This window comes from Drosophila busckii, chromosome 3R, assembly GCF_011750605.1.
Source record: "Drosophila busckii strain San Diego stock center, stock number 13000-0081.31 chromosome 3R, ASM1175060v1, whole genome shotgun sequence".
Lineage (NCBI taxonomy): Eukaryota > Metazoa > Arthropoda > Insecta > Diptera > Drosophilidae > Drosophila > Drosophila busckii.
Window position 1 is genome coordinate 7,119,788 of NC_046607.1, and position 100,967 is coordinate 7,220,754.

At 39.5% G+C, this 100,967-nt stretch overlaps 5 protein-coding genes across 7 annotated transcripts; 4 read left to right on the forward strand and 1 right to left on the reverse strand.

The window, feature by feature from the left end:
- Positions 1-362: 362 nt before the first annotated feature.
- Positions 363-22,266, forward strand: LOC108601565 (protein timeless homolog). The gene is made up of 10 exons (XM_033293904.1): positions 363-507; positions 566-889; positions 3,672-3,929; positions 3,984-4,303; positions 6,919-7,104; positions 10,899-11,022; positions 11,628-11,794; positions 19,010-19,169; positions 21,926-22,059; positions 22,176-22,266. The coding sequence occupies exons 1-10, from the start codon at positions 406-408 to the stop codon at positions 22,258-22,260; spliced, it is 1,860 nt and encodes a 619-aa protein (XP_033149795.1). The 5' UTR covers positions 363-405; the 3' UTR covers positions 22,261-22,266.
- Positions 22,267-35,557: 13,291 nt separating this feature from the next.
- LOC108603722 lies at positions 35,558-43,312 on the reverse strand. Its single transcript, XM_017992761.2, has 2 exons — positions 42,264-43,312; positions 35,558-39,684 (listed from the first exon to the last, which is right to left on the reverse strand). The coding sequence occupies exons 1-2, from the start codon at positions 43,173-43,175 to the stop codon at positions 37,387-37,389; spliced, it is 3,210 nt and encodes a 1,069-aa protein (XP_017848250.1). The 5' UTR covers positions 43,176-43,312; the 3' UTR covers positions 35,558-37,386.
- Positions 43,313-57,992: 14,680 nt separating this feature from the next.
- Positions 57,993-66,873, forward strand: LOC108601566 (protein timeless homolog). The gene is made up of 9 exons (XM_017989465.2): positions 57,993-58,093; positions 58,178-58,248; positions 60,560-60,637; positions 60,804-60,852; positions 61,355-61,496; positions 64,547-64,752; positions 64,910-64,998; positions 65,071-65,274; positions 65,361-66,873. The coding sequence occupies exons 1-9, from the start codon at positions 57,993-57,995 to the stop codon at positions 66,845-66,847; spliced, it is 2,427 nt and encodes an 808-aa protein (XP_017844954.1). The 3' UTR covers positions 66,848-66,873.
- An 18,884-nt stretch (positions 66,874-85,757) lies between these two features.
- Positions 85,758-86,574, forward strand: LOC108602615. Its single transcript, XM_017990753.1, has 3 exons — positions 85,758-85,868; positions 85,927-86,106; positions 86,161-86,574. Exons 1-3 carry the CDS (start codon positions 85,818-85,820, stop codon positions 86,458-86,460), a joined length of 531 nt encoding a protein of 176 aa, XP_017846242.1. The 5' UTR covers positions 85,758-85,817; the 3' UTR covers positions 86,461-86,574.
- Positions 86,575-98,249: 11,675 nt separating this feature from the next.
- On the forward strand, positions 98,250-100,435 carry LOC108602372 (organic cation/carnitine transporter 7). 3 transcript variants are annotated; one of them, XM_017990476.1, is made up of 9 exons: positions 98,250-98,333; positions 98,392-98,716; positions 98,761-98,882; positions 98,934-99,243; positions 99,307-99,408; positions 99,600-99,726; positions 99,785-100,062; positions 100,115-100,242; positions 100,292-100,435. In XM_017990476.1, exons 1-9 carry the CDS (start codon positions 98,273-98,275, stop codon positions 100,351-100,353), a joined length of 1,515 nt encoding a protein of 504 aa, XP_017845965.1. In that variant the 5' UTR covers positions 98,250-98,272; the 3' UTR covers positions 100,354-100,435. The 3 variants fall into 3 exon arrangements, with proteins under 3 accessions (XP_017845965.1, XP_017845964.1, XP_017845966.1); XM_017990475.1 differs by having other exon boundaries at positions 100,115-100,435; XM_017990477.1 differs by lacking the exon at positions 98,250-98,333 and having other exon boundaries at positions 98,643-98,716; positions 98,769-98,882; positions 100,115-100,435.
- Positions 100,436-100,967: the final 532 nt, after the last annotated feature.

The following is a 100,967-nucleotide window of genomic DNA, read 5'->3' on the forward strand; positions in this document are numbered from 1 at the left end:
ATAATTCTAAGCTATTGCCCAACATCAAATACTGTGTTTGTGTGTAAACAGCAAAAGTTATGCAACTTTATGCTTTTTTTGAGCGGCTTACATAAATCTAAGTCTTTTAATTACAAGATTGCAGCTTATGCAATCAGCAATAAGAAACCAAGCAAATATTTATTTAAATGTTAGCAGAGACACAAACCTTACGCGCGCCTCTCTACTAGCTAAGCCAGTATCGATATCAACAAACGATCTAGCGCTTAGTGTTGGTTAATTATCATTTTCGCACAGCTGTTTAGCATAGTGCTGCCAGATGGTTTAGCGATTAGTTTGCCGCGCTTTTCGCAGTCGAAACATATGTTGTGAAAATAGTTTGTTTTCAATTTGTGAAATTAAATTAGATAAATAAGATTGTGCACAATGTCTGTACTATTGGCAGATATTGATGCTACTTGTGCTGCGCTAGGCGTGAGTGATGGACAGAAATATCAAGCTGATCCATATGCTGCTGAGGGCTTAAAGGTAAACTGCTGCAGCGAACTGTCATATAGTTGCTTTAATACAATTGTTTATGTTATAGCATTTGATATGGATACTGCGTCGCGATTTGGATAATCATGAGTATCGTCGTCATCTGGGACGTGCCAAAGTGCTGCAAACAGATTTGGTCTACATGCTGCCCGACTATCTGTCAGACGAAGAGCTGTCCGATTTGCTTATACGTCTGCTGGTTATATTGACCAATCCCACATTGTTGCTCTACCGCGATGGACCGCCAAATGATAATCATGGACGCAAGGTGTTCCTGGAGCTGATTGACATACTGCAGGGCTACAAAGCGGCATTTACACGCGATAAAATTTGGACAGCGCTCTTCGAGAAGCTCAAAAAGGCATTAGAGATAGTAAGTTGGGATGGCAATTTAATTGCATGCTGCAGAGATATCTATCGTAATTTTGAGCTGCCAACTGACGCTAATTAGCACAATTTCATAGACGAACTGCAAGCCTTGGCAATTATCGGCATGGTCACTGGCAGCCCAACTATTCTCTTTTTTTTTTTTTTAATTTTTGTAATCTTTATAGTCTTTACAAGTATTAATGGGCAGCGGCCGCGCAAAAGTTTTAATGGCACTCCGTGCAGCTGCCAGCCATCAGCATCAAGCTGTGGCCATGGAGCGAGGAGGAAAATGTTTTTAACATTTTCCAGCTCTCCGCTTTGTTTTGAACTGATGTGAGCTTTGGCTTGTGCAGTGTGCTACCCGCTCTCACTCTCTCTCTCTTTTCATAACTAATTTGAACTTAACTTACTATCTCTGCTCTGTTCATCCTTGGCAGCTTCCAATTTTTTCCTTTTTCCTGCGCTTTAAAAAATTAAATAATGGCAGCGAGTTTAAGTTCTACACTTAAGCCCCTGTTGCTTGTTGTCTTTGATGTTTGGGGCCATCAAACGTGTCAGAAATACAAAATACTAAAGAATTAATTTTGTAAAAATCACACGAAATCAAATCGACGCTGGAAACTTTTTCGCCAGCGACAAAAGCCGCAACAAGTCGATTTAATAAACACCTACAAAAAAGCTAGAGAGAGAGAGAGAGAGAAGCAAAAGCAGAATATAAAAGTGCAAACAATAATAGCAACAACAGCAGCAGCAAATTGCCAGAAGGCACTTCAAATCAAACATGGCGGCTGTGCAAGGAAATCTGTGGTTTGCCTAGGCGTCAGCCGTGTGCCTCCTGCTCCATGCTCCAAACGTTGTATAGTCAACAAACCACAACAGGAATAGCACACAAAAAAAAGAAAGCAAAGCAAAGCTGCTGTACCAACAGCAACAACAACAACAACAACAACAATAGCAATGTACAATTTGTAACATTTTGTGTTGGGGGTTGGGGATGGAGTCTGTCTATGAATGAAATGCTTTTTCAATTGCTAAATTGCAGCTATAGCAAATGAATAAATACTTATTCATGTACATACACTGAAAACAGTTTAAAGTCTAAGCCCAGCTGCTATTGTTGTTTCAATTATGACAACAATACTTCTCATCATATCAAAGCTGCAACAGCTTGCAAACAATAAGTAGCAATAATTTGTATTTGCTTAAGCTTAAGCTTTGTTTTTGTATATAATTTATCAATATAGTTAGCTTAGAAAAATACAAAATAAAGCAATACTAACTTAGCAACTATAAATTTGTTTAAAGAGACTTTAGATTTGGTTGCTAAGCCGCCTGTTTTGAAATCTTGCAACAATATTTGTTTGCTATTTTGCATTTGCAAAGATTGCTTCATTTCAATTTGAATTGGCCAAGCTGATGTTGTCTATATTTTTCTTGATTAATTCAAACGCACTGTGTGCCTACGGCCTTTTGCAACTGCCACATTGCGTAACACAAACGGCTTTCATGCCACACGAAAATCAAAGCTCTCGCTCTCTGTCTCTCTGCTCAGTGCTTATCAACTTTCATTGGCAATTATCAACATTGAATAGGTAACATCTACTAACGAACACAGAGAGAGAAAAGCTAAAAAAAAATAACGAAATATAGCTACAAACAATGTTGATACTGTAGTCGAGCAACATGGCAACACACGAGTATTATCTGCTAGCACTTGCAAATGCCACGCCCACAGCGCCCCTCGCGCCCCTTGCTGCGTCACAGCGAAATAAATTCATTTAAAGCCGATTGAATCGACATTCATAACACTCCGGGGAGCAATTCCAAAGGATTTTCATGCTGCTCTTCCATGTTGTGTTGGCAAAGAGTCCGCCAGAGGATTTCTTTAGATTTTCATTTTTTAGCGAAATGCTATATTATTTGTTCTATTCTTATTTTACGTATTTTTCTGTGTGTGTGTGTGTATTTTGTTTTTTTTATTTCACTGGCTTGTGTTTAAATGCTAGCGTATTTTTATATGCATTGCTGTTGCTGCTGGAGATAATGAATGTGTGGGAAGATTGGAGCATTGATGCCCGCCAAGCTGTTGGGGCTCGGACGGGCTGTTGGGGCTGACTTTTTATGCTTTACTTGCTTATTTGGCGTGGCGGCGACTTACACGCTTTGATGTATGCGCGGCAAACAGGCATTTGTGGAGCCTCGAGGGCGGCGAGGCGTGCTGCAGTGCGTCGCAATGGCTTTTGGGCTTTTGAATGCTGCTCCGACTCTTGTGCGCGTGCTTTGCTGCTCATTGTTGTTGCGTTGGGTAACCAAAAACGGAAGTCATTATTAACTTTGCTGCCTTTGAGTAAGGTGCCCGACTCTGTTTTCTCGTTGTCCATATCCAGAGGCCGTGCCCTACACTACGTAGGCAGTCGCAGCTGGCTTGTAGGCACAAAAGCCGCATTAGTTGTATTTATTTGTAAGCTGGCAGCAGTTACTGCCACTCGCCCAACAACGAGGACGACGCACTGCTCCGCCCACATGAAATTGATTTCAACTTGACTTTGTTGTGGTGCGAATGCTTGCTGCTCATCTGCTTTGGTCTTTGCCTTTCGGGTTTGGGACTTGAGCTTCCGTTTTACAGTCGAGCTACATAAATTTGCAATTTAATTTAATTTAATTTCATTTGATTATTTTAAGTTGACTCGCGGGATTTGATGCTTGGATTTAGCGCTGGGATTTGCTGTAGCAAACATTTTTAGTATTTTAACTTTTAATGTTCCCCCCTCTCTCTCTCTCCACAGGCATTTGCCATACGCAGCGAGGAGCAGAATCTGTTAATAGAGCGTGTTCTGGTGCTGGTGCGCAATGTGCTGCAAGTTCCAGCCAATCCGGAGGCAGAATGTCGTGCCGATAACGATGCCAGTCTGCATGATCAGGTTATCTGGGCGCTGCATCAAACTGGCATGCTGGACCTGGTGCTGTTCATTGTCTCCTCGCCGGATGAGGAGCAGTTTCATTTGCATGCACTTGAAATTATTTGTTTGCTATATCGCGAGCAGGTAAGTCCCAAGTATTTCCTACTTAAGAGATTACTAATTATTTGCACTTTGCAGACCTCTGAATCTCTGGCGGATGCTTCGCTCAAGCGCAGTCTGAGCGAAAAGCAGCGCGATCAGCAGGAGCTGCTGGCAGCACGTCGACGTGAGCAGGCGCGACGTCAAGCGCGTCCGCCCACTGGGCGACACTCGCGCTTTGGCGGCACCTACGTCATACGCAATATGAAATCCGTGTCCGATCGCGATGTCATTTGCCATCAGCCGCTGCAGCGTGTCTCGGCCATAGATTTCGATCGTCAGAAGCAGTCGCAGAAGCGTTCGCATCGTCACATTAAGGAGGAGGCGCAGGTGACGCGACGCAGCGCTTTTACCGTTAGGTAAGCGCCCCAATCATTTGTCTGCAGCAACTTCCTGCACTTTGGCTCGTTGTCTATTGTCTGCCCGGCCATTAGCCAAGGCGGAATTGTTATAGCCTGCCGCATATTCCGCTCATTGATTTTCGATTTTGCGCTGCAGCTCTTGAGCTGCTGCTGCGCTAAGCTGAGCTGAGAGCGCGCCAAGCGTATAAAATAATATTCAATAATAAATGAAGGCATTTCCTACAGCCTGCCTTGGCTCCCTGCTGACTGCTCTGGCGCTATTTTATAGCATTGCCTCAGCGATATTGGCTGCTTGGCTTGGCTCTGTTGCTTGCTGAGGTTATGGCTGAGTCAACGCAGGCGAAACAAAGCCTTGGCTCTTAACCGTTACTGCCGGCGCCGTCGCCGTCGCACTCCCTAATGGCCACCAGGTGCAGCTATTTTATTATTTCTTTTCCTGCGCTAACCAACAAACCTAAGCAAAGGTTATGCAATTACAAGCTACATCAGCTACAGTAAATACTCTAAGCCAAGTCTAAAGCAGCCTAAAGTAAAGTCTAAGCTTGTTGCTTTATACTTTATATATAATTCAAAACTTTATACTATTCAATTGAATACTTTGAGCTTAAAGTTAGTCTCAATTTTTTCCTCTATTCTCTATTTAAGTTACGGTTAGAGCATTTTGCTTGCGACTTTATCTGCGCCCAAGTTGTTATTGGCGCTTTATCGGACAGCGGCCGTAAAGAGCCAAGGCGCAAGATAAAATTGCAGCAGCAGCAGTTGCAGCAATGGCAAATGCGCCACTTGGCTGCTGCCGCTGCCTAAGTCAGTGACGTAGTCAATAATCTATGCTAACTTTTTTTTAATCTAAATTGCTGCTCAGCTAAGTTTTAGTTCGTTTAATTGCAGCTGCAACATACAAAGTCAATTTCAATTTTATATCCCTCACTACGCCTCTGTTTACTTTTAAGATAATGCAACGTAAAGTTGCAAGAGCGAATGTGGCAGCATTTGGCGCTGCGATTTGCTTTCAGTTCAGTGTGGGCCAGTATATTGTTTTTTCTACGCTTGTTAGTCAGCCCTGACTTTTGGCTAGTTGGCTGTGGCTATGGCCTGCTTTATGGCCGGCGCAGTGTCTGTTGCTGGCCATAAATTTTATACTAGGCGTCCAAACTCTATGATTAGACAAGACGCCTCCATCAGCATGCCAAACCGCAATATATGTGCATGTAATCGAAGCTCCCTCGGCCCGGGCTCGGGCCCGGGCCACAGACTAGGTTCATCAACGTCACGTGTGTGTGTGTGTGGTGTGTGCTCTGTGCGATTGGCAACAATTTGTTGCAAGTTTGCAATAAGCCGACAGGCGACTTGTGCACTCTTTTTATTGCTGCCAACATGAATTGGCATGAATTAATCTGTGTCGTCAGCGATGCGTTGGATTTGTATATTTGGCCCTGGTGTAGTTCGTTGGTTATCGACTTACGCTCACGCTCTTGGCTCACTCTCTCTAGGTCGCTATCGTGCTCGCTTGGCTCAAATAAATTGGCCAGGACAAATTTATTGCATAAACGCTGGCAAATGCCGTTACAGCGGCCGCATTTGTTATAGAAACCTACTGATGCATGCCACCTAGCATGCCTCAATATACACACACTATATGCACAGTGAGTCAAAAAAGTATTGGCACAGCCAACATTTTTGTGCTTGCTGCTTAAACGTTAAATGTTTTACTTTTATATGTCTACATATTAAGTATTCAAATCAGTAAACAAATTCAAATTATGTTTCCATTATATTAATTAAAATTGAAATCCAAATAGAGACTTTCATCTCAAAAACAAAGAAACTCTTATTTTTACAAATATAACAATTAAAATTTGTTGTTTGTTTTGAATGCAATAATATTTTAAAAATGGCTCTCAAATATTTTATTTAAAATCCAGATAATATTTCTCAGAAAACTGTACACTTTTATTTGAAAAATATTTTTTAATTATAAGAAATTATTTTCTCTGTATGTTGGATACTTACAAAATTATTAAAAATTCAAAAATATTTTTGAAATATAAGCAGTTGGTTAAAAAATTATTTTCTCTCAATGATATAAAAATCGAAATTCCTAATTTTGAATTCAAATATATTTTTACAATATAAGCCGATGGTTGGACACTATTCTAAAATATTTTAATTCCAATGAAATTGCGTTTTTTTATTTAAAAATATTTTTAAAATATAAGCAGCTGGTAAAGAAATTATTTTCTGTCTTTGTTGTATACTAACAGAGCTGTAAAATATTTTAATTCTTATGAAAACTGCGAATTTTTATTTAAAAAATATTTTTAAAATATAAGCAGTTGTTTAAGAAATTATTTTGTGCATATAAATCAAAGTTTTTGTTATCCTCTTCCTTTTTGCCTTGTACGATATTATCAAGCTATCAATAGATAGCCGTATGCCAATACTTTTTAGACTCACTGTATCTATATGCCAGCTCAAAAGCGAGAGCAAGTGGGATGCGTTTGGCTGGCTGCCTGGCTGGTTGGGTGGTTTGGGGGTTAGGTTACGTTTGGTTTGGTCTGGCATTCAATCAATATTATTGTGGTATAACCATTTTTCATTTGCTGCCATTGCAGATTGTGCCTGCGCGAATATTGCATTGAGGTGCTGCGCTCAGCTTACAACACGCTGGTGCGGCAGGTGCGACGTGTGCTGGAGCGCAATGCCGGCTCGTCGAGTCACGATGACTCGTATCTATTGTGGGCCATACGATTTTTCATGGAGTTCAATCGCTTGAGTGGTCTACAACTGCAGCTAGTGAGGTAAGTTCACATTTCTATGCACACACAAGTGTGTGTCAGTGTGTGTGTATGCGCTTTTGTATGTGTGTGTGTGGCAATGTCAAATGCAACGCTTTGCTCTGTGTGTTTGCACTAAAGCATTCAAATTAATTGGCATTGGTTTTGATAATGCCCATAAAGCTTCAACTCAAACCAGCTGCTGCTGCTTGAGAGCTTCAGCTTCAGCTCAAGTCCTCTGACGTTGATGGACGAGCATTTGACCCCGCTGGCTAATGAAAACTTGACCCAAGCGTCCAGTCAGCAACTATGCAAATCTTTTGCCCAATCTACCACACAGCTTTTAATCAAATTACTTTGCTCGTTCACTCGCCATCTTGCTCCCTTTTGAATATAAGCAATTTTTATATTTATTTGCAGCAGCAGCAGCAGCTCAGTGCTCTCTATTGAATATTTTGTCTCAAGCTACGGGTTGTGGAAATAAAGATTTTATTCAACGCTTGTCCCGAAATTCATTTGGAGCTGATTCAAAGGCAACCCGGGCAACTACTAGTTAACCCTTCCAACCACTATCAGCAAATTCAGCAATTCAGTGGCTTTCATAATAGAGTTTGGTTCGATGTTGACCTTTGCCAAATTTGGTGCGAAACTATTTTACACTGAGAGAAATTAACAGCTGCCATTTAAATGCACAGCACATGCCTTAGTCGCTTTTTTGTTTTTTCGTCTTGACCTGACAATTCCCATACGCCCAGTGGTCAATGGCCCAAATGGCTTCAGCTTCAGCAGCTGTCAACTGGTCAATAGCAAATGTGACATTGCAGTGGCCACAACACAATTTGTATGTCATTGTTTGGTTACTTTCAAGTCCAGTGCTTGGTTTTTATTGCATTAGAAAAAGAAAAACAAAAAAACTAAAAAAGCAACAACAACAAGAACATGCAGAAATCAAAGTCATGACGCCAATCGTTGACCTACGTCACTTGACAACTATGTGGGCGTTGTTGACATACCCAGCGCGTCCTTCATCCTGCGTCCTTCGCTGCTGCTGCTGCTGCTGCTGTCGTCGCCGCGCTAACGAATATTGCGCCTGGCAATTCAAAGTCCAAGCACTGAGCTCTCTCTGGTATTTCGCTGGTCAACAGCGTGGCTGTTCCTCCTTGTTATAGTTGTTGTTGTATATTTTTATTGTTGCTCAGCATGCTGTAAATAAAATGTTGCTGTCAACTCCCCGCTCTCTCCCTCTCTCTGGTTCTGTCTGTGTGGTGGGAAATTTCTTTAAAATTGTTTTGGTTACTTTCAAATTAGTTTCTGAATGACAACAATGAAGCTTTGCAAAAATGTTGTCATTCCGTTGCTGCAAAACTTTTGCTAGCCACCACCCCCCTCTTTACTCTTTCCTTAGTCTTTTCCAAAGAAAACAACACCCGCACTATTCAAAGTTTCTGGGCAGCAGCAGCAGCAGCGACTGCAACAACTGCTGCTATTTTTCATTTTTGCAATTCTTTTTAGCTTTAGTTTATCATGTCTTTCTTACAGCATACAAATAAATGTATCTTGCATACATATGCATGATTGTGTGTGTGTGTGTGTGTTTATATAGTACGCACTTTGGCGAACATAAAACTTTGTGTTTATTTCCGCAAATGCAATTTGCCGCTGCCCGCACGCTTTGAACCTATCATTATTTATGCGCTACTGCAATTTTACTATGCATGTTGGCTCATATACACAGCATGCAATTAGATATATAATGTTTATGTCTGCAAAGATCTGAACGAAATAATAAATAAATTTGAAAATCTTATTCATCTCACCACGTCACACATCACACAACACATATGGCAGCAAGCACAGAATCTGGTCCTTGACAGAATGAACCGATTATTATTTGTTTTGAGAATTCAAACTGGAAACTACTATAAACTCTGAAGATTATGACACGTTTCTTTCAACAGCGAATGATGTTACTTTACTTGACACATGCCCGCCGTGTGCGAAATTCTTCAATGTGACGGACAAGTATGTGTGTAACTTAGCTAGTGCGGATGGTGTCACACAAGTCTCGTTACTGCTTCGAGACGTAGCTTAAGACGTAAAATTGTATCCTAATTGCAATAATATGCTTGCTTCATAAGTAAGCCATCCTGCAAACCACAGTTGAATCATATATCAAGTGTGAGCTTGCTAGTTATTGATCTGAGTCAAATACTGTTTGTTAATACTGCAAGTAGCATTCGTTAACATTGCAATATCATCACGCGTTCTGGATCTATGGAATGTGTAGCAGTTTTATACGACGCAACTCAGTTCTATATAATCTAAGTTTAGCGTATATACTGAGCTTTGATTAGTTATTTTTCGACGTACGATCGGCACTATGCTGAAATCTAGTTTTTCACACGAGCAAACTCAAGACTATGACAGAATCTATTAGCTAGGTCCTTATTCTTCGCATCAGTTTGCTAAGGTTATCATATAATTGAATTTTTTCTTGTCACACACTGTTGCTCCGCTTTAGAGTAGCTCTAGGTGATGCATCTTGACAGTACGGAAAACTGGGCGCTTTCCTGACAGCGATTCTATTTAGCGATGAGAGCTGTTATGTGGTGTATAAGTCTTAGACGAGCGTCAATATTCGCTCTCGCTTGCTTAATAATATTTGTTCTATATATGATTTGTTGTTAAATATACTTCTCACACGACCTTTTTTCTATCTACACTTAATACAATAGCTACTTTGTTTCTATTATTTACAGTTAAATTAAATCAGTAGGACATTCCGAGCTTGCATTGTCGACGCAGTCACTTGTATATAGGATATTGTTGTATCCTCGCGAGTATTATGGATAGCAGGTTTACGCTAGAATAATATGTTGGCGCTCCGTGGCTCTCAAATATCTCAGATGTCATCATGAGCTTCTTTTACAAACAGTCGGATTTAGTTCGTTTAGACGAGTGTGAACTTCGTGATAAAGCAGAGGAAGGACTAGATATCATATTTTATTAAGTTTGTTTTATAATATTAATAGAAAGATTCAGACTATGTCTTAATAGTATGTGCGCCAATATTAAGTATCCTCATAAGTCACGTAAACGTTTATTTTATATTAGTAGCCTTCTCTCTGCTCCGGATATTTGACGAATTTATTGTTTTATCGTACTATACAAGTTATGAGTAGTGTCAATGATTGTCTTAATTGTGTCCCATTACGTTTTCAGTGCATTGTCTCAGTCGTGACATGTTTCGATATATTCAACGATTTGCTGTGGTGAATATGAGAAGATAGTGAAAGATATAATAAGAATTTGATAAAACATTAGCGTTTATTAATTTAGTTTTTGTGAGTATTTAATTTGTGCGAATTTGAAACGCAAAGTTACTTGGAATTTAGTTTGCTGCACCTGTTTCCTCTCAGCTATTTTTATTGATTTTATAATTTATTTATTTGAGCTGCTGCTGCTTTGCTGCCGCTTCTGCTGCTGCTTTTGCTGCTGTGCTGTCGTGCAAACTGTAATTAATTTGATTTTAATGCCTTTTCAAATGGTCGCTCGCTGCTTTGCCATTGCACAAAACTTTAATGACCGTTTGCACTGCTAATTTTACCAACTTGTAGGTAAATGCAGCAAACTATTGAGTGTGTCTGTGTGTGTGTGTGTGACAATTGTGGGCGACTGCCACTCATTTGTAGCGCTACTTAAAAATTAATTTTGTTAATGAGTTTGCGCAAGTTGCGCAGCTGGCAGGCAAAAGGCCGGCTTAAGCTTTAAAGGCGAAACATAAACTATATGCTAAACTTTGTTGGTTATTGTTGCAGCGAATCGCTGAGTGTGCAGTGCTTCCATTGGGTGCTGACGCGCATGCAACACGACATGGACATGATGCAGTGCGACAAGAAGCAGGCGCGTCTCTGGGCCAAGCGACTGCATGTGGCTCTATTGGTAAGTAAACTAGCTTAGCAACTACAACCTTCGTGCATGTTTGTTGTTTGTGCTGGGGTAAGTGCACATTTGGGTGCACTTGGCATGGCTTACGAGCTGGCTAAAAGCAAAGTGCGTAAGCCCTGGCCCCAGCACAGCTGTAAACTCAGCCCGAACGCCGCTTACAACGTAATAATCGGCTACAAACTTTGCTATATATAATATAAATTATAGCTTTAAACTTTCAACTTACAATGGTGGCCAAAAGTAAATCTGTAAAAAGGAAAAGGTAAATGGCAACAAAAATAAAAAAAACGTTTTTTTATATTGTAGTAAATTCGATTTTATATCATTATCATCAAATTACTATCTGCGTTGAAAGAAATTAAAAAAAAATTACGCATACGCATATGAATTTTCTTTAAATTTGTATTATACAAAATAATCTTTCTGCATATATTTTAAACAGCTAAGCACTGTAAATAATTTGGAAATTTGCCTTGAAGCAATAAATAGTTAGATAGAAAAACGTTGCATACTTTTGGCCACCTTTTGTAAGTTAAAGCTCAATGCGAAATGCATTTAATGCTAACGATTTCTGCTTCCGCTATAATTTTTAATTAAAGACATTCCGTGAATTGCTGCAAAGTCTGCTGGCACTGCAGCAGCTAAAGGAGGATGACAACGCGCGTGGACTCTTTGATATGTTACTCAACAATGTCTGCTATGTCCTGGAGTATCGGGAGACAATACTGCATTTGTTAATGAACTACAATGAGGCGCATAGCACCAAGTGAGTATAGCCAGCCAGCTAGACAGGCAGCCACCTATCGTACTCGGTTAGTTATTGGAAATAACTCTGTCGCAGCTTTAGGCATGCCAGGCCACAAGCTCAGAGAAATGCCTGTCGGGGCAGCAAATTCAGTGGCGTAGTTGAGAGTTGGGAGTTGGTGTTTGGCGTTTGTTTGGTGGTCACAAATAAGCAAACAAATACACAGAGGGAGCAACGCTGACTAGCGCTTAATAGGATTACAAATGCTGTTGCTGTTAACCCCAAAAATATGCACGTCTTGCTTGAAACTCCCAACCACTTCCCATCTCCCCAACTCCCTCTCTGCTCCACTTTCTCGCTGTTAGCAGACAATCAGGCATTGTTTGTCTTGACGGCATGCCTTTGTCTTAAGTCCTGGCATGTGTGCTTCACTATTTGCTCAGCTCTCTACCAAATGCCAAAGTGTGTGTGTGTGTATGGAACTAGTTGCGCTTTGAAGTCGTCGTCGGCAGCAGCTGGGGCAAGCAAAAACTTTAATTGATTCTACTAGCAGCTGCTTGCACGCGTGCTCTTGCATCAAAATTATAGCATTTTCGGCAGCTCCAGCTCGCTCTGGAGTGCACGAGTGCTCCACCTTAGTCGCATTCTAATTGCCAAGTTAACTACTGTGCGGACTGCTCACAACTAACTTGCACTGATTTACATGGCTAGCAGTAGCAGTGCTAGCTGCTTGTAGCTTTCAAGTTGATCAAGTGCTGCAGAGAAATTAATTTGTGAATTTCTATGCTCTTACTAAGGCATAGGCAAAAAAGAGATAGAAGATGAAAAAGTCATGATTAGTATTTTTAAAATTGATAATGAATTATTTTTAGTTTAACTCATAATACTCTTCATGACTATTTCAACTTCTATCTAAATAATAAAAAAATATGATCAGATATTAAATGTCAGTTGTTTGTAATCTTCAATACCAAATCTATTTAAATTCGAAATCTAATTAGTAATAATTGCAATTAGTTTTCATTATATTGAGGCATTGTTTCATATTGGATTTCTTAGCGCCAAGTACTTCCTCATAAAGGAAATATTCATGGAGTAAAGTTCAGCATTAGCATTAGCCACATCATATGAATTGTCAAGACTCTTTAGATTAGATTTGCTGGTTTGCCACTGAATCTTCCATGGCAAGTGAGCGAAAGAGTCGACATATATTTATTCACATAACTTTTGATCTGGTGTATCCAATCTGCTTTTAATATATGGCTAACAGAGTTTTAGGAGCAGCTTTATAGTCTGCTGTTGAAATAGGGAACAAGAGTAGCACCAACTAAGATTTGAACTGGCAGTTAGCAAATTAAATTGACTTGATTCTGCCTTATAGCGAAAATATATCGACATTAATATCGTTTCACCATTTGATACTTGTACTTCAACAAATTGCTACATACCTTGTTTTCAATTTTGTAAATGACAAAGAGTATACAAAGGTATTTAATCTTCGTTATGCCCAGTGTGAAGCTTTTCCCTTTTTCCACGTTTACTTTTCACAGTAGTTGGACTTTAGCATGTGCATGTCTCTCTCTCTTTTTCTCTGTGTCTGTGTCAGCTTAATGCGCTCCTTCTCGCATTTTGTAGCATGCGTGCATGCATTTTCAATTGCCATTTAGTTGAGCTTTTGAAAAGTCGGCTAAATTATTTGGTGCATCAGATTCCAGTGGCCCTCAATGCGTTTTCACTTTGTTTTTTTGCGAATCGTAGACTGAAATCCATTTAGATAATTGCAATCTCCCCAATGTTCTTTTTGTTTTTTTTTTTCTGCAGTCTTGTTGAGCGTATGCAGCTAAACTCACTTGAATATTTCTAAATGGTTGCACAAAATTTATCTGTCAAACAAACTGGCTGCAACTTGGCGTACTACTCGCTCTATCTCTTTCTTTTTTTCCATATCAACATGTAGCTGCAATAACTGACTGCAAAATGTGTTTTTGTGTCACAGACAGCAGCAGCAGCAAATAGTTAAGAGCAGTCAAACAAATCCGCTTTAACTACCATGGGAAATCAATAATATTTTGCAGTTCATTGATGTGTTAGAATCAGAGCCATGTAAGAAAAATTAAATGCAAATAATACAATACAATACAAATTTATGCAGAAATTGATGTGCACATGATAAATATATTTAATTTGAGTGCTGCTCCACAGTGACGCCGACGCGAGTTCAACTATCAACGCGGGTATTTGGGCAAATTGAGTGCTGGATATATGTATGCCATATACTATATGCACAGACATTAAGCTGTGGGCCATGCTAGTCAGCTTATGCAGAGCTCTAACTAAATTAATTTGGCGCGCAAACATGAAATTGACAGCGTGCGGCAGCAAAGCGAACACAGATGCAGCTACAAATGCAAAGCAATTGATGTGTCTTGAATGCATAGACGACTAAGCAATGCGCTACAATTTTAACACTCACCAATAAACAAAAATTATAGAAAACATTGGTGTACTTAAGTTGCGCATGTTTAAAACAATTCTTCATTACAAATTATTACTAAATTTCCGAACATCAGCCCAACAGTACATAGTGTTGGTGAAATCACTGTGTGGTTCACCAATTGGTATAAGCCAATCTGAAGAAAAGTTGTCGTAATGTAATTAAATACTTTTTAATATACAATTAGCAGGTGACTAGTCAGCGGCCCATACAACAAAATTGGTGAAATTAACCAATACACATTTATTAATAAGCCTTCAAGCCTTCAAAGTGTTGGTAAAATCTTTGTGTGCTTCAGCAATTGCTACTAGCCAATCTGAAGGAAAGGAAAATAACCAATTCACACCAACATTTATTAAATTCAACAACATTCTACATTGGTGAACTCACTGCATAGCTTTCATTGTTTAAATCACCAACAAATCGTTATTTTATTTGTAATCTCTATATATAAATAGCGCACCTTACTTCATTGGTTAACATCTGTAAACATCACTGACACCAGCTTTGCTTATCCCATCATACAAATCATTGGTTAAATTAGCATGGATATGTCCTAAGTAACTAATTCCCATCAACCTTGTTTAGATTCAACATCGTTTTACAATACCTACCGTTGGTGAACCCAAAAAAAAACCACTTATCGTGTTGTACTTGTAACATATCAATATAAATATCATACCTTCCATCACTGGTGAACATCTAGTAATCTCACTGATTACTATTCACCAGCTTTGATTATCCAATTATACAAAACATTGGTGAAATTAATTTGCTTGTATCATTGGCAGTAAACAATTCACATTATTAATCAACATGCATGCATTATTAATTAACATTCTACAATACTTGGCGTTGGTGAATACACACCAAGAAAATCACCAATTGCTACTAGCTGCAATCTATCTTTATTTTCAACTTTTTCATATATAATTAGCATAACTTACTTGTATCACTTAAAGTGTATTTTAGCAGTCTACTAAATGTAATTTGCCAAATCTGTTGCTGTTGCTGCATTTAGCGATTTGTAATCGCTGGTTATGGCTGCCAACTATGCGATTGCAATTGATGTGCAATGTGCAAAGCGTTAGCTTTACTCACTTGACTGTTAAAAATCAAATCGATTGATTAAATATTAACCAGCAAACAGTCAAGCGTTTACTTAGTCTCGAACATTCAAATAATGTGTGCATGTGCTGCTCTCAATTAATCGCTGCAATTAGCAATAAAGTAAGTGCTGCTGTTGCTGCTGCTGCTGCCATTTGAACTGCAATCAAATTTTGAGTGGCTGTCAGAGATTCAAAGCCTTTTTGGGTGTCTGCATGCATAATTTATGAGTCTCAACCCTAAGTCTGAATAGGGTTATGGCCGCTGTAGCTGCAATCAGCGCCCATCACTCATGCTGTGGCCACTTATTGTTACAGTTGTTGGTGTTGCTGTTACTGTTGTTGTTGTTGTTGCTGCTGCTGTCATAATTAATATTATTTTCATTATGAACGTCTTATGCCAACGGGCAGCGCTTTGCGTAACAATTTGCCCCCGCGCAGCAGACAAAGCGCAATTACATCTTATCATTTATTCAAGAAGGCGGCAAAACTGAGCGAGAGCGCGTTATAGAGCGAGAGAGAGAGAGAGCGAGAGAGTGTGAGAGGTCAGGCCGCAGGTTGGCAAGCCTTGATATGTACGCCCAGAATTTCTAATTAATTCTGTGCGTTTGCCTCATTGTTGTTGTTTTCGCTGCTGCTGCTGCTTGTCGTCCATTTAATCAGCGTAAACGCGAATATCAAATCAAGCATGGCAAGCAATAACAACAACAACACACACAGCCCACACACTCACACACACACACACCATACAAATTAATTATAAATAATTTATTAACGATTTATCATTGTCCTATTTCTGCAACACATGTGTTGCAGCTTTGTCGTTAGTGTGTGTGTGCGCGTGTGTGTGTGTGTGTGTTGCAAGTAATTTGTTATGCAACCAACGAGCTGCTGCAAGTGTGAAGCCCACGCCTTTTGCACCTGCGTTGGCTTAAGCTTGTGGTCAGGACGCCCACACACGCCACAAGTATTCAACGTAAATCTCATTAGAGTTATTATTTACCGTAGCAACTGTGATTTAGCACTAATAAAGCCATCAAAAAATAAATATATAGCACAGCTATATTTGAGTTAATATTTAAATGCTTGTTTGCTTGAATAATTAATTATTTATTAATGACGCTTTAATTGCATTTCAATCAGTCTCAAGTCCACTGTTCAACATTGCTCGTTGCACTGTTTTTACGCCCCACTTGCCACTTGCCACTTGCAACTTGCCACTTGCAACTTGCCACTTGCTGCTTGACCTCAGCCATCTCTAACAATGTTTTGCGGCTGTCTGCGCTGGCATTGCGGCATTGTTGCGTTTTGATTCCCTTTTGCGTTTGAGTTATTATCAGGGGTCTGGCACGCGTGCTCGCTCTCATTGATGGACCAAACCACATTATCAGACATGCCACACATGTGTGTGTGTGTGTGTGTGTGTGTGGGTTAAACGCCAAATTGCATTTTGCCAGGCACTCTGACCTCTTATCAGGTTGACCAGCAATGCAAAGTAATATTAGAGTGGATGCTCTGTTAGGCGCAGCTTGAATTTAAATTATTTTTGCATATTTATAGTCAAAGTTTGGTTTTCAATTTATTTATAATTTTTATAGCTTAGAATTGCTAAAGATAAATAGTACTCTGTTTCTAAAGCTTGGCGTTCAATTATTATAAGCTCGAATTGCTAAAGATAAGACAATTTTTTAACGTAAAATTAACTTTCAATTAATTCATAATTATTATCAATTTATATAGCTTCAGATAGATACGCTGTTAGCCATATGCTGACTATGAATTATTTGTTAATTATAATAAATTAAAATTGATATAGATAAGTAATCTATAAGCCAAAGCTTGAACTTAAATTATTGAAAATAGATGCTTAGTTGGCCAATCAATTTTATAATTTTTATAACTTAATATTGCTACAGATAATTACTCATTGAACCAAAGGTTGGGCACCAATTATTATAAATTAAAATTGCTAAAGATAGATATTCAGTTAGCTTAATAGCTTGACTTTAAATTGTTTAATAAATATAATAGTAGCTAGTAATTATTTTTATACAAACAAATATCAACATGAATTTCTTACTTTATTTATGCGTAATAATCTTTGAGTGCAACAAGAATTATTTCTCCATTCATTCATTTATTTAAAATTAATTTAAATATAATAATTACTATTTCAACTCTTAAAACTAATACTTAATATTTTCTTTTTAAGCTTATTATTTCAGCTAACAACTAATTTTATATTGTAGCGCTTGCTATTTATATTCAATATTATTATAAATATATTAGCATATATAATATGCAATATTTTTGCATCTTGCAGCTCTTGATTTAGTTTCTTTTAAATAAAATGTGTGTTAGTTTTCTTCGCTTAATTTTCGAATTCAATAATTTAGTAGAGCAATTATACTAATTGTTTAGTTACATATGCTGCTGCTACTAGTATGAATTAAAATTGGGTGTGTGTGCCGCTTGCTGAAAACCACTCTCATTACAAATTCATTTTGCCGCGTATAGTTGCTGTTGGCTCCAGTGTGCGAGCCACAGAAAAAATATAACGTTGGCATTGATGCTGGCGCACGACTCGGTGCCTATTAAAATTCGCAATGAATTTGCATAAAATTTGTGCGCTGACCTTTTTAGAGGAAGTTGCTGCTGCTGCTGCTGCATGTGGCTGATGGCGAAAAGTATTTTTCGTTGTTGGAAAATGTTCAATGTTTGTCGGCTGACTCGTCAAGGCCTGGCAATTAGTGTGTGCACTGAAGGACTTGACATATAGGCACACACACAGACACACATGGACACACACACACACACACACACACACACACACGGATGTATGCAAATATAGCAAAATCATTTTGGTGTGGAGTTTCAACAATAGTCAACGAGTCGATACGTTAATTTTTTAGCAAATTGTGTGGCATGCTAGCAAATCTAAATACCCTAGCAGCATTTGAGCCTATTAGCAGCTTAATGTTTATTTGCCAGGGTATTTGTTTGCTATCATTGTCTTTGAGCTTTTCTATGACGCGCGCGATTTTCATTATTTAAACGACAATCAATCATTTTAACAAATTGACGTGCACACAATGACGTGGCCTTTTTCAATTCAATTTTTGCTTTTCGCTGTTTTATATACTTTCTTTTTGTTATTTGGGGTTAGTTAAAAAACAATGCACAAGTTTCAAACCGCTGGCAGCTGATTTTAGCAGCTTGTTGATTGTCTTTGTGCCATTTGCCTTTTTTTTTTTACAACGTTTTGGGTCTAACTTGCTAATTAGAGGCGTCAGCGGCAAAGCTACCCGCGCTTGAATCATCAGTCAATATTATTCCAGGAATTGTGTTTGGGCCGTACGACGTGACAATCTAAAATGAACATGGGACAAAAATTTGATTAAGCAAAAGATTTAAGTTTAGTACAAAGTTTGAGGCAAGTTTCGCAGCAAGAATATAAATTTATTTATTTAAACAAATTCCCAGCGGGCAAAGCTCAACAATTGTGTTGTTTTTATTGCGTATTTAATTCAATTTAGCACACATGCATTCATATTTCATTTAATTCAATTTGAAATGTTCACATTTAATTACACTCTAGTTTCATTTACTCTAAACTGCATTCGCTTTTCACTTCAGAGTTTATTTGCGCGACGTTGTGGAGACAGCCAATGTTTTTATCAAAATGATGGAGCGCTTCTGTCAGGACTCGGTCGTTGTGCAGGACAAGCGACGCATCATCAAGAAGAAGAAGCAGCCAAAGTCTGCCAAGTCCAAGTTAACAGCACAGCCAACGGAGGTGAGTGAAAAATTCAAAATAAAATTGCTGCTGCATTAAATGACTTTATTTTTATTTTTTATTATTTTGCTGTGGCTACACGCTGCGCCACATAAAATATTCTCTAAACTGCCAATAAAATTTTAAAACAAATGGCCCACAGCGCTGCTGGCAATAACAACAAAAAATAAACCCAAGCATTTAACTTTATATGGCCAAGCAGCAGGCAAAGATTTATAGGTTTGATCATGAAATTTAATTGACTGAAAATATATATATATTTTTTCAATTACTGCTAACATACACTTTGATATTTATTTGTAAGCAATGGATGTCTGTTTGCATAAATAACTGCCAAGGCTTAGTGCGCTGCAAAGTGTATTTAAAAGTTGGCTGCGCGCTTGTTTATTTATTGCGTATAATCAAAAAAGCAATAGCTGATGTCAATTATTTATTTTGTTGTGTTGCTTCTGTTTGGCTAAAATCTAAAATGGACTGTTGTTTATTTGTGGCTTAACTAAAGGCGAAAATAATTGCATTATTATGTTGCGTTGTGACTTTCTAATCTTTATTGATTTTTGTTTGTTAATTATAAGCACAAGTGCGTTCCAAATTCTCAGTTGGTTTTGCTTTAAAGCAACGCTGAGTGCTTCACACTGTTTTCAAATTCAAATTTTGTTCATGTTATTCCATTTTTTAAAATGCCATCAAGCGCGATTTCCGCAAAATGGCAACACTTGCTGCTCCACAGTTTGCCGTTAACTTTATAGTCAGCCGCCATTTTGTGCTCGCCGGGCCATGTGGTCGGTGCGGACACGTAGCGCTCCACAAAATTCCCCATTTTTCTCTCATTTTTATGCAAACCTTTAACTGCGCCAATTTTTGACATATTTATTTGCACAGTCGTCGCCTTTTCCTGTGCATTGTTACAATTGTTTTAAGCAAATACACACACAGAGACAGACACACACACACACACACATGTATGTAGCGCAAATTTGTGTGCAGCAATTGTTTTTATTAAATGCGCATATTTAGCATTTGTTATAGTGTCAAACACATTGTTAGCTTAAGTATTTAAAATAATAAAAGCACGCACAATGCTTTGTGCGAATTATGCGAATAATTTTTTGCTATTTTTTACGCTAAATAAATAAATATTATACATGCATTTATTGCATTTGCATTACCTATGCATATGGCGAAAATATGCCAATACCTTTGTTATCGATAAATGCGCCATTAAACAATGCATTGTTAACAAGCACGATAAGGACATGTAGGACATGCAGGACATGCAGGACATGCTGGCAAATATGCATTGCATACAAGAGAGCAATTATTAGTTTTGGCTGTTTTTATAAATGTGCAAATGTTGTAGAGCAGTAATGACTTTAAAAAAATTAAACAAAAATGTGTGAATTCCTCGCATTTGATTGAAATGCGTGCGGAATAAAATTTATAATGAGTGTGTAGGTATTGAACTTTAATAATTTAAGACTTAAATATTTTTTTATAATATGTGTTCGCAATTAATAAATTTAAGTGGGCATAAATATGTTGAAAGTTAGCCACTTGCAAAAGTTAGCGATTGTAGTTGAAAGCAGCGTGCGATTTTTTATTAAATTTGCATAAGCATCAAACTTCAAATAAACTACTATTTTAAATGGTTAATAACCTTGTTACATGCGTATTTGGTTATTATTTATTAGTATTATTAGTTGGAGTAAAGTGCGCGACGACCTAAAAGGTCCATTGTGCCTCCCACTGGTAAATGAGTTAAAGTTCTCTATCCAGCCCTATTTTGTCCTGGTTTCAAGTTCCTCATCTGTCTTGTATCTAGGGTATGAGTTACCAAATGATTGTCTAACTCTGCAGAGCGCAAGACACTCCACCAGTAATGCTCTGTAGTTTCGTCATGCTCTAGACAGAGTCTGCATATGGCATAGTCCACAATTTTTAGTTTGTGCAGATGTTTACGCAGTCTGTAATGTCCCGATAGGAAGCCTGTAATTATCCTAAGCGAGTTTTTGCTCAAATTCAGACAATCGACGGTACGTTTCGTGTCATAGCCGCCCATCAGTCTTTTGCTATGTCGTGCTATGCGTATTAGGTTAAAAAAGAATAAAAATTTAAAATAGTCGCTACTTCAAATAATAAATGCTGCATAAAATTAATTAATTCCGCCTTTCTTTAAAATTGCACACATAAGTTGAACTGAAATTACTTCAAATAGTTTAATTATTTATTACTTTTGTTTGTGTCCTTTAGAGTATTTTACCAAGTCCCAAAGACGTTTAAGCCCAGAATTGCAATGGCAAATTTGTAAAAAATTTAAGCAATGTCCAAGCTATAACATTCATCAAATTTAATTATTACTACACATGATAATGATAATCAAACTATCTAATTTAGTATTTTTTTACAGCATTAGCTAAAGAATACATATATTACAAATTAATATTAGAAATATGCTATAATTAAGGATAATAATGGCTTCAGTTTTGTTTTCAACGACAAGTTTGTTTGGAAATAAGAAGTAATGCCAGACTTTATTAAAAAGAAGTAAGCTAGTTAATTACGAATTTATGGAGTAATATGTTGATATTCTTATAATTATGAATATTGTAATTAAAACAATGCTTACTCACTAAAAAAATTGTTTAATAATACAACGAATTGAATTGTTTTAATAATTTGTATTACTATTAAAGTGTTACTAGAATATTTTTAATGCAATGCGTTTTAAAGTAGTCACTGCTTTTGCCTTTAAACAGGAGGAGCTCTCCAGCAAATGGGCCGGCATGGCCGCCGAGGTGAGCGTGTTGCTTGAGGGCGAGCTGCCGCTGCGGGAGGATAAACGGCCGCTGCCGTTCGATGCGGCCGCAGAGAAGTCCATCGATGATCAACGGTGAGTAATGTGCATGCCTTTGTCAGCTGGATAACTTGGAGGAGCCTTAAGAGCAAAAGCATAAGTTAATGCCCGGAAAATTGCACTTATTTATTATGTTTGCATTTTGCTTGCAGTGAGGATTGCATGATGCGTATAAATAAATTGCTGCGCAACGGAAAACTGGAGCAGGCCATAGCGCTGCTGCGAGCTGCCAGGTGAGTTGGGAGTTGAGAGAGGAATCCTTTGGCAAGTGCTGCTGCTGCTGCTGCTGCTTTTAATAACTCTGACATTGACTGTTGACCGCTGACTGTCTGTTGGGTCAGACGCTCGCTGCGAAAGGTGGAAAAGCAAGGCGCATAATAAATTAACTCAGCTGCAGAATAAAGCGTAATAATAATAATAACAAAAGCAAAGAACAAGCGAGCAGCACTGGCCAGTGCATTATTATTTTTCTGCTTTTTGCCGAAACATTTATCGCTTTTTACATGGCCCTGCGTATTTCCTTTTGTGCGTTATTTCTTACTTTTGCATATTTTTTGCCAGCGCTTGCCCGTGTGCTTAAATAAATAGTTTTTATTTATTGTTAACTCGACGCACACCCGCATTCAGTTGCTGCTGCTGCTAAAGTAATGAAAGATAAAGACAGCAAATACACAAAAGCGTTGCGAATTCTTTACCAGGCCTTGCAATCAGTCGCTCTGTCGCACGGCAGTTTGCCTTTCAATTTAATTGCCAGCTTAAGTATGTAAAGCTTCATGTTTATTGTTTGCTCTTGGAAAATTACGTGAAAATAATTTACCTTGCGCGGCGTCAACATTTAAATGAGCCAGACAGCTGTCAAAGTCAAAGGCGCGCCCGGCACAGCGAGTGTCGCAAACAGCAATCGAAATGTGGCATAAATATTTCCAACTCATTTATTTACAGCATCATTAAAATTTTCTACCTGCTGCACGCGGCGTAATTAAGGCCCACGTCTTTAATGTTTAAGTCTAATAAGTCACATTGCTTACATTTTAATGCTTTAGACAGTGCGCAGTGCAGTTGTCTGCCTAACATGGCGTATACGCAATTTGCTTGATTTAAATTTATGTGCATTTTAATTGTTGCCGCTCGCTCGCAGCATAAGCAGTTGTTGCTATTCACAGGCATCAGCTTAAAAACGGTCTAGACGCTTTTTGTGCTAATAAATTAAAATGCGATCTGCATAGTCCATGGACTAAGCGCACCCACTATAGACTGCTTGTCTTTTGTCTGCATTACACTTTTTTTTTTGCCATTGCCACTGCCACACTGCGGTATACCATATTTTTTGGCTGGTAAACAAAATATTGGAAGTACACACACACACACACACAGTTACAGTTGCTCACATATGCTTGCAGCCTTGCATGTAAGTGCCTCGCAAACGAATATCCCAACGCATATGCAACTTTCTAGCATGTCTGGCGAGCTTTTTTAAATACTTACCAAGTCATACTATTATGTGTGTTCATTTTGTTGCTAACAAAAAGTAAAAAAAAGTAGAGCTGAGTACGTTTTGGTTTTTCACCATGGCGATGGCTTAATGGGCAGAGCAGAGCACAAAGCGGAGCAAGGAGAAAAATGTCAGCTTGGCAAAAAGTTTTTAAGTGAAGTAAATGCGCAAAATGTTTATTCAAACTTCATTTTAGCAGCAACTTACATACAGCAGAGTCAGAGTAAATTTCCTAACCCCCCATTCCCTTCCCTGCCCTTTGCTTTGCTTAACGAACTTTCATTTTTGCAGTTTGCTCAGCTGCCGCCTAACTAAGCTTATTTTTGCCAATGTCTGCTTGTTGGCTGCGACTGCACTTATGTATTTTGGCCTGGCCATAATGCTGACTATAACCAGTTTACATTAAGGGCTAAAGTTGGGTGTGCGCCTGCTTCTATTAAAGTCTTTCAGCTTGCAATATGTCAAATGCTTATTTAAAACTGGCTGTACGCATTTATAGTAAGAAATGGAAGGATACTTTAGGGCTAGTTAGAAAATCGGTTAATAAGAGTCTTATGTCTTTAAACTTAAGGCTGTGGCCAATAACATGGTATCAGTTTATCAGATATTAATATGATTTGTATTTAAATTGGACTCGATTAGTGGCTATAAAGTCTTTGCACGCATTATAAATAAATAAATAATAATTATTATCAAGTTGTCTCTTAAATTTTAAAGCGTCTTTTGGGGAATTGAAGTGCTATAATTAGTTAATTAAAATTTATATGTAGGGATTGGTTAGTACAAATATATATTATAATTAATTGGCTTGTTGTACGTACAAACTAGAGTTAAAGTCGTCTTCAGCGTTATTCTTCTTTCAAGATTTTTAATATAATCTATGCTATGCTCAAAAACATCTTTACTCTCTCTCTTTCAATTCGCGACTCTCTCTCTATATTGAAATTGCTGCTGTTTATTCTCAATTAAGCTGCTGCATTCTCATTGAATGTTAAGCTGCTTCTACTTACGCTCAACATTATATACACTAATCCCAATGTCATTCTCGTTCTACATAAATTTTTATTTTATATGCATGCTAGTCCGAAATGAATTTTTGGACACTTATCTATGTTTATTAGCAGCGTCATGCGTGTATGAATTTTATACTATGAAATATCACTTCCCTAAAGTACGGCTGTTAGCAATTGGTGATTATGTTGGTGATTTGAACAATAAAAAATTGCAGCATAGGGAAAATATGTTTGAATTGACTTAATAAATAAAACTACATTATAATTCTTATGATATAATAAGCTAATCGATGATCGAGCTCTAAGCCTAATATTTTCAGTATTCAACAAAAGAATTATTTCTTAATTATGTTTATATTTCCAATAAATTTGTACATTTCAGACTGGCGTTAGTCTGTAGCTTATGAAAATTTTGAAGTTTTTGAAAGTTGCATCAGAAAAATAATTAATTAATGTTTAGAGCAGTGATCAATATCTTAAACTTTGACTAACAATTATCAAATCATTGAAATTGGAGCGCATACGCATAACGCAAGTTAAATAAATATTAAGCAGCGAACATTATATTAAAATTCCAAATAAATTATTAAATCATTGAAATTCATAAAGCATTTGTCCAAACTGATGTGTTAAACTTAACAATTATTAGTTAATATCTAAGTTTCCAAGTAAAGTTTACAACCTTCATGAATCTACAGAGTGTGTTTGTAGTGTTAGCTTCTGTTCAAAGCTTTGAAAAAATTCATTACTCTCCCGATTAACGTCGCAGCTTTTAGAAATCTGTTGCCACAAATTTGAGAGCCAAAGCCGCAATCCCAATGGCCAAGCTCATTATCAAGGGCGTTGTCTTCAAAAGTAAAGGAGTACTCATGTTCAAATTCACACATCTTTAAATTTGCTTTGTAGTATCTTTTGGAATCACTTGGAAATCTATTAAGAACTGATATGATAAATAAAAGATTGAGTAATGCAATTCCAATTATTTTAAATCTTTAAAGCTGCAGGTTATTGTAGATTTGGTGAGCTCACTAGTGCTTGGTAATGAGTTTGGCAGTCAGATATGCCCAATTAAATTTCAATAATGGTCAAGCAAAGCTGTTGACCGGTAACTAGTGCATCAATGAGTCAAACTGTAGGGTGAGCATCAGTTACTGGTTTAGTGTAAGCCATGTAACCACATTTACGCATTTTGTGCCACTGGCGCATATTAGATTGTGCCATGGCTTTTAATGGGCCAATATTTGGTTTTGACTACGCCAACCGCTAATTATACGCAGCAAAGGGAAGGGAAGCGGGGGCAGGCAGCAGCAGCAGCAGCCGCAGTAGAGTAAGTTGCATAAATTGGGACAAACAAAACATTTTGGGACAAAAGTTGCGCATGAAATATTGGTTTGTTGCATAACTTTTTGTACAACTGTAGAACCAGCATATGCTAAACTATAACTGCGGTAATTATAGTGCAGCTAATGAGCATACACACACACACATAAAAAAGAGATCAAAAGTAAATACGAAATGTGAGCACCAATATAAATTAAATACTCTGCTCCAGTGGCGAAGGCCTGCGGCTAACTTTGTGCGAATAGATGAGTCTCGATGGAGCTCTTAGTAGCTGTTCCTGAAGTCCGCATCTGTGATCTTTATCATATGAATGATAGTCGTATGTTTAGTGTTGCTTGTGTCACGATCGATTACACTGACTTAAATTAACTTAGACTAACTTACATTACCCTCAGTCTACGCTCAAGCTTCTTCTATTTTTATACACTTTGACATTTTTGTAAAAAATGGAAAAGGGTATTATGAAGTTGTGTATGTAACAGGGAGAAGGAGGCGTGGCAGACCGCATAAAGTATATATATTCTTGATCAGCAAGACAAACTGAGTCGATGTAGCTATATCCGTCTGTCCGTCTGTATGAGTGCGTGTTCCTCAGCAACTATAAGAGCCAGAGCAATCAAATTTGAAATTAGTCAACTTTAATTTGTCCACTTGTTTCTTCTCACTTTTCCTATTCTTTCCATCACCTGCGCGCCGTCAAACTTTAGAGTTGCAGTGAGTAGCATGAGTTGCAGCTACGAATTCTAACCGCACTAGCATTGCTGGAGTTAAATAATGCAATAGTCGTTTAACTACTGTTAACTTATATACTAAACAAAGTGTAAGTGGGCGTGGGCGTTTGGCTGTGTCAATTTATTTGGCAAACATAAGTTGCGCTATCGGCTACAAACATAACGGCATTTGGTGGCACGCATAAATATGTCGCTTAGAGTCGCTTGTTGCAAGTTTCAAATACTAACCAACTGCCTGTGCTGCATGCCACTGATATGGGGCACATAGAAGTAGCAAGAAGCTGCTGCTGCTGCTGCCAGTTGATAATTTTTTATATGCGTGTGTGTGTGTGTGTGTGAGTTTAATTTTGTGTGTAACTGTGCGCGCTGCTAGTTGCATATTAAGCTGCTTTCAAATATTAAATTAAACAGCGGCAAAGGCAACGGGGGCAGCAGCAGAAACAACAACAACAACAACACCTAAGCCTGCAGCAGCAACAGGACACAAAGCGCACGCAAGGATTATTATTGCGATGCAGCAAAAATGAAACGAGTAGTAAACTGCTGGGGCAGCCAGTCAAGGCATGCGCGCAACATGAGAAATTTTAACGCAATTTTAAACGCATCAATTTCATTTTGTGAAAGCTAAAAGCTACGCTTGTTGCATGTGCAGCGTGTACGGATTTTACAACATGACGTGGACGCTTGTTATGAGGCTACTTAGTGTTGTTGTTGCTGCACTTGATGACGCTGCAGTTTGTGCAGCAGCTGCCTAAGGCCATGACCGAAATTGATTTTGTGCAGTTGCAGCTTAAAGTTGCAGCTCTAACTTGAAAATTTAAGCATAATTTAAATGCAATTGACCACAAATTTATTTTATATACAAATGGCAAACTCACAAATTTCACGCGTAAATATGCGAAAATATAAATAAAGAAATATAAACAATAAAAAAATTACATAACCACATAGTGAAGTCAATGTTTAGATTGCTTAGCTTGAAAATATAAGAAAATGGCAAATAAATATAATGCAAAAAAATAAAATAAAAAAACAAAAACAAAAGATAAAAAAAAAAAAAAAAAAAATAAAAGTAAAAAAAAAAAAAAATCCATCTATGTATAAAAATAATAAGTGAAAAATAATAATTAAAAAATTAAATAATGTAAATAAAGATATTAACATTGTTGGTATAAATGGGGCAGGACTTGAAAGAAAAGCTACGTAAGTCTGCTAAATATAATATATATAAAATAAAGAAAAAAATACATAGTACATAAAATTATAAGATATTAATTACTATATACAATAACATAATATTATATTAAACAATATTATAAAATAACCAACATCACATAAACAAAATGATAGCTAGACGTACATTAGGTAATACATAAGATACATTATGAAAAAAATGATAAATAATATGGAAATTATTACTATGCTAAAGAAAATATTTAACAAAGTCATGGAAGAAATATATAATATATATATAGAAAATATAGTTGATTAAAGAATACATGATATAAAGACAATAACAGAAAAAAAAAAAATAAAAAAAAAAAAAAAAAAAAAAAAAAAAAGAATAAAATAGAAAATAATTAAAATATTCGATAATATAATAATATAGAAATATAAAACAAATTAATATAAGACAACAATATTATAGAGAAACATGAAAATACATATAGAAAACGAAAAAAAAGAACAAACACAAATAATACAACAAAAGACAAAAGAAAATAATAACATTTGCAAGCATAAACAAATATAAAAAAGATAAAAAAATAGAGAAACAAAACAGAAACAACACAGACAGAGACCAACACCGCTCTTACCCTCTTCACTATAATTTTAACATAAGTCAACTTGCTTGACCGCAATAAAAAAAAAAAAAAACAGAAAAAACAAAAAAATAAAAAAAAAAAAGAAACAAATAAAAAATATAATGAATAAATACCATAAAATAGAAATAAAAAAAACAAAATATAATAATAAATTTATAAAGAAAAAAAAACAAAAAAAGATAAAAAAAAAATAAAAAATAAATATAAATAAATTATAATACCAACACAATATACATACCAAAATACAAATACCACTAACACAAAAAAAACACAAACAAATAAAAAAACATAAAACAACCAAATCATATAAATAAAAAAATACCAAAAGCCAATAAATAAGACATTCAAAAGACAACATACAGAAAGCAAATAAATAAATATTAGGAAAAAAATTCCATAATAAATAACAAAAAAGAATACAAAAAACTAGACAAAAAATAATAAAAAAGAAAATAGAAAACAAAGTATTCTATTTAAAAATTTGCAAATAAAATGCAAATGAAAAAAAAAGTAAATAGATAGACACATTTTTGCTTACCAACCGCTCACTAAAGACAACAATACGCCTTAGCAAATATAAAATAAGAATAAACAAATAAATAGGCAGCTCTTATTGTTAAGGATTGAAGGATGCACAAACATATCATAAGCTTTAGCATATCAACAAGCCGCAACTTCAATTATTATTTGCTTGGCATTAAAGCATAAATTTTGTATATCTGCTGCATTCAAATCGGGTTTGGTTTGGTCTTGTCGCTTCGTTCGATTGAGCCGTCTACGCAACATTAACAATTCACTGTCCATATATTTGACAGAACTTTTCAATTTGCCAGCAGCAGCATCTGCACTTAACATGCGCGAGCTTTCTGCTTCTTCTTCTGCTTATTGTTGTTGTTTTTAGTTTTTCTGCATGTCACTCAATGTGCAGCTTTTGCTTATGGCCATACTGCTGCATAATATAGACTCTGACTTATCGCTGCCAATGCAGCCTGCCACACACACACACATAGAAACACACACCTGGCAAAACTTACTGACAAGCGTTTTAAAGCGTAGTCAAGGCTGTCACATTTTTTTTCGAATATAAAACATAAGCATACGAGCAGCAAGTCACTGACAACACGGTAAAAGTTTTCAACTTTACTGCAACGTGCAGATAATCGAGATCTTTGTGAGTGAAATTTATGATTTCCGTGTGCTGCTGCGGCGCAAAGTTTCGTATACGGCGTATCTTTCGAACATTACGTTGTAAGCTTGAAACTTGAAATTAAATGCATTAAATTTGTAAGTATTTTGTGTATTTTATTAGCGCAAAGTTGTAACTTTACTATTGAATAAAATACAACAAAATAATAGTAATGATTATACAATACATATATAGTATATAGTTGCCAGCTGATATTTTTAATTACTAATTACTACAATTGGAAACAATTAAAAATTAAAGTGCAGTTTTGCAGATTTTTAAAATAATTATAAATAATTTAAATGCGTAGCTTATTGTTTGTTAACTTTCTATTTTATTTAAGCCATTTTTCTTCAAGAAAGATTTCAATTATTAGCTACGAATGTCTTATATATCTACAATATTTATTCTGATATTTAGGATGAAAATATTACAAGTTTATTTATGCCAATAAATATTACATATTACAAGTTTATTTATGCCAATAAACCCAGAAAAAATCTAAAATCATTCAATAAATTAAAATAATTGACAAAAATTGCAAATAATCCAAAAACTTTGCTCAACCCTTTACAATAAAATTTGAATAACTCCACATTTGTGTTAAATCATAAATCGTTGTTTGATAATAATTGACCAAAATGAAATAGAATTGTATAATCTAATTGCAATAACCAATCACCAATTTTTAAAATAATTATAAATAATTGAAATCCTTAAATTATTTTTTGTAAATTTTGCATATAAGCCATTTTTCTTTAAGAAAGATATCAATCATTAGCTGCGAAAGTTTTATATATCTACAATATTTATTATATTATTTGTATATATTTTGCATGAAAATATTAAGTTTATTTATGCCAATTAAAATCATTGAATAAATTTAAATAATTGACAAAAGTACTTTGCTCAACTTAACATTTGAATAACTTCACATTTGTTTGACATTTTTGCAACATGATTCGTTGACTGTTAATAATTGACCAAAATTAAATAGAATTGTATAATCTAATTGCAATAACCAATCATTATTTAACAGCTGGGCAGCAAACACATCAAAATTTAATATTGAATATTTTATTAGATTTACTCGAATGTTATTTACGGCTGCAGACAGGTTCAGGTTAGACCCGTGTCTGCCATTTCTGTTGCTTAGACTGCTGTCAGAGCTGCTGCTGCTGCTGCTGCTGCTGCGTCTGTGCCTTGAAGCGAGTCTGAAACAATGTCCTGCATGTTGTGAGATCAAAGCGTCCTGGCAACCCTTTTGTGTCTGCGTCATCATTTAATGCGTCAAGCTCGTTAAGCCCCCAGACGTGCATACAAAAAAATGATGAAAAAATAAGGACGCCTCTCGTTTCAAACAATTGCAAAAAGGGATTTAGCAGCGAGCTTAACGCCGTTGGGCAGCCAATAGATTGATGGTCAGTTGACAGTTGTCTGGCCACAGAGCAATAGAAATTGTGCATTTTCAATATTAAATTGAATATAAATTTTTTTGTGTTAACCACCGCGCTTCGCAACATAATTCAATATAATAATTTATAAATTGTGACCACTCGACCAGACCAGAGTACAGTTCCCTTGCTCCTTTTGTTGTCTGCTCTTTGGCAAATGTTTGCTATTGAAGAGGATTTTATTAATTACCAGCGACCACAGCAACGAGTTGCATGTTGCATGCCGCTGTGTGTTGCATGTCGCTTGTGGTTTTCGTTTAATTAACATTTATTATTGTGTTTATTTGCTGACAAAAAGTTGCTCAATTGGCATTTAAAATAATTTATGATGCGCAGCATTATTTCAATTTCAATTAAATTTAATATTATTTAAGAGTTAACTGCACTGTAGCTGTATGTGTGTGTATGTGTGTGTACGCTTAGTTAAATCTTAATCAAGCCGCTTTGCTGATTTCGATTTGTGGCACGCATAATAAATGACAAAGCCGAACGCCAAAGTTAAATCAGCTACAGAGCGAGGAACTCAACTCGCACCAAAAATAACACAAAAATCCACTCAAGTGGTAAACCAAGAAGTACTGACAACGTACTAGTGTGTGTGTGTGTGTGTCTGTGTTTGTTAACTGTGTATATTTTTATATAATTCAGGACAACTTTGAGTGTGTGTGTGTGTGTGTGTGAGTTCTTAACTGATTTCCCAGCGCAAACAAGTTGGCTCTCTCACGTTGTTGTCCTGCTTTTGGTTTTGCCGGCGTCCGTGCTTGTCTCACATAAAAATACAAAGTTTATGTTATGAACACAAATAAAAACAAAAAAGCACACACACACACACACACATACATACATGCATACAACAATGCTCGGCAACAGCATAAAGCGAGTAAAGAACCACACAAAACGTATAAAATACAATAAAACCAAATAAAATATATGCATAGTACGTACGAGTGAAAGTACACGTCTGTGTATGTGTATGTGTGTGTGTGTGTGACAAGAACATTTGCAACTTCAAGAGTGGATGCTGTAAAAGCCAGTCCGGTAAATATACTTACTCAATTAGATGACACTGATTTGTATTTTCATTTGTCTGCTCCACCTTTTGTTCAACTGTTGTTAATGGTTTTTGATTCTGATAAGATTGCTGTATTGTATTTTAAATAATATTTTATAATTATATAAATCAATAGTAATTATAGTAAAGTAAAGTAGTTCAAACAAATTATTCAATTTGATTATATTAATTTATTTTAGTCTTTTAGATTTTATACGTTAAGCTTAGAGCAGCCAGCCCTAAAAAGTATGCTATATGTATATTATTCATCTGCTTGACGGGTTGACACCATTTGCTCTAATGATCTTTATGATTGTTTTAACACCTCGATCTCGTGGATCTTGAATGCAATATTGATATAATTTCATATTTATTAAAATAAGTGTATAAGAGAGTGTGTATAAATTAAATTTTAATTGTTCAAAGCGTATACAGAGTCCATAGAGTCTGTTGCGCCTGAAACAATTGTCCAATTGGATTTAATTTGTAAGCAGATCGCATCTTTAATATCTTTAAGCAGAGCTGTGAAACTGTTTAAATTTGTAAAGCCTTATAAATATAATTGATATGATTTAACAAAAAAATAAGCATAAAAATCATTTAAACGGCTTCTATAAAATGTAGTCTAAAATTTCTTTAGTCAATTTATAGAAAGCTCGAAACTTTGAGCGACTTTATTGCTTGGAATATTTATTTAGGCCGACCAAGAGTTGCAACCATCTATAAAAATATCTCTTGCCATTATAAAATTGTTGTTTTGAGCGTCATCTGAATTTCTACGGCATAAATACTTATTGACAATAGAACAATTTGCTTTAGTTACATTGAACTCAAGCTAAACGGACACTAAAATTTAAAAACGACATTGCATTGAAATCTTTAACTGCTGATGAGTAGCTGGCACCTGAGCTAACTTAATAAAATGATTTTCTGTTAAAAGTGAAACAATACGACTATTTGGCGCAAAGGGGTCTGTCTGGCTCTGGAGCTGTGAGCATATTTGTAATAACTTCAACTTTATGACTTTAACAATGTAAAGCGTGAAAAAACGAAATTTGTAAACTCACCTGGGCTGTGTGTGTGTGTGTGTTTGTGCCCCCATGTGGCGCCACAGCTGGCGGTAGTGACATTCAGCATAGTGTTATGTTAAGCAGCAACAAAAAAAAAGAAAGAAATCCTTGTGAATTTTAAACTTTAAATTGAAAAACAAAACTTATAGCGCATGGGAATGCACAACGCTGCTGATGTTGCTATTGTTGTTGGTGTTGGTGTTGCATGGGCGGTGTTTAAATAAAATTTGTCACAGCGGGCAGAGGGGCAGGAGGATCCACACACACACACACACACACACATACGAATTGTACCTCTAGTAAACATAAAACGTTGCACACTTCGGGGACCGACGCCGTGCGCAACTGGGCGACAATAAAAACCCAAAGCATAGTGAGGGGCAAAAGTCATAACGAGTGCAAAACCATGAAATGAAATCGTTACCGCCCAGCAGAGCAGCAGCAGGCGAAGAAGAGCCTCAAACTGCTGCTTTTTGCTCTGCGCTTCTTCTTCTTCTTTTTTTTTGGCACTCTGCACGCAAATGTTGCAAAAGGAAGCTTGTATACTATATATATATAATGCGAATTTCTTTTTTTACATTTGACATTTGCTTTTATGCACAAAATGTATGTGTGTGTGTGTGTGTGTGTGTGTCACATATGGTTGCTATCGTGTGTTGCTCCCTCGCGCATTTCGGCTTGCACTGAAATTAAGCAATGTGTCCCTAGCGAGTACCACGTTGCGTATACGTAATGCGGCGTCGGCGCTGATGGCGCTGCATTAAAAATGAATGCAATTTAAAGTTGAGTATGCCGCACACACACACACACACACACAAACACGCGCGTACGCAAATGGCCACAAAAATTGCTTGCATATTTATAAACAAAAGCATAAAAAATCAAGTCAATTTGTCTTAGTTTTTTGTACAGCACGCGGCTTTGCTAATGGAGCAGCCATTTGCAACCACCACCAGCAGCTTCAAAATCAATTAGATGCAAGTTTTTTGCTACACAGGCAAACAAAGTTGCCGTAAATTGAATGAAACTTAACAGTTCAATGCTTTTGTCGGCAATTATTCCAGCTCAGCTCCAACGCAGTCAACGTTAAATTCATTTGCTATGCCGCTGTCAATTCTGCAGCTCATTAGTGCAGACTTTTACATAGACAGAGAAGTTGGATTGGATTGGCTTTGCTTTTGTCTTCATTCCATTTGCTGAGCAGATAATTGAAATACAGCGAGCGAGCGAGTCTGCGATTTGAGCCTAAAAAAACGTTGCTAGAAACAGAAATAGGTCAAGCTGCTTTTGCTTTTTAGCATGCAGCACAGTTTTATTTATATCATTAACCTTTTTATGGGCCCCTGACAGTTGTGCAAATTTCATTTGGCATTTGCGGCCGACAACGTTAACTCATGGGAATTTTTTCTGTGTGTGTCTTTTGTTTTTTATTGGCGCCCAATTTGGTTGCAATATTGAATATTTCAGCTCTGACCAGCAATTCAACGAGGTTCGAACGCTAAGAAGCAGCAGGCGAATGAAAATGAAAATGCCAATTGACTTTCATTATGTGTAACAGTTTACGCAACGGGCCAGACATAAAGACATATATGTGTGGGATGCTGTTGCTTGCCATTAACTGATTGCACTTGGCTATGGCATAATTGGATTTCGAAATAAAATATTTTTTGCTAGTTGACTTAAGTATATGTTTGCTTAAAATGAAAATGCTTTTGAGTTTTTGAATTTTTGTTGTTTTATTTGTTTGGTTTTTCATTTTCAAAGTCATTAAAATTGTTTTTGTCACACACACGAAGCTCTCACAATAATTTGTTGTCGCCTCTGCGTACGCTAAACTAACGTATTAGTTGCTATACAATATTATAAACTATATATCTATAGATTGTTTTAAATATGCCATAAATACAGTTTAATGTTTGATTAATTTGCTTAGACTTAGTTCCAACAAGCATTTTCCACACTCGGCTATTAAATACAATAATTTTACTATATACATATAAAACTATGAAAATGCAGTTGGATTTACATATGTGTGTGTGTGTGTAGTAGAATATTTAAACTCTGTAAATAAAATGCATATTTGTTTAATCATTATTTGTTTAGTTTTTTTTTTGTATTTGCGACTACCAACTATGCATCAAATATTTGGCAATTAGTTTTTGTTATCCGTGTGTGTGGTTTTAATGCCAACAATAAAATGCGCAAAATTAAATGTAAACATTTATGTTGCGTCGTTTAATGTTATTATTGAATATATATATATTTATATTTATGGGCTTTTTGCTTTGACTATTAAACACAGTAAAGTTGTGTAAAATTTAAATATTTATAAACTACACATACAATTTAATAAATCTTTTACAACTTGCATTTTAAATGTACAGAGAGAGCTTAGTTAAGTTTAATTATTGTTATGCAGTTTGTCAAAAAGTACAACCACAGACTCTAGGCCAGACCACAAAAGGCAACAAACTTAATTGAACATTAACTTGGCTGCCTGGGCCAGTAACTTTATTAACTGAAGTTACGCTTGACTGCGACTGCGACTGCGACTGCGAGTTGACGCCCAAAAGTGTCAAATATCGAATTAACTCATTGGGATTTTCTTCTGACGCTTAAAGGTTTAGTACGAGAAATAAAATTAAAAAACATTCTGTAGTAGCCAGAACCTTCATTAAATTTGACAATGGCCTATTGTGTGGCTTTTGTAGCCAAGTTTAGTGCTGAGTTGGCGCAAAATATTGAGCTCAAGCCCTGACACTTGCCCACTTGGAAGTTATTTAATTAAGATTTTGTGTGTCCTACACTGAAGTGTGTGTGTGTGTGTGTGTGCGCTTGTTGTTTGCTTCTAACCTAATCCCATCCAATTGGGGGCGCAGTTTTGTTGGTCAGCATTACTTTAATTGTTGTTAGCTCGCTTTGCTCGGCATTTCGGCATTTGTGGCCGAAAATAAATCCTTCTGAATTGCTTAAGATGAACGCATGAACGCCTGCTAACAATCTCTCACTCTACAAAACGCAATATCTATAGCTCTATAGCTCTATCTCTTTTTCACTGGCACTTCCTGTTGCTTGTCGCTCGAGTTACACAAAAGCAACTTGAGCAAAAAAAAAAAAAAACTGTGGCTGGAACCACAATCTTGGCACAACTTTTTATCGTGTCTTAATGTAATTGTTGTGTTTTGTATTTGTACTTTACTCTGGCTGCTTCTTCTTCTTCGCCTTTTTGTGTGGTGGTGTCTTGTAATTTGATTTGCTTGGCGCATTATTTTGATGTTGGCTGCCCTCAAATAGTTTAGCGAACATTTCACATTTGCTACGGCTTTACACCATATGCTGGTCAATTTGTAAAATGAGTTGTCGCCCCCCCCATTTGGGGGGTTGCTGCTTGTTCGACAAGTGCTAAATAGGGTGAGATAAAGATATCTAAAGCTAAAGTCAGCAGCAGACAAAGTCAAAAATGTTTAATTAAATTGCAATTGAGTTGAGTTAAAGCAAACTCTGAAGTGTCTGCATGGCACAAGTGGCACAAAAAATTAAATTACAACATAGTTTTAGTTTTTAGTTTGCCAAACATGAAGTGGAAGAGCGAGAGAGAGAGAGAGAGAGAGCGACAGACACAAATTGAGCGTCTTATAAGCTGCTGTAGGCATTTACGAACTTTGCCATCAACAAAATTGTTATTTAATACTTTATCGATATATCATTTTTATATGCATGACTATCAAAGCACTTAATCTTGGCTTACACACACACACTGACACACACACACGCGTATAAAGTCAACTGGCCGCAAGTAAACTGACCCAAATCTGACCACAAGCTGCACATCAAATTGAGCGGCAGTCCGTGGCGCATAAAAAATTGCTGGCGTTGGCTATTTAGGTCTGGTATGGTCTGGTCTGGTCTGCTGTATGCGGCGTATACGTAACGTAACGAAACTTTTATGACAAATTGTTGCTGGCTAACCTAAAACGCTAAGAGGCTTGCCACCCACAACGAGCCATAAATCAAGCTAGCTGGCGCGACTATGTACATTATATATGTTGGCTATGACTTATATATATATAGAAATCTTTATAGAGAGAATTTATGCTGCAGCTGCTGACTGCTGTTTGGCTTTATGACTCATTTGGCTTTAAATTGTTGTTGCAGGCTTATTGAAAGGGCGCATATTGTCGCTGGCCAAACACGCTTTGTCACCAAAGTCCCAGACGACGCGAGCTGGGCGCCATTAACTTGCTGCGCAGCGTACTTGGAGCTTGACTGCCGCCCAGCTCTGTGGCTGCCATCTGAGCTGAGCTGCTGCTGCTGCTGCTGTTGCAAGTGTGGCCCGCAGTGCTGAGCAGCTCCATGGGCAGATTGCTGAGCTGCGCGCTGGCCGCTGCTGCGCCGCCGCTGGGGCTGCTGGGCGCCATTTCAATGTAGTAGCTGTCCTCATGACTGGGCGACTGCAAGCTGCTGCGACTCGAGCTGCTGCCGCTGGAGCTGCAAATATCCGCCAGCGATGCGCTATAGAACTGCAGCTTCTGTTGCTCGCGCTGCAGCTCACGCGCCTGCAAATTGTGCAGCGGCGAGCTGTAGGGCGCTTCACGTCGAGTGCTATGATGCCAGCTCTGCAGGCGCGCAGGATCCCCAGCAAACTGTAGAAAGCTGTGCGCATCGTCTGGCTCGCTAAGCTGCCGCTGCTGCTGCTGATGTGGGCGTGCTGGGGCATGGCCACGTGCCCAGGGCAGCTCACAGCGATAAACATGCGCAAGTCCTGCCAGCAGCACAATTACTAACACACAAGCAATGAGCAGCATTAGGCCAGGATGCGTGTTGCTGAGCGTTGCCGACGGCTGTTGGCGTGTGGCCAGCAGCAGCTGCGCGGACTTGGAGGCTTCAGTTCTAAGCTCTACATAGGCTTGCAGCTGAGCGAATGTGCTAAGCGGCTGCTGCACTGCATTGGGCGTATTGACGCTGCTGTGCTGATGTTGCTGCTGCTGCTGCTGTGGCTGCTGCTCTGTAGTTGTTGTTGTGGCTGCATGTTTGGTGCTGTAGGTCATCTGCTTTATGCTTAATGTTGGCTTCTTCTTGCTTGGCTTTGCTGGCGCCTTTATGTCGCCATTTATTGCTTCCGTTTGTCGCTTATCAGTCGCTTCCTTTCGTTGGCTTGTGTCCAATGTTTCCGCATCCGCCACTGTCGCTGTGCCTGGCAGCAACAATTGCTCCGCATCGACCAGCAGGTTGTCGCCCTTGTGCATGAGCAATGGCGTTCCAATTAGATGGCGATCTTTAATGTGCAGCTGCAATGTTGCATGTTTATGTTGCTGCGGCAGCGTCTTGCTGCTCTCTTGACCGGAAGTGTCAGTTAGCGTTGCTGTTGCTGCTGTCTGTTTTAATAAACTGTTGGCAACATTATCAAAATGCTTTTGTTGTTGAACTGAATTTATACGCGCCAAAATTGTTTGTGGCTCATCGACTTTTGTAGTCGCTGCTGCTGTTGTTGCTGTTGTGGTTGCTGTTGGCATTGCACGTCTCGCCGGCACAATTGTTGTTGTTGCTTGCGTTGTTTTAAGCACTTGCTGCATAGAATTTACAGCGATTGCTGCTGCTGCTGTTGTTGCTGCTGCGGGCTGCGTTGCCAAATTGTTTGTGCGTTTGGCTGTTGCTGTTGTTGCTGTTGTAGTTGGCATGCTTGGCATTTTCACTAACGAAGTTGTTTCAGCTGGCCCCAAAGTTTTTGTGGTTAGCAATGCAATGTTGTTGGCAGTTGATTGCATTGCTGTTGTTACTGTTGCTGCTGCTGCCGCCGCCTTTGACTTTTGTACTTTTGGCATAGTTCGCTCTGTTGTTGCTGCTGCTGCCGCCTGCTGCTGCTGGTTGCAAGTGGGCGGCATTGATTCAACGGGGTCATCGTCTGCTGCTGCACTTTGACCGCAATGACTGCCAAACTGTGCATAGAGGCTCGGCAATTGTGCATATTGTGCCCTCAAGTCAATGGCGGCCAGAACGCTTAGCTGACTGGGACTGGGACTGGGACTGGCGTCTGCTGAGCGACAAGGACTTGCCCATTCGGCAATGGCCAGCAAATCGCTGCACTTAACCGGATTATCCTCCAGCAGCAAATCGCGCAGCTCTGGCAATGTATGCACTATGGACTGACTGACGCTCTCAATGCCCGCCGACTGCAGATTGAGCGTCAGCAGCTTGGGCAGCGGCAGCGCGGGCAAGTAGAGCAAACGATTGCCGGACAAATCGAGCGTTTTCAAATTATTCAAGCCAGCAAAGCTGTGTGGCTGCAGCTCCAGAATCTGATTGTGTTGCAGGAACAAATGTTCCAGCGCCGGCGGCAAGCTGTTGGGCACACGCTGCAGCGCATTATGATCGAGCAGCAGCAGCTCGAGCAGCTCCAAACGTCCCAGCGCATCGTCCTCCACGTGTTTGATATGCGCATGCGATAAATCCAAATATTGCAGCAGTGGATAACTGTCCAAGTCGCCGCAGTTAATTGCCTGCAAAGCAAATAAAAGTGGGTAGAGAATATTTAATTACAGTTTAGTCAAACCAAAAACAAAATTAATTAGCAGCTCAAGTTGCTGACAATTTGATTAGTAAGTGAATGACTTGCTGACATTGTTTAAAAATTAATGCGAATCAGGCGTTATAATTACTTCAAAAGGCTGGCGCGTCAGTTTGAGCAGCAGCTGCAGCCGCTGGCGTTGACTGTCTGGCTGGTCGAAAGTAAACATAGACGCGACTCATTAAATGAGAAAGGCAGAGCCAGACTCTATCCCTGGGGCGAGTTTTGGGCGGAAGCGCAGCCGTTTGCCATAATTTAGCTATGAAAAGGCTGCGCGTGCTGACTGCCGATAAAGGCATAATGGGCAGATGGCAATAGCAGAGCAGAGCAGAGCAGAGCAGAGCAGACAAATTAAAATGCCTGCCTGTTAGCACAGGCAACAAAGCTGCCAGCCAGCCCAACCAGCAATTGCAACTAGTTACGGGCTCTGTGTGTCTGTCTCAGCTGCTTGCTTGGCTTAAATGTGATTATGCTTATGCCAATTATACTGATATTATTAATGCGCCGCCAGCCAAGCGTTCAACAGCTTATGCTGTTGTTGTTGTTGTTGCACCTTTTATAGAAAATATATGAATTAAGTTGACGCATTTGTTGCTGCTGCTGCTTTTTTTTTGCTCCCTATTTACTTCAAGTCGCTTAAGCTCAGTTAATACCACAAGCTGAAGCCTCTCAACGACAGCAGCAGCAGCAGCAGCAGCAGCAACCGACTGCAGCTGCGACATAAATGTATTTGTATGTAGGTAAATCTGTTTATGCTGTTCCGTTTAGCGCTTATGGCCTTTGTGTCAAGCCAAAGCTGCAATCCCTTTTAGCCAAACTGACTGGACTGGACGCACACTAATCGCCAACTTGTGTTCTTGCCTGTTGTTCTGCCACTGCCACTCAAACGCGCTTCGGTCCGGCTCACTCATTCACTGTCTGTCTGTCCGTCCCTTGTGACCACTCCCGGGTTTATTTAGTTATTAAGTCTTGCGGCGCCTTTTGTTTCGCTTTGTTTGCCAGCGCATTTTGCAAAAACAAAAATAACATAAAGCAAAGCTGTGTGAAGTGCACTTTACTGTTCCCATTGTGTGGCCACATTGTGATTTTAATTATGCTCTAGCACTGACTAAGTGCCTGTCCAAGTGGCTGTCTAACTGCCTGTGCTAGCAAAACGCCAGCCAAGCTGCAAAATTAAATTCAAGCACAAGTATTTCCCTTTTTTTCATATAACTAAATAAGCAACACTGATAAAAAATGCCCCTCGCATTAGCGGCAACATTTTCACGCTTGTTTAAACGTTAAGCTGCTTGGAAAGTTAAATGCAGTTTTGTTTAAACAAATTACAATTTGAGCTGCCTATTATTAAATATTTTAAATTACATTTGAAATACTTTTTGATGATCATTTACAATCGACTAGCCATTTATATGAACTACGAATATAATAATATGTTCTATGGCCTATGACTTCTATAATAAATATAATATGTATGAATAATATGCATTATTTTTTATTAAAAAGTGTGCTGGGGTTACGCTTACATAAAAAAAATAAAGCTGTGGGGCGCTAACTTCTAAGCTAATGTAAGAATTTTGTTGACTATGCAAATCAAAGCACAATGAAATTGATTGCAATAAAAACGTTGAAGGTGCTCACAGAACTTACTGCTGATATATAAGGATATAGCAATTTATATCAAGATAGCAATTTCCATAAAATAAAACTTACGAACGCGGCAGATTTTAATTGAGAAATAGAAGTTTAAACATAGGTGCGTTTCTTAGGAATAATCTGCACTTGAAATCCACAGACGTTACTGCTGATATATGAGAATATAAACTGTAGGGCTAACTACTTCCAATTTACATAAAATTAAGCTTCAAATATGCATAAAAAAAAAGCAACCTTGGGGTTGCTTTATCTTTATATAAAAATCAAAATGGTGCTTTGCATGTCTTGTTGCTAATTCGTGGATTAACTTTATTATAATAATTTTTACAGTGTCCCCACAGGCTTTTATTGTGTTTCCTTTAGTTTGCTTGTAGTTTACGCAAATTCCATTACTTTATAATTGTTATGGCTGTTGTATTTATAAAAAGCTTTTAGCTTGCCTCACACTAATAATCAATAATAGAAAACTTCCTGTAAGGCTGCCCTAACACATAAAATTCACTTTAAAATTCAATAGGGCTGCGAGCTCAGCCCTTCCAGAGCCAGCAACGCATATTGCCTGGCTGCTGCTAACGGAAGTGAGTGTCGGCAGCAAAATGGCGGCGGCGGCTGCTGCAAAATGTAAAAATAACAAAGTGTAAATCATACGCTTGGGTGAAATTTTTGCGGGCGCACTCAAGCACGCAGCCGCAGCAGTGACGAGTATAAAAAAAAATGAGAGCGAAGCAGCTGCTAATTAATGACAGCGCAGCAGAAGTTTGAGTATGTGCGCGTTAATTGGCGGCAAAGCGCGTCATTAAAACGCTTCATTAGCTCACAGGCGGCCTAATTGATTACGTATACGTATAAAAAACTTACCATAAGCCAATTGTGTGCAAGCTTAAGTGTGCGCACCGATTGCGCTAGAGCTGCAGGCACCTGGCACAGTCCAGTGCCGCTGGCGTCCAACTCCTTGAGACTCCAGGAGGCAACAAACTCCTGCATAGCAGCGCCCACAGCGGGATTGTAGGCAATGGACAGACTAACCAAGTCGGGTATGCCCTGCAGCGCGCGTATGGCGCTGCCGCTTAGCTGATTGTGCGACAAATCCAAATGCTGCAGATTGGGCAGCGCCAAGAAGGTTTCATAGTCAATGTCCGTGATGTTGTTGTGGCCAAGCAGCAGCGTTTCCAAAGCAAAGGCATTAAAGAAGGCCTGCCTTGAAATATTGCGCAGCTGATTGTGCGCCAGATTCAGTTGCTTCAGTTGCGGCATGCGTTGCAGCAAAAAGTTGCTGGGCAGTTGACTCAAGCGATTGCAGCCCAGATTCAGTTGCATAAGCGCAGCGGCAAGCTCAGGCGCTGTTGTTAGCGAATTGTTGCTGGCGTCCAGTTGCTGCAGCTGCGCAAAACTGCGCAGCTTGAGACTGCGCAAGCGATTGCGACTCAAGTCAATGCGTGTTATAAGCTCCGTTGGCGCCTGATAGTTCTGCTCACTGTCATAGGCGGTGAGTCCTTGTTGCGTTAGATTTAGCAGCTGCAGCGGCAGACTGAGCTCGCGCTTGTGCAGCTGATGCGGCGCTGCTGCGCGCAACTCGCCGCGATAACTCGCAGCTGCATGCTCGTCACGCAGCAAACGCTGCACGCTTGCGTAGCTTAGATGCTGACGCGCTAGTTGCTGCTCCTGCTGCGCTGCTGCTGCATTGGTTAACTGCAGCGAGCTGGCCGCGACGCAGAGCGCAGCGCATAGCAGCAGCAGGCATTTGGCCAATAGCTCACAGTTTGTCAACATCTCGTTAGCAATAATTGCTCTCTCTTTATTTCTTTCTTCGTGTTTGTGTGTGTGTGTGTTTGGCAGCTGTCTTTTATTTCACTTAAAATTTATGCTTGGTACGTGCGCGCGTTTAACGCTTTGCTCAATTTTCTATATTCTACTAGCGCCATTTATGCATGCATACACGTTTCTATATATATATATATATTCTCGACGTTGCTTTTACGTGCTGTCAACGTTTGCAGCTGCTGGCGGCCATGTTGGTTTCGCTTATTCAAAAAAGCATTGCCTACTTTGCAGCGCTGCCTCAGTTAAACACTGAATTTTTAATTAAATAAACTTGCGCCATCAGCTAGACAGCAATTGTTTTGTGTTTTTTTCTTCGCTTGTTGTTTTGTTAATTGCTACACAATGCTTTTTTAATGTTGCTGTTGTTGTTATTGTTGTTGCTGCTGCAGTCAACTGTCGTCACATTACAATTGTCAATTGTTCCCTTGGCGCCTTTGGCTCGTGCTGCTCGAACAATCTGTAATAAAACGTGAAAAAAATGTGTAATTACGCTTGTTATGGCTCCAAATGCAAAGTGCAAATGCAAAAGGTTGTTAATAAAAAAAAAGAGAGAAGGTAAAAGAAAAGGTAAAGCTGCTTTTAATTTGCGCTGCGTGCTTTTTAGCTTGTTGTTCGACTAGCTTAACGACTTGAACAGCGCTTTGTGCGCTTTGACTTAAGTGTTATTTTTATGTTGATTGCAGCTAATGAAATTATAATTTCAGCACGCTTAGCCAGTCACAGTGACCGCACACACATATATGCATGTATCTCTCTGTCTGTGTGTGTGTGGCCATAAATCATTTAACTGGGTCATTTCATTTCCGCTGCAGACAAAGTGACAGGAAAGCCACTGCGCCTAGCAGCACAAATGTGACTTGTCAACCGAGCTGGAGCTGCACAGTGGTGCAAAATTTGATTTACTCCTAATGACGTCACACAAATGTTCACATGTGAAAATTAATTTGTCAATGTCTACTTAAGGCCTAAATTGCTGTCGAGTCCCAAAGGTACTTGGACTTTTGGTTAACGCTTGTACGCATATTTTTATATAGAGCAATTTGTAATTCGGTATTTGATTTGCTGTTCAAGCGTTAAAGCTAAAGCAATAAAATGTTTAGCACAAATACACACAGACATACATACATATGTATATATGACTGGCTGTGTGTGTTGAGTAAACAAATTTATAGGCATCGCTGGTTTATGTTAAATTTATTGACAAATATCATCAAGCAGCTGACATTTCATTTCATTTTGGCATTTTGCTTACGCAACAGTAAAGCGTGTGCCATAAGTTTGGCGACAGCAAACAGACAGACAGACGAACGGACGCACAGACAGCCCAGTCAGTTGACATGAAAGTCGATTTAAAAACATATATGTATGTACATATCTAAACCAACAACAAATAACAGCAATATTCAAGCAGCAGCGCCAGAGAGGCAGTTGCTTGTTGTTCTTGCTGCTAAGATTGACGTCCCCCCCTTTAATGCGCCCCTCATCAGTCACTGCTGTTGGGTTTGCTGCTGCTCTTGTCAGTTTATTTTTGAGAGCGGGGCTGGAAATCAATTTGTGAATTGCTCTGCCATATTTTTTTTAGCAAACTTGAGGGTTGCTTTAATGCTTTTGCTTTGCTTTCGTATTGCATATTTATAACACATATGCTTTGGTATGCTACAAGCTGCTCGGTTAATCAAATACAGTCTGTGTTGCTGCTGTTGTCTATTGTTGCAGTTGCAAGATGCCACAGCACAGCAGTCAAGACGCTGCAGAAGCAGCAGCAGCAGCAATAAAGCTTTGCTTTAAATGGAAATCCAGACTATGCGACTGTGCAAAAGCTAAAATTGGATTTTTGCCGGCAGCAGCAGCAGCAGCAGCCAGTGCAGCTGCCATATGTCAACGATTTATTTAAAAGAAGCAGCAGCAGCAGCAGAAAATGAAAAAAAGGAATTTAGCTGCCGAACTTGCTACGGAGCTTGGGGCGTGCAGAAACCTTGAACCGCCATGACTATATCAGTACGCAAAGCGCACATTGCAAAATGCAAATGCCTTTGTGCATAGCAAGGACAACGTTGTCTCTCATTGCATTTCATTGAGTGCCTTGCCGCACAGCAAGCCAGCGCCAGCTCCAGCTCCGTTCCGCTCCTGCAGATACTTTTGAGCACTGTTGCGCGCTCAATTGTGCAACAAACTACAACAGCAACAACAGCAGCAACAACAACAACAGCAATTGCAGCTGCTTTATTTGCATGCACTTGCCAAGGGTATGTCAAGATTTGCAAGCTGCACAGCTCATGATAGGGAGCTAGCTGTATACACTGCTGGCTGATAACTGTATTAATATAGCAATGTGAAAGCTAAGAGAAAGTTTAAGTGCGGACAGATCATTGGGAGAATTGTTGCTAGTGAATGAGAATAGATTGTTCTTCAAAGTAGATTGTTCTTCTACAATAAAGTAGCCTTTAGTTTGATTTAAGTAAAATATTTGATGCCATAATAATATGTAAATATTTCTATTAACTTAAGCCAATCAATTTTTATGTAACTGCTGATTAAATGTAAGTCTTCTAGTTATTTTTACTGATCAAAGTAAGCTAAACTGATCCATTGTTTTAATCGCAAATGCAACTATCGGTAACTAACTATTAATTATTATAACTAAATACAAACTATAGCGACGATTGTTTTTCTCATTTGTTAGTAATATTTGAATCGAATTTCGTTTATATTCATTCATGTTAAGTAATTTTCAAGCTATTTTACGATCTTTTTCAACTCGAATAGAAAGTTAAGTTATTTTATTTATTTATAACTATGAACAGTCGATGAAAAAGATAACATAAAATTTTTAAAATTAAATTTAAAAGTATTTAAAATTATGTTTTTGTTTTTAAATTTGATTAAACTTATAAGATTGGAGTGTTAAACAGACCCAACATTCGTTGCAAGGATTGGGGAAACCCTAAAAACTCAAACAGGTCTGGGTTAGTGTTTATTAATAGTTAAAAAAGTCAAACTAAATCTTTTAGTAATACAATCAGAGGCCTTTGTGTTAATAACAGAATACAGTTTTAATCATTTAAATGACTCAAAAAAGGCTTATCAAGCTGATTATTATCAAAGTTTAGTTCCGAATACCTAAGCTTGTAGGTATATTATGAAATTTTTGATCCTATGAGAGTATTTTTATATAGTCGTATCATAAATGAATTCGTTTTCTAATCATAAATGACACTTGTGTAGTGTTTGGTTCTACAAATATCATGTATTGAATTGATGAGCGTTTAGCAAGTTTATCTTAAATGCTCTTCACTATTATTTATTGCTTTTTACGAAAACGATCTGTACTGTCTCGCTTTAAACTCGCTACTCTCTTCATTAACTGCTCATGCTCAAGTTTATGTTAAGCTGCTGTGGGAGAAACTCTTCTGATATATGTGCGTGTCTTCTGCTGAATTTGTTCTACGCTAAATATAAAACTTGCATATAAATACAATAACCCTTTGCACAAAATAAATTTAAAAGATTGTATAATGCTTAAAATATTCGCCCCTAGAGCATTGAATTTGTCACACTCTGAGCTTTGCAACCTTTTCTTGAATTTTTTGTTGCTGGCATTTTATTTTTTATGCTATTCGTCACGCCTTGCTGCAGTTGCTCAACAGTTTTGCTGTCTCGCTGGCGTATACATAATACAGTAAGCAATGTCACTAGCATACAAGTGTGTGTGTGTGTGTGCGAGCTGGACTGCTCAGCTCTGCTTGTTGTTTTTGTTTTAGTTTAAGTGCGCTTCCTGCATTTTGATGCATGTGGTCTCTGCTCTCTGCTCGCTGCTGTTTTAATAAACTTCCGCTTTAGTGCTAGAGCTTTATTGAGCATGTTGTTGGTATGGACTGGTAACTGGTAGTGACACATTTGAGTGCGTACAACTCGTTCGGTGGCTCAGCAGCAGCAGCGGTGGCAACTGTGTCAATGTCAACATTGGCAGTACGTGCGAAATTGTTTGGCATGCCAATGAGCGTAAATCTTAAAGCAAATTGTCCAAGACTTTGGCAAACAATTTGCGTTCGGGAATACTTTTTGTAATTTTCGGGGGCGATATGCGCGAATCTGTGAATCTCGCGATTTGCTGCGCATAAAAGTTTTCAAATTAAAGTTTTTGCTTCAAGCTTTTGTCGCTGTCAAGCGAACAATTTGCTGAAATAAATATACGCATATCGATTTGGTTTGGCAGAAAATCAATGCGAGTCGCATTAAGTTTTATACAAAATAATGTTTTTAACCGTTATATTGCTGTCTTTATTAATGCCCAGTGGCAATCTCTTGGCAGCAAAAAAAGACAGAAACACAACATATAAGTAAAATGCGTAATAAACTTGTTGTTCTTTGCCTTTTCTGCTTTTACATACATCGTATGTTGTTATGAGAGCTTTTTATTGTTTTATTTGTGTGCTCAATCTTTTGTTGTTGCTGCTGCTGCTCGCTTTTATTTGTTAAATTGTGTAGTGAAAAATTGCTCAAGGCTTTTTTGCTTTTGTATACAGCAAGACGGTTGGGCCCAGGCCTTTGGTTTTATTTGGCTTTGGTAGCCCCCAATGTTGGTTGCTCCCAGCATAGTATGTACTACTATCTCAAAGGTCACAAGCCCCAAGCGCTCAGGCTCAGGCTCGCCCAAACAATTTTTAATAAAAATGTAGACCGAACCGAGTGCTGCTGAACTGAACTGAAACTTGATTCTGTGGGCTGTGTGCTGTGGGGCGCTCATTTATATTGTCTTGCAGCTTGGCTTTAACCCCTTGATGGGCTGGGCCAAAGCTTTTTATGAAATTGCAAAAGTTTTTCAATAAATCTGCATAAATTGTTGCCAAGCGCGTAGCACTTGAAAAAAATAAATAAAACCCATGCATTAGTCAATATTAATTTGCTGTAGCCAATTCAATATTTGGCTTTTTTTTTAAACATGACACACTTAGTAAAGTTTGTGTATTGCATTCTGGTTAATTCTGGTTGATTGCGACAGCTTGGAGACTGTTCCGACAGCTTGTGCTTGCTTTTGTGGTTAGCCCCACTCATATTTCGTTGTCAAGTGCCCACAATGATTTTCTAATAATTTGGCAAATTGCCTTTGCCTGACCATTAAATCTGAGATACGTGTGGGCCTGTCATATAAGGGCGCTCAGCTGTGTGGTCTGCTCTACTCTCGACTGCCTGCAAACTGATAGCTAGATAACACACACACACACACACGCGCACACACACACATGCGCACACCCACGCACTTGCAGTCATAGATGCTTAGCTATAACTATGACAAACGGCAGGACAACTGGGCATTATGTGCTCCAAATTGTCACTGCCAGACGCATGTATATGTGTGTTAGTGTGTGTGTAACGTGAAACCTTTGCCAGGCAGCAGCGCTGTTGCCAATTGCTTTAAGCATTGGCATCAAGCGTTTAAATCTTCACTTTGCTGCAAATAGTATAAAATCAATAAATCGCCCAGCGCTGCGTTTTTTCTCTCTGCTTCTTCTTCTTCTTCAAGTGGTTTCACATTGCACTAAAAATCTAACAAAAATAGCAACTTCAGTAGTGAGTGTGCGCGCGATCTGTTGCTCTGGGCTACTTTTTGTTGCTTTGCGTCAACAACACGAAACAAAACAACAAGCGTTGAACTTAAAGCAGCGTTGAGTTGCTTAAAGAAATGTCAGTTGTGTATAAAGAATCTACAGAGTTTAAGTTTTTAGTTTTTTAAACTTTGCACTCAGTATTCAGTTCTATTTAAGCAAATTGCTGAGCACTCTCTACGATTTTATGCTATTAAAAACTTTGTTAAAGTTGCTTTAAGTTTATTAAAACAAATTATTATATGTCTCTATTTGAATTCATATTTGTGCTTAATTAAAAAAGCAGCAATCAATTTGCATTAGAATTGCATAATGCTGAGCTTAGCAATTAGTTGAAATGAATCAAACTAATAATAGTATGAAATTAGATGCGCAAGTAATTAGCACAATATCAAAATATTTCATTGTGCAGCGTAATTCAAATTTAGTTTAGTCTAAAGTGAATGCGTTTAAGAATTTGTCTATTCATGCAGCACTGAATGCATTTTTAACATCTGAAAAGTGTAAAGAGAGCAGCTAAAGTGAATCCATTTACAGTCATCCATAAAAGTCAAATCAATAAAGCAAATTCAATTTCGTTTTAGCACAAATTCAATTTTCAAACATATTTTGTAAGCTTAGCAGTAATGCTTTAAGATTTAAAACTACAAAATTAAAACTCGCCTTTACTACAAATGAAAGCTCAGCTTGTCAACTCAGTTGCCGCTTTATATGCTCTACTGTTGCTTTTGGCTGTATCCTTTAATTTCCAGTGCTGATCGATTTGATTAAATTATATCATACACAACTGACAATTAACGCTTGTGCTGCTGCATAAATCAACGAGCCGAACTCCCAACCCCAACTCAATTTATAAGGCAGGCACTTGTCAGTAATACGCGCCATTTACATTAATGCACATTATGCTCAATTTTTCAAGTATCAAATTATGGAGCACAGCTCGAGAGGCAGAGCAGACAACAAACTTTAAATTTTTACGACATCATTTCATGGGCCACAAGGCAAGCCTAGACAAAAGCGCAGAGAAACGCAAACGAACGAACGAACGAGAACCCTTCGAACGAACAATTTCGACAATGATAATTTTGCTTGCCTGGCCTGCCCTGCCCTGCCTGCCTGCCAGGGCGGCACAGACATAAAAATATTACACGCATAACTGTCGTATTTTTTTTTCCAGCTGCCTGTGCCTGCAGGTCTGGCAACAAAAATTAGGCCATTAAGGCATTTACCAAATGCGCCGTGTCCTCAACTGGGCTACAGCTCAGGCTGATTCGAAAATGTTTGGGCTGCGCTGTTTTTTATGAAATTGAAATTAATGTGGCGGAAATCACAAGTTCAACACGCAATGTCTTGGCGCAAACCCTTCAGGCATTAGCTGCATGATATATGCGCGTAATTTTGTATACTTTATGCCTCTGTGCTCTGTCTTGATGATAATTGGCTTGGCAATTAGCGCTTAGACTTGATGTTTAAGCCTGAGCACAATAGACAATTGTGCATCGATTTATATGCTCAGCTCAGCTCGGCGCTTGTATCTTAACTATTTGGCTTGAAGCTCTTTGCATATTTTCATATTTTTTCTTTTGCCTGCAAGCTGTGCGCAAACTTATTGCGCAATTTTTCATATTTTAATGGGAAAACATTTTTAGCTCGAGCGAAACGCGTTCAAGTTTTTAATTTTCCCCTGCTCTTTGGCTCTGCATGTTTTTCTTTATTTCGTGCAGCTTTTGCTGCGGCTTTCATTATAAGCCATAACCATTTGACCGTGAGGCGTAAAAGTGTGCAAAATGCACAGAGGCGTGGGCGTGTGGGCGTGGCCATAACTTTTTGTTGCTCAACAACAATAGGCAAAGTATTTTTTTTGCTTAACTCAATATTTTGTTGCATATTTTCTTTTGCTGGCTGGCTGGTATTTAATTTCAATTTAAATAATAAATGCGCTGCTTAAGCAGCTGCAAGTTATGATGTGCAAATAGTGGCAGTGCCTTTGCCTTTGCCTTTGGCAGGACTCGCTGCTAAGGCTTCGTGCATAAATAAGCAGCAGGCGAAAGCGAAACTGCTGACAAAACTTATAAATCCCAGATATCCTGACCTTAATGCCACATAGAATACCAAATGATGTGCGCGCGTGTGTGTGTGTGTGTGAAAGCCGAAGCGTGAAAATAAGTACAAACAGCTAAGCTTGGCAAGCTATAAAATAAACTAAAAAAAAGCCAAGTCAATGTTAAAGTGTTGGCTGCTCGTGCTTGACGCTTAGGTGTTGCTATCAGGACTCATGGCAGGTTAACTATATGCGCTGAGTGGCTGCTAAATAGTTTCAAGGATAACCGAGCAAACAAACAAATAGTTGTGTGTGTGTGTGTGTTGGTGAGCAACCCAAAAAGTTTCACTGTCTGTTTTCAAGTATTGGCATTTTTTTTATTTATTTTTTGAACCTTGAAATTGGATACGTCAGCAACGCCCACAGAAGCTTTTAACTACTTTGCATATTTTCGCTTCACTATTGCTGCCCAGCTACGTGACTTTGGCGCTCAAAGGCAAGCGGAGCAACCACCCCCCAGCCCAGCCCAGCTACGAGTCTAGCATATAAATAAATTATCAATTTATGCGTTTGAATTTAAAAGCTATGACTGTTGCTCTAGCTGCAATTATTTTTGTATTTTTATAGTTTAACATGCAATTAAAGTGCTGCTTGTTTGACTTGACTGCAGGTGTCACCCCCACCCCCACCCCCCTGCTCATTCTTATGACATTTCCGATGAATACAAAATGCTTAATTAAATGCCTCTAACTGTGGCAGTTGTTGTTGTTCTTGTTGCCACACAAATTGCCGAGCAATGCTGTTGGCTGCCGCATCCGCAAACGCAAACGCGTATGCCAGCCCCACCCCCCCTAAGGTCTGAAGTCGGCATGTGATGACACGCATAATTTATTCAATTTTCATGTCTGCCTGTGTTTTTCTCTCTCCCTCTCTCTGTGTGTGTCTGTGTGCGTGTCCTAGCCCTAGCTCTGAGTTAAGGCTTTACGCAACTCTAATGCTTAAATTACACATTCAAATACACGCTGCCGCACACACACACACACATGCGCGTTTAGTTGCCGCAGTCATGTGCGACATTTGTTCGTAGGCATTTCTTCCTTTTTATTTTGACTACGTTTTGTTTCCCACTTGCGCAAATAATGATCCCCAGACACATTCAATGCCATTTCGTACTTTTTTTTTTTTGTTGTTTCCACGTTTTGCTTTTGTTGTAGCTGCACAAGATTATTTGCAATGCCTCGTTGCTGCTTTGTGTTGGGGGGCGCGGGGGTGTAGCGCCGCATGCTGCTTGGCTTGCCTTTGTTTGGGGCGCGCTAGCTTGGCGGCAGCGCTGCGAGCAGCTTGCGGTCGCTTTGTCTACAACAAATCACTTTGTTGGCGCAACACTTTAATGTCAGGGATTAGGCATTAACGTGAGATTTGCCAGCCTGCCAGCCAAACGCTCCTTTTGTTGTTGGCCATTTGCATGGCAAGCAAATTATTTGTCTACCACTCCCAAGAGTTTTTAAATATCGATCAATATAATGTCTGCGTAACCAATTGAATAAAAACTAAACTAAATACGTCTTAGCTCTTTCATTGTGCAGCTCTCGATGCTCAAAATAAATTTGAAATAACTAATACAAATAAAAATGAGTATTTTTAATAAACAAATATAGTGCGAGCAAGAAATTAAGCAAGACTTACGTCTAATTGTTTTATCAAATATTTTTAAACAAAATGAATTTTTGCAATGCGAATTTTTAGAAGTGTTTGCTACTTTACAAATTTGTATACTTCAGTTAAATTAATAAAACACTTTTGAAATGTGACTTGATGCAATTTTGAGGCTGAGCTGCTGTTGTACAATTAAATAAAGATATCTATACAGTTAGCATTTACTCATTCTTAAAAGTTTATAAAATATACACACACTAAAATTTATTGTAATTTTTCTACTGAGCCTGCAATGCACTTACGAAAAGGCAACAGCTGATCAACTTGTGCAAAAGTCTAGTCAAGAACAGAAAGATAATGCCGAATTAAATATGAAAGTTGTTGGTGGCTAGCGGCCGAATGTTAATACCCTTGCCCAATATGTCGTGTCGTTATGCTTTAAATTTTCTCTAGATTATGGATCCTTAATCGCCAAGGATACTGTTTTGACTGCAGCACATTGCTGTTTTCATAAGTAATTTTACTTTATTCATTTGCATTAATCAATGAGCTTTGCTTTAGTAACCCAAACCAAGTTCGGGTCGATCAGCTTTGGGCACTTGCTGGCAAGCCTCGTCGCTTGGAAGATTCAGAACATAGTCAAAGAGTAAAGAGTACAAAATTAATCCAAATTATAATACCCTTATGTATTACACTGTGCAAACAAACGATATTGCAGAACTGAAGTTGAGAAAAAGTTTTAGATTCTGTAGTGAATTTGTTGCTTTAATAACTTTAATGGATACAGCTCCCAAGTCCGGATTAGAATGCACTATAAATGGCTGGGGTAGAATCTATAATAGAATCTGGGCAGTTTCTGTTCTGCTTATTTTTGTCTTTAGCGTGGGCCGTACCCCTATGAAATAGTTAACGGCGATCTAGTGATTATGCCAAGCTATCAATGTAAAGTTGACCCTTCAATCATAGTTGGACTAATCTGCGCTGTTAATCCAGATAATAGTGAAGTGGCCGGCGGCTCTGGAGATTCGGATGGTCCACGGTTTTGCAATGGAAAGCTGCTTGACATTACCTCTTTTCGTATTGTAGATAGGTTTTCCTACTTTACTGATGTTTACTAGTAACTGCAACTTATTTAAAATATAACTAATGCGGTTACTGGTACTTGCTGCTACCAATGCTAAATGCTTATAAATTTTGATTTGTACATTAAATGTGTAACATATAAACTAAACCGATTGCATTGCTATTCACTGAACTAGTTTGCTGGCACTTGGCTGTGCTTTATCAATGTTACAATCGATTAAAAAAATGCTGCACTCTGCGCTTGCTTTTGACACATTTGTTTGCTCTGCCGTACACTTTTTCGTGTTTTAGGAAACAGCAAAAGGGTAATCATAACTACAGCTTTTGTTTTTGCTTTCTCCACTTGACATTTGCATTTAGAAGTGCTTTTAAAAATGTTGCAAAGTGGCAGCAGCAAAAAACAAAAAAACCAGCAGCGATCAAAATCTGTGTTGTATTTTATTTTTTATTGTTTTTTTTTGTTACACTTGTGTGGGGTGGAGTGTTGGTGGTTGGACTGGCGTAGGCGTGCGCCCATCAACTGCAAATTGCGTACGCAAATTGTCTGGCTTAAATGGCGGCGCGCTGTATAGAGAGCTAGAGGATTTTGTTGCTTGTCTATTTGGCGCCTGCGAATCGTAAATCAGCGCAGATTATTGTTGCGCTTACAGCAAATTTCATGCCCAGCACCCGAGCAAAGCAAAAGGCATTTGCATTTGTAGCTGTGCTGCCTTTTTTTGTTTTTTTTTTTTTTGTTTTTCAATTTGTAGCAGCTTAAAGCCATGTCGCTTGTCTTGCAGCAATGAACTTATCAGCTGCCCATGCCTGGCTTGGCTGCTGCTTCATAAATATGCAAATTGCAAGCTTCAAGAACAAGTAAGCTAAACTGCTTTAAGTGTAGCCTATTTTTTGGCGCACATGAATGAGTTTGATTAGTTGCAATAAATGATGTAAAATTTAAAAAAAGAAAAGCTATGCGGGTAAGCGCGCACTCAATGGCTTCTAACTCTAACTTAAGGTGCTAATTGATCTAGTTAATTTAAGCTTTTATTAAGAGAAACTTAGTGAGAGTTGAGCACGAGAAGTTCAAGAAGTAAGTTATATATATAAGCTATATATAAAAAGATTGTTCATGTTTAAAGCATAACTAAGCTTAACTTTAATGAAATTCTAAAGCACAGCAATCCAATAAATAATAAATAATATGTAGGATTTATGATTCTACGCATATGTATTATTTATTAAATTTATATGTAGGATAATAATATAATATAATAATATAATAAATAATATGTAGGATTTATGATTCTACGCAAATGCATTATTTATTAAATTGTAATGTTCAATATATTGTTTTTAAATTTAACTTTATTGTTCTGCTTTATGATTATTTCTAAGCAACGTATGTAAACTTTGGACTTAACCGATCTCTTTCTATGCGACTCTGTAACTTGTTCTACTCTTCACTTCCCTTGTCTCTTTCTTTTTCTGTTAAGCCGCTGCTACTGCTAAGCTGCTCAGCATTATGCCCATGCTACAAATATTTGTGTTGAAATATAAATTAAATGAAATGTGTTTTGAAGGGATGAGCTACACTTTGCTTGCGTCTTTGCTACTTCACTCTCGACTCTCGACTCTCTATCGATCACTTAGCAACTTACAAGACATTCTGTTAATAATGCTGACCGCAGCGTTTGCATCTGTTGCCTCTGGTCAGCTCAGTCTAATCCAATTCCCACATGCAATACAATATGCATATGAGTTGGCCCCAAAGCATTCGCTTCAGACTAAATGCGTATACAATGAAATTGAAGTGACTGTCTGGCTATGGCCGCCGCCGCAACCTTGAGTATGCTTTGTGTGTGTGTCTGGAGTTTGCTCTGCATTACGCATACGCCAAGTTGCGGCTGCCTTTGCTTGATTGGCACGTCTAATTAAGCCACACACAACACACACACACACACGCGCTCCACCTGGCAAGCAACCCCAGTTAAAGTTAGCTTGGCTGTCTGGCTTTTGCTTTTGGCCGCCCCTTAGTCTAATTAGACAATTGTGGCTTGCAATAATTGCTTACCGCTTGTACTTTATAACTCTTGAAGTGTTATCGTTATCGCCAGGGCCGCGCATAAAACTCAAATTAGCATTAGACTCCAGCAGCACTCAGCACGTGCTTTATGCATTGCTTTATCTGCGCTTTGTGTGTGTGTGTGTGTGTGTGTGTGTATTGTTAATAAATAAAATGCCCATAGGAATTTCATTATGCTCATATTTTCATTTTAGCAAAAGCGCACAAAAGCAGCTTTGCATGCATAATTAATCCAAACAAAGCGTACACACATATGCGCATGAATTTTATATGCCACACACATACACACACACAATCAAAGCGAAAAATCAATAATATTAAATTGAAAATCATAAAGTGCATGAAAGTTGCGACGCCCCAAGGCCAAGCCAATGGTATATGTAAATACAATTGAAGCTAAAACTACTCAAACTTAATAATGAAAGTTATAAGCTGCTGACTTGGATCAGCTGCTGCTGCTCTCCATCAATTTGAAGTTTCTCACTCAGTATTTTGCACTCTTGTGACACTTGCAAATTAATTAAGTTGCCAGGTGTGAAGTATTCAACTGCTAAGTTTTGTTAAATGAATTGGAAATTCGACTTAAGTTAGCGCAGTGCATGATTTATAATCAACTGGCAGCTACTTTGTTTCAATTTCAATTTTGATTGCAAACTAAATGAATAAATTAAGTATACGTAGCAGCATTTTTTAATTAGCAGCCACTCGCTTTGGTCAGCGTACACTTGAAAATTGTCTCGCAATTGCAATTAAGCGTATACAAAATTAAAAACGAAAAATGAAACCAAAGCGAGCAACAACAGCAGTTCAAGTAAAATGTGCATGAATTAGCGCGATTTACATGAAAATTTCATAAATATTTAAGCGAGAGAGAGAGAGAGCGAGAGCGCTACCAGTCTGTGTAATCACACACACACACAGATACACACACACATACAACTGCAAAGGTAGTTGTAATCAAAGCAAAAATTACCTAATTAACATAATCCGCAGTGGCCAAATGAGGCGGCTGTTGCTCGTGGGCGGGGCGTGGCCGTTGGACAAAATTTGCGTTCGCGTCGTTCACTGTAACCGTTGATTAGTGTCGCTGTCTCTGAATTTGTCTGTGTGTGTGTGTGTGTGTGTGTGCACGTCTCTGGCGCTGGCCCCCTAAGCGGCTTTGCGAGGCGCCAAAGTAAATCCTTGGTGATAAGTTTGGAATGCGGCAGGAAGTAGAAATAAGTAGCTCGAGACTTGCGACGCTGTCAACGGCAGGACGCGTCGCGAAGGAAGCGCTGATTAATATGCAGACGTTTGAATTGCGTTTTTCTGTTTTGTTTTGCTTTGGCTATTTTATATTTTATTTTGTTGTTTTGCTTTGTGCTGTTGGTTTATGGCTTTAAGTTACCAGCAGCAGCAGCAAATTATGTATACGCACTGTGTGGGCAGCTGCAAGTTGTAAAATTTAAGTTTTCACCTTGACTAGCACACGTGCGAGCTGCGTAGCGTTATCTATGCTTTGTGTGTGTGTGTGGCTGACGTGCAGCGGAAATGAGCAGCTTTCAAGGCTTCACTCACACACAGGCACAGACACACGCATGCATAAAAAGTGAGACGGAAATGAGACACGCAACTAACTAAAAATATGAATTTTGCTGCCAAAAGCATAAAGAAACTAAAATTGCATGTGTGTGTGTGTGTGTGTGTGTGTGTGTGTGTGTGTGTGTGTAAATAAGTATGACTAAACGAAAATAAATGCCAAACCAGCTGCGGCCTCAGCTTGCTGCTCTAACTCTGAGCTGAGCTCTTAACGTTTTAGCTTTTGCTTTGAGTTTGACTTTGGCTACAGCATTGACGCCTTGCTGTCTGTCTGACTGTCTGTCTGCCTCAACAAAAACAAAAACTTTTGGCACGCACTTTGAGATATATACAAAAATAATATTTAATTTATACACTTATTTACATTTGTACTTTGGCCACTTGGAATTGTCGCTGCTTAAGCTTCAGAGTTTCACTTGCTTATTGTTTATTGTTTTATATATAACACATACATATACACACACACGACGGCGTTTTGGCACACAGTTTACGTAACGTTAGACGCGTGTCCTGGCGTTTGTAAATCAAGCACTAGACTGACTGCAGCCAGCAGCAAGGACTTGCTTTATAAGTGAAGCAGCGAATTTCGAATTTCGAACTGGCGCATGCGCAAACGTTGCGAGGCTCTCACGCTTGGCTTGGCTTCTGCTGCTGCTGCTGCTCTCTTTGTGTGTTGTTTTGTTATTATTTTGTCGCTGTTTTCATCACCTGTTAGCATTTGCAAGTCCTTGGCACGCATGCTGGGGCGTCAGGATTATGCCAGTTGCAGCTACAGCTCAACGAAGCAGCAGCCCCAGAGTTCAAAGTCGAGCGCAGTAGCTGCTATTGTTACTACTGCGTCTGTGTGTATGTGTGTGTGTTTGTCGTTGTCGTTGCGTGTTAAACTTCAAATTAATTGCTGCCAAAAAATTGTTATTACTAGCGGTGTGAGCAAAGACCGCAAACCCAACAAGCAGCACGTCTATGCGCCAAACACACACAAGGTCAGTCAAGGTATGTATGTGTGTGTGTGTGTGTGTGTGTGTGTGTGTGTGGGTGTATAGCACAAAAGTCATTAAGTGTGGCCAGCAAGTGCAGTGTGCGCATACAAAAGCCGAAGCAACAACAACAACAACAACAACATCATTGTCCTGCCCGTAACGAGGTTCATGTTTAATGGCTATGGCTTCAGCTCCGTATCCTGACTGGCTGCAAGCTAAACAAATGCAGCCTGTGTGTGTGTGTGTGTGTGTGTAGCTTGCCAAAAAGGACATGCACTAATATTGCTGTGTAGTCCTTGCTCCATGTTCGTTGTCACCGTCAGGGACTGCTGCAGCTGCAGCTTGAACCTGACACACAAAATTGTATTTTAATGATGGGGACGACAACGAGCACCAGGCAGAGGACTCTGCCAGCCAACCAGGTTACGCTTTACAGCATTCAAGACGTTAATAAAGCGCAAACCCAGCCCAACCCACCAATGCCGCTTGTAACTGCATAATGAAGATGTTGCTCGTCCTGGCAACAGCAACAGCAGCGGCCATTTTTTGGCGCCTCCCTCTCGTAGTTTGCCCCTTGCTTGTTTGTTTGCCATTTCATGCCAACTGCAGGTGGCAAGTGCAACACGGCAACAGTAGCAAAAGCCCGGAAAATGTGAATCCTTTTTGGTCACATCAGCCCCTCGCCTGCGATTTGTTTGTCTGTGTGCGTTGCAATGTTGCAGTTACGACGCTTACGCCTTTACCCATGAAGTGTGTGTGTGTGTGTTGGCTCTTGACTAGCTTTGCTCTCGTGTCTGTGCGACTGTCAGTCAGTCAGTCTGTCTGTCAGTTAGTTAGTCAGTGTGTGGGCTCAAGTGCACTTGTTTGTACTTTGCTGCAGTCGTAATTATTGTTAATGGCCATTTGGGCAGCGTTTGTTGCTTTCGACAGAAGTCATTCAATACTAATTCATTTCAAAATAAAGTTTTATTATTGCAGCTCCCCACCCCACTCAGCGCTGTTTCAGTTGCAAAAGCAGCTTAGCATGCAATTCAGACTGCACATACTTCAAAGTAAAGCGTAAGCTTAAATTAGCTGCAATTCATTTAGAGCAAACAATTTTTAATAGCAAAATAGTGTAAGATGAGCTGCTTTAAGTAAAAATCAGTATTCTAATAGTTAATATAATATATAAAGCCAAGATTGTAGTTTAAATTGTACACTGAACTAAACCTTTAGTATAGCTTGGATTAGGAAATTCGCAGCAGTCCGCATTATCGTAAATATGCTTCTGTTTATATAAAAAATTAATATTGTCGTAATAATTAATAAGATAATATTATTTATTTATTTACAAGATTAAATATAATAACTAAAAGTGGTGAGTGTTAGCTACTAAGTTCATCGACTCGACAGTTAACTAGATGCTGCTTAGTATGTTATTTTATTAGTCTAAAAACTTAATTAATAATTTAACGTTATTGTGGGTAGGTGGGTTGGATCTGGCTGAATCCTCGAGCTGCTAAGTTGTGGGCAGGTATCCAAAATGTGTTGCGTTGCTAGTTCTACTCCGCATTTGGGGGCAACTGGGTCTGGGTTTGCCTTTTATCAGCTGCTCATGGGTTATGGTAGTATGCCCGGTTCTGAGCTGAGTCATCACATTGCAGTGTCTTCTGTGACAAGAGGAAAGATAGCGGACTGGTTCCTTGTTGGGGTGGTATTGTTTTAATCTATGTACGTAATTGTTTCATTACGACATTTACTCATTTATGTCATAAGTCGTCTATACAGATTACCTCGATATCCAGCCTGAAGGCCTTTGTTGCTTTGGCTATACCAATGGTACCATAGAATTTAATTCTAGGCTACAATTAAAAATAAATAAATAATTCCTCGATATATTAAATTGGGCTTTTATAAAGTATTTGTTAGAACTTCCCATCCATTGGAAACTCAAACACATGCAAGCATTGCAGACCTGTGCTCTTATAGTCTATTAGATATTGCTCATACGCACAGACAGACAGTGGAAAATTCCTCTTGCAGCTTGTCTGCTTGATGAATAATATATGTTTATACTTTAATGGACTCAACGATATTTTTCTGTTGGTGTTACATTTGCATAACTTTCAGTTGCTCTTTTTCATTTATTAAAAAATTAAATTTGTTTGCGACATATTTTATATTGAAATTGCTTTTAGCTATTACCAATAACAACAGCAAATGCTAATAATAAAAATAACTCATTTTAGGCTAAAATTTTTATAATATACATGCAGTTTGCGCTATTTTAATTAAAACTAAACAATTTTTTTATTTATGTTTATATATTTTGTTTATTGCAGTTGAGCCCGAAGAGCCGCTGGAGAGTGAAAACGATGACAATGATGAGGATGTGGCCAATGAGGAGTATGAAGAGCAAGGCAAGTATTGAAAGGATATGCTGTGTGTATGTGTGTGTTTGTGTGTGTGTGTGGGGCAGACTACTAATGGCATTTGCATGTTTTGCTGCTGCCCAGCCACAAACTCAATTCAAATTCCAATACCAATACCAATTCCATTTCCATTTCCAAAAATTTCTATATGCAGATAATGGACTCACTGAGAAGACATTCAAATTTGATGATTTCGCTCGCAGGTAAATATTAGAGCGACCGCAAAAGTTTTCGAATTTTCTAGGGCTATGCAAAGATTTTGGCACAGGCTTTAAGGCAAGCTTAGAGTTTTTGGTATAGTGACCACATTTTATTGCTGTTGTTTGGCAAAAGTTTTGTTGTTGCGCTCGTGTTGAAAATTGTAATTGTAATTTTAATTGAAAGGCAGGCAGCCTGGCGGCCCCACCATGCGCTTGTGGCTACTAATTAAGGATTAGCGTTAGAAATTACTTGTGCCAAAAGTTTTATGGCCGCCAACTTGAGCGCAACAATTATAACAAAATGGCGTCAAGTTTTATTTGTGAATTTTAATTGTGACCGCAGTCGTCGTCACTGATATAACATTGGGGCTGTGGCTAAATGCTACCAAAAGTTTATGGCCGCTGCTGGCTAAGCGCTTAAATCTTAATTAGTTCAATTTAGCATAATTTAATTGAAGTTTTTAGCATAAATTTCGTATTGAGATTGAGACTGAGATATTTCCAGATTGCTGCATCCGAAAATTGTGCGAGCCTGCACCTTGGTGCTGACAGACTGGACGCAGATACCGACGAAAGCGCTAAAAGCCGCTGTTACCATTCTGCATCGCATTGCCTATGGCTGCTCCTGTCCCGGCATGCTCTATCAGGTGAGTATCACTCCAATGTGTTTGCCTCCTAATGCGACAACCGAATGACTTGAACATTGCTGCTGCCCGCTTGGACTGCCCCCCAGTTCTCTCTCCCTCTCTCTGTTTGGCCTGCCTGCTGTTTTTAATTCAGTTTCGCCGACTGCTGCTGCCGCCGTCGCGCACATAAATCAAAGTCAAATGCAAAATGTTTGCCTAGCAGTCGCAGCTTAGCAGGCGCAAGTCTCTGCGCTCTGCTTTCATTTTTATGGTAATTTGTACAAATTAAGCGAAACCTTTTTCATTTACTCTTTGCTGCTTTTTTTTGCTTCTTTCTATTTTCTGCCAACCACAAATGATATTTACTGCGCATTCTTTATTCTTTTTGAACAAAACGTTCCACCCACCCACTGCTGGCCTCCCCCTTTGCCGGCTGCTTATACACTTTGCAATTTTTTATATTCAACAAAAAGAAGTTCCCAATGGCAGGTCTGAAAATGAAATCCAAATGTAGAACATTGCAAATATATTCCAAATATAGCAGCATATTATTAATTTTAAAATTTATTTTCATTCATAATTCGATTTGTTATTTATGTTTATATTTAATAAAAAGAGTTTTTAATTGCAATTATTTATTTATCTATATCTATAAATAGTATCTAATCGCATTGCATTTATTGCTTATTTAAATAAGCAATATTATCAATTTTGGTTACTCTTAAAATGCATTAAGCATTGCTCACTGCTCATCTTAAGTCTGCACTCTGATTAGCGACTGATCGTATCGCTCGCGAATTCAGTCTCAATTTACTCACAGCTTTGCTCAATGCCGTGATCGTTAGCAAGGGGCTGAGATCACGCCCAGAGCAAAGCGAGCAAGAGCGACTGAGCGGCATCTGCTGAGGTGTAATTAATGCTTAGATAGTCTTACTCAACTTCTTTGGCTTTGTTGCTCTCTCGTCAGCGCTCACTGTATTGAGAAGCGTTGGGAATAAATATGTGGGTGGGTGCATCATACAATCATAATATTATTGTATCATGGGTGGGTGTTTGTGACTGTTTCGAGCGATATGATCAGTCGCTAATCGAAGGTCAGACAGTGCAGACTTTAGGTGAGTAGTGCGCAAATTGTTTTTTATGCATTGAAAGTATTTTAAGCGTAAACAAATTTTAAATGAATTAGAATTCAAAGCAATTTAAATATTAAATATATTTCAATAATTTAAATTGCAAACTCTGTTGATTAAATAAATATAACACACTTAAGTTTGGACCAGTTGAGCTTAGAAACTTATGAGTTACAACTGAAGTCCTAGACGAATTTGAATAGCTTGCTATGTGGGCATCCTTTGTCGCTTGACACTAGTATATACTCATAAGATCGGCTATTGTATTATCCTGTCAAATAGGCTGAGAATCTGAAAATGTATTATTAACATTAATAAACTAAGTTGATAAGATGAAGAACAAGAAATTATATAAACCAAAAGAACGATAAGTGAAGTTCGAAGTAAATGTATCTAAACCCTAAAGGAAAACTGAGCTACAATTCATTGTTAAATATTATAGAGATAATGCTTATATATTTATTTTTGCTACTACTTAGCTCAAAATGTGATCTATAGCCAGAGCAATTGAAACCTGCAGACTGTTGTTGCTGATTCTATTTTATCATTTGATTTATATAAAGTAACTGCAATCAAAGTGTATTTGTTAGCTGTGCGCTGGCAACTTTTTTGTCCCTAGTTAGTCCTTCTCTTGTCAGCTGGAATTTGAACTTTTTAAGCCTTTTACGCGCTGCCTTGACGCGACTCAGTTGAGGTTTTGCTTTTTAACGACACAAATATTTTAATGCGCGCTTTGTTAACTGAGCTATGCTCTATACCCAAACTGCAATTGGAGTCGGCATCCAAAGCAGCAGCGCCGTCTTCATATTTATTTCTGTTTGTATATATAGAATACATTTTATATAAAGTATGCTTAGCAATTATTCGAATGTTATATGAAACGTGTGTTTGTTTTTAAAGCGTATTCGGTTGCAGGCTTTGCTGTTAGCTTTCACTTTTTCACTGAATACATATTGTTGGCGGCTTTGTGTGTGCGTGTGTGTGTGTGTGTGTGGGTGTGTGTGTGTTGCGGCTGCTTTTCACGGCTGGCAATTAAACTTTTCTTTTGAGTTTCGAGTTCATAAATCACATTCAACGCCAGGCGGCGGCGGCACTTGTGCCAAAATTTAAGCGCTGTTTAAGCTGCTCACAACTTTTGCTTTTCCTTTTTTTTTTTGATACATTACAATCTGCAATTGCCTGCAACCAATAACTGACGCTCAGTCCCCTTGAGTAAATGCACTAAACAAGCCCGCAAGGCGACAGACAGGCGAAGCGACAGACAGACAGGCAGCTGGCACAGTCTGGACAGTCTGCATATCAGTGCCATCTAAGCCGGCTCAGTGTCTGCTCGCTGTAGTAGCAACAGCAGTCCAGCGTCTGTGTAAAGCTGTCAAGGGGGTGTGCCTGTGTGTGTGTGTGTGTGTGTGTGTGTGAGTGGCTGGAGAAGCGACGACAAGCAAAACAAAAGTGGCATCATATGCAAAGTCAAAACCACTAATGGGTCTGCGCAATCATAGGATAAATTAAATTCCAAATACGAACGACAGACGACAAGCACAACAAACGATACAGCAGAGTTACAGTAGACAAACGCTACGACGAACAGACAAAACATAGCTTGACTCATAGTTAAACGTACAGTGGTGCAAACTAGCATTTGTTTTGAATGAATTATATTGTTGCTTCACTGTTTAGTTATTTATAACCAGACAAGCATTTATAAAGTTTTGCCGAGTGCAAATGATATCTTGCTTTGGCAGGCAGGCAGGCAAGCCAAGCAGCCACCCAACAGCAGATTCAGGCGGCGAACCACAGGCGGCAACCGCAGGACGGCACTGGCTGGTTACCCCCGCCCACCCCAAGCAAGTGTCAAAGCTGGCATTTTGACTGAAAACTTTTCATTTGAATATGAAGCAATGTGTCTTTCTCTCACCCAACCCCACCCCACCCCACCCACAGGCCAAGCTGTTTCGCATCTTTCAACAAGTCTTCAGTGTGGAACGTGATGTACACCAGGAGGAGCTGCGTCGCTTGGGCATCTTTGTGCTGCGCAAATTTGTCGAAGTGGCACCAACTAATCCAAAAATCTATGCAGAGTTATTATTCTACAAAGGCATACGAGAGGCCAACGAGCTGGAGACCGGCTATTGTGATGCCTATGAAGCGTAAGTTGAGCGGCGAGTTGATGGTGGAGGACTAAAGGTTAAGGACACAATGGGCGCAATGATTGACTGGGTTAGCCCTCTGTCCATGGCGTCTGCTAGTTTTGATAAATGATGATGAAGTTGACTCACTATTGTCTCTCTCTCTCTGTGTACACAGCGGCACCAAGGGCGTCTGGACGGAGGCGCAGGAAACAGAGCTGCGCTTTCTATTCGAGGAGAATCAACGCAACCCCTCAACGGATACGGGTAACTATAGCTGAGAGTTGAGTGAAAGCAATCAGCGAACGTTGAGTGCAATTGTTTTTGGGCTCTTTGCAGATGTGATTGATTGGATACTGGAGAATATTGTGGACAAGACGCGCACACGACGCGGCGTGCTGAAAAAACTGCAGGATATGGGCCTACAGTTTAAGGCGCCGACCAAGCGCTCCACCAAGGCCGCCCAGGCGGGCAAAAATCTGTGGCCGCCCGAGGAGGATGAGCAGCTAAGCAGCTTATACGATCAGCATCGCTTGGAGCCGGGTGAGTAACTGAGCAACTGGGCATAAAGCTCTGCTAATTGGCAATTGATGAATGTACATAACTCTCACTCTCTCTCTCTCTTGCAGATTGCCTACAGCGCATTGTACAGGAGTTCGAGGAGCGTCGCAACAAGCAGCAAATCATCAAACGCATGTTGCAGTTGCACTTGATAGCAGACAAATCCGAGATACTGCCAGCCAAACCCAAACGCAAGTCCCAAAAGCAGCAGCAGCAGCAGCAGCAAAACGAAAGTGATGATGATAATGCTGAGCAGGACGATGAAGAGGATGAGGATAATGATGAAGAGTTTATGCAGCAGCCCAGAGCTGCTGGCTCTGGGGCAACGAAAAAGTCAAAGCCGAGACAAGTGGTGCGTACGCCGCTGGATGTGGGCACAGTTCGTGCGCTGATTGGTCAGCTGGATGGCGAGCAGTATCAAGGAGCCTTTGAATGGCTGCGTGAGTGCTTGGACGATGCCAGCGAGGACACCGAGGAGGCAGCTGCCGATGACGATGGTGTGCCATTGTTGCCGCTGCTTGAGATACAAAAGGCAGCCATGGAGCAGGCTGATTTTCACAAGGTGCTGCTGGCGCTGGGACTGCAGCCGCCCATAGCAGGCATGGAGAACTATTGGCGCATACCCACTTATCTAAATGCTGCAGATTTGAAGATGCGCGCCAAGATTGTGTCAGGCGAGGAGGTTGAGGAGCCAGATGCAGCGAGTGAAGCTGATGAGCTGCAGTCTGAGGAGGAGGAAGATTTTCTGGAGAAGCACAGCAGACAGCGTCAACAGGCGATGAATGAGAGCATTGCAGCTGAGCAGCAACGCAAACTGGACACACTCATGTTTAGCAAGAGCGATGAGGAGTCGGAGCAGCGTGCAGCGCCGCCGCCGCCAGTCAAAGCAAAGCGTCAACGCAAAAAGAAAGCAAAGTCAAAGCAGACAATGGCTGAGCTGTCTGAGGAGGAGGAGGAGCAGGAGGAAGTGAATGAAATAGCGCGCAAATTGGCGCGCAAAAAACGAAAAGCAGCTGTGTCAAGTGAGGAGGAAGCGGACGTAGAGCCGCCTAGCAAGCCCAATACGGATGATTTATTTGAACAATTGAAAGCTAAGCGAGCCACTAAAATCAAATCGAACGCGCCAGCCAAGCAGCCGACAGTCGATGAAGCTACAGCTGAAGCTGAAGCTGAAGATGCATACAACTTTAACTCGGAGGACTATCGCGCGCGCCTACAAGAACTGGAGGATGAAGAGGAACAGCAGCAACAAGAGCTTGACAAAGAGAATGTCACAATCAAGTCGCAGCGCACACGTCGTGCTAATGTAATTGACTCGGATAGCGACGAGGACGACGCGGAGGATGTGAATGTTGCCAAGGCAGGCAAACGCCCACGCCCACGCAGTGACAGCGAACAGGATACGCAGGCAAACTCACTGGCGGCTGAGCTGGAGCTCGACAGCGATGAAGATGTCAACTTTCTGGCGCGTAAAAAGCAAAGTAACAAGGAAACCAACAACAAGCGTCGACGTGTGGCCGTTATCGATGATGATGATGATGACGATGATTTTTAGTTTCGCAACACGTATATATAAGATATAAGAATTTTATTGCATTGTATAACTTAAAGCTGAATAAAGCAAAATGCCCAATACACAACTTCCAAGTGCAATTCACATGCGTTGGAAACAAAAGTAGTTACGCCTACGAACGGTTCCACTCACTGCTGCTGGCAATTTGTGCAGGTCCATTGTCAAGGATCACGAGTGCATGACCACCCGTAATTTTCACAGAATGTGTGTGTATTTGTGTGTGTGTGTGTGTGTGTGTCTGCTAATTTGGTGGCTTTTGTTGATGCAGCAGCAACACTCGCATTGTTGTAATTGTTGATATGCCTCGCTCTGCTTTGTCTGCATTGCAATCGAGCGGAAGCTGCTGCTGCTGCTGCTCCCATTGCTGACTTTTTATTGCGACTTAGGCGCTCTCTCTCTCTCTCTCTCTCTCTGTAGTGTGTTTGGTCAGCAGCATGAGCTGCTGCATTGTTGGGGCACCTAAATGCATTCCAATGCCATTTTACAGCAGCTGCCATTGTGTGTGTGTGCTGCTATTATGGGTTTCACTTGTTGTACTGGCAAGCAAGTAGCAAATTTCAAATTTCTCTGTCTACAGGCAAGTTGCTTTGCTGAAGCCGCTCCACGTTGCGTATGCTTAATACACAACTTCAGCTGACAGGCCTGCTTATCGCACGTAATTTATGTGTATGACAAAATTAAAAAGAAATGTAAATGTGCGCGCACTCTTGGCAGCTTATTAATTTAAAAACGACACACACACTTAATTTCTAAAAACCCTTGGCAAGCGACTCGCGCGCATTCATAATTTATTTCATTAATTTAATCAACTTCAGCGCACATGTCAACTGCAAGCGTTCGCCCGCTCTCTAAAAAAGCAACAACAACACACACGCTCAGCCGCGCACCTCTTTTGCCTGCTCAAGCAGCAACGGCAACGGCAACAGCAACAGCAACGTTATGCTTAAAATCGCTTAATACATTGTAAATTATGATGAACTTGTGCAGCTTGACACATGCCAAGCGCTGCCTGCTTATGTGTGTGTGGGTGTGTATCTGTGTGTGATTATCAAGTTCTTATAGCGTTTGTTTGTTGGCTTTGCTGTTTTGTTACTTTGCAGACTCTGTTCGAAAATATACAAAAGCGTCTTTTAATTTAGTTGTATGCAAGGCAAAGTGGCAGCTTCATTAGCTAATCACATGTGTGTGTAGCAGATAAACTTAATTGATATACTTTTATATGTATGTCTGTCTGTATACATATCACAAATTGTAAGACTTAAAAGTCATTATGTCTGCCAATTTTCATTCATTAAATAAAAGCTGATTTTAGTGTAAAGCATGACGTATAACAAAGTGAATATTTTTGGTTAAATGTTATGTACATAACCAATTGTTTAATTAATTAATTAATTAATAATGAATTATTTTTTCTCACACGATTGAGTGATAAGCTTAATAAAAAAACATAAGCTTCCACTTGCAACAGTTGAGCTGATAATTTTCATTACCTGGAAATGCTATGAATGCAATTTAAATTATAATATGTAATTAAGCTTTAAAATGTTGTAATACATTCATAATTTCGAATTCATGCTTACCACAATTCACAAATATTTGCTGGGTGCTTAAAAGTTAGACCTGACTTTAAAAAAAATGAGAATCTCACAGTCTTGATTGGTCGAATGGTCGGATGCACAGCCTTGATGATATTAACCCTTAGCTTATCATAAGCTAAAGTGTATCGAGTATAAATGAAACTAATTGCCTAATTTCTTGTTTTCTTTTACTCACATGTACAGAGTCTCGCAACGCCGGCTGCACTCACTGGCTGCTTTGTGAAAATTTGTATTCTTATGGCTGCTGCTTTTGAGTAGCAGGCACGATAAGCAGGGAGACTGTTTGTTTGTTTGTGTGCGTGCGTGTGTCGTAAGCGGTAACTGCTTTCATTAGGCCCAAAGTCAAAAGCAGACTAAAAAGAGTTATTGCTATGGCTTTTCACACGCTCTTTAGTGTGTGTGCGCTTAACGCATTTTTATCATTAGAACAAAGGCCGACTGATAGCAATGGCAAACAGTGGAAGGATTAAGCTAATCTGGCTGCTATAAAAGCGAGTTTATTGTCACACACACACATACGCCCAAACAAACACACACACAGATGAGAGCACACTTATATACAGATTTGCAGAGCTGAGTGGTGAAAAAAAATGACAAACATTTCATCATAAAAGCAAGACGATGGGGCACAATCACATATGCAGACATTGTAGCTGTTTGATGAGTTTTGCCTTTGTTTCCACTCAGCATATAAGTATGTACAAGTGTGTGTGTGTGTGTGTGTGAGCCAGCGGCACATGTTTTTCTAACAATCACACAATGTTTATACAACACAACTTTTTGCCGCACCGCGCTCTCTCCTGCCAGAGACAAATAGAAAGCGAGAGAGCGAGCGAGTGAGCGCTTAAATTGAAGCAGATTTGAGCAAAAGACAAAAAGCGACTTTGACGTGCGATAAGCACTGCAGAGACGCGAAGCAGGAGCAAAAGAAAAACACTCGAGCCAAAAGGAAATAAACTTTGCTCTGTATGACAATAAGAAAAACAAAAACAAGCTTCACTCTGGCTGCTCTGGCTTAAAATCAACAACAAATGGTTCATTGCATTGGCTGTTTACTAAGCTCTGCTGACCTACTTCAAACGTAGCATAACAAGCTGATTATATACAGCAGATATACGTTTTGTTGCTTGCTATTAATTTTTCGTGTGTTAAAACTACGTTGAAAATGATTGATAAGCAAAGTAACAAGCACAAAGCACACGACTTAGGCCAACTAATTGGCAGTCAGGCTTAGAGTCTATTGCGATTTAAGTTTGGCCAATAATTAGCCTAATGGCTGCCAACTTTGCAGTCAGCTTAGGTTCTGCTTGCGTAGGCGTCGCACATAAATTCTCATATGATTTGGGTAAAAGTTTCTTTCTAGTCTGCTGGCTGCATCTTTTGAGTGTGCGCCAAATATTTTACATTTGAGGCAACATAAATAAATGCGTGTGGCGCATTTCGACGCCGCGGCCAGTGAGTTTGCCAATTAAAACATGAATTATAGGCTTGAACAAATCGGCAAGTTGCCGGCAAAAGCAAAGACATAAATTTGCGCTTGCCAAAAAGCGGCTTTTCCTTGGATTTATTAGCAGGCGGCGGCGGCGGCCCTCGGAATGTGAGGAGAAAAGTTTTAGTGCGCTTAAAGCAATTGTCAATTATTAATTGGAATATATGTATGTTTGACTCGTTTTAATACTTAATTAACTGATAAACGCTGACAATGTTGGCAATTGTTTGGCATTTAAGTGGAGCCTGCCTGGTTGGCCATAAATAACTGCAACAAATTGCAGCACTAAATGCCAAAATGCAACAAGAGCCACAGCCACAGTCACTGCCACACACATCAGGTAGTGGCTGGCTGGCTGCTGGTTGACTGTCTGGGCTGCCATTGGCTATCATTATTTATACACTGGCAATTTTCACGCGATTTTCTTTGTTGAAATGCATAAAAAATGAAAAAATAATGCATGGCAAAAATTATGCACAAATTCAAGCCTCAGTGATTTTTATTTATGACTGCAATTGAGAGGTAGCCACAGTGGCATCGACTGGATTGTGTAAACGGCGCAGTTGGCGCATTAACAGTTGCACGAGACTATAAACAATAATAACAAAAAAAAGTATTGACGCCGGCGCCGGCAGCGTCTGCTTTTTATTTGCATTTACCGGCTTATTTATTAAATTGCTTCCAAATGCATTTTCCAATACTCCCATTAGTTGAACCGTTTCAAGCAGGTAAACAAGTAAAGTAAAGTATTTTTCTGTAGTACAAGTGCATAAATCAGTTTCGTTTTATTTGCTGCGGCTTGGCAGATCGTTCTGATAAGCTTTTGGCGTTCTACTTAGCATGCAAATCGCAATCGCAATCGCAGGCCTAAAACGCCTAAGCAAATGTGAAGTTTGTTCGCTCCCCCCCCAAAAAAGTAGGCAATGATTTTTTCAGCGACTGTTCCACCTGCTGTGAGAAATATGTCTGCCATTTTGTTTGCCATTTTTAATGTGTTTTTGTGCTTTGAGTGCGTGTGATTTTTGGGCCGTTACGTGTTCGCTGCCAGCGCTTTTTTCTTTCTTTATTGTTGCATGCGTATCTGTGTTGTGTACGTGTGCCCCTGGCTCGCTGCCTGTGTGAGTTAACGCTTTATATCCCCGGGTTACGTGGCCGGTAGCTTACTTTTATAATCCACAGCAGCAGCAGCAACCGAGGGTCGTCTTGTGGTAAATTTGCAAAATGCGTGCTCAGACTAAACTGTACACAGGCATGCGAATTTTTTCGTAACATTAAAGTCTTTGCAACTAGTTGGCGTTTAAAAAGCAATTCATACGATTAACTGCTGCGCTCATTGCAATTGTTGCTTAAAGCAAATGCATATAAGATTTAATTTAATTATTAGTAGCACAAATTGATGAACAATTGTCGGAGATTAGATTGTTATGTGATATATTAATTAAATGAAAAGTAATTTGAAATGAACGACAAGATATTATTGTTATACTAGATTTTTTCCTGACTTTACTACTTCACGATAGTTTCAACTCTCTCCCAACAGAATCTGTTAATATTATGCGTTAATTGGCTTGTTAGTTGAATTGACATAGCTCAACACAGTCTAATCGATATTAATTTATCTTAAAATAATTTCCACAATTTTTTGTTTACAATTGAAAACCTCTGCTTAGGCTAAGCTAATCAACAGGCCAAGGCTTAACAAGGGTTGCCCTTTGCCAACAATGTACGTTTGCTGCAAATGGAGTGCAGGACTTGCAAAAAAAAAAAGGGGCACAAAACAGTCGCCAGATAACAAGATTAAAAACCTTTCAGCGTCAGAAATTGAATTCAAATTCGACACACACAAGTATGCAAGGAATTGAAGAAGTTTGTCGTTTTATTTTTTTCTTTCTTGGCAAAGCCTTGCTGTCGCCTTGTCGTGGCAGCAAAATGACAAATCGAAACGAGCAGACTGCAACACAATACTGCCGGCATACCATATATGCTTGCCTGATGTGGATCGGGGGGGTTGGGGGCAGCGAGGGAAATGAGTAAATACCACTTAGAAGTCAAGCAGCGCATACTAACAGTCAACAGTCGGCAAGCGGCAGTCAACAGTCAGCTAAAGCAAATGGCAAATTTCGCATATTGCGCATACGACTTGTGGTGCCGCTGTCGCTGCCTACGATAAGCCTCACTCAGCCACTCGCACGCATTACACAGACTTGGCCAATGCCGAATTTCAATTTTTTGCTTTTCTTTCTTTTTTAAGTAAGTATTATTACATTCCTTTACCCTTTTCAAACGAATTTGTCTGCATGTTTGGCTTTTTTACTTCACTCCAAGCTATTATTATTGACTTTTTGGCGTTGGCGTTGGCGTCGCTGGCTGTCGCCGCCGCTCAAGTGCACGTGCCTCAGACAGAGTCTGGCAAGCAGAACTGCTGGCAACTTGCCTGAGCCGGCGACTGCCTGCAGGCTGCCCACACACACACACACACATATATTAATGCAGTTTGCTTGATAAAGCTATTGAAGTAATAACAGTTAGTCGACGAAAGCAACTAGGCAGCGCTTTTTACGAAAAACCTTTGTGCCCACAATGTTATTTAGTTTTTTAGTGGCATGCAACATATTGCAAGTGCCACGCCCAGCGCAGTCGATTACAATTCATATTTACACATTAGATTATTGCATGTCTAAGCATTTCCTGCTGTCTGTCTGTATGTCTGTTTGCTGTTTGGCTTAAGTTGCGCTACTTGAGACTTGCACAAATGTTTGTCATGCTTTGACTACTTTGGCTGCTGCGCTTCTTGTTGTGCGCTTGTTGCCAAAGCCAAGCATCAGATAAATATTATTTTGCCGTTCTCTCTTACTTTCGAGTATGTTGCCATACTTACGATTATGAATTGAATTTATAGATGCGCTTGTAATATTATTTGCCTTTTGACTTGCCCTCTTGCTCTAAAAGCCAAGTGCCAATTAGCTGCGTGTCAGACAATTTCAGTTAATGAGTGAACAGCAACTGGCAAAAGGCAGAGCAGCTGCCCAATATTAGGGAGATTAGAGCCATAAAATAAATCTAGCACATATACAAACTATTTAGCAAGGCTTAACATGCATATTGTTCAGACTAAATTGCCAGCGTAATCGGCTTAGCTTAGCGAGCAAAACAATATTAAAATATTATACAAATATGTTTGTTTGATTGCAAACTGCAGCGCTTCCAAGTTATTATTTATTTAAAATTAACACTAAACACCTTCGGCAAGTGTTGCTGACTTCAAGCTCAACTCAGCTTTAGCTTTAGTGCTGCCTGCCCAAATATTTATAATCTCAATTGGCAACATAACTAGCTGTGTGTACATTTACTTGTAAGTTTTTATTTCTATTTTCTGTAGTATTATTTTATGCTGTTGATGAAAAACGCATCACGCAGACTTAATGCCACATGCTCTGCTCTGCTCTCAGTGCTTTCAGCCATGTGCCGCCCACAGGGGCAGGGCGGTCGTATTATATTTCGAGTGTTCTGTTGAATTTTTACAAAGATTGTACATAAATAAACGTTGAGTGTTGTATGTTGATGCATATTAAATTCAGGGCTGCTACATTTGTATCTTTTGTTCAAGTTTTTGTTGCATTTATTTTCAGTTTACAAACAAAACTCTAGTTGACTACTCACTGTTATTGCAGCCCTGGGCTTTTGCTATTGTTGTTGATGTGATAAACGCGTCTAGAATTATAATTAAAGCAAATCTTTGAATGCTTGCCAACACATGTGTGCAGTTTTCCATGTGCATGGGCGTAGATAGGGGCGACCACTTTTACTTGTTTGAAGTACAAATTTTATTAAGCTTTAAGCATTGGCGTAGCTACATAAAAATTCTTGCATATTCTAATTAATACTTAGCAGGCTATGCCACCCCCTGACTACGCCCATGTATAATTGTGTGTTTTTGTGTGTGATTCAGACTTTTTCGCATTTTACGTGCTTTCATTAAAAATGAAAACATTGCCGCCACCGCCGCCGTCGACTTTGACTTGGCTTGCCAAAGCGTCGCCAATTCCAAGCAGACTATAAATGCTTATAGTACAGTTGCGTGTGTGTGTGTGTGAGTGTGTGTGTGGGGGGTTTTGAGCGTCAACATGCTGGTGTGTTAAAATGTCTTTGGGGTGTGTCAGTGTGTGTGTAGCCAAAGTTGCCATTGCTGTTGTAATCTTGGTAATAACCACAAAAATTATTATTGTTGTTGTTGTTGTTGCTGTTGCTGCTCGAGCCACCACCACGTTTAGCGCTCCTACTTGTGGCTGCTGTTTGTTATTGTTGTAAGTGCCAATATTGTCATTAGAGTGGCTTGTTACGCAGCAAGCCGCAGCGACAACAACAACAACAACAACAATAACTGTAGCAACATCTTGCGGCATTTTTCGCATTCGCATCGCCATTGCCATTGCCATGGGCATTGGCATCGGCATCTTTTGTTTCGTGCGAGCGACACGTTTACTTGATATGGCCCCACGGCCCCGCCCCCTGTTCGTTGCCTTACTAACTGCATCATTATTTTCGTCTTTGCTTTGTTCATTAAACGAACATGAAACGTTAATTTAATAAAGTCAAATTCAGTCCTGTTGCTGCTGCTTGGTGCTGGCGACTCGTTGGGGGTGCCAGAGCCGGAGCCTGTGGCATGTCTAATTGGACTAAGTAAAAGCAAAGCCAATCAAATGCTTTGATGTTGCGCCATATTTAAATATATTTCTTTGTTGCTCTCTTAACTATAAACAAAGGCTTTTGTTGCTCCCAACGTTTAAGCCAAACTCTGCTCACAAAAGCTTTCAACTTGCTGATAAATCCCACACACACACACGCTAAGTTTTCTGCCAAAACCACACACACATACATACACACACACGTAGGCTTAATAACAAAGTTGGCAGGCTAAAACTGCTGGCACTTTTATTAGCATAAATATTTGTCAAATCCAACGCTCGCCGAACATTCATGCGAAAAGTTTTAAGCGTTTTCATTGAAAATGATTTAACTGAAATGCGCATATTGTCTTCGCATCCCTTGCTCTCTCCCTCTCGTTCGCTTGCCAGCCCTCGCGCACTTCCTGCCCCGTTACAATAATGTGTTTCATTAAATCGAACTCAGCCCCAAGACCCCCGCCCACCCACACTCCAGCAACTGACTGTGCTGCTGCCTTTGTGTCGAGCTTAAATTGAAGAAATGTGTTCTAATTAGCCAAACGTACGCAGACGAGAACGCTGTCGTGCTGTCTCTTTCTCGCGCGTGAAGTGGCTGCAGCAAAGTTTGCGTTGCCGAAACTTGTTGTTAAAGTCGCATTAGCCTGGTTAAAGGTACACAAGCATGGCTAATGAGGCTATGTCTGCCTCATAGCGCGTCAGCTCGCTCACCAAGCCCAGTTAAATTTATTGCTAACATGCTTAAAATAAGCGCTGGGCTTACAAAACGCTGCAGGGCTTAGTGACAGCGTCTATTTTTAAATGCGCAGGCTGAAAATGAAAAAAAATGAAATGGAAAGCAGCAACGTTATAATGAGAAAGTTTGTTGGTTTCCAACAGTCGAGAGCAACCCTCAAGTTTGACCTTTCGCTTTTGCATACGGAGCTTGTTGTTTCTTTGCTCTGTTGCAAATGACAAGCAAAACGTAATAATACAACATAAAAAAAAGTAAAAACATAAAAAGTGCGCAACAAAATTGTTGGCAGTTAAATTTGCTGCGGACTATTTGGCTTGACTATTGATGAGTACGCATTAAAAAACAATTTTATGCAGAGCAGCAGCAGCAGCAACAGTGGACAAGACTCGACTTGAGCAGTTCTGGCAAGTGGAGGGTGGGCGCTAGCAACAATGAAGCCTTAAGTGGACTTTTATTGACTTTTAGTCAAAACGAATTTCGACAATTTATCGAACACAGTTCGTCGCGCATTCATTATGCCAAAGCTAATGCTGATGTTGTTGTTGTTGTTGTTGTTGTTGATGATGATGTTCGTGTTGCTGTTGCTGTTGATAAGACAAGCACGTTGCTAGTTGTAGTCTAGGGGAGGTGTTGGCAGGACGTGTCATGTGCCCAGCTCATCAATATCGCATTGGATTTGAGTGGTCATCAGCGCAGTCAACTCAACAGTTGATGCATTTCAGGCTAAACATTTATTTATAGTTGTATCAACTTACTCCAATTAAGCGACTGACAGTTAGACAGCGCAAAATGGCAGCAGACCAAAAGCAAACAATTCAAATTGAATCCAAGTCTCGCGTAAATATTTAAAGCAGCTTATTAATTTATATTTGCATGTGGCACTAAAATTAGTTTTGGCAGACGACGCTCAAGGCTTGTTATTTAATATTTGTCTTGTGGCTTACTATGAATATGAAATACGTTCGGCTTGCCAAGGCATAACAACATTTTATTACAAGCTGCCAGACAGCAGCAGCAGCAGCAGCAGCAGCAGCGTCAGTGGCTGTGGCAGTGGCAGTGGCAATTGCAGCCTGTCTAGGTAAACAAGGCAACGCCTCGAAATCGAGTTCAGGCTTAACCGGGCGAGCTGAGTAATACATGAAATTATGCAGCGTCACGCTCGATGTGTCGAAATTTGTGAAATGTGTGCATAAATTATGAATACTTGATAACTCATACGCTCCGTTGTATTTGCACAATTTCTGTACTAAGCTGCACAATTCAAATCTTAAAGTGAAAGCGCTGAATGTCAAGGTTTCAGTTATGCAAGTGCGCCTTACAGCTTTACCTCAATGAATGCTCATGCCTTTATGTTTATATAGCTCTTGGCATTAGCCATACATGCATGAAAAGAAACGCACACACACACACACATTCAAGTAGAGCAGCGCTTTCAATAGCAGATTGTTTACAGCCTGTGAACTTTTAGCTGGTTTAATGTCAAGGCTGTAGCTCGAGGGCAGTTTAAATTTAGTTTCACCCACGCAGATTGAAGGGTTGCTCTCTCTCCTAGTCGCTGCTATTTATGGCTGAGCTGGCGCCAATGCTGAGTAAACTGCGTAGCAGTTACTGTCTACAAAAATAATTGAATAATAAAATGCTTTCAGAGTTACGTCCCCAAAAAATGCAAGAGCTCCTGCTTATTGCCTCTTGCTTTTGCTTTGTTTGTGTGTTTTGTGTTTTGTATTTTTGGGTCTGTGGCCTGCTAATAATCAAAATGGACGCTGAAGCGCTTATAAGCGCTGGCGTCACGAAACTTTTGGCCAACGTACATAATGCGGCAGCGTCTTCGGCATTGTTTGCTGCTCGCATAGAGCAGGCGCAGCCCAATGGCTTGCAAGAAAGAAAGTTGTGCAAAGTCCATTAAATACATAAACCTGCCACGAAATGTTCATGAAAAGCGCATAAAGAAACTTTGCAGTACCGCCTCGTCCGGCTGACTGTCGCGCCAGCCAGCTCGATGGAAAACACAAAATACTTTTAGTATTTATGCGCACCATATGTGACCCCAGCCCAGCACTACTCTGGCCAATGGGCAGCGCCCAGTATATTGGGCGTAATAACTTGATTTGTGCACAATGCGGGCGACGTCCGGGGCCGGTTCCGAATTGTCGCAGATGCAGCAGAAAGCAGCAAACGCCCAGCATTGAAGTCAGCAAAATTAAGATACAACTACCAAGAAACTAAGAAAGCAAAAAGGGAAACGCACGCCCGCCCGTACAGTGAAGACACGGGCAGCGTCAGTATCTTGCTTATTTATGACTTCCTTTGCCAGAAACGCAAACAGCAAAAAGAAAACATTATATCCGATTTCTTATTTCTGCCAATAAAGCAGAAATTGATGCACATAAAATAGAAGAATTGCGCGTGAAGTAAAAAACAAAACCCAATATTAAAATGCAAATAAAAATAATCATTTCATTGCATAAAAACATTTATATATTCAAGTGCATACATTGCATTTACTGCCGAATGAAAATAATGCATCTGTAAATTCAGTGCGCTTTTATTGCTAGACTGATGAAATTGTATTGAAGCGCAAGCAGCTTGTGGCCCACGAAGTTGGAAATTCCTTGAAATGTATGAAATTTTTAATGTAAGTTTACACTTATATATACATACATATATTATATTTATTAATACGTAGGTACATTTATACGTTGCTTACTGTTAAACAAGTGGAGTGTAAAAATTTTAAATAACTGAATGCATCTGAACAAAATTGCATTTTAATTGGGGAAATTTAAACTTTATTGAAAATAATCCCAAAACTTATGCCCTCTTGCTTCTATTTCATTCAAATCCAATTAAACTATCATATACCATTTTACATGTACAAAACATTTTATGTGAATAAAATATTAAACAAGGAAGAAAACTTTCTCTGAAATATAAATCTTTGATAAGTTATAGCTCAGCAAAATGGCGTCCGATTTCAGAGTTTTAAATTTTGGAATTTTCGATACAAAATATCAATGCAAATTATTTTTAAGTTGTAAAATATAATGATGCAACTTTGTTGTTAATCTCAAAACGAATATAAAACATTCAAGAACCGAATGATTTTTAAGAAAGTTATGGCAAAAAAGGCAATGCAGGCAACTCAACTGAAGGAACAAATAGAGTTACATCAATAATAAAAGATTGTTTTTTAGGTAGGTATAATGGACAGACAGGGTAAGTGAGGCAATTTTTTACTCATTTGTAGACAACAGCGAGCGCCGCTGACAACAGGAGGAACAAGTACAGTTACAGCAGTAACAAAAGATTGTGGCATCAATAACAAAAGGCTGCGTTTTTTTACCTTCGAGAAGGTTAACCTAACTATGTACAATTCAACAGTTCGTTATTGATCAAAATAACAACATTTGGTTGGTTTCAAGATAGTTAATACCAATGCAACCCAACTCGCTTTAGTTACACATAAACTTACATCAATATCAATACAATCAATCAAATATGTTGAGTTGAAGTCTTTAATTCATTAAATTCTTAGTCTAAATTCTAAGTATTACGGATGTTTAATACTTAACTTCGCTTAGTTTTATCCAATTCAAATTGATCTTTCACATTCAAAATGAATTAAGTTCTTTTTAAACTAAATGCTATTGCGTTTTATTTGTTATTGGTAACAAATTAATGGCTAACAACGCATACTGAGCTTCATCAGTTTTTATTTTTATGCGCATAGAAACACAATAAACGGTTAAACAACAAGGGAGTAAAATTATTTGATGGCAGAGCAACATAAATATTTATGCTTGAATATTAAATTAAAAAAGCGTATGAACGCTTAACGCTTAAGGACTGGCCTATTTGGTTTTTAATGCTCCGGCCCGAACGCTTAATGCTCAAAGTGCTGACGATAAAACTGTCAGGACATTCACGCAGCGCTGCTGTGATGTGTGTCCATTCAGCAGGCGCCGATTAGCAAGAGTCATAAGTCAACGAGTATAGTGCAAATTGAATAGAAGCCTGCTGATTGGCCTAACAATGACCAGAGGCAGTCAATTGACAATTGTCTGGCCATTGTAACACCACCCACCAAGCAATGAGCGTTAACACTTGTAGTATGCCGCATGTTGCAAGCTGTGCGACATCTGCAAATGAATTCCGAAACTTTGCTCATGACTTTTGAGTTGCTGGTGCGCAAAGTCATTTTGATCTGACAAGCCAGACGAGAGTAAACAAAAGTGTGGAAAGTGAAGAGTGTTGCAGCTTTGGCTTAAAGCAAGTTTTAGTTTAAATTTTCAACTAATTGGCGTCAGCAGCAGCTAAATTAATCATTCGGCTCGGCCTCTTTGTTAGCATATGGGCTGTGGTGACCATTATTTATTTTAGCACCACTTAAATATTTATGCACATGGCGCTTTTATCATGGCGTAGTGCTCATAAATTGTCTATGTTAAAGCAATTAAAATTTGCATAAAACACACAGATGTGTATTTTTTGTCTAAAAACTAAGCAAAAAACACTGCAAAGTGTAGAACATGCGGCTACATGACAGCCAAGCAGAACAGAACGCTGAGTATGATGGAAACGTCGAGAAATTACGCATACGCCATGGCGCTACTTGATCAAGTTTCAAGTGCATGAAAGTGCAAAGTTCTCCGCCCTGCTCGACAAATAAATACAATAATTTAAAATGCGCACATTGAGTGCACTTGCATGTTTATAAATATTTGAGTGAGCTTAGCATATGCAGCATATACAATTTAGGTATTCATAGTTATGTGAGCATAAGCTACAGTTCGATTGCTCATCAAGCTAATATGCCAAGCATTTGCTGCAAATGTTTACATGCCACAGACACAGACTGACTGCCAACATATATACAAATTTAATAAGCATTAACTTTTAAATACACACATTTGCAGCATGAACTGTTTATTTGCACGTTTAGCCCTGAACTCGTGTTTGTTTAGGTGCCGCCGCCAAATGTTGTCGCCCAAATGTTGCCGCCCTAGAGCTTAAGCCATTGTGATTTATTCATGAACGAGTGACTATCCAGCAGCGGCATTGGCTGTTTACACTCACTGCCGATTAATATGCGCAATTATGGGCGTGAGTCGCGCGCTGCACTTGCTGCGTCTTTAATACATGATATGCAGTTTATATTCATAATGTGAACTTTTTACGCCAAACTATTTGCATATGAGGCGGCTGCTCATAAGACGCAGCAATAAATTTATGCAGCACCAAGAAAAGGACACTTCAGCACATGTGTGTGTGTGTTTTGATTTATGTGCAGCATTTAAATTACAGTTGCCGTGCACTTGCTGATATTACACTTGATGTAGTTGATGAGTGACTCAACTGTCGGTGCTGCTTCTATGGCATTAAACATAAATAATTGTATTCAAGCGTAGCTTAAATAATGACCACTATAATAAATACATGAATTATATTGCCTTTTGGGCTTATATCAATAAATGTCTGCCACACAAGTGCCTTTGTATTGATAAAGCAACTAATTAGCATGAGAGTTAATTAATTTCAATTTGTGTATGCTGCACGCTTTGTGTCTGCCATATAAATTTGAAATGCCCAAATGCACAAAAAAGTTAAAAACTATCATGACTGTACCTAATAACGTTTTGTGAATCGATTTTCGAAAAAGCAAATATGTTGAAAATGCAATAACTAAGCTTTTATTGTTATGAACGTTTCTCCCTCACAAATTTCTCTTTGTTATTAATTTGCTTTGATAGATATTAGATATGCAAGGAACTGCTCTATGCCTGTGCCTGCCTGCCAAATGCCGACCCAGCTAGTAAAGAGTCTACTACACACACACAGGCTTAACGCACGTCTGCCTCCACATCGGTATTAATATCTGTCCACACCTTAAATACCCAAATCAAAAAATAAGTGGTAAACACTGCACGGCACAATACAAAGCCAACCCCCCACTCAACCCCACCCACAATAAAAAGACCACACACTAGCCGATGCCGCCGCCCCCTAATCCGCTGTATGACCACAGAGCTAGCGACTTTATCGAAAAATGCTGATGATATGATATTTAGAATATTTTTGGCATGCTGATGTATATCTATCTATTTATCCGTTGTATGCTTGTGTGTGTGTGTGGCCTATGTGTTTGAAAAATTCCTGCAAAGGCCAGCAAATATTTATTTAATGCTTTTCAGCATAGACAAGCGACGCCCCGACGACATGGGACTGACATGCAAAGGACTTGCTTGCTCTTGCTCTTGGACTGTTGCTTAGTTAATTTCGTACCGGTGTTGGTTGCTTGTCTGCTGACTAAGCCTGGTCAATGCCTTCGCTTGTGGGGGCTGCAAACAATAGCGTTCAATTTACAGACTCTATAACGCCCTTAGGGCGTGGCTGCCATTGTGTGTGTGTGTGTGTCTAGTTTTAAGTGCTGCACACAAATAAATCACATTGTGTGGCAGGCATTTCTTTCTTGCTGTTGCTGTTGCTTTTTTTGCTGCTGCTCTTTGCTGCTGCAATTCGCGGGCAGGTAATGTCTGCGCCTAAGAGTAGGCAATAAAATATTTGCCAGACACATTAAGCGAAAACTTAAAGATGCCACAAACTGGAGGCGCCGACTGATATTTCATTTACGCAGCGTGCTCAGCTCGCTTTATTAGCGTAACGCTTGTCAATACGCCTGCAGCGATATTAATGTGCAGGTCAGAACCAACAACTGACATGTGACTTTGTGTGTGTGTGTGTGTGTGTGTATGTGAGCGCGCACAAACCCGATTACAAAACTCATAAAGTCGCCATGAAATTCAAACAATGCGTTACGTGCATTGCATACCGACAGCTGCGTTAAGGACAATGCCAAAGCGTAGACCCTTCTGTGGACCCCAACCCCACGTACGCACACACACACACGCACACACACAGAGCTACGCATAAACAACATTTTTCGTTTGACCCAACGATTCGAAAGTTGCTTTGGGTCCTTTTGTGGGTGTGTGTGTGTGTAACCATGACGATGTGTGAAGGTAACGAACGCTGTTTATTACATTTTCATTATTGCAGTACCGCTGGCTGAAACTTCACACAGAGAACTCTGAACTGCAGATAAAACTGATTTACAGTCCGCTCTCTTTTTTTTGCTTATAACATTAAGGAAATCAAATCAAGACTTGCTGGCTGGTAAATATTTGCAGCAGCAGCTTCAACTCTGTGGGCGAGTAAATCAAAAAGAAAGTTTCCTTTTTGGGCGCGGCACAACGATTTGTCAACTGTGGTTTATACTTGTGGATTATGAATACTTTGCTTAAATTTAGCTGACAGCACAAAATTATTATATAATGATTAATATTTATTTGCGCGCTGGCCACTGAGCAGGTCCGAGTTCCCAGTCCCTCAAGACTCCAAGCACTGGTGACAACGTGCTGAGCGTTTGCTTTGCCTGCTGCCGCTCAAAAGGCATTTAATTTAGATTTATGCGCCGCACGGCATTGTGACAGGCACATAAACACACACACAGAGACAGAAAGAAAGAGAGAGCGCTTTTTTTTTGGTCTATGGCCAAGCAAGCTAAAAATTATGATATCGCTAGGCAGCGGCAAAGTCCTTGCTGCTGCTGTTTGCTTGCTCGCTGATAAGTTATCGAACAATAAAATATCCTTAGGCGCTTGCCAGACTGACAGGCAAACTCAAATAAGGATATGCGCAAATAAAATAGCAATAAATCAAAAAACCACTGACGATCCTGACAATGCACAAGGCCTGGCCTTGGCGATTAGGGCCTCATAGCTTTGATTTTCTGCTTTCATATAAATCGACTTGGGGTCAAAAGTGATTTCTCTGTTTATTTAGTTGCCACAAGCTGCCACAGCCCCCATGCTGCTGCCACTGGCCAAATAAGTTGTTGAGCTATTTTCAATTTATGCTCTGTCAACTGACAAGTGTTTCCCCAGCACACTTTTGTTGTTGTTCTTGTTCTTCGGCTGCTTGTTGTTGTGCATAATTTATGCGAATTGTCAGCCAAGTTGCATGCATGACAGCCGAAATCAATGCAACGCGGAAGTGCCACACAATTTAGCGAGGCAACTCATGGCGCCGCTTCGCGCTGCACTGAACTGAGCACTGAGCTGCGCCTGAAACTGCCACTGCCAATAAGGAAACTTCATTATAAATTATCCAGTTGACAGTCGCCGCAGGCGGGGCAGCCGCCGCAGCTTCGGTAAGCATAAAAAACTTTGCACTTCCGCAAGCTGCGCTGCTTTGGTTGTTGCCGCTGTGTTGTCGTGGCTTTTACCCACACCGGAGATTGTTTCAATCTGCTTAAGCGTCCAGAGGCCAAGTCGAAGACGTCGACGCCATGCCACCCCAAAAGGCAATCAGCCATGCAACCAGCCATTGCACACAATAGGCGCCAGCTGCACCCACAACCAGCACCACAATGATAATACTGATGGTGCTCCTTTCAAAATGATTGTTGTGTTAAAAATGTTGTATAATTGTGCGGAAGCTGATGCAGCAGCAGCTGCTGCCACTCCTTCCACTCTAGCTGGCACTCAGCAATAATAAATGGGTGGTGCAAAGTGGGTTGCAACGTTTTTATGTGGCAGTCAGTGGCATCGTTAGGCTGAAAGCCTCGAACAAATTGTCATTCAATTGCAAAGTGCAATTTAAATATTTTCCAGTTATTTCTATTTCTATGGCAATTGCTGCAAAACTTCTTCAAAGACAAAATTTAAGCTATAGATTGAAAATAATGCATTCAGTTGTGTATGTTTAAGCTGAAATTCAATTATATAGCTATTGGATTGCATTAAGTTTGTACCAATTTAAATTTGTTGCAGGCAATGAATGAATTATTTTGAAGTTGAGTTAATTAGAAGAAATAACGAAAACTTTTAGTTAGAATTCCAATTCAAGGAATTCTGTTTTCAGTTTGCTTACAATTGAAATATTGCATTCAGTTTGTTTCTAAGCAGCTGCATAAAAATTTTTATAGTATTTGGCAACTCCACTTGAAAGTAATTCAATGTGCGCTTTAGTCAGATGCATATTTTTAAAAAATAAATTTTAGTTAAGCATCTGCAATAACTTCCAATATGATTTCAAGCTTTTTACTGCTCGACAGTTAAAGCTCATGTTTTATTTTTAAAGTAAACTGTGCGCACCTTCAATCGTCTGTTCAGGGACAAACTGGCAGTTAAGGACTTGCTTGTTCCTTAGCTGGCAGCACTCATATTTTATGAAGGCACTTTAAAATATATTAAAAAAAATAATAATAATTGAAATGCGTACGTGTGTGTGTGTGTGTGTGTGTGTGCTGCTGGACATTAGGCTTTGGGCTATAGGTTAGGCGTTAGACGATAGCGAGCGCCATTGATGACATGCGGTGGCCAACAGACGCAGCGGCGGCGGCGGCGCAGTCGTGCGAGCATTGTACACAAGCTTGTACATGATATGGCGTCATTAAATACACATTACCAAAACAGCATAAGGAGCAGCAAATATCAACAGTGGCAGCGATAAAGCAGCCGACAGGGCAGAGGCCATACAATAACAGCAACAGTAGCATGAAGAGTGGCGTGGCTATTAAAAAGCAACACACACACAGAGACACAGAGACACGCAGACAACAGTGAGAGACGTAACAAATTAAGGCATTTCGACAGCAAGGGGTGTGGGTGGTGGGTGTTGGGTGGTGCCGTTCAATGTCCTCTCCACAACAAGTGAAGTTTCAACGGTGTTGAGTTTCAATTGTGCTCGTAAACGTGGCTCCAAATTGGCTCCCAGCGAATAATTCATATAAAACACTTTCGCACCGTGCGACTTGCCATTAGCATCATGCTGTTCACCCCCAAACACCCCTCCTCATGCAGCTGGTTACGCCCTATGTAACCCCACGATTGCATTTACAGCAAATTATTTATGGCTGCGGCAGACACGAATAGCGGAAGCGACTATGCGAGCTGCCAGCTCCATGTCTATCAATATTTTATGGAACACTGTCTGCAGTGCTGCTTGCCACAACAACAGCAGCAGCAGCAGCACCACCACCACCACCACCACAGTGAGGCAAGTAGTATATCGGTGTCTGCTTACGCTGCCCTGCTGTCGGTCTGGCTGTCGGCCTGGCTGGCTGCCTGTCGATATCCGGTTAGATGAGTATCTAAATTGCCTTTACTGTTGATGAATTAGTGCCGGCTTCACTGCCGCCTGTTGAGGCAAGGAGGCTGCTGCTGCGGCTGCTGCGTGCAACGCTTAGATAAGTGCCGTCAGTCTAACGTAAGAAATTTCATTTTCCATTGACTGATGGCAGCCAATCGCAGGCGCCTCTCATGCTTAAGCTACGCTTCAGGTAATAAGTATGCAAAGCAATTGTTATTATATTGAAGCATAGTTAACTTGGCGCTTCAAGTCTGAGCTATAAGTTACAAAATTATTTGTATTTTCTATTTGCATTATGCTGCTCTCCAAGAAGGAAATTGTATCCATTATATTTCTTATAATTGCGGTATGTTAGCAACAATAATTAATGCACTCTCTTAATTTTAGCTTTCGCTTCGTTGCAGCTAATTTGCTTGGTAAATGCTGCTGCTTTCGCTAGCGATCTGTATCTGAGCGATAATCTGCATCTGCTGGCGTTGCAAATGATCAATGTGGGCACTGTCTATGTCTGTCTGCTCTATGGCATCAGCACTTGGCTCTTTCACTCGAACTATGCCGAGCCCAGGCAGCATATGCGCTATGTGGTAAGCTTAACCAATTAACTATTTATAAAGCTGTAACTATTAGTTAACTTGCAGCTTGGCGTCAAACTGGCCATTGCGATTGCTTGTCACTTAGCCATGTTTATCTATTTGCTGCTGCCGACCAATAGAAACAAACTCGCCAAGTCTACAAAGATTGAGCTGCTCTTTACCGACTTCAATAGAGCTTGTCGCCTCATCCGCATCGTGCTAACTGCTTTAACTATTCTGCTGCTTATTGTTTGCTTTGTGCTTGTGGTGAGAACGACGCACCAGAAGCGCAAGCTTAATATTCAAAGACGACAGCAGCGTGGCGACGGGCTGATCACCTCATCATCTTCAACGGCGGCATCATAAAGCAGCTGAAATAAAATTACAACTTTTCATATCCATGTCGCAGCCTGCAGCTGATATGCAATTCACTTGCAGCAACAACAACAATAATGTAATAAAAAAAAACGTCTGACTGTCTGAGTTTTTGTAGTCCTTGTAAAATATTCATGTGTACCTGTGGACCCGCTGCAGAAAAATGTACAGCGGGTCTTATAAGTTAAGCAAATGAACCTGAGTTGATATAGCCGAACTTTATAGGTGGGTACGTGTATATCCCAATATATCTTAGCATTTCGATATGCAGCCCCTTTTTTAATTTATCAGCTTTCGCTTTTGTATATACAAATATCAAAATCATGTTATTATATGCCAACATAGAAGTTGTTAACAATATCTGATGAAGAGAAAACTGCAATACATTTGTTTGTTGAGTTGATGGCCTTAGTAGCTAGCACTCACCACTTTTAGTTATTATATTAGTTTGTATAATAATTAATCTTGTAAATTAAATAAGTAACTATCATGAACTGCAGTTGCTAATATTCCTAACTTGGTGCTGAAGCTTTCAATTATGAAAGAGTTTGCATTAGCTGAGGCAATGCCGATTATTTTGTTTATTTTATTTTAAAGTAAATTATTTTTTAATAAGATTTCAAAGCAACTGCTTCGCCTAATGCTCGTGGATTTAATCCAGTCCTGGCATTAAATTTAAATGTGCCACTTAACTCATTCGAAGCAGCGCGTCTCGCAATGTCGACTGCGCCCGACTCTCTACATTTTTTTTTATTGCATTCTGCATAATGAAGACGGCAGTCTAAAAAATTTGAGCAATATCTTAAAGGCAAACTTGTGTGTAAACCAAGTTTAAGACAACTTTGTTGGGCGCAGCCTGTAGCCAATTACAGTTTGGGCTGCCGTCAAGAGTGACATTTGGGCTTACAGTTAAATTTCCAGTTAAGTTATTGCGCTGAAAAACAAACAAACAACAAGCGCCCAAGAACGAACTGAGTCGAAAGTAATTTGAAATTTAATTGCGTATAATTTAGAACGACGAAATGTTTTGCGTGCGTTTAATTAACTGTAAAATAAAAATGCCAAACGGCAGTGGCAGCAACAAAAACAACAACAACAACAACAAAATGTACAACTGTATAAATGTACAATGTTAAATGCCAACTAATTAAATTTTCGATGCCAAGCGCTGGCGCTGGCGCTGGGATGCGCAACGCAATTTATTGTTGCATTTAATGACCAACGCATGCGGTTTGTCCTTGTTATTGTTGTTATTGCAGCTTTAGTGTTTTTAGCGTCCATACGCTGTTGTATTGCGTATACGCAGTGTATTACGAGTGGGCCAAAACAATCGAAAATTGAGCTCAACTACATAAAGTAGTCAAATGTAAATTGAATTTATATTCATATAAAATGTGCATGCACACTCAAGCTCAATGCAGTTGATGAAGTCAAATTTAAGCTTATTAAATATTAATTAATATTGGCAATAGCTTTCAATTGAACTGAACATGAACTGGCGAGTAAATTAAGAAATATAAGGGCGCCGCACTCAAAGGTCGCTGGACTGCAACAGCTGAGCAGCATACAAAATGAAGCTGCATTGTCATTGCCATTGCCATTGTCTACACTACGTATAAATTATGCTCGCCATATGTCAGTGGGCGACAGTTGTCGTTGATTTTTCTCGATTTTGGCACAAGCTCGCGACTGTCAAGTGCGTACGGCTGATATTTATGGCACGCCCAGTCAGACAGCCACACAGACAGACAGACAGACAGCAGTTGGCGCATTTGTTGGGGCGGCTGTCTAATTGGCGTTGGCAGCGCGCCAAGTGTCGCAGCATGAATTTAATGCTGAACGCTTTACTTACGCTGCAACTTAATGGCCTGACATAGGCAAGCCCATTCATCAATCACTGCTGTTGTCAATCACAAATAGTCGCTGTTTGACTTTGTCTGGATAATTTGCCAATTTGAAATGTTTATGGCATTTAAAGTGCGTCTTGCTTTTAGCTTGAAAATACAATTTTCTGGGCTGCAACCTTTTCAATTATTGTTATTATTATTTTATAGTTGCTGCAGCCCTAGGAATGTGCGCAGCTTCATGCGAAATATTTTATAAAGCAGCAAAATCAAAATCAACAAACTTTGCAGCGCAGTTTGCAGTAGATAGAGCAACAATGAATTCCACTCACATTCAAGCAAGTTTCAATATGGCGCACTTAAATTTTGCGCAGCTGCGAAAAATTGCTGCAAATATTTTAAAAATTTTGTTGTTTACTTAACTCTGCTTATTGCAATATCTCTTTGAATCGCATTGCCCGCTCAGCCTCGTTTATTGCGCAGTCTGATGTAAGCGCTGACAACTTCATCAAGTTGAAGCATTAAGCGGCTTTCTCTGCTTCGCAGGCATTTAACGCATGGTCATGTCCTTTTGCTGTTGTGACTGCTGCTGCTGCCTTGCGCAATATTTATCATTAATTAAAAGAATGCCATGAAAGTCTTATTGCGGTCAGCTCAAATTTATCCATCAGCTATTGATGCAGGCAGAGGCTGCGAGCAACGTGCAGTTTGGCACGAGCTTAATCCGCCAGCTTGTCCCTGTGTGTGTGTGCATAAGGAACAATGCAGCTTACTGCCCTTAAAAAGAAAACTTTAATTTTACTGCATTTTTCACACATAATATAAATTAATTATCAGATCAGTGGTTAGAGGTAGCGTTAGCCTTGCGTGAAAGTCGCAACCCATTTGCTTATAAGCTCAAACAATATTTAGCTTGTAAATTTAATTTACAAGCACGCAGTTAATATATTTACACTTTCACTCAGTAGTCTAGACTCTAAGGCAAATATAATTATGTATTATATTTAGTCTCATGGCCATACGTTGCGTATGTGTGTGTGTGTGTGTGTTGACTTATTATCTTCAAAGCACACTGTATGCTTAACATTAATTAGTTAACTTTATATATAGAGCTAACTGTTGGCTGTGTCTACTTCTAATTTGTATTTATAACATAGACAGCAGTTAATTTATTTTTAGCAGGCTACAGAGCTAGTTCCTTGCTATAGAAACCATTGTTTTCAATTCGCTCATAGTAATAAAGCATTAATTTGGTCAACAATCAAGCAAATATTTTATTCGATTTAATAATTTCGAGTTAAAGTTTTCTATAAATTTAGAATTCGCTATACAATTTAGTTTTGTTGGCTAAACAAAGACACTTTTGTAATAAGCAATGATACAAATTCATTTAATTTACGCTTACACGATCAAAGCAAAGCGTGTAAATGCCACTTAACCCACTGAGCTAAGCTTAAAGAGTTCTACTATGAGTTACGCACTTAATTTGCCGTCGCTTTGCTGTTGTTAAATAGCGCTTAAGCAAGCTCAACCCCACCGCCGAGCACCGCTCGCTTTTAAGAACTAACAATAACGACTGTCAACTGAATCAACAGCATCATTAAAATTTCTCGCCGGTTGCACAGCGCACAAGTCAATTGCTTGCCATAAGTGCCACACACGGGCTTACCAAAGCAACACACACATGCATGCGCATTCAGACACACGCACATTCATAGCTGTGTGTTAGTGTGTGTGTGCGTGCAGTGGGAAATTTTTAAGTCCAAAATTGCCGAGCTTTGACAGTAGTCATTTGCTTAAATTATGCAGTCTGACAACATGACGTTTACGTAATTACAGCGAACGTCATGTGTGTGTGTGTGTGTGCGCAGAGCACAGAGCGTAGTGCGGGGCAACTATTATTTTCCACATGCAGCAAGCAGGTCCGGGCTTGCCACCTGCTGCTGTAATTTTCATTTCAATTATAGTATCTGTCGCCAGTTGAAACAGGCAATGCCCAGGGCACATGCCCAAAGAGCGAAGCGAAGGGCGCACCATTGATGCGACAAACGGTAAATGTGGCCTTAATACATTACATAATTACCATTGTGTTTGCAAGTGGCAAAGCCAGGGGCAGCGCTTATCATTGATTATCGCCCATTGTCTGGCCTTGGCTATAAATTTGCAAATATATTTTGGAAATTAAAGTAAGAGAGCCAAACATAAATATTTTTGCATTTGAATTCCAAGTGCAAGGCATGGCATGCGTTGCTCAATGATTTAGCAGCTGTGACCAGAGTCTGTAACATTTGTGTGCATGTTTCCGTTGCCCGTTGCCCGTTTCCGGATTCGGAGGCATTTGCAGGTTGCAGGCGTTGCAATTGTCGCATGTTATGTGTGTGTGTGTGTGTGTGTGTGTCCATGTGGGCGTTTTAGTCTGCTGCACATGCGGCGTATACGTTATGCATAACTAATGTGTGCTTAGTATATTGTTTAATTTATCAAGCATGAATTATTTATGCACGTCGATACGTTTGCATGCCCCCTTCATAGAATTTATAGTGCATGCTGCATTTGGCAGTTATAAATGGCAGTTGCTGGCTGGCTGGCTGGCAAAGCTCGATAAAAGTTGCTTGTCGAGCTGTTGCAATTGCAATTGAATTTCGTCATGCAGGTGCTAAGTGCTTTAATTTAGATTTACTCTGCTTGATTAATTTGCACTTGGTAAACTAGCAATTCACACACTCTCTATGTGTGTGTGTGTGTGTGTGTGCATAAAACAAATGTTACTAACGAGCAGCCGCAGGAGTCTATAAACTTTCAGCTTGATAATTGCTTGCAGTAGGAGCAAGCGAGCGAGAGCTACGAGAGTCGTGCGAGTAAAAGTTGTAAGTTAAAATGGCAAAAAACCCCAACGTAGGGCTCTAAGCTTCGAAACACAAAAGAACTATGCCACAATGCATGCAATTTTACACACACACACACACACACACACAGACACATACAAACGTATGCATATGCATCTGCATAGCTCGTATATCGCATTGCCTGACAGGGCTAACGAGCTGCGGCTCTGTGTGTGGTGCGCACGAGTATCATTCAAAACATGCAACCTGGCGAGCTGGCGAGCGAAGAGATTGCGCTGCCAGCTCGCACCAACAACGCCAAGCGGCAGGGCAGCTCCGGGCTGGGCTCGCTTTAAGCCATATTGTGTATAGATAACGTGTCTATTCAGACGAAAACTGATATGACGACAAAAACAGATGCAGCAGCAGTAGAAGCAGCAGCAGGAGCCGCTGAGACTGACTACAAGGACAGCATATCCTTGCACTACTGTTGAGTAACAAGTTGTCTAAAATGCGGAAGCCAGCAACAAGAAGAAAAAACACTGTTGCATACTTTTATGCGCCGACAGACAGCTACGAGACTGAAAGGCCAACCGCACACACACACACACACAAAAGCGAACAAGAGCGACACTAAGCGAAAGAGAAAGAGCGACAGCGAGCGCAGCAACTTGACGTGGGAGTTGCAGTCAGAGTCGACGCTTATCACCGCAAAAGTTTTTGCCACTTCGGAGACTTTTGCAGTGGCTGCCGCTGCGCTGTCAGCGGCTCCAACTTTGCATGCTGCTCTTTAAAAATGCGTCATTAAATTATAAATAGTTTCAGAGCAAGTGCGAGTGCGAGAGCGGACGCATTGTGATTGCCTCAGCAGCTGTGGCTGACAGCCGGCCACAACTTTTGTAAGTTTAATTGCCAATGCTGCTAATTACGGAGCCAAAAGTCATGCCAATTTGCCTGAGACCACAATTGCAGGCATCAAGGCAAGGCCTCCTGCATCCAGCTGTCCAGCTTTAAGCGCTGCAATTAGCTCACACTGAGCCGTGGCGCATTATCTAATTAAAACCATAGGCAAACAGCCAGCGGCAGTCCAAAGCGCACACACGTTGCCATGACAGTGAATTTTTGTCAGCAGGCAGGCAACTGACTCAGCCCTAGGGCTACAGTCAACAACACAAACATTGCAAGTTCGAAACTCGCTTTGTTGCCCTTCATAATTTTTGTAGCTGCTTGACCTTTAATACGTCTCTAAGTGCTTAATGCGGAACGACAAAAAAAAATGCGCTTTGGGTCAACGATTTTCTGCTGTTAGGCTCTTGGCTTTTAAACCGTTCGGTCCGTCTGTCTGGCTGGCTGGCTGTCTGTCTGGCTCATTGTTTTGTACCCAAAATTTCCCTGAGGGTCCAACAGAGAGCCATTTAACTTTTAATCCATCAAAATGGCTCAGCGTGGCGCAGGGGCCGCCTGTCGAATTCAATGAGAAAAAATGTTTTTAACGCGAGTACTTTAGGCGGGCGATAAGAGCTAAAACTGAAAGCCAAAATGCAAAGCCAATGAATGAAATAATAAAAAATTCGCGCAGACTGGGCGAGGTACTGTCTGCAGCCCATCGATGGTTGAAAGCATTTCATTACATTTTACGTTTCATCGTCCCCAGAGAGAGACAATGGCGCTCAGCGACTGCGACTGGCGCCGCGGATGCTGTTCATGTTGCTGTTGTTGTAGTTGTCTAAAAACGTTATAAATCTGCGCGTAATTGTGTAAAGTTGTTGGCAAGTGAAGTTGCGCTGCCTTTGGCTCGCCCAAATTGGATTATAATTTATTTTAATTGGCAAAAGGCAAATGCAACGATAAGCTAAGCCAAACAAACAAAGCAGTCGAGCGAGCAGCGCACCACGCACAGCTCAAAGGAATTCAACTGTCTGTGTGGATATCTGGATATCTGGCAATCGCTTGAAAGCAGTCGCTTGCATATGCTAGACATAGACCAGGGGGTGGGGGGGACAACTGAAAATTAGCCACCAAATTACGCAGCTCGAATGTGGCTTTCATTAGTCTAATTGTAGATTGGTGCGGTGCGGGGTGGTGCGGCGTAGTTGAAGAAATCCCAAATCCAGAGAGTGATTAGCCCCAGGCTTTTAGGCCAAAATGCCAAATGCAAAAGGTTCAACACAAAAGCCGACACGAAACGATGCGTGACAGTGTTAAATTGTAAGTCATCCTGCCACAGGATACAAGCGTATACGTGCGGCCTAGCAGCAGCAGCAGCCGCACACACACACACACACACACACACACATGTGTCCTTATGGCCTTTAATTAGCAGCTGCCTTACCGCACCTTTACGCCTGGGCCAGCATTAACATATAAACGACACGCACAAATGGCTATAAAGCTGCGAAAGCCTGCCCAGCTAACTTGGCTACTAAGTTACTAAGCCTAAATTTAAAAATAATAGTACACTATACAAATTTTAAGTCTTACTTAAATATGACTGACAGTCTGCGTAATCAATTAAATTTTAACGAGCCATATGCTGCTTATGTTGTAGCTCTAAATTTATGCACCCTTCAAGCTAATTTCGAGTCTTTTTTTTTTATTAGAAACATATGTAAATTTTAATCTTTTTTAAGGGTACGCTTGGCCAAGAATTTTGGGGTCCAAGCGGCCGCTGCCGCAGGCGTTGTCAATACTTTGTTGTTGAAATGCTCGTTAAGCTCTGCCATTTGCATGGCTTGTATGCACCTTGTAGCAAACACACACACACATATACAGGCAGAGATTGCGGCAAAGTTACAGTCATAAATTATAGACAAGTTGCCATTAAAAATTACAAACGCTGACACTGGCACGTTTCTACATGTGTATGTGTGTGTGTGTGTGTGTGCTTTATTTATTTATTCTTTGTCGCAATGTATTTATTTTGTCATACGTGCGCACAAACAAATATTTGCCATTACATTTCATATTTATCAGCGTATGTAGGAGATGGAGAGAGCGAATTCGCATATAATCAAAGGCAGGCACTTTGGGCTGTTTCATAATTGTTTGCACTCGCTTTGCGCACGCACTGAGTGAAAATGCAAATAAATCTGTTAACATTTGTGCCCCTGCCTGAGCTTAAGATACATTTACTTTGGGCTTTGTCATACCTTGACTGATTTATTGGCAAACGTTTGCTAAGCTGCTTAAAAGTTCGTTTAAATGCCTTGACACTTGAGTGTTGACTACACTTTTCAATTAATTAGTTAATTAAATAGTTGAGAAATTCCAGTTGAGCCTCTAGTTGCAATTTAATCGCACCTCACAAGCTGTTGGAACTTTTGTCGTTGCCATTGTTCATTGTAGTTCACTTGATGACCAAGCTGTGAGGTTATTCAATTCCTTTTGTGATCATATGCCACACCTAGGCGAGCACGCTTTCCAAAAGTTTTTGTAGCTCTGGGCTGCATTGCGTGCAAAACGGCATTAATTGCAACGCACACTCGTCGTATACGTTACGTTTCGTAGTTGAATTTCAATTGCAAAGCACACGCACGTGACGTTCACCCACACACACACACACGCACACACACACACTAGTGCACACTTTTTATGCGGCTGTGCCCCAAAAGTAAATGCGTTTCGTTTTGTTTGCCTAACACACGCCTCGCCTCGCCTCGAATTGCGCTTCAACACGATGATGTTGATGTTGATGGGCATGATGATGAAGATGGGCTGGCCAGAGTGCTAGTTGGGTTGCCGTTGCTGGCAAAAATGATTTAATGGCCATAATGTTAGTTGAATGGTTAATTTACTTACGTTTATGGGCAACGGCAGCGGCAACGGCAACGCACGCCCTAGCGCACTTCAAGCCCAAGCCCCACTGTTGACCTCTCCAGGGAGCTATCAAGCGAAACATATGTCTGACAACGGCAATGCTCTAACTGAGCTTGCTTTGGATGCGATGCGTATGCGGGCCCGTATGTGTGATTGCGAGTAGTATGTGTAATTAATGTTTAGATTTTATGCTTCCAGCTACAGTTTAATGCGTCCGTAACGTATGAGTAATGTAAGTAGTTTGCCCGCACTTCAATGCATTTCAATTGAAAATTAAAAGCAAGTACTAAACTACACAAAATGTGTGTGTGCTGAAAAGGAACGGATTGGGAAAGTTCGCCTTGTTGTATATATTTTCATATATATTGTACATCAAAGTTGCCAATCGGCAATAATTTGTACAACTGCAAATGGTTGGCCATGAGCGCAGCAAGGATATAACTTAGGCAAGTTGCTGGATCAGCAGCGCATAAATACTTTTTGATTGCTTCATAAATAGAATGATATATACATAGTAGTGCCCAATTAACTGATTGTAAGATTTGTTTTATATTTTTTAAATCTTGTATAGCATTAATTATAATTTTCTAGAATTTGTACTTAAAATCATTTCAATTAGGCAGGACAGCTGCTCTGATTATTTCTCTTACAGCTGTCGTCAGGCATAGTACAACGTATCCAATAGCTTTATGTGCTTTAAGGCATAACTATCTGACCAGCTCATATACAATTAAAATTGGGAGATTAGGTTGAATGAATATAGTGGAATTTATCTTAATCTATTCTCTATTCATTGATGTTGATAAAATAAAGACAATTAATGCAATTTAATAGCTTGTTATGTCTATATACTTGTCCGATACATAAGTTATATTATCATAACATTATCTAATATTTTAGATAATTTTTATATGTAAGTAATAATTTTCTTATAGAGCCAACTACACACACTTATTTGTTTTAGTTTTAAACTGAGCCTTAAACGCTGCCTCGAGCACAAAAAATTTGTTACGGCTATGCATCCGTAATATATAGAGCATATGTGTATGTAATATTGTGTGCATATTGTAAACTCAATAAAGTTTTTATTAGACACCATTTACATACGCTTACGCACTTGGATACATGCCTTGTCGCATTTGCTTTTATTGAATTTTAAACAGCTGCTGCTGCTACACAGCGACAACATCTACTGTCAGTATGTGTGTGTGTGTGGGTGTGTGTGTGTGTGTGTCTGCGGCAGCTGCTTCAAATGATCGCAATATAAAAAATGTTGCACAGTAAATTGAGAAATAATGCATATATTAAAAGCAATAAACTTGCCTCAACACTAAATGTATATAAATTTTTAATTTTCTATGCTATTTGCCCCCATTGCTATATTTAATTGTTTTGCGAACATTCGCAAAGTTATAGAAGGCAACATTTTGCCCGGAAGCGGATGCCTACGATTAGCATCTGGTCTAAGGGGCGACAACATCCGTTACGGCGTCGCCGTTTCAAATTAATTACGCCAATGCACACGTTAAAACAACAACAGAAGCCACAGGGCCTGGCAACAGCATAAAAGGCACATTGCGTCAATTTCTCAATTAAGCACACATACACATGCATATGCACACACACATACAAGCAGAGAAGTTTTGATTGTCGAGAGAGTTGAAGTGTTGCATGATGTTATTGCAGCTGCAACATTGGCAACTTCCGCAGTTGGTTTGAAATTTAGAAAATCACAAGCAAAACAAAGTCTGGGAATTTTACATAATTTAAATAGCAAATTAAACAATTGATTAGCACTGTTAGGCAGCTTAATTAGTTAGTATATGTTGCAGTTAACAATATTAACTTTCAACATTTGCTGCTAACAACAATAGAGAATAAATTTCAATTGACTGCAGTCGCATAAGTAAAGTTGAACTCGCTACTAACTATTTTGACAAGGGACAGTGGTTAGTGCCTAAAAGCAAAAGCTTGTTGTCCATTGCTTTAACATTATGATTTCAAATTCATTGAAAGAGAACGGGAGCGTAGCTGATAAATCTTTGACAAATATATTTACGTGATGAGTTTGCTAATGTAGTAAGTTCAAATGTAACCCAGCCCTGATTAGCAATGTAATAAACTGCTGATTGCGCCATACTTCCGATTATAAATTGCTTGATTTTCATTTTCGAATTTGCCCCCAAAAGAGAAGCACTGCAATCAAGTTAAAACGAATAAGGAATAGATAGCTTGCCATCGCTTTTGTGTAATTTGACTATGCAGTTGACTTTGTGAACGTTAAATTACATTTTTCTATTGCATTTCTATGCATCGAACATGTGCTTGATTAATATTAAACAATGAAAAGGTACAAAGCCTCATGATTTATGTTAACCAAGCGCGCTGCTTATCTTCTCAATTGCCTGCCGCTCATTTCACACATGATTTGCAATTGAATCGGTAAACAGCGTAGTTTTTAAAATTGTTTCCCTTAAAGTTGCACATTGTATTTGCCACAACGTAAGCGGATACGGATACGGGCTTTGAGCAATTGGTGGTTGGTTGCATGCATAGTTTGCTCTTCTTCTTTTTTTTTTGGCAATTTAAGCTTATGTGTGTGTGTGTTGGTGTGAGTGTGTGTGTATTGCCCTTCGTTTTCTATTTCACGGCTAGCAGCGCCGTGAGTGCAAAACTTCAATTCCTGCATACGGGCATCTAATACTCACAAAATGCTTTTCTATTTGATTTCGCTTTGGCACTGGCGCAATCCCCACACACTCATTTTCCCTTCTGGCTGTTTTGGCCATTCATGATTTTTCATTTCGTACTCGCTTATTGCTTACAATTTGCGTTCTCTTGCTGGCTTTACTAGCAATTCTAATTTGGTGTGTGCGTGTGTGTGTGTGTGCGGATTCTCACAACAAACTAGCTTTAGTTATAGCTGAGCATACATGTGAGTGTCTGTGTGTGTCTGATATCTTTGCATGCAATATAGCAAAAGCTTTAGTAAAATTGAAAAACTTTTTCAATATAAGCATATAGTTTATATGTGAATTTATTGTGTTTTTGTAAATTGTTTTCAGCTTCGATGCAAGCTCACAATTAAAACTCAACAATGCATAGTTATGAGGCCAACTGCTCTCAAATGAAATTATTGCATCTTAGCATTCGAAATAGTTTACAAAGTTCAATCAGCAAGCGCTATAAATGTTTAGTTGAGCGTCATCTAGCGGCAACTAATAGCAGCGCTTTGAAGTATGCAATCAATTGTTAATCTTTCTGCTTGTAAACTGAGCAGGCTTCGAAACAGAATTAACATTTGCCATTAGTACTAAAATGAACAAACAAACTCCAACTACGAGTCCAGTGGATATCGATGATGTGCTAAAGGAACTGGGTAAGGCCAGCTCTTATATTTGCGATATAACTCTTGACTGCAGATTGATGTTTTGCAGGCTTTGGACGCATGCAAATCTTTATATTCGTCGGCTGTTTCTTAATGCAGATCTATGTAACCAACGAGCAGTTTGGCATCGGTTTGTTGAGCGTTCCAGCTAGTTGTGATATAGACATGTCTGGCTATCGTGTTTCGTGGATGTTAGCACTGGGCATGTGCTCACAGATATTGTTCAGTCATTATTGGGGTCACTTTGCAGATGAGCGAGGCAGACGCATGCAATTAATAGTATCATTATTAACGTGTATGGTGCTCTCACTGCTAACGTCATTGATGCCAGAGTACTGGTCCTTTCTGGTTTGCCGCTTTTTCGTTGGCTGCTTGTAAGTCTCATGAGATTCGCTAACAAATTAATTGGGCATGACAGTCTCACAGGTCCAGGCATGGGATTGGTTACATATATGAGTGAGTTCACCAAAATATCGCTGCGACCCAAGGTTCTGATCTATCTGAGCTATTCCCAAGGCATTGGTATGGTCTATGTGGCAGGTAAGTTCAACTACTAAACTATTCTTTATTCTATATTGTCTATTGTTACAGCAATGGCCATGGCACTGCTGCCGAGCGATATAAAAATAAGATTAGTGGGTGACTATGGCATTACCAGTTGGCGTATACTCTTCTGGATTAATTTATTGCCTGGTATTGCGGGTCTCATCATTGTTTGGTTGTCACCGGAGTCTCCCAAGTATTACTTATCGATCCACAAGGAGCAGGAGGCTATGGCAGTATTGGAAAAATGCTGTCGTGTAAACAAGGGCAAGGATGTTACTCTGAAAAGTCTGGGCATTGAGTATGTCACACAGCCCAGACGTAGGTCGGAAGTCGAAGTAAAGTTCAGATCGCGCAAGTGAGTTGGCTTCATCTACAATTCGCAACTAATTGTTTTAGTTCAAAATCTTTTTATCCCCAGTCCATTTGTACGCTTGTGGGTTAATACGAAGCCTCTGTTTAGAGGCAAACATTTGCGGTTCATGCTGTTGGCCCTTACACTTTCCTTTACACTCTTTGCCACGTATGTTTCAATTACTTTCACATTTTTTTTTTTTAAGAAATGGATCTTAAGCTAGAGAAACAAAGAAAAATTGTGTATCTGCTTGATCAATAAGACAGAAAAGCTCTCAAAGCTAGCGACACATTTCATATATAGATTCATAGATACAGATTTCATATATATTTAAGTTCATGTTTTTGAACCTATTGCAGCGGTTTCGGCCTGGCAATTTGGATAGTACGTATTTTCGAAGCTACAGAAGACACCGGAGGAAAAGCAACTCTTTGCGAATTAATGTATGAGCATGCCATGCGAAAGAAAGAGAAAAATGATACATCAGTTTGTCTAAATGCAGTCTAATCATATCAACAACTGCTAACAGTTTTTTTTTTCACAGTTCTGTGTGATTGAACTCGAGACTTTGGAATATTCAATGATTATTGGCGTCGTCTGCCTGTGCTTCTTTATCGTAATCAGTCTTCTATTGATTTGCCTCAATCGCAAGACCATAATTATAAGCTTTTCGTTCATTGCTGGATGCTCGGGATTTCTCTTGAACTTTGTACACTGGAAGCCAATGGTTTTAATTGCATTAATCTTTCTTTCGATGCCGTCGCTCTGCAGTCTGCGCTTGGTGCACTCCGTGCTTGTAGACGTGATACCAACGCACTTACGGTAAGTACTATTGACTGGCTAAATAAATTTCGACACTCATTGGCGTCTGTAGAAGCAAAGCTATGGCGCTATCCACAATGATGGGTCGTTTTGGCACCATGTTGGCTATGATATATGTTGGCTATACCTACCAAGTCTTCTGTCCCATCACATTTAATCTATTCGTAGTGATTATATTGCGTGAGTTATGTAAACATATCGCATATATATTCAAACTATTCTTGTTTAGTTTCTGGTGGACTCATGTTCTTGCTGCCAAAGGATGCAGCAGCCGATATAGCGAACGAATAATTAAATCAGTTATTTAATTTTTAAGTTGCTGCCATTCGTATGTCGCATTGTCGAACTTTTGCTACATTAAACAATTTAATTGCATGCCGTAAAATTTAATTATAAATATTTATTATCATTATAAAAAAGAAAGCCCGAACAATGCAACAGCAGTGCAATGAACAGTGCGAGAGTCGCGGCGGGGGCAACATCTTGGTATGACAGTAAACGACACTTTGTCTCTTACACTGGACATCACATTTTAATGTATGGCCTTCCTGGTCATGTATAAATAAAAGCTGTCCTGCCAGCGAGCAGCGAGCAGCGGTACAGGACAGTGGGTTGCCTGCCTGGCAGTTAATTTCACGCTGCCAGCCTTCGTGAGTGCTCAAGATGATGAAGTGCGCTCAGATTGCCGCTGCAAAAGTTATGCGTGCCTTTTGCCTTTTGCTCATGAATGTGTATTGTGGCGAACAAATGAATAAATGAGCAAGCAGCTCACAGCATAGAAAAGAAAAGGCCAACCCGCAGCAAATGCCGCTTTGCATATATTTTATAGCTGTCATACAGTCTGACTGCTTGACTGTCTGTGTGTGTGTGTGTGTGTGTGTGTGTGTGTGTGTGTGTGTGTGTGT

Excerpts from the sequence above, each read along its gene's own strand:
- LOC108601565 (XM_033293904.1), top strand. The coding sequence starts at position 406 with ATGTCTGTACTATTGGCAGATATTGATGCTACTTGTGCTGCGCTAGGC. Across the intron at positions 508-565 it reads ATGCTGCTGAGGGCTTAAAG|CATTTGATATGGATACTGCG; the intron begins GTAAACTGCTGC and ends TTTATGTTATAG. Across the intron at positions 11,795-19,009 it reads AATGAGGCGCATAGCACCAA|AGTTTATTTGCGCGACGTTG; the intron begins GTGAGTATAGCC and ends TTTTCACTTCAG.
- LOC108603722 (XM_017992761.2), bottom strand. The coding sequence starts at position 43,175 with ATGTTGACAAACTGTGAGCTATTGGCCAAATGCCTGCTGCTGCTATGC. Across the intron at positions 39,685-42,263 it reads TTGCACACAATTGGCTTATG|GCAATTAACTGCGGCGACTT; the intron begins GTAAGTTTTTTA and ends TTTGCTTTGCAG.
- LOC108601566 (XM_017989465.2), top strand. The coding sequence starts at position 57,993 with ATGCTGGGGCGTCAGGATTATGCCAGTTGCAGCTACAGCTCAACGAAG. Across the intron at positions 60,638-60,803 it reads TGAGGAGTATGAAGAGCAAG|ATAATGGACTCACTGAGAAG; the intron begins GCAAGTATTGAA and ends TTCTATATGCAG. Across the intron at positions 64,753-64,909 it reads TATTGTGATGCCTATGAAGC|CGGCACCAAGGGCGTCTGGA; the intron begins GTAAGTTGAGCG and ends CTGTGTACACAG.
- LOC108602615 (XM_017990753.1), top strand. The coding sequence starts at position 85,818 with ATGCTGCTCTCCAAGAAGGAAATTGTATCCATTATATTTCTTATAATT. Across the intron at positions 85,869-85,926 it reads TTATATTTCTTATAATTGCG|CTAATTTGCTTGGTAAATGC; the intron begins GTATGTTAGCAA and ends GCTTCGTTGCAG. Across the intron at positions 86,107-86,160 it reads GGCAGCATATGCGCTATGTG|CTTGGCGTCAAACTGGCCAT; the intron begins GTAAGCTTAACC and ends GTTAACTTGCAG.
- LOC108602372 (XM_017990475.1), top strand. The coding sequence starts at position 98,273 with ATGAACAAACAAACTCCAACTACGAGTCCAGTGGATATCGATGATGTG. Across the intron at positions 99,727-99,784 it reads AAGAGAAAAATGATACATCA|TTCTGTGTGATTGAACTCGA; the intron begins GTTTGTCTAAAT and ends TTTTTTTCACAG. Across the intron at positions 100,063-100,114 it reads GTGATACCAACGCACTTACG|AAGCAAAGCTATGGCGCTAT; the intron begins GTAAGTACTATT and ends TGGCGTCTGTAG.